Source organism: Brassica napus, chromosome A9 (genome assembly GCF_020379485.1).
Source record: "Brassica napus cultivar Da-Ae chromosome A9, Da-Ae, whole genome shotgun sequence".
Classification (NCBI taxonomy): domain Eukaryota; kingdom Viridiplantae; phylum Streptophyta; class Magnoliopsida; order Brassicales; family Brassicaceae; genus Brassica; species Brassica napus.
Genome location: NC_063442.1, coordinates 19,178,173 through 19,308,185, shown reverse-complemented (window position 1 = coordinate 19,308,185; position 130,013 = coordinate 19,178,173). Strand labels below are relative to the sequence as shown.

The window sequence follows — 130,013 nt, the reverse complement described above, 5'->3', positions numbered from 1 at the left end:
AAAAAAGTTATGTATTGTATGAATCTGGGTTTTAAACTGAAGCATCTATTTGAGACAAAAAATTTTCCTACTCTACAAGGACCTGTTAGCCTATCTTCATTATAAAAATGATTTGTATTCCGCGATCTTCATCCTTTATACTTCAATGTGATAGCAGATTCTATGAGTAATATGAAAATTTTAATTTAGTCTTTGTTAATGTGTTCCACACCGAAATTATTACTTTATACATTTTTTGTTGCTGGTAAATTGTAAAGGAAACAATATATTAAGTGATTGTAAATAAGAAAGAAAATATACGTATTCCGGAATTACCTTTTCTGGAAGTTCTTTTCGCCTATACGAAAAGAGATTGAAACTTTCTTCGGGAATTACATATTCCGGGGAGTTCTTTTCGCCTTTACAGAAAGCCTACATGAATCGAAAGAGACATAATTTTGGCAAGGAAAATGTTGTTGATAATCCTTTACCAAAACGACAGAAGCAAGGTACGTCAGTCTTTCAAAACTATCTCTATAGATGTTTCGGTCATATAGCCTAACGCCTTTGTATCTTTCAGAAAGAAATAAGAGTGAAGGGCCATCGCTTCAAGAACAGGATACGTTAGGTGAAGCTGATATGTTTTCAAAACCACGAGATGTGATATCCAACACACATGTTTTGAGGGACATAGCTAATTTCCTAGGGAGCGTGCAAAAAGATGGACAGGCACAAACGATTGACCATTTGGTGGACGAAAGAAATTTGGTGGAAACAGCTGCTACTAAAGAAGTCTCAAAGACTGTGGAAAAAGGTATGAAACACGGGAACCATTTTTTCGTTGAACTTTATTATTACTATTTTACCAAACTTTATTTGTCGCAGGCAATCAGGTTGCACAAAGAAATGCAAGGACAGAACGGTTTAACATCTTGCGAGAGAAAAAGCAACCTTTGTCTATTACTAACCAGTCCTCGAGTATGACAAAAGATGATCTGTGCAACGTCAAAATGCAAAAAGATGCTAGATCTCACCGGCTTAACATGTTGTGCCAAAAGAGAAAATGTCAACGCGGAGATAGTCCTACTGACCACGCAAAACAATCTGAGAATCAGCCAGTATCTTCAACAGATGCTGCAACAGGTACACTGGTCGAAACGTCATATAGATAAATACATTGATTTGAAAGGTTATACTTTCGAAGTCATATATTATAATGAATATTATGTACCTGTATTAATCTAAAAGTTTTGTATTACTAGATATTGCCATTTCTTCAGTTGAACTTTATGGAAGGGAGCCAAATAAGAGGACATATGAACAAGAGTTTACCAGCCAAAAAGGCCATATATCAGGCCAACCATTGGAGCAAAAGAATGTTAAATTTAATTCCAATGGCATTCCACCAGCTCATCCTGCCGTTTCTTTACCCGGCACAGAGAGTTTCACAAACCTACTGCAGTCAATGGTTACACAGAATAGGGTTTTCACCCCTGATTCTTATACACGACCATTTGTGCATAACAGCGTGGGTACTTCAAACTATGTCAGTCCTCAAGTGCATCCGACCAGCTATTTACCCAACCAAACAACATTTACCCAATTGCTTCAATCAGTGATGACACAGAGTAGTGTAGTGGGGGGTCTACATACGCAGAAGGAAACAACTGATGTCAGTCCTATGAACATTAGGCAAATGAATGGTACCGGGAATTCGGCTATCTCATCAATTGACTCAGACTCTGAAGGTTAGTGTTATAGAAAAGTGTCTATTTTTTTTTTTGTAACATATGAGGATATATTGAGTCAACGTAAAAAAAGTGAGACAACGGTAATGACTAATTATAATCGTTAGTCAAAACTAATGTCATTTGGATGCTTCTATTCAGAAAGCTGTGACGACATCTGGGGTGTAGATACAACCACTGGCGAAAATGATTATCATTTTAATTCAGAAACAGAGAGTGAAGATGATATTCAAATAGTTGAGGAACAGCAAGAGGAGTTCATTAATGATGCACCTGCATCTTTGGGAATGATTGTTTCTGATACCAGAAACAAACGTAAAAGAACTAAGTCTGCTTCCTCGACAGGTCGCATAGAAGGTACAATTTAATATACATATTTTTTTTTATTAAACATATGTTGTATATACTAAATTCTAACGTAAATAATCTATCAGTAATTTCAGGATTCCATTCTATCCAGTTTGAGTTTAAAGCGACATCGTTCAACCCTTTCACGTTTCAAGGATGGGAGTTATATGTCAAATTTAATTTTGGTTTGGTTTTTTTTTTAATTTGATCTAACATTCTGTTTTCTAGACGTTTCAATAAGATTCAATTGGTTTTAAGTTGGGATTTGTTTTTTCTTAATTTGGATAGATATATCGCAATATTACATTAATATTTGAATCCTTTATGGTCTTGCTTACCAAAATTTTTGACCATACGCCCAAACTTAACAATATAGCGATATAATGGCTTCTCATGGTTTTCATGACTCGGTTTATACATTTTTGCCGGTTAAATTTTGCGAAGGAACATAATTTCGTTATGATTCGACAATGACATGTATCTTTAATTTGGTTTAATGTTTCAATTGAGTATAGTGTACCATACTACCATACTCTTAATAATTAATTTGGCCCAACTCAAAGTGTAACACATAATAATGGTTTCAACCGTTTCTCTAACTGGCACCAAGTCCTGAAAGTGTAGACCATGTATTAAGACCTGTAAAAGTACAATCAAGTAAAAGTGTAAACCATAGTAATGTATGAGAGTTATTAAAAAGTTATACATAACTTACATATAGAGCGTTAATTGTTCACCAAGTAAATCAATTCTGTTGGACTCAACTATTCTACAAAATTAACCGAGATCGTATTCTTTGAGAAAAAAATTTTCCTTTTAATTATGAGAAAGGTCTAGACGTGTCCCCCAAGTAATTGTTTTACACTTTGAGTTAATATGGATTTAGACGTGTCCCCCAAATTTTCTGTCTACAATCGCACGTAAAGATCAGACGTGTCCCACAATTATTTCCTGAATAGCAAACCCACGCCTATTTTATGAAGTAAGATAATATTCATAACATATTTTCTAAATATATGAATACAAAACATGGCATATATAATTAATTTGGTATCAATAACAGAAGGAATGTAATATATAGATTACCGGTTCCGATCCTACCAATATATTTACTAAATCTCATACTAAATCTCTTTTAGGGTTCGGACGAAAGATATATATATGAAATGTGCGTGAAGCAACCTAAGCAAACTAAAAAAACATTAGCATACTAATTTGGTCTTATAGTGATTTGCGTCATGGTCAACTTCATCTCTTTGAGTGATTTGCATAGTAAGATTCCATTCCCTGCAATCCGTGTTAAGATAATCAAAAAATGGAATACGAAAATTGGAAGAGATCATCACTCAATGATGCTCTTAGGAGATTCGAATGTAAGTATTCTTAGATTTCGTTCAACCTCTTATAAATGACATTTATAAACAATTTGTGAATTAAGTTATTGTTCTTTTTAAACAGGGAGTAACAATACAAGGAAGCTTAAACTATGCTTTATCTCTACCTAGAGAGATTGAGTTGAAAGAAGATGACTGGGTTGAGATTCTCAATTTCGACATAAGAACAGTTTTAGAGTTGCATAGAACGACAAAGCACAAATACACAATCAAGTTCAATGAATCGAGTTTGTTTAGGAAGATACAACCAGTGAACGCTTCTAACTTTCTATGCTGTGCAAACTTTCGTGGTATAAAGAGGGGTCTTTATCATCCTATGTACTGCGTCGGTATGTTAACTATCCTGTACTCTTTCTTAGATTGATTAACTAATGCTACTAAACTCTGAAAAAATAATACTGTTATGTAGATCTTTGTGGAGCATTAGTGCGTGTAGGAGATCTTATAGCTACTAAGCTAGCACAACCTGCCAACATTTATAACTCAATTATGTATTCGTTGGAGTTCTCCTTAATAAATATCGGGTTTCTACTTTTCATTTAATACATCTGTTAATTTTAAATACGACCATGGCTGTAGAAGTAATATTGACTGATAACTTTCCCGATATTATCAGGTACACTCATATACAGTGTGTTGCTTATGGATCTCTAGCCCATCGTTTAAATGCATTCTGGCGTGCTAATACTGCAGATGTTGTTGTAACTGTTTTAAGGTTATGGCGAATTGAGTGGGGAGAAGGTATAGTATATTTATTTGGTACCTATAATTTTATATTCAGAATTTTTTGGTTTGTGTTCTTATTGTCAATATTACTTTATAGGTGGTTTCAATTATGTTACAAACATGAAAGGTGGTTCTGATATTTTGTTTGATTCTGACATCCCAGAGATTCAGTTCTTCAAATCTCAGTAAGCATAGCATTCAAAGTTTTTTATTTTGTATGAGTAATATATATAAAATATATCCATTGGTTATTCCTAATATTTTTGAATTTTTTTAATTGTAGGATTCCAAGCATCGATTTCTGAAGTCTAGAAGTTATTCAATCATATTTTTCATTTCAATTTATTTTTACAATACCTATTTATATTTAGACCATTCTTTGTATTTGAAAGAATGAGATTTGCATACTTATTATAATGGAATTGAGGTTTTCGATTTAAAATAGTTTCCTGATTCTTACTGACTTCTTTGTAGTTTTTATATAATTACTACATAAAATGGCCAATCTATATCCTCCTCATTAACACCCGAAACTATCAATTCATAACAAACTAATATCCAAATTAGAAAGATTTAATGTTTTTAAATCTCACAAAAACCAAATGTAATCATCTCATCCCGCGCAAGGCGCGGGTTACTACCTAGTAAACTAGTAAAAAGAGAATATAGCAGCGCCATTCGACCAACAAATTGGTAAAGATAGTTATCTTTCTATTAGATTCTTTGCTTGTTTACTTTCTCTTAGATTGTGTTTAAGAAAATTGTTTATTACTATATTCTTACTTTTAAGACCTTCTCACCGTTATTCTTTTCTTTTTCCTTCCTTTTTATGCTTACTTTCCTTCTTCATTTGTCGAATGAATCTAATGTTTTTTCCTCTATAAATTTAAAAATATTTACCTTTGCTTTCTCACTTGGGAATTGAGATACACAAATGTAATTGGTGATAAGTTTCTCTTTAAGTTCTTGTTTACTTTTTTTTCTTTTCTTTTGTTCATTTCAAGAACCATTCACATGTCCTTTGGAATTTTTCAGATCGGAAACAATGTCTTGGGAATCAAATGGAGTAAATGTGGAAGTTGATTGGAAACCTGAAAGAACTCTAGTCCTGCTTGGTCGGACTGGGAATGGTAAAAGTGCGACTGGAAATAGCATCCTAGGAGAAACAAAGTTCCTGTCAAAAACAAGAGGAAGATTCATTACTAAAGAGTGTAAGCTACATACTACTATGCAACCAAATGGTCAGAGAATCAATGTTATCGATACTCCTGGTGAGTTTTTGTGACACTATCCACATTTTCTTAAAACGCACATTTAGATTAACTAGTAGGGTGCTTTCAGGTCTGTTCAGTGCTTCCTCGACGCCAGATTTCACCATCAGAGAAATTGTAAGATGCTTACGTCTGGCTAAAGACGGCATAGATGCAGTCATTCTGGTTTTCTCTGTGAGGAACCGGTTAACAGAAGAGGAGCAATTAACACTTCGCACATTAAAGATCCTTTTTGGAAGCCAGATCGTTGACTACATGACTGTAGTTTTCACCAATGGAGATGCATTCGATGATGGAGATACACTTGATGACTATTTAGAGGATTGTCCTGAGTTTCAGGTCGGTTAACATAATGCACCATATCTTCTCTATTAAAAGAGAAGTACCATTTTATATACTATTTAAAAGTCTACTATGACCATTTCATTAATCACATAATATGACATAATAATTATTAGGAATATTAATAATAAATTAATTTTAACTTTATTTGAATTTTATTTTCAGTTATAACAAAATCTGTTGAGAAAAATCTAACAAAATCTGACTAAATTTTTTGAATAATTTTTATTAAATATTGCATTAATTAATTTCGTAATTAAGTAATATAATGTTTTCATTTAAATAAATTATCATCTACCACTAAAACGGAATCAAATTTGTTAATCATGTCAGATTTTTTAATACAAATGAAGTTATTAACATTTGTTAAAAATTTATTTCTACAGCTATATATTTTCAAAAATCATATGTTGAAGAATATTTTTTATTTGATTATTTCAAATTATGAAAACTCAAAAACGTAATAAAAAGGTAAAATGTATAAAACAAACCCCTATATTAATAAAGTAATAAGAAACCTAAACAATAAAACTAAAAAGTTATAAAATACATAACACTAAGATATAAATTGTATATTTATAGAGCCAAAAAAAAATTGTATATTTATATTTATTTAATAATATTAAAATTAAATATTTATAAAATGAAAATATACCTGTACGATGTGCGGGATAAACTCTAGTATATAACTACAGTAACTAGCCCAGCATATTTTGTTTTTTTCGGTCCAGTGAATTTAGTTTTTGGTTCGGCTTGGATAAAAAGATTGGGAACAAACTATTATTCTAAGAGAACTTACTGGATTCAGTTTAGTTCAGTTTGAGTTCCAGTTTTTATGGATTTCATTATTTGGGTAAATTTCATGGATGATACTGATTTTGTGAAGAAAATATCGGACATTTCGAATTGTTGGATAAAATATTGGGTAATTCAAATCATTTGAAATATTTTTGATAAAGAACAACCAGATAATTTGGTTTTTTGGACAGTACGGTTTGTAAATAGTATTTTAGAATATTTTATTATTTCAAAACTAAAAGCAATTAATATTTTAAAGTATAGAAATTGTATTTTAAAATTTTATCCATTTGATTTTCAGTTTGGTTTAATTTCTCAATTCCAAAAACATAGAAATCGTTCAAATATTTAAGAAATTTGGTATCAATTTTTGGTATGGTTCGTTTTCTTGGTTCCTGATAAATGTGTCAGGACTAACAATAACCATTAAAACAATAAAAATGAAAAAAAAAACAATAGGAAAATAATTATATAATATGAGCATAATATTTAGTAGTTATTTTTCTTTCTTGTACCTGAGAAAAAAAAAATCTTATTATGTAATTCTTGAAAAATAAAAAAAAATGAAAATAAACATGTATGAAAATAGTCCTTAAGTGGTGTAAAATTTTAAGAATTGAAAATAAATTCACTATTTCTATTTGGGTTAGCATTTGAAAACTAAATCTTTATTAACTATCAAGAATTGCTTCTTTATAGGAAATTCTCAAAGAGTGTGATGACCGCAAGGTGCTGTTTGACAATAGGCGCAATATCCCAAAAAGCAAGAAAGACAAGCAAGTCCAGGATCTTCTCAACTTCGTGGAGCAAATCTCAAAGAAGAACAATGGAAAACCATTTATGGCTGACTTATCACTTGAGCTAAGGGTGAAAAACATAGACTCTTCAACAAAACAAGATTCCACATTTAGTTGCTTTGTTTAAATCAAACTAATCTGAAGTTACATCTTCATATCCATTTCAGGAGAACGAGGCTACATTAGAGGAAAAACAAAAGCAGATTCAAGCAATGAAGGGTCAGTCGAAACAAGAGATAGCACAAGTTAAGAAGGAAATGGAAAAAACTTATAACGAAATGCTCGAAGGGATAAAAGAGAAGGTAATATAAATATAATATTCACTTCATACATCAGTTATCTAGAACGTTTACATATCATCACTATGTGCTGGGTTTTGTTTTATCTGGTTAGATCGCTAACCAACTGAAGGAATCACTGAATGATGTGAAGGAGCAACTAGCTAAGGCACAAGTAGCGAGAGAAGAAGCCGAGAAAAAGATGTCTGAAATGCAGAAGCTATCTTCTGATGAGATCAGGAGGCTGAGAGATCAACTCAACAACGCTGAGAGAGAAACCGCTAGATTGCGCAGACAGCAGCGTACACAAAAATGCTCTGTTCTTTAATCATATATAAATGCTATGCTCTACGATATCATATGAATCACTTAATCAAGATACCATAATGTATTTCATAAACAAACAATAAAACCAAAGTATGTCTTCATTATTACACAAACACAAGTTTCCAACCAGTCTTGAAGGATTAATACCTTCGTTGTTTTTTGAATTACAATAACACCAAACATAGTTTATGTAGAGAGCTTCATAAAGCCATTAATTCAGCTTGTTTTTTTCTCTGTGCAAGAGATTATCCAAGATGAATTTTCTTGTCGGGATCAGAGTAAGAACATCCATGGCCAGCTCCAGAGCCAGAACCCGTAGTCATAATGCTATGCGCAAAGTAATTGCGAGAGGCTAAGACCTCGATCGCTGTCATCTCTGTACCACTAACCATTTGATGATGGTGCTGTTGAAATCTCTCCACTTCTGCTATCTGACAAACATTTTAATTAGCTATACTGAAGAATTTTCTAATGATGGATATATGATTTAATTGATGTGTTTATGGAATAAACAAACGCATTATATATTTAATTACCTTGGTTCGGAGATAGATACTCTCATTATCAAGCTCAATCTCCTGTATTACACCATATTCGAAGTTTTTTCACAAGAAATATTGGAGTGATCTTAATTAAAAAACTTAAAGCAACCCTTTAATTTAAGATCTATTTACCCTTTTCTGTAGGTTCTCGATTTCAGCTAGAAGCAACTCATGCTATTTCTCGCAAGTACACAAAGCAGATTTAAAGAAAATAGTCAGGCTAACTGATATGATATATACACATAGACGCTTATAAGAGTCTTAGGAGATGTTGTAGCTACATACCTTCTTGGACCTGATTCTAGAGATGGCTTTCTCAAGGCGATTCTCAACCTGCTTTAGCTCCTTGACACTTAAGGCACTCAAAGAGTCTCCCATCAGATGCCTACAACAACAAAAAAAAAAAATATATATATATATATATATATGTGTGTGTTACAGTCAATATATATATATATATATATAATATATAAAGTAATTAATAACTATAAATGAGGGTAGAAAACCTGTTGGAATTTTGAATCGTTTGGATCTGTTGCCTCAGCTTTGCAGATTCTTGTTGATAGTACTGTAATTTAAACACCCATATCAGACTAAATATATACGCATATATTTGATGTTATAATGAAGTATAGCGAGATGGAGAAAAAATAAAACCGCTGCATTAATCTCTTGGACAGAGTGAGTGCTGGTGTTATCAGAAGCCTTCTTGTACCTCTCAATGGTTGATCTTATGCTGTCACGGAAAAAAAACATCCAATTCACTCGGAACACTGAGTATATATACGTACTAGTGCATTTAATCACTGCGGTATTCTAATTCAGATGTCTAAAGATGCATTCGTATATAAAGGTTAATATATTGAAACATGAAAAATGCAAACGTAGGCGTAAATGCAAAAGAAACAATAACATTGAAGTAACCATATGCTAAGTTAAATTTATATATAGTATTTGTATAGGCCATAGCATTGGGAAACAAACAATATAAGGAGACAACAGTGTTGTCCAAAGAAAATGGAGACAACAGAAATCGTCAATTATTATGTACTCTGAATAAAGTATAGAACAATATAATGAATTTTATTTGTATTCAAACCTATTGGGTTTTAACTGAAGGACGGAAGGCGGAGTTGAGATTGTCATATATATTAAAAAAATGTTTTGGATATATAATAGGTGAAGTGACTTGTAGATTTTTAAATAGGAAATGGAAGATATAAGATGAGAAAGCCAAAAAAGGAAGGAAAAGACATGATCCGATTTGCTTAAGATGAAAGGGGAAAGAAGAGTACGAACTACAACACATCTCCTCGCTACACAACTTTTTTAAGTTCCAAGAAAAAACTTTGACAAATCAAAGAAAATAAAAAGACTTGTTGACCAACACTGCAGCTGCAGGATAGCTAGCCTGAGTTTGATACTTAAACACATTGTACTATCTCTCTTCTCCTTTAAGATTTTCTCAAGATTTATATGTATATATGAAAATAGTATATATATATATATATATATATATATATATATATAGTACTTGTGTACATATAAATACTTTTATAAGATATATGGGTGACTAAAAGTAGATATCATGAGACTCTTGAAGTTTAAATATCATTTGTACTTCTGCTATTTCGTTTAGGTTCATCTGTATAAGTCTAGATTTTATTAAATCTAATTGAAACCTTATTGTATAGCCTAAAAACCAAGTATCATGTCAACATTTCTATGTATTATTTCAATTGGGTTGCGTCAATGATTCAAGACAGCACATAGAACTAATATACATACATTTTATTGGTCAAAAAAATATACATACATAAAAAATGCAAATATCGTGAAATTACATCATTTACGTTTAGCAAAAAGCTTAACAAAAAATAGTCATATTCGTTTTTGTGGCTTGTAATTAACTATCTCACATTTATATACACAAAGCGATGACTTACTTGTTATTGGCGTACTCATAGAGACGGCCACGAGTTGAGAAGACGATGAGGGCAACCTCGGCATCACAGAGAACTGAAAGCTCGTAAGCCTTCTTCAGGAGTCCATTTCTTCTTTTGCAGAACGTCACTTGTCGATTTGTTGAATTCTCTATCCTCTTGATCTCTATCTTTCCTCTTCCCATCCTTCATTTTAATTTAAACCCAACAAGATTTATAAATAACTACCTATATATAAAATTATAAATACACTAAAAGTTTCTCAATTTGGACATTATTGAATAGATAAAATACTGTTCAACAAACAAACAAATGATTGATATACTTCAAAAGAGTGTGAAATAATATTTATAATTTTAAAAATTGTAGGTAAACAAAAACCCTAAGCTAGGGTTTGAATTAATATAATTTAATACCTAACCAAACTCAGTTTTATGCGTTAAGTGAACAAAAGAATTTTCTTTTCGTCTCCCAACTTTCTTGGGAAAAGAAAATTAAGGATGTGGTGTGATTGATTTCAAGGACAGACAAACAAAATCAATTGGATTTGATGCGGATCTGATGTAGCTGAAACAACAGTTTATGAATTTGTTCAAATCTTTCACTATATATACATATAAACATTACCATGCTATGAAAACCCTTTAACAAGAAAAAAAAAAACATTACCATGCTTGAGAATCATGTGTATACCATATGTTTCTATAAACTCATGATTATAATAGACATATATAGATCTATATATAATACTAACGCTTCATCAAAATATATTTTTTTAATGGGAAGAAATGAGGAGGTAAATCTGACGAATTTAATTACATGACTTTTTGGAATCCAGATAAAATTTATTTTGACCCATCCCTTGTGCTATCTATATCTATAGATTGGGTCTCTCTCTCTCTCTTCAATAAACATCTGAAATGCTTCACGGACTCAAACGGCAAACAAACACATGTAATTTAACTTTAGATCTGCAAGATTTCCACACTTCAGAGAAAAGGGTTTACAAAATCATTGATCTCTAATCTGGGTGTATGACGAATTCTTAATATATATTTTTGTTTCAAGGAAAATTGGTAAGAACTTACAAAATAAAAATAGTAGAAATATGGAGAGAGAAAAGAAAACAAACAGCTACAAAAAAAAATTGAGAAGGCACTGATGCACATGAAACTGAAGTTAGTACAGAAGGAAACATTATTACACATAAAGGAGAAAGAGAGAGAGACGGAGACAAAAATATGCTTAGTTTCAAGAAGGTGAAGAAAAAAAATCCAGCAGATTTGGAAGATATTCAGACCAAAACCCTTAACTTTAGCTGACAGGAAAGGAAACAGAATCTTACAGAGATCTACATGCGAGAAACTTAAAATAAACATAACCTAAATTTAATTTTAATCTGATATGACAAAAACATTTTTTATGATCGATCTCTTATTTTATTTTTTTCCTTGGAAACGCATCTAACGAAGAAGAATTGATTTTTCTTTTAATTTTCCTAAATTTGAAATTTAGTTTGTGAACAGAGGCAAGGGCAAGAAACGACCCATCATGAAAGAATTATTATATAAGTTTGGAATCTGTAATATATAGAGAGATATGTATATATAAATGTAGAGTTTTTGAATGAAGAGATGTGTACAAAGATGGGAACTTGATGAGATCAAGAAGTGTTTTCCATTATGAGAAGTAGAAGTAAAGACATGACAGACAGACCTGAGAATTGCTTCACCCAACTCAATTCAGCTTTCGGAATACAAGACAACAGGGAAAAAAAAAGGAAAGAAGAAAGTTTTGAGTTTTTTAGAATCCCAAAAACAAACCCAAATTCGTTTCTCTTCAAAAACCCTAAGCTTCCCACTCAATATGTCTATTTGTAGACGTTTCTTTTCTTTGCTCACCTTCCAACGTCCAGAGAGAGAGAGAGAGAGAGAGAGAGAGAGAGAGAGAGAGAGAGAGAGAGAGAGAGAGAGAGAGAGAGAGAGAGAGAGAGAGAGAGAGAGAGAGAGAGAGAGAGAGAGAGAGAGAGAGAGAGAGAGAGAGAGAGAGAGAGAGAGAGAGAGAGAGAGAGAGAGAGAGAGAGAGAGAGAGAGAGAGAGAGAGAGAGAGAGAGAGAGAGAGAGAGAGAGAGAGAGAGAGAGAGAGTGAGAGAGAGAGAGAGAGAGAGAGAGAGAGAGAGAGAGAGAGAGAGAGAGAGATTACAGATTCCAATGTATATGTGACTAGGAATGTCAAATTTTGGCCAGCTAATTGTCAAACTTGTAAATGGTTAGAAAATCAGAAAATCTTTAATAAAAAATTTAGATTGGCATAAGAACTGTAATTTACCCGAACTTGTTAGGAAAGTCGCATGTTTAAATTTTTTATCTTACAATTTGATAATTACTCTAGTACTAACTTCTTTTTTTTTTACTAAAGGCTTTACTCTAGCATTAACTTTCATTTGTATAGTTTTTACTTCTTCTGTTTCATTGTTTCATTGTAAGTGTTACTTAGACACTTTTTACACATATTAAGAAAATGATTAAAATGTATTTATGTTTTCATTAATTATATCTAATTAATCAATAACATTTTAGATAAATAAATTTATTTATTAGATCAATGCATTTTACAATTAATATTCAGCTGAAACTAAATAAAAATTGCATTAAAAATCTAAAATGACACCTTTTATGTACAACAAGAAAAAAACTCTAAAGTAACACTCTTTAAGAAACAACTAGACTTTGATCTGCGCGCCTGCGCGGATGTATATTTTGAAAAATATGTTGATATTTGTTTTTCATGTACTTATTAGAGTTTGACAAAATGAATCCGAGGAATATAGTACCAAACCCGAACATAAATTGATTAAATATTCGAATTATTCAAAATTTTGTTATTTAGAGAACTGAATCTGATCCGAACCGAAGTATTCGGGCACCCGAATTTATCTAAAAATAGATTTATATACTTATATATATTAATTATTTTTAGATTTAATGTATATAAAAAATCAAGAATGATACTTTTAAATTGGTTTAAATACTTAAAAATATATATATAGATAGTCAAAAGTAAATATCTGAAATAGTTAAAGTATATTCAAATCACCAAAAAAAAAAAAATTATTGATTTCGTATCCAAAATTTTAAATCAAGCCAATTCATATGTTAAGCTTAGGTATTCTGACATATGTTATTCAAATTTATAGGTAATATATTATTTTATTTATAGATTTTGAGAAATTTAAAATAGATAATGATTTAAAAATTTAAAAATAATTTAAATTGGTTATCCAAACGCGAACCAAACCCGCAAAGATCCGAATCGAACTTAAACCCAAATTTAGAAACATCCTAATAGGACTGAAATCTTTGACCCTGAAAATCTGAAACTCAAACCGATCAGAACCAATCCCGTATGGGTACCCGAAAGCCCATCCTTAGTCATTATTATATATCGTATATTGTCATCACATAATTAATCGTATTTTATACCTACCATTATATAAGTAATCATATAATTAATAGTATTTTATATGTACCATCATATAAATAATTACATATATTATATTTTTAAAACTTAATATGAGATATAAAAACCATAATTTGAGTTGGTATTTCAAATTGGGCTTTGTATTATATTTTTCTTATATATATTGACAACATTTTTTATAATGGTTATTGAAAAATAGTTTAGTAAAAATTCATTTTTGAATATATGTATTATTTTTAATCAATTTTTGATATAAATCAACTTTAAATTATTATTTTGATTTGAAATATGTGTATAAAGTTTAAATTTTGTTTTATGGTTAGTTTAAAAAAAAGTTTTAGGTAATTAGATTGACCCATTTTTCGTATATTTTAAAACTGACCGAGATAGATAGTTTATTATAATATGATGGACTTTTGAGTTTTTTTAATAACATAAGCCCATTACTTTTTTTTCATAATACTACTATCTTTGTTTCTAAACAATTTTTTTTTTTTAAAAGACTACAATCCATGTTTCCAAACACTTCAATTTTTTTTAATAGTCCTATTCAAGTCTCCAAACACTCCAATTTTGTACTTGAGTTTTAATAATATAGATGGAGTAATTTTTAGACATGTCCTTTTCACATAAAACATCACTTGTTTAAAATTATTGTAACTTACAATTTGATAATTACTCTAAAGTATTTACTTTCATTTGTATAGTTTTAATTTTGAGAGTCGTGGCATTTTCACTTAAAAAGATGTGAAACAAACAGAAATATTTATATTATTAAAACTGAAATACATTTTGCTACTGTTTGAAAATTTAGATAATATATTAAATGAAAGTTGTTTGGAAACAAGGATAACATATTAAATATTTTTTTATTTACATATTTAGTCACTGTATTTCTTTCTCATTTACAGATTATGTCGTTTGGAAACTTGGATAGCAGATTAAATGAAAATTGTTTGGAAACACGGATAGCAAATTAAATATTTTTTTATTTACACATTTAGCCATTACATTTCTTTCTTATTTACAAATTTGCCACTTCACTTAAAATCATAAAATTAAATTTATTACAATGAATTGTTATTTCTTTTTGCTGAAAATAAAAACACAAACTGTAATATATATTATATATTAATCTGTTACAATACAACTTTCAAGAAAACCAAATATCATAAAATTAATAATAATTCATAAAAATCTACTGTAAAAATTAAATCATTTTAAATAAATAAACAAAAAAATCAATAGGTTAATATATGAATATTACAATTACATCAAATTACATCAAGTTATAAAATTATAAATGTAATATTACGTACGCATAAAAAATTATTATCAAACATCTATATTATAATATAATATATTCTACTCTAAATATATTTTACAAAACATAAAAATATAAATAGACATTTTATAAATCAATGGTTTTGAATGCAAGTTAAATCCAACACCCGCGCGGGGGCGCGTATCAAGATCTAATTTATATTATTATAAACAGATTGGTGATTTTTAGGGCCTTAAGATAGTCCATAGCAAAAGTATTATAACTATAAGTTTATTAATAGTATTTTATTTTAATATTTGCAACAATAAAACTAAAAATAGCTTTCTTACCTTTAAATTATATGTGGTAAGCAAACGGTCTAAAATATACAGAGAATATTTCTATATCTGTAAAGCTGTCTACTTTCACAGCGGTTAATTAATATCTTTTGGATATTTTTTACTAGTGTAATTTTTCTGTTTAGATGATTACTAATCTCCACAGTGGTAAAACTCAATTATATGAAGGTAAGAAAACAATGAATTGTATTTTTTTCATAATGGACGAATCCTTATACTGAAACTTAATCTAATATTACATATTTAAGAACATCTACCATGGCCAAGGAAGAATTAACAGTGATAATCTTTTGATAATTTGATATGATGATTCAAACCCTATCATAATCCATAAAATATGTACCGTTCATAGTTTATCACTGTACAACCACCCATTGATTAATTTTTTTTAGACACATATATGTAATTTGATTTATAATACTAACCTTAGAGACGTTCAACAAAAAATAATAATTTAACTTTAGCCTTCAATTTATTGTTTACAAACCTTCTTCATACACTTCATCAAAAAAAACTTTCTCTATATACTTTTATTAAAAAAGAAAATCTTATTTTACAATCAGACATATATATACAAAACATCCACGTAAATGTACGCATGCATCACTCGTTAATGAAAGTGAGAACATACACATAATATTAATTTATTATATGGCACGCAAAGTATACCATCAAGATTTAAAAGATTCCTTTGGAGGAAAATTAAAGAGAAAGGCAACTTACAAAAAAAAATATTAAAGAGAAAGGTGAATTTGCAGAGCTTAATTTAGGGTTTGAAAGTGACAGGCGCAAATTGTATTATTGCAGAAGAGCGAGAGAGAGAGAGAGAGAAAGTAGAGAGAGAGAGAGGGAGACGTTAACGTTGTGAATCTTGTGATGCATCTCGTCATTCATTTGCCCTAGTTTCCGTTTTCTCTCTCTCACCTTATTAAGTAATTTTGTCTTTACTTTCCTTCTTAATCACACCAAACTCCAAACCCATTAGTCAAAAAAAAAAAAAAAAAAACTCCAAACCCTTAATATATTACCAAGTTAACTATTTAAGCCATTCGGTAGGTTTGTGTTGGCCTGAGAGTTTGTTTTCGGTTTAGTTTCTGTTCGGATATTTTGATTCTTTTTTTGGTTTTTTGATTCTACACGTTTAGAAACCGTTCCAGTATACTGTATACACACTTTGATTTGGTTGCTGTTCTCTAAATTTTATTTTTCGGACAGCAAAGTTAAGAACCGATCGATACCCAAAATTTGGTTCTGGTTTTTTTAAATAATTTCAGATATTATGAGTAAAAATATCGGATAACTCATGTTTTCATGTTAAATATCCAGTCATTCAGGTTGTTCGAATAAAAATATCATACAAATCTAATAACTTTAAAAATAAACTTATTCCGATGATTCTGGGTTTATAAATTGTACTCTTAAAATATTTGGTTATATAGAGAATAATTATAATTAATATATAATCTGTATTTTAAAAACCGAGTTCCCATTCGGTTCTCGTGTTGATTCCGGGTTGGTTTCAATTTTATTGATTCCAAAGATATAGGATCCGTTCATATATTTATGAAATTTATTTTGGTTTTAATTTTTTATTGGTTCTATACGGTTCACTTCCTCGGTTCCAGATAAATATGCCCAGCCCTATGCTTAGACATTCGCTTGTTCATGTCGGATTTGGGTCGGTTTTCTTTGCGTCTGGATCCTTCGGAACTTAGATATTTAGACTATATAGGTATTTGTAATTTTGTTGGTTCAAGTTTGGTCGCTTCCAACCAGATCCGGATCAGTCTGGGTCACAAAACTAAATACATGTAAGAATTGGTAAATTTTGGTTATGTATCGGGTACATGAGTGTATTCGAAAACCCAAATATATCCAAAACTCAAAAAATCAAAAATATTTGAATATCTGGAAATACACAAAGTATCTGAAAAATAAAACATATTTCTAAAATCCAAAATTTTCTTGAAACCCAAAAATATATCTTAAAAAATGAACTAGAAACTTATAAAAATATGAAATACTTAAATATACCCAATAATACCTACAGTACTACATAAAATTTAGTGTAACTCCAATATCCTATTGACTTTTTGAACAAGACCTGAACCCGAACAGCCCGCGAGTCCAACAAAAAACACAACAGTTTTTTAGCATAGACTTGGACCCGAACCGAACTTATATTTTTGGGTCGATTCAATCATATTTTTGGGTCCGATTAAAATGCCTAAGCCTATCATTCATTATTGTTAAATTATGTTTTAGAATATGGTGTTTAGGATGTCAGAAAGGCTCTTTCAAGGCAGATTATAAATCAATTAAAGAGTTGCAAAAAGTTTTAGCGATTATATATATGGACTAATAGGATTTATAAGTTTTTAAGGCACGGAAGAAATTACGTACGGTCACTGCAATGCTCCTTGTCATTATCAGACGATTAATATACTATAATCAATTTCATAAGAACACGCGACTACGGTACACAAGAGTAATAATGTCGATGATTTCCTCTACTATTATTTAGAACTTTTTTTGGTGCAAATATTATTTAGAACTTCAATAAATCGATTATTATCAACTCTAGTCTTACCCATTAAAGATTTTTTTTTCCCAATAAAAAATTATTTTAGCTACGTTGAATTTACATTGTTTTTTTTCTCGTTTTAAATTTTAATGGATCCCTATAAAGTTATTGCTTTTCTTGTAATTATGCTCAGACCACTTGGGTGTATTAATGAAGAGTTAAGAACATGTCAAAGCTGTGCTCGAACCTTCTGTGGAAACACGTTTTCATAAAGTTAACACCACTGGTCGGGCCTAAATATAGCAACCCAATAATACATAAATACTTTTTCACAAAAGAATATATTTACAATACTTTTGTGTAGCAACCTCATCAAATTGAAGTTTTAGCACACGAAAAGAGAAAATTACAAATTATAAAACCTAAAATCTAAACAATATGATCTAGAAACTAAACCTTGCATCCTGTTAATCTCCACAACCTAAACTCAACACAAAAATATTAGATCATCTGAGGCAAATTAGATCTGTTTGGAAATTCATTTGCCAAAAATAAAATACTTAACAAGAGAAAAAAAAAGCAAAAAGCTAATAACAAATTGTGTTGTTACAACCTATTGACGAGGATATTTTTTTTTGTTCGGAAACCAAACACATCAAAGTCGCTCACTGTCCGTCCACTTTGCAGTTTCTTTTTGTCTATTGCTAACATATATTTCTGTTCCAACATTGATCGATGTTCACACTTGCGTTTCTGGTTTGGTTCCTATAATCAAAATACTGAATATGCAATGCATTGACCGGCGTGGTATAATAATTCTACAACTACTGCCAAGATCCATTTTGCATGTGGCTTATGCAGAAGCAGATGTTGTCATATGTGAGAAGGGCTCGACTTACAGGTGAACTTCATTGGAAAAATTGGAACCATTTGGTAAAGCTTGATGGATAAAGAAAATGAATACATAAAATGTTTCTTTAAGAATTACAAACAGAGAACCAACCCCATATGCAACAGAGTTTCTCAATGCAAAGTGGGAAAAACAAAAAACAAAAATCCATACAATAGAAACAATTTTGGACCACCCCTTCACTTTGAGAAAGAAAAAAAAAAGGCTCAACTGAATCCGTACATGTCAAAAGTCTTGTCCTCGGGTGGTCTCGGGTTGTTGTTGGCACCTTCAGGCACTCTAAAGCTCTCCATCGGTGGAGGAGCTGTAGCGGGAGATGGGGCCCAGTGTGGAGGAGGAACAGAGAAGTTAGAACCAGAAGCCTCTTGATGTAAGACAACAACATTAGGATTTGCTTGTGGTGAGTTCCCTGTGGTTCTTCGGTTTGAGTTATTTGCAGAGGAGGCCAGAGACGGTGTGTATGATTGTTGTTGCTGATTCTTCATTGGTGATTTGGGCCGCAGAGATTCGATATCAGGAGTTGTCACAACTAGATGCGGTGCGTCTGGAGGCGGATTCCTTCCTCCTCCCCCTTGCCACACTTTACCATCCTTGTCCGCAAAGTTCCTCACAAAAGCCTAAATAGAAACACGCATTATCACCAAAACCGGTCAAACAGATCTTCACACTTCTTGTCAGAAATAGATAGATGTCTGCAGAGTGAACTTAAAGAGTTTTTTTTTACTTGTGATTCGAAGTTTGAGGAAGAAAGGCCTTTTCCAACAGTAAGCCAGCCAGCTCGAATATTGTGATCTTCGCCAAAAAGCTCAAGCCTTCGGCGACCAAGTGCAAAATGCTCTATTATCCTATACATATCTTCAGGCTTTTGAGTCGAACCTGCAACTTTGAAGCGCAGAAAGGAGCAATTAAGCAAAATGGCTTGCAACAAAGCAGCGATACATATTCATTAACTTTTACCAAAACAATCTTATTTTATACTTTCATTCAACTGAAGTTGTGACATGTTGGACAAACTTATCAACAGGCCCACTTAATAAGAAACTTGAAGCTGGAAGCAAGCACATTTTTTACTAACCGTAGGGAGGCTCTTCAGCAATAATCACATCAGTGTCAATGTTAGCATGGATAATATGTCCATCAGTGCTACGTCGAACAGTACCCTTTATCCCCATCAAGCAGTGCTCCTTTACAAAGAGGGAGAAAATAATAATAAGCAAAAGATGAATCAAACAAAAATGCAATGGTAGTCCATAACAGACCTTGGAGCGCTGAAACACAGTACGCGAATCGTGGCGCAATGTTGGTGCTGCACTACTTTTGTTGGTCTTCACCCAGCAAATGTCTTCGCACCTTCTGAAACCCCACTGTAACACCCAAACAAACAAACAAAAAAAAAGTATATATATATATTAGATGCAGCGAATACTACTTATCAAGACTAACAAATGAAAGGAGCAAACCTTCTTCAGGCATTGGCGCCCTTGCTCTAGCCCAACACCATCACCAACCCAAAGGAAGACAAAGGAGGGAGTGTCAGCTATTGCCTACAGAAACATGGAATATTTTTGCTTTTGTTATACACCGTCATAACATATATGGAGCCACAAGTTCTACTCACAAGCCAAAAAATATATACATGTTAAAAGTACCACATCTACGTCTAACAGATGATACTGCTACCCAATATTAAGTCAAACGGTAAGAAAATAATAACACCAGCCAAAAAAAAAACTTAACGCTGTAGAAAATATGTATCCTAAACCACCTATGAGCATTTAAAAGAGTAAATAGTTACCTCAATCTTAAGATTGATGATGTCCTCAAATGACCAATACTCCATAGTATCAGAAACACCAGGAGCTCTATGGACATATTCCTCCCACGGTGGATCGACAAGAATAACATCAAACTTTGTTCCAAACAGCTCGGGAGATAACTCAAGTTCATGCAAGTCGCCTTTCAAATACATTGGTGCAGAGGCGGAATTAGATACAATCTCGTCTTTCTTCTGAATGAGCTCCCTAAGCTTGGGATAGTCTTCTACATTGGTAAGCTCCAGCTCTCGGATGAAATTCTGGGGACGCATTCCAGTATCCACAAAGTTCTGGGAATAGTCATTTTGCTCTCCTCTTGAAGGAGCTTTCCCAGGAGGTCCACCACCTCGAGGAGGAGGAACCCATCCCCCTGCATTCTTATCAGAAGAAGGCATCCCACGTCCCATTGGTCCAGGAACATTGAATGTAGACCCGGAGAAGTTGGGAGGGCCTCCTCCTCCTCTTTCAGAACCTGGTGGGTTAAAGAACATGTTGGGGTTTGGCGGAGTGCCAATCGAAGGAAATCTCGGGCCTGATGGTCCAGGGGGAAGCGGTGAGAGGACAGGGTTCACAGGTAACATATTGCCATCGACTCCTCGTGCACCAGGCCAGACAAGAGCTGGGGGAAATGGAGGCATGAAAACAGGAGCCCCGGGAATCGGAGACATGCCAGGGGTAAGAGAGTGAATGGGACTAGGTGGTGGCATTCCAAGGTTCGCAAATGGCGGCCCCATGATAGGCAATTGAATAGCACCTTGTTGGTTATCTCTGCCACCACCACCTCTTCCTCTTCCACCCCTTGCGGGTCTGTTCCCTTTCATGCCGCCTTGTGGAGTCTGCGGACCTCGGTTAGGCGTTGTTTGCATGAAATTGGTCCGACTAGGTGTTGCACCTCTCTGGTTTCTTGCTTTAGCTCCTGAGTAATCAGAGCTAGCTTCACCAGCTTCGTCTCTCGAATCCTCACCATAAGTTTTGTTTTCTTGGTTGTAACCCCAATCTTCATCAGGCTTCTTGGGAGGTTGCTGAGCAAAGTTCATTACCCCATCAAGCGGTTTGGTTTGAATCTCAATCACATCATAATTCTCGTTTGAAACGCCGCCACTTGACAAAGCCTTAACAGCCTCACCCCTGTTTCCATCTTTCCTACCACCCAAACGACCATGTGACCTCTCGCCTTCACTCCTTTCACGTCCTTGCCTTGGATACTCCCGTTCCCTGCCACGATCATCTTTCTGATCTTTATCACTGCTACTAGAATGTCTTCTCTTCCAACCTTCTTGATCCCTGTCTCTGTCTCTATCAGACCATCCCTCATCTCTTCCTCTGGATCGGCTATATTTGTCCTTGTCATAGTCTGCCTCTGAATGTTCTGATTCTTGATGACGCCTTCCACTTCTGTCTGGTGTCTTAGACCTGCTAGACCGACCAACTTCCCCTTTCTTAAGAGGACTATCTCTATCATCTTCCTTAATGCCACGTGTCTTACCCTTCTCCTCTCTGCTACTCGATTTCATACTTCTCTCAGACTTTCTACCATCACCACATTCATTACCGACAGAATCAGAAACCTTACTGCTTTTGTTGTGATCCCCTCTTTCGCTGTCGGGAGCAGCAGCAGCAGCAGCTTCGTCCCATCTCCTCCTCTTGCTCGAATCAGAAGAAGAACCGTGAGTCCGATCCCGACCACCGCTTTCTCTTTTGTCGGAACTCTTGGAATCGCGATCGTGATAATCATCAAGAGCCTTGTTGTCTTCCTTGATTTTACTTCGGGAACTCTCAAGTTCCGATGCTTTTGCACTCAACCTTCTCTTCTCGCTTCTCTCTCCACCTTCCTGCTCTCCGTCTTCATACCAAGTACTCAGCTTTTCTAACGAACTCTCTTCTGATTTCTTCTTCATTTGCCCTCTCTCTCCCTCTTTCTACAGTTAGGGTTTGTATATTAACGCCGATCAAATCGACGAGACGGTCATACCATCCAAACACCAAACCAATGGGCCTCTTTGGGCTTATGGGCTACATCTATTATATTTACGTTTTATTCTTTTACTAATTCACCTAATATGCGTACGTAGAATAAAAAGTTATCAACGTTTTTTTTTCTTTAATTTTAACTTTTTATTGCCAACCTGAAATCCATAATTACAGCTTCAGTTACAAGTTTGATTCAATCATTTTTTTTAATTCCAATAGGGCTAGACTAGCTTTGCATGCCCACAATACCAACACGTTCCACTATCTGAATAGCAACAACCGTTTTCAATCGTTGATGATCACCACCACTAGAAGATGGGGTTTTACTTCATTTCCTTCCGATCTTCTCATAACATCACTGGAGTAGCTTGTGAATGATAATATCTTCAAACCCGTAACTTAAACTATCGATGAAGCTCTCGACACAAACAGTAAAAAAGAGATAGCAAACCTTAGGGGGACCACCGGGACCTCACAAACCGCAGAACAATCGGGAAAATGGACCGCCAAGAGCCCAAGAGACTACACAGATCAACATAGACAACACACATTCATCAGACACGTCATGCTTCAATGGAAGACAGAACCAGCCACAAAAACTTCATTCCCTGCAAAAAATAAAGAAAGAGATCAGTTTGCCAAGGTGACAAATTAGCCGACTTAGCATTGGGATAACCCATCTCCATCCAAACCTCCTCGCCATCCGCAAACCAACTGAACCACCCACAAAAACTTTATTCCATGCACAACGATGTCTTGGTCCAAATTAATGACCTAATTCTATATTTCTTGCACTTAATTCACAGACACTCCATGCTGGAGACACGGAGAGGAGCCGAGATATAGGAACTGAAGAAGTCATAACCATTCGTGAAATGGCCCGAACACATTGCACCAGTACGAGAGACATAATTAACAAGGAGATAGCAACTTCAAGCGATGTTGAGACCCCCGCCATAGGCGACAGATCCTCAACGCGTCACCTAAATTGCAGACGCACGCCAAAGAAAGAAAACCACTACATGGTATCTTGAACCTGTGCACGGACCGACAGTATCCACCGCCACCTCTCCTGAGCAAAAGCAGACCTACCACCATCGCAAGATACAAAGCGTCGCTGAGAATGCAAGCTTTACGCACCACTCCACACAGAGGCAGAAGATCCATGGAATACATCAACACATCGAACACCAAGGAGAGAGACGTACAAGAACAACATGCACCTCCATTGATGAAAGGATCCAAAAATATCTACAAAATGAAACGCAAACCCATTGGAGCCCTCACCCAATAATTAACTTTGCTTGCCTCAGATGCTCACCGCCTCGCTGAATCTGAGAAAGACAGCCATCCACCACAAAGCTAGTCCTCCCCGGAGAAAAACCAGAATACCCTACAGCAGAGACACTTTCACAGAACCACACATCTCAAAGACAAAGGGAAAAAAGGCAAAACGAAGCTAAATGAAAGAGGGTGGGGAAAGGAGAGTACCTCTAGCGACCATGGGCGCAACCACTGGTCGCCGGAAAAAAACGTAGCAAAGATTAAAGTGGAGTCTTGAAAACAGCGGTTGGAGGTTTTCCACATTTAATTTTGTAATTACCTTAGGTTATCAGAGTTTGGGTTTTATAGTATATATATTTATTAATATAGTTTTCAATGATATGTTTTCGGTTTGAGATTCTCATGTCTCCCTTTTTCGTCCTTGCTCTAAATTATTGATTTCCATTATTTATATTTAAATAATAAAAATGAATAAGAGTAAATAATAAAAATGAATAATGGTATAGTTATTAATTTGTACTCTATTTTGAAAGGTTATTTTGGAAATAAAATTTCAGTATAGTTCTTGAAGAATTAAGAATACAATAAATATTAATAACTGATCTCAATAGTTATCGAGTCCAAGAAACTAGAGTATCTGCATCGTGTGTTCAGAATTATGGTAGATGTGAGTTGGACAGTTGGTATAGGCCTAGTAAATTTCAATGTATGGTAGTAAGAAATGCTTATTTTAAAATTAAGATTTCGAATTCGACTCGGAAAAACTTGTTTTGTCTTTTTTTAAAAATTATTAAAAAAATATATTATCTTCCTCCATTTTTTATTTGATTTTTGTACTCCTTAAGCTATTTTTATGGTTACCATAAACTGTTTTCCCTTAAATCATCAAAATTGTGAGTGTTGTTTATGTCTCACTTAGATATACAGTGAAACCTCTATAAATTAGTAATGTTGGAACTACACCAAAACTATAATTTTTTTATTAATTTATCGATATACTAGTTGAACCAAAAAATCAATTTGGGACTATAAAATTATATTATTTTATAGAAATTTTTAGTGTATATTAATTTATAGAGTATTAATTTAAAGAGGTTATACTGTATATGTCACAAACACCAATTTTAAACATTCATAATTCAAAAACGCGATGGCTTCAAACAGCTGTGTGCTCATAGTGCGCCCGATTCCAAGCGATTACAAGCAATTCCTCAGCAAATGAACATAATCCTCGGATGGATGTCGTCAATGCAGGGAACACAGGATGAGAATCTGCAGCCCTTCGTAGTTCACCAAAACTTTCAGCCGAAGTTGCGACAACATCTTTACCACTGGATCCAGGAACGGGCTTCGATCTAGGAGATGAAACTCTAGCACTCCTAGGGATTTGGTCACCAGCGCAAGGAAGGAGCACAAGAGAAAAATTGTCGTCATTTAACGAACCATTGGGGGTCATTACAGACGAATGGCTTAGGGGTAAAAATATTTTCTAAAATCTCTTCAGTCAAAGATGCCATCAAAATAAAAACAAAGGAATGAAGCAAATAAAAGATCAGACCATCGAATCAAAATCAAAAAAGAGTAAAGGCATAGATGAAGAATGAGAAATGAACTACGTGATAAGGAAAAATTAGAGAAAATAACAAAAATTGTGAAAAGAAGTGGGAAATCTTATATATTAATAACAGAAGTCACAACCTTGATTCATGTGTGATTTTTTTTTTTAAATGGACCCTTACTAGAAATCAGTTATCATTCATCTTTTACTAATAACTAGGTAGACCGCCCGCACGCATGTGCGGGCATTAACATTAATATTAAATTGATAATTACGTATTTACAACTATATAATACTTATGTTACATGTATGTGGTTAATATGAAAGATTCGATGTTACATATTGATATTTATAATATGTTCATATGAACAAAGAATACATTAGAACGTTTAGATTAAAAATTTCAGTGTTTTGTATAAACAATATGAGTTATAGAAAATACAAAGTACCTTAAGTCCATAAAGTAGAGAAACCAGACCTTAAGACCAATGCTTCGAGTTCTGTCTAAATTAAAGTAAAACCCACACATCATATAAGATCATATTTCCCATGTCTTGAGAGCCAGATCATCATGAAGAGTGCTCTCGATTTTCTTAGCACCAACATCTTTCCAGTCTATTGAAAGCATTGTCCCAATAGATTCCACCTACTGATTGTGCAAAACTGCAAAAGAGTCAATCAAAATGCCAAAAACATTGTAATCTCCATGAGAGAAGAAAGACTAAATAGAAATATAGATAGATAGATACTCACAAATGATTTGCTCTAGCACTCCTCATATCCTCATCAGAATTCAAATATATCTCACGGAAGAACTTGTTCAAAGCAGCGTCTCCTTCAAGCTTATCATCCTTCTATTCTTTTTCATTGCAGCTTCAAGCTTGTCATAGTCTTTTACTTTCTTGGAAGAATGATAAGCCGGTCTCATCGAAACCTCTGCACCATTACACAAACAAATAATATAAATTTAAAAATGTCTAGAGTCTGTGATTCAAACTTCTCATTAGGTGAAACTAAATAATAAGAAAATAGAAAGTAGAAAACATGTTTTAGAAATTTGGGTCTGGCAAAACGGCTGGTTGTTTGCCATGTTCAAGAGAGGTCCATGTGATTATCTCTGCTTTTAAAAGACTTTTCTTAATTTTGGTTGATATTACTTCATAACTGCACTTCACTACTGCTATCTGAATACACACCGCAAGGAAAAAAAAGTCAATACAATGTGTATAACTCAGAACATGGCATTGTTTACCAATCTAATAAAACATATCATTTATATCTGATAAAGCGTATCCTTTAGATACATAACTCTTTGAACTGCTTATAGGTTAAGCATGATTATTCTGTTAGTTCAAAAAGTTAGAGTTCAAAAGGTTTAAAAGGACTGCTTGGTACTATCTAATAAAATGTATCCTTTAGATGTCAATTATCCAATTACATCTATAAACCAATTACCTTTTCCAACAATCTCGGTTTGAGATGATACGCTTTCTCTCTTGGAACATCAGTCACAATACTCAGATGCAAAATCACTTACATAATTGACACAATTTACATAGAAGTGTTTATCATGGAGGTGTGTTCTGAGAATGCATTATGCTTCAAACGATCACATTTAACACTAATCTTAAAACATCAGAAAAATATAATTGAGAAAAAACAACTATTTCACGCATAACCCCAATAAAAAATCAGCCATGAAATATAAAAGAGAGATTTGAATTACCTGAGATTTATTATCATTGGTTTCATTGTAACAACAGAGATGATTTACGGTTTCCTTCTCTAAGCCTTGAGTCAGAAAAGAGGTAATTCTAACAAAAATATTTAAAGATATAAACAATCGCCAAAAGATAACAAATTATTTAATTGATAGGACAACGTCAATAAGTTTCAAAGTTTTTAAAAAGCTTTGAGATTACCTTTGGCTTTCAGACGTAGCTGAAGAGGATCATGCACAATAAATAAATTGCACTTGATTAGCATACACATCTTATATTATATTTTTGCTAAGTGATTTAACTTTATAAAAAAAAAGAATTACTTTTTCGAAAGGGATGATCAGTTATTGGATAAACAGAGTCGTTTCTTTTTGTTAGTTGAATCACTACTGATGCAAAAATGTAGATAGAGATACAGCATGGAGAGGAAGAGAACAAAAATAAACGGAGAAAAAGAATCCCTCATAAAATTACCAGTAATGGTGTTCCCGTCTATGAGTTACTTATTGATTATCATACACCTGCGCAAGATCACAAAAGTAGAATTTAAATTAGAACGATCAAAAACATATGAAAACTTAAAAGATAGATACGTGAAACTAATGAGGGTGGCGTGATATTTATATAGCAAATTAGTTTAAGTTTCTAAATGACCTAGCTTTCAAGAAAAGGTATGAGATATAATATCCTCTAATAAATTTTAATTCAGCTATGAGATAGAATATCTTCTAATAAATTTTTAAATATATTCTGGTTATAATATATACATAATTTTGGTAACTCAAATCTTGCTATATATATATTTAAATATTAAATGCATGATATTAGGAAAGAATATATCCCGTCAGTTGATTGCAACTGGTTTTTTATAAAACAAATCTCACTATAAGGATTTCAATAATAGATAATAAGGAAAGAATAAGGAATTTTAACGTTAAAACCCCTCAACTAAGTTTGTTTTGGGTAAAAACCCTCAAACTAAGTATTTAACGGAAAAACCTCCTAAACTAACTTTATTTAATGAATTAAACTCTAACAGGTCATAATTACCATTACTACCAGTAAATCTTTAGTTTAGGGGTTTCTACACTAAGTAAACATAGTTGAGGAATTTTGTCATTAAAATGAAAAAATTCAAAATATTGTAATAGGAGGATAAATTTTCAAAATAAATTTTATAAATTAATGTATAAGCTTTTATAAATGACTTAAAACCTCTTATAATAATTTAAAACATTTGATAAGCTAATATAAATAATTTTATAAATGTATTTATAATTTTATAAATGATTTATAAAGTATGCATTGAATTATTAGACATTAATAGTTATTATGATACTTTATATACGAATATAATTATTTCTATACGAATATAAAATCATTATATCAATTCAAATAAACATTTTTGTTTATTATTTTATGTAATTTATAAATATATAAAAATTGATCGCATTATTACTCTTTCATAGTTTCAACAATTAGTTACCATAAATAATTATTTCTAATATTATGTAGATTATTTGGAAAGTGGTAATTGAATTATCCTTTCCTTTCAGATATAATTATAATAAATAAAATTAAAAATCATCGGCCAATCAAATTATAACAATTTGAAGAGTTCATTTATGATCAACATGTAATAAAAAATCACTTATGTGAGTTCTCAATCAATATATAGTAGGATTTATATTTTTATAAATAATTTATAACATTATACAAATAATTTTAAAATTCTGATAAATATATTCTGTAAACAAAGATAAATAATTTAAAAATCATATTAATTGACATGTTTGGATTTTGTAATATTTAAAATAGTTATTATATAATTATATTCGAATACAATTCATCAAGTAGAGTATAAAATTATTATAATTATTTTATATAAAAGTTCGTTCATTATATTTTATAGTTTATAAATATTAAAAGTAATAAATAAAACATTATTAATCTTTATATAATTTTGAGAATTAGCTGCCATAAATTATTATTTTTAATATTCTTTAGATTATATGGCAAGTGATGTTAAATGTTTTTAGACTTACCTTAAAATTTTTATATCTAATTTAAATAAATAAAAATTAAAAACAATCCACCAATCAAATTATAACAATTTTTTGAAACTTCACCTATGAGCGACACGTCGCCAGAAATCTCTAAAGTGACTTCTCATTTAATATATATGGGGATATGGCTTAATAATATATCACTCATAATAACATCGACTCCTACAAAACCAGATTGGTTAACAGACCGATATTTGATTCCTTATTAAATGTAAAATAAATTTAGTCACTTATCATTATCAAACCAGTCCGTAGACCAATACATTATCCTATTGTTCTAATTCTTAACATGCAATAGAAACCATTAACCAACCGGTCCTTATACTAACACATTATAGGATCAAAATTTATATCATAAAACCAGAGTTTCATTATGTTTTAGTCACTTACACATTATGATCAAGTGATGATCCACCTCTATTATTAGAAGCATTTCACCTGAAAAGAAGCATCAAACCGGTCGGTTTTAGTTCATGATCACGTATATATATGATCACATATAATTATGTAACACATAAACACATATCTTCAAAACTAATGATCACGTATGACGTATCTACCTCGAGAATTCAAACACATATCTTCAAATTTAATTTAACAAAAAATTTCAAACTTATCATTCGGTTGCAACAATAATAACAATATTCCATAATATTCACATAATTTAAAAATAATTTCTATAAATTGATGGTCGGTTTCAATTAATCCACACAATTTGGTATTACTTGAGGGTTTAAAAGAAGGATATTCTTTATGTATACTAGAGTCGGTGTCCGCGCTTCGCGCGTATAACATGTTTAATTCAGTACCAAATTGTCCAGATTTAATGAGTGTTATTCTTTTTTTTTAACCGCGTTTGTATTTGGGAGGCATAAAATTGTCGGATACTGAGAAATTTTCTTGTCCTCGAGCTTCCTTCTTCTAAATGCAAAAAGATTTCGGTATTGAAACCATAATCACCATAAGAGAACAAAAGTGGGTACTGGAGGTTCATGTATAGCGGATGATTATCTCGTATCTCCTTCAAATTAGTTGACTGAAACTGGACGACTATATCTCTCTCACAGATAGTGTCTGACATGTCGCCAACAATAAGTCCAGCTACCTCATTTGATTGAGGTAAGTCATATTGTTTGATATTTGATTGAGCGTTCTCGAACCCGCCTAAAAACCTTTGCAAGGCAATTGTTGGCATCCATCATTTCTATAAGGACTTTTAATGTGGCTTCGTCTGCTTTTCCTTCAGAGGTTGTTTGACCTAAAGCTTCTAGCCGATTCTTAACTTCGTTTTCCGTATCAAAAATATAGATTTGTAGGTACTTGGGTGGTAAACCTGCCTTAGGAATGAGGGATCCGATACGGTGGTAAGTCTGCCCTTGAATACGGAATGTAAATGACCCTCTGCCGAAAACAACACTGTAATCTAATTTTGCTCCAATAGATGTAAAAGCTAGGAGGGCATTGTAGACTCGGATTGTCTCGCAAAATTGTATATATTGCAGTAGCTTTTCTAACAATGGGGGAGGTTGTCTCAGAGGCCGAAGTTTTATCAGTCCTTGGTTGCAACAAATGCTGAAATGTAATTCTTTTGTTTTAGGGTCTCTTCCGGTGCTCTCAGATTCCCAAACCAAAGCACCACATGATGGACATTCTAAAATTGGGTTTGTTCTCGCTTCAGAGGAGGATGATACATTTGAAGGGGCTGAAAACATTAAATAGTCGAGAGACGACTATTAGATGATGATTTAATAGGTATTTGGAACCAATGGTAACTCCACTATCAGGTAAATGGTTAGTTGACCCGATCTAAAAACTAATTTTTTTTCGTGTACAACAGTTTTCTATAAATAGATAATTAATTGAATTTAAGAAATATGTTAATAGACTGATTATATTAACGATTTTAAGTTCCTCTAATTTTAATTTAAATATATTGAACACTAAGAACTTATGATGATGCAAGTTGTATTAATGGTTTAATGTGAATATATATATATATATATATATATATATATATATATATATATATAATGCATATAAAGTAAGAAAGTATGTACCTTTTCCTTGAGCTCTATCGATTTGTCTATTTCTTGCGGACGTAGATGTGTTAGGTCCTGTAATCAAACTCGTTGTTGGTTAGTCTACATAATTAATTTGTTTTAATGTGAAGCTGTAGTTGTACTATTTGGTGCTTGCCTTCCATCCTTCGTGATGTACTTTTAGATAGCAATATTGCCCTTCGCATGCCACGTGCATTTTTTCTTGACACTGCATGGATTTAAATTTTAAATGTGTGTTAATATTCATATAGTCAATAAATACACGCACATACTTCACAGCCACCTAGGAGGGAACATTTTTTTCCCATAAAAGCATTATTAGTAAAATATATGTACAAAATTATCAATTAATTATATATATATATATATAAATATATTTATATAGTATTAGTTTCTTGTGAATAATAGATGGATAACTCACAGTCAAAAAAATTGAGGGGCGAAATGTTGTTGCACAATTCCCGCAGATGGAGCTGTCCGCAAAAAAAGTTGATTAAATAAATGAATAATTGTAATTGTTTGATCAATTAGTGCGAGACATGTCTCTATTAAATTTTGTGTATACCTTTCACTTTATTCCGTATCTCTAGCGGCCCATCCACGTTTTCGTGTCACCTTGTTCGCATTTGATGACTCTGATATTGGAAAGAAAAATATTTTGTTATTTTAACTGTGGGTACTGATGGAAAACTATACCATGTATCAACTACTATTGGTTAGGCTTTCTTATTCAACTACACGGAATACACGTTTATATAAAATACCAAAAATTGATTTTTAGTATTTTGGGCTGAGAATGGGGCTTTAGGGCCTTTGATCAGAGACGATCGATAACGTTATTAAATCCATGCTTCAAATAGATAAAAACTGATAGGAATCAGAGAACTCCAGATGTTTTAGTGGGCTGGTGAGAATGGTTTAAATGGGCTGCGAGATGGGTCAAATGGGCTGTGAAAGTGACTAAATTTTTTTAATTTCAAACTCAATCCGAAATGACATGGCAGATTGGTTGGTTCTGAATATTTTTGCCTATGTGGCAGTGTTTAGGAAGCTCCAATTTAGTCCCTTTTATATAGTAGGATATGATATCGTGAGTTGCCGTGATCTACTCATCCGTTTTCCTAAATTGTTGGTTTAAAATCAGCAAATCTATATATATAAAGGGAAGTTTTCTCTCACCTTAGCATTCCACCTCATCACATTGCATAGGGCATTTTGTGACACTTGTCACTTCCTGATTAAGAACTTAACGTCATCTATTTATTTTGTGGACTAACAAATCTGTTTTATTTATCTAGGCTTTCTGATTTTATTTGACCCATTAGCTCAATAAACGAGTTTCTTTATGTCACAATATAATGATTTAGGCCGTCGTAACATGTTTATTTTCTGTACTTTTTTACTGGGCTTATCACACTAACGTAGCGTCGTAGCCAGTTAATATGAATTTTCAGTTTTTTTCTAACTGCAGTTGACAAAGAAAACAAGAACTAATCACTGCGTCTTACTCTTTCAACAGGTTCTTTGAAGCGGGAAACAAACATAGGAGGTTAGCAGCCACATTACTACCCAGTCTACTTTCATTGTAACTAAAATGTTTACGCACAAAACAAAATAAACTGATTTGTTCCTGTTCAACCTGCAACATCCATTGTTGCACCAAGTCAACAAATAAGAGGCCACCCCTTAAACCATTTAAATTTCATTACAAATCCATTCATAATATTTATTTTTCAAGTTTCATCAAACCAAGATCAACTAAAAAACAAAAGAGTGAATTTAACATTTTTTCTCTTTTAATTGCTAAACTCATGTTAACTAAAATTAACAAGATATTGATGAAAAACCATAACCCAAAAATAGAAAAAAACAATAGGATGAGAATAAAATATAAAAATAAAACTGATTCTTAAAAAGGTTATCTCATTAATTCCAAAAGGCCTTGAACATAAATCTAATATTGATATTAAAATAAAAATTGTTTAATGGCATTGTCCAAACGGAAGACACAATACAAAATAATATGAAAAATGCATAAGAACAATAATAACAATATATGACTTAAAATAAAATCAGTAGATGTAAAAATCTACACCGCCAAAGGAAAAACATATCATACTCCAGTAAAACAACCTTAACAATCATATAAAAATAGTAATAACGGAAATAATGATTCACACCTAATATATTATGAAATGATGCAAAATAAAAACAAATGTTAAACAAAATACTTAATGAACCCCTCCTCAGCGCTACTATATCCGACTTACCAACTACAATTTGCAAAATACCAAAAACGCACACCTTAGACGATTTAGCTATTCTCATAAAATAGTTAATTCAGGTCCGATCAATATTGGACCATGATTAAAAAAATCAGTTATTGGATTCAAAATAAAGACAAAATAATTATTAATCAATACATCTACAGTGAAACCCTTAATAGATTGCCACATCCATGACATTGACAAAACATGTGACGATTGTTATTAAGAAGATAAAATAATTATTATTTTCATTCAAACAAGATAATCACAAAACAAACACATTTATTCTATTTTTATTGAATCGATCAGAAAACCACTTACAATATTTCTCTTAAACTTTAACTTCAAAACAAAGTAATATATTACTATCATTAACCACTAACAAATAGATACAAAAACAATATTGAACTCATTAGAACATAAAACATACAAACCCGGCGCTACTATAAGATAGCAATATCTACATTATAGCTAACCATAAAAACACATGCGTAATATCTACATCTAATATATATTAATTAAAATTTTACTAACAGTATATTCTGTCTAAATACCCTAACAGTTCTACTCATATATATCAATTTCAGTGCTCTTAGAATCAACCATCACCTTAACTAAAACACTTTCAGCCATGTCTATGTTTTTTTTTTAAACAACAGCTATGTCTATGATTAAGGCTTTTTCGTTACTAAAAGACATTAAGCCCTACAAAGAGGGATGGCGCATCCAAGTGAAGTTGATTCATTGGTGAGGCAGAAAACCAATTATGGAGGTGATACTTTTGAGATGATTTTCACAGATGAAACTGTAAAGAGTATTTGTATTTTTATTTTTTTTCTCAAAATCAATAATGTGTACTAAGTTTTGAAATCTGTTTTTGTTTCAGGGTAATAAAAATACACTGCTTGACCAGAAAAACTATCATACAACGTACCCATAGTAAATTACGCCTTGGTGATTGGCGACTCATAGACACGTTTATAGTGTCTCACGCAAGAGGTCAGTATCGTCCGACAGACCATCACCTATAATAGTCATATGCGGTGACAATTTACCAAGTTTAGGATGAAGATTTTGGTATCTCAAGTGACTGAACGTGGAAGTTGCAAAAGTAAGTTGCTGATACTGCCTTGATTGTACACAAACTCATTAAAAGTTACATACAAAATCAACATGTGTTTTTCAGAAACCGATCAAACTAAAAATTAATGAGTTTATAATCTTCATCTTTGATCCCAATCAACATAATCAGTTTACGTATCACCATATATCTATTCTATTAATATATATTCAATCAATACTATTAACAATCATGGTTCATAGTCTGGGTGATCAATCCTAGACCCAGCAGTAAGAACAATTAGATGAAGAACTATTAAAATATCCTAACAACAATTCATATTATCAATACATAGATCACCATTTGAAGAACCCTAATCTAACAATAAGAATACTCAAACATATTCATAAGAAACATGGTCATGATAGTATGAATAATACTTAAAATGAAAAGAGTATGAAAAATAACAAGACAAAGTAAAGAAACAAGGGAGTTTAAAATCTTTTATGTTATGAAGTTCAGATCTCTCTCTCCTCTCCTAAACTTTCCAACCTATCAAGTTTGCCTCCTCTTCAAGTGTGTGATAATGGTGCAAGAAGTCTCAATAAGGTCTGCCTCTAAAATGATACAAAACCCTAATAAATAGCCTAATATGCTGCCAAAAACTTATGGTGCAATAACTTGGAGTTTTGGATAAAACTTGTAATTTTCTTAAATGCTGATTCTCGCTCGTTCGACATCAATAGCTCTATGTCGATCGATAGTGGAAGTGATCTGTCGATCGATGTTTATTTTCAATAATTGATCCACCTTAGTGATTTCAGCATAACTCTTAAAAAGGTTCCAAAATGCTCCAAAGTCACTATTTTCCTCAAATGAGTACCAAAAGTTGTAAAAGCTCTGAAAAGACTTCATATATAAAAGACTCTACAAATATATATAAATTATGTAGGAGTGTTCAATCCGAATATCGGTTCGGTTTAGATTCTGTTTTTTCGGTTTTTCGTTATTTCGGTTAGTAAAATATAACTACCATTCTAAATCCATATTTACTTCGGTTCGGTTCGGTTTATATACCGTCGGTTTTTGGTTTATGCGGTTTTATACCAAAACATAATTATTTAGTTTGGGATCATATTATATAAAATTTAGAGTCATATTGTCATCGCATTCATTTATTAAAAAGATATTATATTTTCAAATAAAAGAAAAAAAATAAAAACGCTTATACCTTCAGATGAAATAATCAAATCTAGAATTAAAATCAAAACTTGAAATTTTGAAAATAAAAATAAAAAACAAAAGAGAAGTATGAAAGAAAAGTTTTTCCACTCTTTCATATTTAGTGTTCATCAAAGCCATGCTTCTTCGAGTGAAACTTTGTTCGTTTATAAATAAGAAAAAAGTTGTGAAGATTTTTTTTAGTTATTATCTATCAAATTTATTACTTTCACTTCAATTTAATCAATGCTAAAAAAAAGCAAAATGATTGAAAGAAGAAGACTAAAAAAATAAAAAGCCTCAGTTGCGATGAATTGTCATTTAATTATATTTTAAGTGTTTTTCAAATTATGATTCTTTATTAATATAAAAAATATGGTAATAATTATTAACAAAAGAATAACTTATATAACAAATATATAAGTTTGGGTTTTGTCAAAGATACCGTCTAACCCAACCTACTTCCCCACTAGTTCTCTATTTAAGAATATGGATCATCTTTTCTAGAGGGTACTCCCGAAGATGGAAGATCATCAGTTTGCATGGATATTATGGTATACTTGAAAAGGAAGGAATAATAAGGTATTTAGTAATTTGGATATTGACCCAAGAGATATACTTACGCTTGCAGAAACTGAATCAACACTTTGGACTGAAGCTCATGTGATGAAGACTAAGCAGGTACCACAACAGACTGAGGTTTTAAATCGTCAGCCGCGGGTCGGTCGTTGGTGCTTTATAGATGGTTCCTGGAAGCATACTCGAGGGCTTTCAGGGATTGATGGGTGCAAGGAATTCTAGGGCATGTATTTCACCTCTTCATGCAGAGATGGAAGCATTGATATGGGCAATGGAATGTATGACGAATTTACATCAGTTTCAGGTTACTTTTGCTACGGATTGTTCTCAATTGGTGAATATGGTTTCGGAACCAGAGGAATGGCCGGCGTTTGAGAGTTATCTGCATGACATAAAGCTACTGAAGACACGTTTTACTCGCTCAGAGATCATTCATGTACCCCGGACGGAAAATCAAAAGGCGGATAGTCTAGCACGATGTGCCAGAAAACAATTGTCTTTCGTCGTTCACATGGATGCGGAGTTACCGGATTGGTTTGCAGAGTCTATATGAGTCTGTTTGTTGATGACAAAAAAAAACTTATATAACAAATAGATTTTCATGTGATGTTATAAAATATGTACATATTTACATGTTTTTACTTTTGATCGGTTTTGTTCGGTTTATTCGGTTAAATCGGTTATAAACCAAACCATATCCAAATCCTATGGTTTTTATAAAATCATATCCATTCGGTTTATATGGTATATACCAAAACCACACCATATTATCTATTTCGGTTCGGTTCGGTTCGGTACGGTTCGGTTTTACCATATTGGACAGGCCTAAAATTATGGTTAAAATGGTTAAAATCCATGACATATCATCGTACACACGCAAGATAGATGTGTGTTAGTTTACATTGGATCTCTATTGGTGTATCTATTTTCTATATTTGTTTTGATAGTTATCATTGTTTAAATTTTTTTGCCTAAAAAGCTTAATAATACAATCGACGAAAAAAAATTGAATATACTCAATTACACGTTGGGATATTTCGCGGGACAATAGTATTTCTAAATTGGCTTTAGGTACAATATATAAGAGTTATTATGAAAGGAACACCTTACTTCATGTTTCTTAGTTTTAAGCCTAGTGTTATCAATTTAATTCCTACATTTGGGACTCGTTGATCCAGAAATTTCATTCCACCGGTTCGAGTACAGATCAGGTTCTTGTCTTCTAGCTGTTTGTAGGAGGGACCCACTACTTTTCGTTTACGTCTGACGGTTTTAACGCATCTCGTTTCGAGAAAAATACCAAAACAGAGCAAACGCCACCGAATCAAGCACCAAAAGTAGGCAGCAGTAAAGATCATATCATTATCTATGGGGAGGGGGGATTCAGACACCCATCCATGGCGAAACAAAACCTAAACTCTTTATCAGGTACACATAATGAACACATCAGATCTCATGGGTTATATGTATAGGTTTCTTTGAGTTTCTGTAAGAAAAAAAGAAAAAAAACAAAGACTTTGATCAAATCCTGTTTTAAAAAATTTCACAATCAAATCACGAGTCTATTGGAATGTTTATCAGAATTATCGATAAAATAGAAATAAACTAATCCTGTTTGTAATGTCATTTGTGTAGATTCAGAGAAACTACACAATTCTTATTTTCTTTGTTGGGTGTTTTTTCTAAGAGGAGAAGACTGTAAGAGCGCCTAATGTGTTAGAACGGGTCAAAGAAGAGATAGAGGCAATAGGTCATCATCCTGAAAAGTCGAGGAGCCACCATCACAAAGAGACTCATGGAACAAGTGACGACATTGACCAGAATACACCAGTTGATGATGTGAAAGGACCTGGTTTCTTTGAAGGCGTCAAAGAAGAGGTAGAAGCCATCGTTAATGCTGTTGTTACTCCTAAACATTCTCCAAAGAAGTGAACGTTTCATAGTTACTTCCAAAGCAGCCCCGGGACCGGGACGGGAACCGGAAACTGGGACAGGAGCGGAGACGGGAAAAGTCAAACTTAAAATTTGTAGATAAGGGTACGTCATAGAAACGGCGACCATATTATAAGAAAATATAAAAATATCCATAAGTCAAAATGTTAAAATCTGAAACATAAGTTTTAACAGAAGCAAACACACTTGATCAAAATACTAGACATCAGCAGAAACAATAGCAAACATACTTGATAAAAATACTAGATAGCAACAGAAACAGCAACAGAAACAGCAGCAAACACACTTGATCAAAATACTAAACAGCAACAGAATAAACTAATCATCTAGTAGCCCATTTTCGAATTCCGGTTCATCTAGTGAAAGGTCAGCAAACTCCAAGAATCCTACATCTTCCATAGAATCAAATCCATCTCCACCAACGTCCCATATCTTGGTCTTTTCACCTTCATATTGATCAGAATTCCTTGATAGAAGTCTTAGGTTGTTGTGGATGAAAACTAAGTCTTGAACATGACTAGGATTTAACCTGTTCCTTCTTAGTGAATGAATGAATGAGTAAGTACTCCAATTACGCTCAGCACATGAAGATGAACTAGGCTTTCCAAGTAACCTAAAAGCCAAAGCTTGGAGTAGAAGAGTTTTAGCACCAAAGTTTGCCCACCAACTTTTGGGATCCATTGTAGACATCATTGAAATGGATGTTAAATCTTCAAAATGACCACTCTTCATCGAGAACAATGCATACTCCTGCATAACTTTCACGTGATCCTCATTGCTTGGAAACAATCTTCAAAAGCACTTTATCCTTTAATGTGAAATTTCTGCATCCCTATGTGGACCTTTTCTTGCCAAATCTTCATTCAGCCAATAATCACTATAGAATCTACAAAATACAGAACAATATATAAACATATATATGTGACAAATGAAAAATAAAATGATAAATCATATATTAAAATCATACCTTAGATTTAAAGAATGAGCTAGACAATGTAGGGAAGTGTTATTCCTTGTCCAGCGAGCCACCAAAATTTCATAAACAACATCATAGAAGGGACTGAATTCAGACATTGAACGCTTTTCTCTCTTGTAAATCTCAGCTTTCACCTTCTCGATCATAGAATCCCACATCTCATATACCAAGTGAAGACATGGTTTGTCGGTGTCACAAAATCTAATCATCTCATATATAGATCTTGTGAAATCTATAATATAAGATACCTTTTCCCACCAGTCATCATCTACAATCTTCTCTTTAACAAAGCTTGCTTTCCCAATTGTCATCATCTCTGTAAGTAGACCATTCTTAACTTATAACCATGGCTTGAAGACCCCTTCTTATCAGCTTCAATCTCTTAAGCATCACAATGATTGAGGCAAACCGTGTATCAGCAACCTTAAGTAATCTCAGCGGACAGAACTTACCAAAAATGGCTAGTCTCATGTTGTGGTTCATGATGAAGTTTTTTATTGCAATGGCATCTCCATGAATGTCAGTAATCCAATTACACTCCTCATATGTTTCTTGATTTTCTTCCACATACCTTGCTGCACAAATATTTTTCAGAGCGAGATTGAGAGTATGAACAACACATGGTGTCCAATAGATGTGAGGAAACCTCCCCTCAATAAGGTCTCCAGCCGCCTTACAATTTGAAGCATTATCTGTGATGACTTGTACAACATTTTGCTCGTATGTATGTAAGAACAAAATTAATTTCATATTATCATATATATCTCTGAGTGTTGGACCTATGAGGGTTTAATAGTTTCTAAGTATGAAGTCTTTTCACACGTATCAGAATTGTGTTGATTCGCAGTGGATATCAGCAACAACATTGTCTGTCAATTGATGAATATCCTATGTTCGTTAGTCATTTCTCTTGCAAATGTGACTCAATGGAACTTGGTTAAGTCCTGGTTCAACAGTTGTTTCTTTAAAAGGTAAAGTCTGTTTGAAACAGAAGGTTTATAAGTAAACGGGATTTATGTAACCATCCATATTCTATAAGATGGACAAATCGAATATGTAAAGTGACAAATTACAAATAATAGGAATAGACATAAACAAAACTAGGATAAGACTTGTGCCTTGCGCATGTTAAATTTATATGAAAATTATTTAAAAAATATTGAATGAAAAAAATAAATGTATATTTTTGATCGAATTAATATTTTGGCCTTTAAACAATTTTTTAAAATTTTGTTAATTACATAATTTTGTTTATTGATGAGGTGATCTCATTTTTAAAAATATTTTAGGTCAAAAAATCACTTATCACATAAGAACCTCACGTTTAGGCCGAAGAATCTCAAATCTAATATTTGGTTACAATAAAACTATGCCAGCTCGGTTTTATATCATGATTTAACAATTTAATATTTAATTATGAATATGAAAAGTAACGTGCCAATCTTATCTATCATCAATATTTTTCTATTTTTTGTGTCTCCTTTTCATTTTGGTTATTGCTCAATATAAATATTGATTTTAGATTTTATTCTTATTTCGTTTGTTTGTTTTGGCCTGAGATTTAAAAAATGATTAAGATTTAAAATTATTAAAGAGCTACATACTTAGGTTAAGATCCGCGTTTTGTGCAAAATAAATATTTTATATTTATTGCTTATTTTATGTTTTTATGCATATTATGAAACAATAAAATAATATTATATATATTGAATAACTAAGAAATCAATTACTATTATGTAAAAAATTGGTGTGCACATATAAGTCAAACTATCACTTTTGTTTATTCACAATCATTTTAGGGTAAATAAATCAAAACAATCAATCAATCTTATCTATCATATATGATATATAATTAAATTTAAATGATGTTAACATAGATATATAGTATACTTTTAATATGTATATTTATTAAATGAGGTTTCTACTCTTATGGTTTTATGATTATTTGCATATTTGTGTAAAAAAGTTTTACACCAACGAAATTTTTTTAATGTGGGATGTTTAATAGTTCCAATAATTTATAATCATTAAAAAAAAACAATGAAGATTTCCAAAATTAGAATATTAAATTTTCAATATATGTTTATTTAAAGACATTATTAAAATTTATATCATAACACATGCTTGTTAGTTTTGTGAATATGCACATAGTTGTGTAATAGGGGATGTTGTGACATAATAACAAAAGTATACATATGCATAAGTTATTTCAATGTATGTATACGAACGTAAATTTAAATATTAACTAATATACAAATAAATAATATATAGTTATGTGCATAAATATGTTATGTATATAGTCGTAGCTACGGATATAATGATATATATCCTTAAATACACAGTTTTATCAATATGCACATATTAAATATTTTGTTTTAAACATATATGGTAACCGGCAATATATATTAGACGAACTATTACAAAATTGGCGTACAACATTACATAAGAAACTAGGATCGGCCCGCCCTACGGGCGGGATATATACATTACTTGTGATCTAAGTTATTTTGTTTGCAAATATATAGATATTTCGATTGATACAAACACTTATGTTTGAATTTGCAAGAGATATGTATGATACACTACAAAAAAGATTATGTTACATCACATAAATAGTATTAGAAAAGCAAATGATATTAATTTGAGACACTTATTAATAAATGATACAATGTTTTTTTAAAGATCAATTATTGTAATTGATGTTGTTATTAACTTATCTTTGTCTATATTAATCTTTATTAAGCAAGTGAATATCAATTAAAAGATATATTGAATTTTCATATACATGTAAAAATATGTAGTTTACTCTAAACTAAAAATAATTTTAATTTTACTATTGTTTCTGATGTTCTTATTAGAAATCAAAGATTTGATAAATTAATAAAAAGCTTTTATTTTTTCATTAATGATTATTTTACATTTTTGGTGTTTGTTATATTTTTATCAAGTAAAATAAAAATACTTGACACTACAACTGAAATTCAATACAAAAATTATGAACTATTTTTCATCTTTATATATTTGTCTTTGATGCGTTGGTACTTTTCATACATTTTTAAACCTATTGATTTAGATAATGTGAAAAATGTATCAATTTACAATTTGTTTTATAAAGTTAGTTAAATAACATAACAATCTAAAATGTTTATTTAAGTATACACACATTTTATTAAATTTTATCAAATAAATCATATCATCCCAATCTTTATCAAATAAACCATATGAAATGAAGGTCATACTAAATGTCGGATTAAGTAAAACTCATTCATTTAAGCAGGATTTAAAAAAAAAACTACTATGAAATTAATAATCCCTTACAGTCTATTACTATAACATAAGTTATAAAAATATATTCAAACCAATATTACTTTAAAATCATAATATGTCGATTTTGATGCTACAAAAGATAATGTATCTTTATGTTAATGGAATTTAATCTAATATATTTTTTTTGTTAAGTTCATAAAGAACTTTATGAAGCATATAAACTTTTCTTATTAAAACTTAGTTAAATAGTTCGGATGACCAATTAGTTTAGATATATATATAGAGAATTGTAGAATTTATGGAACCAACTTTACATCCATGTTGTTTGTATTTCTCTTCTCATTGACATTGTCCTCTGGTGTTACATCTCGGGGAGAGCCATGTAAAAGCAATTGTTCCGTAATCTTTCTTTTTTTTCTTGATTGTAATTATCGAAAGAGTCAGCAATTATGGAGATAGAGCCAAGTAACAGTTTACAAAGCTTTCATGACTCAGAAGATAGACACGTATAAACATGTTGTTGTACCACAGCTCTCAGAATATACTAATTGTTGGAATAAGCCAAAAGATAGATGTTGAAGATTAAATCATAAATTTACATATAGTTATACCAACTCTACTATTTTCCCATTTGTTAAAATTCACAAAAATATCTTACCATAAAAACGTAAAAATGTAATCATTATTTTTTTTTATTGTTTGTCTTTCTCCCTCAACTTTATTGTTGACGAACACTACCCCATCATCTAATTTGTGTTTACCTTTTGCTCTCCTCCCTAGCATGTCAAAAAGTGTTTCAAGAGACTGGCTTGACCCACATTGCCATGAATCTCAGCTTGACAAACGACAACATCTCTAATACTCTTCCTTTCTTTTTGTCTCTCTTCTTTGTAAATGTTTTGTTCAGTCTAACAGAGTTTTCAAAGAAACAAAACAATCATCATCATCACATGTTCTTTGAGCAGATTAAATGAAAAAAACAGAGCTCCATTACAGGTTAATAGGAAGAAATTCAGTTTTATGACACAAAGTGTGTATCAATTGAAATATCTATACGTTTGTAGATCATACACTCAAGCATAAAAAAAACAGTCAAAGAGCGAGAATGTGCCATTACAAAACACAAACATAAACATACAAAAGTTCCAAAAAAACTGTACACTTCCTTTGCTTTTTGTTGTTGTGGGGTGCTGTGCATATATAACATAACAAAGATCCCGATTCATCTGACCTAGAACGATGCATAAGTCGTCAGAGTTCCAGACTCATCGTAATCTAGCTGCTCAAACTCTTCCACGATCCCAGAGATATCTTTCTCATCAATCTTCCCCATCTCTTTCAGTTATACAATATAAACTCCGCAGCTCTGCAAACACACACACACACAAAAAACAACAACCATAAGCATAAGAAGGAAAAAGGAAACAAATAAGACAGAGAATGAAAACGTCATGATCTCTCTCACCCAACAACTCCATCTTCATCAAGATCAGCAGCCTCAAGATCACTATTCGTAATCCTCCTAGTCAAAACCCATTTCACCAGCTCCCTCTGCTTGGGGACATCACCTCCAATGCCCAATCTCCTCCTCAATCAATCTCCTATGCACCATAAAATATACTATACCCATCAAGCATTAATGAATATGTGAAAAGACCAAAAGGACATATTTTAATTGGAACCAAGAATGTCCCAAACCAAAATCGGCATCCAACATAACTCGGGTTTGGTCGGATCTGAATTGGATTGGTCTGTAAAAAAAAATTAAAAGTGGTTCTTATGTTTGTTGGTTTGGTCTAAAAAAAAAGAAAAAAGTGAATCCCGATTCCCCCCGAGCTCCCCTCCCCCCCAGACCAAACCTACAGCTCCTCCTGCAGCTCCTCCTCCACTCTCCCCCTCCTCCACTCCTCCTCCACTCCTCCTCCACTCCTCTCTCTCTCAGCTTCTCGAACGCTGCCGTCTGTTGCCGTCGGGGCCGATAAAGTTGCAGCCGGTAAGCTATGCTCTGTTCGAGCATTATTTCGGAAGTAGGTTTTGGGGGTTTTAATAGATTTGTAATTGTGACAAGTTTTGTTTAGTTTTGGGGTAAATTTCGGTATAATGAATTTCGGTAGGTGAATTGGAGTTGAGGGATAGGGATAAACCCTAGATTATTCAATTGTTCTTGATAAATTGTAGTAAAACTGAATAACTGGGTACAACTGGTAGAATTAGGAAAACATGAAAAATTCGAATAACTGGTAAAACTGTAGCAGGATAATAGTAGGGGAAATTGTAGTGAGTTTCTTTTGTTTGGTTCCTTTTGGCAGGACACAATGAGCAATCACGTCAGAGATATACCTGGTAGTCCGAAAGAGAGCTACAAGATGTTGTATAGCTATTTGTACATGTTAGAGCAAGTGAATCCGGGGACAAAAACCTGTTTGAAATTGGATGATAGAAGTAAATTTGAGTACCTTTTCATAGCTTTGGGAGCTTGCATTGAAGGGTTTGCAGTTATGAGGAAGGTGATAGCTGTGGAGGGGATACGTCTGAAGAACGGTGGTGTTTTAGTTTTCGCGAAAGCTCAGGATCCTAATGGTCAGAGTTATCCACTTGCGTTTGCAGTAGTAGATGGTGAGAATCTTGCTAGTTGGACTTGGTTTTTCGAGATGCTTAAAAGTGTTATACCAGACTCTTCTGAACTGGTTTTCATTAGTACTCTTCATCAGAGCTTGATCTTCGCCATAGGAAACGTATTTCCACAGGCTCACCATGGTCATTGTTTATGGCATTTGAAGGAAAAGGTGAAATTGCATGCTTGTAACGTCAACAAGAATATAGTCGGGCAAAAACTTATGGAGTTGGGCAGATATTACACGGTTGATGACTTCAATTCTGCTTACGACTCATTTAAGATAAGATGTCCAGCTGCGTACAAGTATGTGGAGGAATGTGGTATTGAAAAGGACAAATGGGCAAGGGTTTTTTTCCCACGTGATAGGTACAACTTGGATACAAGCAACACTCTGGGATCAATGAAGAACGTGTTTAAAGAGGCAACAAGGTGGTCCTTAATACCAATGCTGGATTGTATCATTAGGAAATTCTCTGATTGGTTCACTCAACGGAAGGATGTTGTTTCTAGATCAATGAATACAAGACTGGTGCCTCGGGTTGAGAACTACTTGCACGATCTATGGGCTGTTGCACATAAGTTACCTGTGCGGGAACTTGATAGTTACGAGCTTAAGTACGAGATCACTGACACTGCAGGAAAGGTGTTTTGGGCGACCTTGGTTGGAAAAACTTGTACTTGCAAGGTGTGGGACTATGAAAAGTTCCCTTGTCTGCATGGACTGGCAGCTTATATCTATTTCGCTAGGAATGTTGATGGCAGGCGCCTTGATATCCATGAGTTGTGCTCAAAATACTACTGGACGGAAATGTGGCATTTGGCGTATTCCAGAACACTTAATGTTGTGCCCGACATGGCTTCTTGGAATGTACCAGATCAGATCAAGGAGGTGAAGATCATACCTCCATATCGCATCAAGCGGCAAGGAAGGAAAAGAGTTTAAATTTGGATGAATTTGGAGTAATGCATATTTCGAGTAATGCATTTGGGTACTTGATTTTGTTTTGTAAGCTCTTGAACTTTGTTTCATTTCGGGTTGTATCGTGTTATATGACTTGGAAAACTGCGTAAAACTTGAAATCTACTTTGTTTTGTAATGACATTAGTATTATCTATATCAAAACTCGAATCTCATAGTTTTTTCTCTATCAAAACCTGAATATCATAGTTTTATATTTGTTTTCGCAACTCTAACATATATTTATAATAAAACTCGGTTATCAATTTCTGAAATTTAGGAAAAAAACTCTCATGTATCCCTTACGAGACCTTACAATTCCAATAACACTTTGTTGGCCAAAGACATCTTACAAACGAAATTTTCGAGTTATATCTATTCGCTAAATATAATTGCACGGAACTATATATATAACAATTTAAACTAGTAATATTGAAGGTAAAACTAGATAACCAATTTTAATAGATTAGTAACACTAAATAAATTAGAAACCGACAAAAATATAACTATGACCAAAGTTGGGAATACTAGTATCTTGGGTATAACTATGAACAAATTTTTTTTGGGCAATTATCTCAACCACACAAATTTACTCCCCTCCCAAAGCCTTTCAAGTACTTTCAGTTTGACTTTTTATCCCTTTTTCATCTCTCCCTCTCTCTCTCTCTCTATTTCTCCCCCCATTTCCTCTCCCTCTCTCTCGTGTCTCTCGTCTCTCTTCTCTATTTTGAGAATCGAATTCTCTTCCCCCCTCGCCGAGCAAGTGAGATGGAAAAAGTGAAGATGGAAGTGGGTTCGGGTTCGGGTTCGTCTTTATCGCAAAGGAGCCGCCGCCGATTTTCTTGTCTGAGGTTGTGTCACTGTGGCTTGCCGGCGAAAATAAGGCAAGCTTGGACTGAGAAAAATCCTGGTCGACACTTTTATGGCTGTCCGCGTTTTAAGGTATGAATATATGATGGAATCTGGATATAATGGAATCTGAATTTGAATTGGGTTTGAATTTTGACCTTATTGCAGCTTGGAAATGAATGAAATTACTTCTCTTGGTTCGATGAAGAGGTTGGTACAGAATGGCAAAGGAGAGCATTGCTTCAAGCCCGTGATGAAATCCAGGAGAAGGATAAAGTGATTGAGCAATTACAGAAGACCATTTCTGAAATGAAAAGTCACTTGGAGAAGAAGAAGACAGGGAAGGGCGGGGGCGGGAATGACGAAAATGAAGAAGATGACATTGTTAGGAAGTTTGAAGAATTGTATGCTTAGTTTAAGTGTGGTGTTGAAGAATTAGTTTTCCTAGTATTTCTAGTTTTCCTAGTATTTCTAGTTTTCCTAGTTTTCCTAGTTTTCAGTTTTCATTAAGTTCTCCTAGTTTTCATTAAGTTCTCCAAGTTCTCCTAGTTGTCCTAGTTTTCGTTAAGTTATCCTACTTTTCCCTAGTTTTCCTTAAGAGGCACATTCAAAATATAATCATAAGAACTTCCATGATAACAAGATTGCAACATCCATGATAACAAGAACAAGTTTCATCCAACATACCTAATAAGTCAATAGGTTTCCAACATCCACACAACAACAAAATAATGGGTCCAACTTCCCACAAAATACATAACCGAGTTTACAAAATACATAACCGAGTTCTTCACTCCCTGCTTCCTTGCCCTTCATCCATAGCTTTCTTCATAAACGCCTCAAACGGAACCACCATCCTTTCCTCAAACTTGTCCATTGTCTTCTTAACTCTCTTTAGCTGAGTGCCAAACATTTTCACTTGTTTGATCAACTCCTCCATCATCTTCTTCTGGCTTGCGCCTCCTTCCTCTCCACCTTCTTCGTCATCCTGATCTTCGTCGACAGCCTCTTGTGCATTTGGATCACGCGCAGCAACGTCTACATCATACATCTCTTCAAAAAAGACTGAATGTCCTTCTGCAAGACGCTTTACCCAACTGTCAACAGAAATATCATCGACATCACTGTCGTCCTCCTCTTCAGTCATCTCTTCCAAAAGAGCTACTTCTTCTTCTGTCTTGGTAGGAAGGATGCTGTGGATATCCCGTGACTGATACCAAAAAATTAAAACCAAAAAATAATCTTATGTTAGTATAATGCTACAACATTTTCAAAGTTTGTAGGGGAAGAAACATACCGTTATTTTGTCCAGTTTGTCTAGTTCCCGATTCAATTTTGAAAGTGAAAACCCTTTCATCCCTGCTGATTTAAAGACTGATCTGCACATCCTAGGACAGTCTACATCGACGTCTTCAACCTCTTTTCTGAACTTCAATCCCAACTTGGGAATTGCCTCAAAAGCAAGCAACTACATACCAATCATGTACAAACACTTAACACAATAAAATTAACAAATGATAAGGTGATTATCTTCAATTGCTTACCTCCAGTGGCAGACAGAAACCTGGAAGTGGCCATAAAGTCTTCTCTCTAACCCGACCTCCAAAATGATCTATGTGTGCGATATCTCCTTAACCATGTAATCAAACGAGTACCTCCCCCATGGAAAGTTTTCGCAGAACTCGAGATCGTCCACAGCTCTTTGGAAGAATTCCAAAACATCTCTGGCGCCTTTTCCTACTTTCGTTTGCGCACAGATAACACTTCCTAAAAAGAACAAAACCATCATCTTCAGCCGGTCTCTGTGTTCTCCCATAGTCAACAGCTTCGCTTTGACATCCTGAAGCCTTATTGATTCTCCCTTCTTGAAATGGCGCTTCACGAACTTTCTATCACCAAACTCCTTATACCCAAGTGGATAGTTGCGGCAGCTAAGACCTGAGATCAAAGCGTGTTCTCTCAGGCCATAGCGGATGGGAACACCATTCACAATGAACCACACTTCCTTCCTCTTCGAGCTATCCACTGTCCGCAATAGCAACATCCACATTCCTTGGACCATGTGGTTTGAGTCCTTCTCCAGGTGGAACACGTGACAGAATTGTGGATGCTTCTCAAACCACTTCCTCTCAGTATCACTCATCGGCGGTTCCAGATTGTCAAATGTAACCATAACGTCTTTGACGAAACATTTGGTCGCTAGCTTTATTTGTTTCTTGTACTCCGACTCATAGAAGTACATCCTCAACGGTTTGATTGCCTCGGTTGCCTCTAATTCCTGCAAGTAACATTGTGTTCTACATCAGTTATGCAAGTACTAAAACATAGTTCTCCTAAGTTATCCGAGCCTTTCCTAGTATATCTAGTTAAACCCTATTCAAGTTCCACACTTATTACCTCTTCTCCTTGCCCGAGAACCCCTTCACCATCACCATCAACATTTCCTAATTCCGCTTCCAATGGGGGTTCTCTTGTTCTTGATTTTCATTTTCATTTTGACCTCTGTTCTCTTCGGGAGTCCCGTTCTCTTCTTCTCCGGTGTCTTCCTCCTCTTGGATTTTTTCTTCATCTTTGTTCTCTACTTCTTCATCGCTATTTCCTTCTTCCTCTTCATCTTTGTCTCCATTTTCGTCTTTCTCTTCTTGAGATTCATCGCTATTTCCTTCTTCCTCTTCATCTTTGTCTCCATTTTCGTCTTTCTCTTCTTGAGATTCATCGCTATTTTCTTCTTCCTCTTCATCTTCGTCTCCATTTTCTTCTTCCCTTTCTTTCTCCTTCTCCGATTCTTCTTTCTCTTTCTCCCGATCTTCTACATCCTTAGCCGGTTCTTCTACTTCATTCTCCTCCGCAACTCCCACGGTTCCAACAAAATCAACCGCCGGTGATTCCTCATCCGTCGTTTTTCTCTTCTTGGAACTCTTCTTCGGTTTGTTCTTCTTCGAGTTCTTCGAGGTCCTGCTCTTTTGCGGAGGAGGATCCGTTGGAGGAGGCCTATCCTTTCTCTTACCCAGCCTAGTTTCAACCATGATTCACACGTTTTCGGTGAATAATCGAAGGGAAATCGAAGGAATCGAAGGGGAGTGGGATGTTCTAGGGTTACGTTTTCGAATTTGGGGGAAACCGTTGAGAGAGAGGGGATCCCGAGAGAGAGGGGAAATGGAAATAAAGGGGAGACTCGACTTGGTTTAAATCGAAATTGAATGGTTATTTGGATTCGGGTTCGAGATGGTTAAAATCGAGATTGGATCGGAGGGTTTAAGTTGGATTGGGAACGGTTAAGTCTAATTTATGATCTTTGGTTCGTATTTCAATTCGATTCGGTTTTCCCTCCGGTTAAACTTGGTAAAACCCGTAAATAGTTTACCTTCCTTAGGGTTAACTGTAAATTCCAGCAATTTGCCATTTTATATTTTTTCCTTTTTGTTTCATGTCCTTCAAAGATTGACCGATAAGGAGGGTGGGCATTGGAGGTGATGTCTCCTCTGCTTGCTCTTGTAGCCTTCTCTCCAGGTGATAAGGACATACTCGGGCTGCCCTTTCCTACTACCGGCCAAAAAAAAAAATTCCACAACACACCATGTCCACTCTTTCTCTCTCCCCGTCTATCACCAGCACCCATGCACAATTTAGCTACCCCTCTCCTCCATGTTTATCCTGCGCCGCCTCCCCCTCGCACGCAATCTCCGCTTCTCCTCCCGTAACAACCGTGTCGTCACCGCCGCGGCGGTTCTCCATGATGCCTCTCTCTGGACCCCAGCTCCTCTCTCTAATCGAATCCGCCGCCGAATCGCTGTTCCATCCACGTCTGGATCGAAGATTCTAACTCCCCTGATCTCGTGGCTTCCTACACTCGGCTCGGCCAGTACCTCCAGCTCTGTGTTCCCGATGTCGAGAAGCCCTCGTTCTTGGCGATCGCTACTCTTCCTTTGTTCGCGGCTTCTCGCGGTGCTTGAGTTTTTTTTGGTGAAGAGTATTGTTGGATCTATGGCGGAGATTCTTTGCGGGTTGAAAAAAAGGAGTATTCCACAGTTTTGATTTTCGTCACTGGATCTGGAATCAGGTGAAGGATAAAGTCGAATCAACACAGATTTACGAACGCCAATTCATATTCTCCAAGATTAGGGTTAGAGACAAACTCCATCTTCTCGGGCCAGATGAAAAATCAAAGGCCACACAAGAAAAAATGAAACGATGAGTTTCATTGGACCAGGACACGTGTCGCCATAAGAGACAACGACTTATCTACCTGGCGCTGACGTGTTTCAATAGGAGAGATACAAACATTTTTTTATATATATAAATATATACTAATAAGTGCTAGCATTCCAATAAACTGTCAATTCCATTAAATGCTTAATTATCTCACGCTATACGCTATGTATCAAATCATATGCTTAGCAACATGTGCATCGAATTTTTAAGGGATCCTAGCGAAATCATTAGAGAGCTTTTGGACCAACTCTTTTTTTCAATTGAATATGGAGCTGACACGTCATCAAAATTGTTATGCTAATTAACTGACAGGTAGGATACACATTTTTTTAATTTTTACAAACTTGAGGTTACATCTTTTCAAATGTTCCTCTATAAATATAAAAGGGATACTATTTAGTCTAAGCAGAGCCGAGATAAAATCAATCTCCTTAATTCTTTAAACATATATACTGTGTCAGTTTAATACATTCAAAAATTCCATGATACAACTGCTAATCTCTTCGGTCAGTCAATTAAATTGAGAACTGAAACTAGTCGAACATAGAAATGTGTTATATTCTCAAACAAAATACAAAAAACTAGATTTGGGTGTTTAATTTATATATATATATATATATATATATATATATATGTTGTTAAATTTTATTTTGTATTAAATGTATTTTTTTCTTATAAGTATAATATAATTAATCGTATTTTATAGTACCATCATATAAATAATCATATAATTAATAAGGCTCATGTAACTTGGCTTTCGTCTCTTCTTAGCTTTGATAGATTGTGTGAGGCTCATGTAATTTGGCTTTCTGTGATAACCTCCTTCCTCAAGGAAACTTCCTGAGAAGGGAACTGGGGAATGAGATGTGGATGAAGTCTCAAAACTCGTAGCTGATGATGACATTAGATGAGGTCTAACAAAAACTCTAGTTATGAGATTGTTCTTCCTGTCCAGAGCTTTGTCATATTAAGAAACAGTGCTATCTATTTTCCCTCTCATGGCATGTATGCAACCCATTTGTCAAGCTAATTCAAACATAGACTGCTCTCGCATGATCTATTCCTCTTTCTAACACTTTCTTGTTTGATAATCAACTCTTGATTTTTTTTTCTTTTTTGCAATGTGTACAAAATTACATGTTAGTTGATTATATCACATTTAAATATTGGTTGTGATTTCATCTCTATCTTTTTAACTCTCTTAAGCTTTTGATTTTACACATAATATTGGTTACTTCTAACAATAATGTGATCATATATTTTATTAATAGTCCACTCTTGTTTTACACATTTGTATTTATTTAACATTCATATTATTATTTATTATAAATAGATCCACAAATAAGAGACAAACATTTAGACTTATTGTTAAAAGAAATAATATAAAACTTTGGTTGGACATTACTAGATTCATAACACTTAGTGAGAATCCTTACTTACAAGCGCAGTTACAAAATCCTTTTTCTTCCGAACAACTACCAAGAGTTCCATGTTGCTTCTTACACTTATCCAAACATATAGTTGGAGCACAATAGCTTCCTTTTATTTGAATTTTATGAGGACAATTCTTTTTCTGCGCATCTGCCATCATTCCTGTAAGATATAAAAATCTCAAATTTTCATAGTGAGAAAATATATATAGATTTTATGAAATAGAAAACTTATTTATCCGCAAAACAATTTTAGTAACATTTTGTTTTAAACGTTATAAGTAAAAAAAAAATATATATATTTTGCCAGTAAATAAAAAAAATGAGCATACCGTTTGGTTACAGATTATTTTTTATTTTGTGAAAAATATGGTTTTAACAATTGTGTGCATATTAATAAACATTACGTATAAAATTTTGATATTTTAAGAACAACTATTGTATGTATTGGAAAAGCATAACATATTACCTATAAAATATGTAAATTTAATTAAAAATATCAAATAAATTTACGTAAGAACTATAGTTCATCCATATTATGAAAAGTGTTGGTTAAATCATTTCTATGTGCAGGACAAAATGTTCATAAATTGATGATAAAAATGAAACTATTTAATATTATTTTATCATAATAGTTCTTCATCATATATAAACCCATACATTAAAAAAAATATAAATGAAATAAAGTATAAAAACAGTTAAATACTTCAGGGTTGATCCTTTCAATTTTAACGGAAACATTTCTGACCATACTTTCTATATTTTCTAGCCTTCTTCAAATTTATGAATTTTACACAAAGAGATAATTTAATGCTGTGTTTTATTTAGTAAACAAAATTTATTATATGGGGGCTTACAATATTTTAAAAGTCAAATTTTATTATAATCAATTTATTATGGAATTACTATATGCAATATATTAAGATGTAAATACAAACCTTGTGAGAGAATGATGGAGATAATTAAGAACGTAAACGAGAGTTGCAGGGATTTCTTCATCTTGGATTATAGAAATGGATTGATATTGACTTACAAATTTAGGAAAGAGATGAAGTATTCTATTTTTCTATAAACATAAGAAGTATTCTTACATATATATACATATTAAAAATCTAATTTAAGAAACTCACATTAATATGTTCCGATTTAAACGAATCTAATTTAGAAAAATCCATGTTTTGCTCATATAACATGTGGAAGCTTTAGACTCGTTCATTTTCCTTTAAGTAAATAAAAAGGTATGTGTCCTATGCGTGTACATAAATCTGATGTTCTCAAAAAGTTATTGCTATTTTTAGAATTATGAATTTATTTAAAACAATTTCATTAAATTACTTTTCAAACATTACTATTTAAATTAATAGTTTATTAGGTGGATGTCCCACATGTAACGTAATTTATAAGATTATATTAAAAAAAAATTAGTAAGTATTTAATTAAATTTTTTTATTCATTCAATAAAATAACAAAAAATGAAAACTATATAATAATCAGATAGATGAATTGAATTCAATTTTAGATTTAGATAGTGAGAATAAATTTTATTAGGAAGCTTTCGTCTAAACTAGGTTATTTGGTCATTTAATAGGCCTTTCATGTCTAAAGATGAAACTTTGCTCTTGGTTTCATATTGACAAAGAGTTGGGAAGAACATATTATCTTAGAAGCATCATAAGTTAACTATTAAATAATAAAAGTGGTCAAACAACAACATTGCAGCAGTCTTCATACTAACTCGTATGTAAAAGAACATACATAGAAGTTGCTCATATATCTATAAATCAGTATGTTGTGTGTGTTTTAGAACCATCAAGGTGTTGAAATGTTTTAATGATTTAATGAAACGATCTTTACTTTAGCTTCTTTGACACCATATTTCTCCTTGTTACTTGAGCATGTGCATATAGATCACTCCACTGGTTGCAAGATGGATCTGAACATGCACAACACTTTACATTCACATCTTCGTTGTAAGAGATGAACTCTTTCTTTTCAAACAATGATTTTTGAACAAGAAGATGAAGAATACTGGTTGATCATCTCTTCTTAGCTTTGATAGATTGTGTTAGGTTCATGTAACTTGGATTTCTGTAATAACATCTTCCCTAAAGGAAACTTCATGAGAAGGGAAATGGAGACAGATATGTGGATGAAATCTCAGAACTCGTAGCTGATGATGACATTGGAGGAGGACTACCAAAAACTCTGGTTGTGAAATTTTTCTTCATGACCAGAGCTTTGGCATGTTCAGAAACAGTGCTATCAATTTTCTTTGCGTTGTCTGATGAGTTTTTAAGACTTTCCCATGGCATGTCTGCAACCCATCTGTCATGCCAATTCAAGCCTAGACTGCCCTTGCATGATTTGTTGCTCTTTCTAACACTTTCTTGTTTGATAATCAACTCTTGCTTTTTTTTTCTTTTTTACAATGTGTACAAAATTACATGTTAGTTGATTATCTCACATTTAAATATTGGTTGTGATTTCATCTCTATCTTTTTAACTCATCTTAAGCTTTTGATTTTACACATAATATTGGTTACTTCTAACAATAATGTGATCATATATTTTATTAATAGTCCACTCTTGTTTTACACATTTGTATTTATTTAACATTCATATTATTATTTATTATAAATAGATCCACAAATCAGAGACAAACATTTAGACTTATTGTTAAAAGAAATAATATAAAACTTTGGTTGGACATTACTAGATTCATAACACTTAGTGAGAACCCTTACTTACAAGCGCAATTACAAAATCCTTTTTCTTCCGAACAACTACCAAGAGTTCCATGTTGCTTCTTACACTTATCCAAACATATAGTTGGAGCACAATAGCTTCCTTTTATTTGAATTTTATGAGGACAATTCTTTTTCTGCGCATCTGCCATCATTCCTGTAAGATATAAAAATCTCAAATCTTCATAGTTAGAAAATATATATAGATTTTATGAAATAGAAAACTTATTTATCCGCAAAAAAATTTTAGTAATAAGTAAAAAAATATATATATTTTGCCAGTAAATAAAAAAAATGTGCATATCGTTTGGTTACACATTATTTTTTATTTTGTGAAAAATATGGTTTTAAGAATTGTGTGCATATTAATAAACATTACGTATAAATTTTTGATATTTTAAGAACAACTATTGTATGTATTGGAAAAGCATACCATATTACCTATAAAATATATAAATTTAATTAAAAATATCAAATAAATTTACGTAAGAACTATAGTTCATCCATATTATGAAAAGAGTTGGTTAAATCATTTCTATGTGCAGGACAAAATGTTCATAAATTGATGAAAAAAATGAAACTATTTAATATTATTTTATCATAATAGTTCTTCATCATATATAAACCCATACATTAAAAAAATATACATGAAATAAAGTATAAAAACACTTAAATACTTCAAGGTTGATCCTTTCAATTTTAACGGAAACATTTCTGACCATACTTTTTATATTTTCTAGCCTTCTTCAAATTTATGAATTTTACACAAAGAGATAATTTAATGCTATGTTTTATTTAGTAAACAAAATTTATTATATGGGGGTTTACAATATTTTACTAGTCAAATTTTATTATAATCAATTTATTATGGAATTACTATATGCAATATATTAAGATGTAAATACAAACCTTGTGAGAGAATGATGGAGATAATTAAGAACGTAAACGAGAGTTGAAGGGATTTCTTCATCTTGGATTATAGAAATGGATTGATATTGACTTACAAATTTAGGAAAAAGATGAAGTATTCTATTTTTCTATAAACATAAGAAATATTCTTACATATATATACATATTAAAAATCTAATTTAAGAAACTCACATTAATATGTTCCGATTTAAACGAATCTAATTTAGAAAAATCCATGTTTTGCTCATATAACATGTGGAAGCTTTAGACTCGTTCATTTTCCTTTAAGTAAATAAAAAGGTATGTGTCCTATGCGTGTACATAAATCTGATGTTCTCAAAAAGTTATTGCTATTTTTAGAATTATGAATTTATTTAAAACAATTTCATTAAATTACTTTTCAAACATTACTATTTAAATTAATAGTTTATTAGGTGGATGTCCCACATGTAACATAATTTATAAGATTATATTAAAAAAAATTAGTAAGTATTTAATTAAATTTTTTTATTCATTCAATAAAATAACAAAAAATGAAAACTATATAATAATCAGATAGATGAATTGAATTCAATTTTAGATTTAGATAGTGAGAATAAATTTTATTAGGAAGCTTTCGTCTAAACTAGGTTATTTGGTCATTTAATAGGCCTTTCATGTCTAAAGATGAAACTTTGCTCTTGGTTTCATATTGACAAAGAGTTGGGAAGAACATATTATCTTAGAAGCATCAGAAGTTAACTATTAAATAATAAAAGTGGTCAAACAACAACATTGCAGCAGTTTTCATACTAATATCTATAAATCAGTATTTTGTGTGTGTTTTAGAACCATCAAGGTGTTGAAATGTTTTAATGATTTAATGAAACGATCTTTACTTTAGTTTCTTTGCCCACATATTTCTCCTTGTTACTTTAGCATGTGGATATAGATCACTCCATTGGTTGCAAGATGGATCTGAACATGCACAACACTTTACATTCACATCTTCGTTGTAAGACATGAACTGTTTCTTTTCAAACAATGATTTTTGAACAAGAAGATGAAGAATACTGGTTGATCGTCTCTTCTTAACTTTGATAGATTGTGTTAGGTTCATGTGACTTGGCTTTTTGTAATAACCTCTTCCCTAAAGGAAACTTCATGAGAAGGGAAATGGAAACTGAGATGTAGATGAAGTCTCAGAACTCGTAGCTGATGATGACATTGGAGGAGGACTACCAAAAACTCTGGTTGTGAAATTTTTCTTCATGACCAGAGTTTTGTCATGTTCAGAAACAGTGCTATCAATTTTCTTTGCGTTGTCTGATGAGTTTGTAGAAATTTCTCATGGCATGTCTGCAACCCATCTGTCATGCCAATTCAAGCCTAGACTGCCCTTGCATGATTTGTTGCTTTTTCTAACACTTTCTAGTTTGATAATCAACTCTTGCTTTTTTTTTTTACAATGTGTACAAAATTACATGTTTGTTGATTATCTCACATTTAAATATTGGTTGTGATTTCATCTCTATCTTTTTAATTTGTCTTAAGCTTTTGATTTTATACATAATATTGGTTACATCTAACAATAATGTTATCATATATTTTATTAATAGTTGATAGACCATGGAATTGGCCCACTTTTATCCATGATTTGACCCACGTTTATCCGATTTAAACGAATCTAATTTAGAAAAATCCATGTTTTGCTCATATAACATGTGGAAGCTTTAGACTCGTTCATTTTCTTTTAAGTAAATAAAAAGGTATGTGTCCTATGCGTGTACATAAATCTGATGTTCTCAAAAAGTTATTGCTATTTTTAGAACTATGAATTTATTTAAAACAATGTCAATAAAATACTTTTCAAACATTACTATTTAAATTAATTGTTTATTAGGTGGATGTCCCACATGTAACATAATTTATAAGATTATATTAAAAATTAGAAAGTATTTAATTAATTTTTCTAGTTCATTCAATAAAATAATGAAAAATGAAAACTGTGTAATACTGAGGTAGTTGAACTGAATTCTGTTTTAGATCTAGATGGTAAGAGTAAATTTATTAGGAAAATTTGGTCTAAACTATGTTATTTGGTCATTTAATTGGCTTTTCATGTCTAAAGATGAAGCTTTGCTCTTGGTTTCATATTGACAAGAGATGGGAGGAACATATGATCTTAGAAGCATCAGAAGTTAACTATTAAATAATAAAAGTGGCCAAACAACAACATTGGAGCAGTTTTCAAACTAACTCATATGTAAAAGAACATACACAAAATTTGCTTATGTATCTATAAATCAGTGTTATGTGTTTCATAGAACCAACAAGGTGTTGAAATGCTTTAAAGATTTAATGAAACAATGTTTACTTTAGCCTCTTTGCCCACATATTTTTGATTTCTCCCTGTTACTTGAGCCGGTTGATATAGTTCACTCCAACATGGTTTTGGAGCAAGAAGACGAAGAATACCGTGATCGTCTCTACTTAGCTTTGATAGATTGTGTCAGGCTCATGTAACTTTGATTTCTGTAATAACCTCCTTCCTCAAGGAAACATCCTGAGGAGAGAGAGAGAGAGAGAGAGAGAGAGAGAGAGAGAGAGAGAGAGAGAGAGAGAGAGAGAGAGAGAGAGAGAGAGAGAGAGAGAGAGAGAGAGAGAGAGAGAGAGAGAGAGAGAGAGAGAGAGAGAGAGAGAGAGAGAGAGAGACAAATGGTTTATATCTCCACAAAAAAGGAAATGATCGCCCAGGCCAAATCAATTTAATATACAAAGAAAGAAAATCAAATCATTAATAACTTTTAAGGATCAGAGTCTTGAATCGAGTTTTGAAAATCATAAGCCACTGGTACAAATACATGATCAGGTTGGAATCAACACCGCAACTGGATGAAGATATTAAACACTCTGAACTCGGAGGGGACTATTGCTGGAGATGGGGTTTACCCTATTCTAAACCTGATTCAACGATCGTCCCAATAAATAGTTTAAGATCCCATTAAGGAGACAACAAAACATAAGAGAACAAAGGTCCATCAAGCCCTAAGGAAGTCAACATTGCTTTGACAGCTAACTCAAAACATAGAAGAAACTGGGAAATTAATGACAACTTGATCGCGCTAGATTCTCGATGAAGATCAAGCTTTCATTACGATTCACTTAGAACCAGCTAGAAAAGAAGAAAGAAGATGAAGGAGAAAGGGATCTTGGCCTTTTGGACATCCTCTCTAATCTTAAATTATCTAGTTTTATACTTCGAGTTGGTTACAATCATAGAATCACTTTCACCTTTGTCTATATCGTCATCTTATACAATCAGTAGTATCATATTTTCACTATCAATTCATAATTAAAAGCTATTTTATTCAAGATTCAAGAGCAGATTTCAAGACTGCAAAATAACCTATATCATAGGGACATTTGGTTTGTTGGTTATTCTATTCTAGTACCTCAAGTTTGAGTAATAGAATGACTTTTTGTCTTAAATAAAAAGAAGTTATTTTATTCATTTCCTGTTAATATGTTAGACCAAACTCTAACCATAATATTTGAATGGATTCTAAGATCCATCAACTTATGTAGTTCTTGTATATGTAAATGCACTTCTGTGTAAAGACTGGAAAAAAAAAACTTATATCTGCAGAGTGACTTGCACAACTAAACACAGTTCCTAAATAGTACACACACTTATTTGCTTCTCCAAGCCACATGAAAATATGTGAGAGAGAGAACAAAGAGTTTCCATGTACAATGACCACATAATTACAGAGCTTAGTAGCACAAGCATAGCTGTGGCGGCAACGGCCTGCTAAAAGACGTTGAAGAACTGTCGCTATTGCAGCATAAAACCAAAAAGCAGAGCCCGATAGCCATGGTCAGTCTTCCTTCTTCCAGTTCAGGTGATGTTTTTAGTGTTACCAAAGCTTCACTCATGTCTTCTATTTATGAACCTGTTTTGTGATTTTTCTTTGTTGCAGATTTCTCAAGCCGCGATTTCCTTACAGCCTCTTGGATTTGCCTCTCATGCTCTTTCAGAATGTCCTCAATGTTTCCACCTGGAGGCATCAATGGACCTGAACAGTGCATTCTGTTCTTCTTGCGTCTGTATGTCTGTAACAGCATGAGCAACAACAACAAAAAACATATTATGAACCATTACTAAAAGTGGGAAATTAGAGCTTATATGTTGACTTTACTACCGTCGTGGGTTCAATGGCTGCGTCATCTTTATATGAAGGAGACAAGTATCTTGCTGTGACTGGCACATTGCTAGATCGGGTAGCTTTCAGCTCTACTACATTGTGCCTAGAGCTTTCGTTTTTACTCCATGTTGCTGTTATACTTGGGTGAATCATTGAATTGGTATGAGAAAATCCTTTATCTCTATCGCCTCTTCCCGTCTCTCCTCTCGACCCTGTTCTACTGGCTTCCTCAGGATTAAAATCTCTGGAAGCCCTTCTCACCGATTCAGCTTCACGTCCCTTCACAGTTTCGGCACGTTTCCTGAATTTATATAAGAAGATATGCTTAGAACTTTGCATGAAATGAATCAATGTGGGAAGAAAAAGAAACATTATTCACATACCTTCTTGCTTCTTCATCACGGACCTTTGCATCAAGTTCCTTGCTTGGAGGATACTTGGGCAAACTTGATACCTCGCAAGGGAGTGGTTCGGTTGTGAAGAACTAGAGAAAAGAGACATTTAAGGTATGCTTTCAAAAAATGATTTAGGAAAGTGAAATTAATATTTTTAATCACAAATTTAAGGTATGCTCTCAAAAAAAAAAAAAACTAGAGAAAATAGAAGATTACAGTTTTAGTTGAGGAGGCAAATCAAGAACTGCTAGCATAATAAATAAGCACAAGGATATATTTACCTTGCTGTTTAGCGTTGATGAAGTTGAGCCTCGCTTCTCTGGTTCTAAGGATAGAAGCTTGTCAACAAGAGCTAGAGCAGAAGATGGCAAACTCTTGAACGTCTCTAGAAGGACACGTTTGTAAGGTTGTTGTGGTTTGAAACTTGTCGCAAGTGGTAGCTTTGTCTTCCGCCAGTAATCATCGGATGGTGAACCACACAACTTGAAGATCTTATGCATTTGCTCCACCTAAAAGACATTGCTTGGAATCAATAAATTAAAAGATGAATTGTTATGGGGATTCAAAGAACTGATGATGTTCACCTCTGTTCTTCCGGGCATGATTGGTTTCCCTAAGAAAAGTTCTGTTAGAATGCAGCCAACACTCCACAGATCTATGCCGGCTCCATACTCTGTAGCTCCAAGTAGAAGCTCAGGGGCCCTGTACCACAAGGTGACTACACGGCTCGTCAGGGGTTCATCTTGATCTGGATGATAGAAACTCGCCAGACCAAAATCTCCAATCTTGAGGACTCCGTCATTGTTCACCAAGAGATTTGAACCCTTAATGTCGCGGTGGAGGATTCCTCGGCTGTGGCAATGTTCAAGACCGCTAAGCAGCTGTTTCATGTAACATTTGATCTGCAAGAAGCAACAATGGTTATTAGTCCACTTGTTAACATTTTTTTCAGACATAAAATGTACCTGAGGTTCTGTGAATTTGACACCGGGTCTAAGAGCGAGACCAGAAAGATCATGCTCCATGTACTCGAACACAAGGTACAAGCTACCAGAGAGTTTTGAGGTGACAAGACAATCGAGCTTCATAACGTTTGGATGGTCAAGTTTCCGCAAGATGTTGATTTCCCTAGCCATGAATCTCACACTCTCAGGATCCATATTGACGAATCTAACCTTCTTCATGGCCACCATTTTACCGGTCTCAAGATCACGAGCTCTGTACACGGTACTATAAGTCCCTTGTCCAATCTGCATAAGTTTAAATATTTTAATACATGCCGTGAAGACCAAAGATTAGGGGCAAAAGAAACTAACTTTGTCCAACTTCTCAAAGGATTCGGCCGGACGAGGAACCCAACCCTTGATGGCTTCACCAGCAACAGAGGTTAGCCAAGAAGGCCATCCAGCTGCAGTGAGCTCAGACTCGGGGCTACTTGAGATAACATTACTCGGGGGCTGCTGAAACAATTGAAATCCTCCTCCTGTTCCAACATCTGCTGTTGAACATCTCCGGTGGGACCTTGTGGGTCTCTCCACAATTACCGTTTTACCATCACTATCGTCTATAGGAACAATCAATCCGCTGCCTCGACCAGATGCTTTATGCGATGAGCTTCCGTCCACGGATTTATGTGAAAAGTCATCTTTCTGGGAGGTTGTAGGCGCAATCAATTGAACTGAGGATGTTTCTTGAGGTTTCTCATGTTGAACATTAACTTCTTCTTCTTCTTCTTCTGTATTTCTTTTTGAGAAGATGCAACCCATAATACTCCAGACAACTTCACAATCTCCGTGTGCATCAAGAACAAATACTATCTCCTCATTGATCCCCAAGTATAAAACCCAAGAATCTCAGGTTCATCAGATGGATGATCAAGATGTAATTGACTCTCTCGAAGGTTATGTGTCAGGAGGAAGGAGAGAGAGCCAAATGTAGAATCAATGACTTTTCAGAAATTGAAACGCCCTAGCTAGTACAATGAGAAATTCTAAAATCACAGGAGAGAAGACTTGTAACTCAAGAAACAAGAGATGAGGACGAAAAGACCGTTACAAACAACAAAAAAATACTCGAAGCTTTTGTTTTTTCCGTTAAGTCACTGCATGGTGGTCAAAAAGTTGCAGCAAACCCTGTTCGTCGATAACGAAAATCCGGAGAGAGAAAACTGAAGAACAGAATGTCATTAATCTTTAGGACCATGAGACACTGATTCGTTTTTGTTTCGCGAGAAACTAGGAGGAGCCCTAGATTCTGTGGAGTACACAACTCAAAAGATCTAGCTCTCTCTTTGTTTTTCTATTTTGGGGTCTTTAAGAAACAGTTTAACGACTTTGCATGAGGTAAAGATTTGTTCCAACGGTCAAATATGAGAGATGTTTGTTGTTTTCTGTTGTCGTTATGACAATGACCCACGTAGGATCTTGTCTGTCAGAGATCATGGGAACCACTTTCTCTATGTTTATGTATCCTTTCGAACATGATCCCAAAACTCTTTTAAGTTCAAGTCTGCCACAACGTATCTCTCTAGCTGATAACAATCTCCAAGGACATCGACAAGATTATTACAAAATAAACTCCATGTTGCATTAGAGAATGATTAGTGATACCGTTATGGGTTGATTTTTTTTTTGTCCTTAAAAAAAAAAAATTGAACCGAGCCGTCACGTGTCCGTGGACCCTGCAAACTGTACAAAAACTAGCCCAAGATCGATCCTTAACTCACGACTTTGGAGACCGTTTTTTTTTGAAAAAGTGGGGCCCACAGGTTAAAATCCTGCAGAAACCGGTTTTGGAAACCGCGATAATCGTAGTCTTAGATAAACCGCATTTAAAGAGTTATTGGACAATTCTCTCAAATAGTTATTTTTAAGTTTTTGTCACAAAAATAGCCATAAAAAATAACCAAAATAGCATTTTCATTTGAAAATTTTAATTTTAATTTTTTGTTTTTTAAATTTGAAATTCTATCTCCAAAAGTCCACCTCAGTTTTAAACTCTAAATCTAGATTAGTTAACTCTAGAGTAAAATATATTTTTTACCCTTTAATAAAACTTCTTTTGGTCATTTTTTCTCATTGAGAACTATTTTTGTGACAAAAACTTAAAAAATGATATCTTAGGGAATTTCTCTACTAATATCAACTATATATTTCAAAATTTTAAACCAAAATTTTGATTAAAAAAAACTAAAATATACTACTGATAAATCCTCCCAAATATCATCTCATTAATTATTCATTGATAAAAAAATCAACTAAAAATCTACAACAAAATTAACAATTGATAGTATTTCAAAAACAAAAACAGTTTTATCACAAAATAATAGATCAAAATAAGAAACATCAATCGAGTTAAATTGACCCAGTCTTGCCTCAAACTCGCAAAGCCCAAAAATACTAGATTTTTGCTCTTACAATTACAGGAAAATAAATAAATTATATTTTACTTATATAATATAATTTATAAAATACAATCACATTTTTATTGTATATTTTAAGAGATATTGAAAAAACTAAAAATAAATTTTAGCAATAAATAACAAATGAACATATTAGCAACTAATCGAAGTTATATCTAAAATCATAGATGTAACTACAATAAGAATGTATAATTTATTAGCAACTGATCCAACTTATATATAAAATCATAGATGTAACTACAATAAGAATGTATAATTTATTTATTTTGTTTATATAATAATAATTTATTAATTTAAATTAGATGATGACTTAAAACATATTAACAAATAAAAAATAAAATATTAACTACCTGTTACAATTGAGATATTTTGTAAAATTTATATATATGCATGAGACTTTAGAATATTATCATTATATTAATTTATGTAATTTGTAATCAGACATTTTAGTTTATTTTTTATTTCATTCTAATCACAATATATCTTATATTATACATAATCTTACCAAAATATACCTATGCATTTGAGACAACAACCAACCTAAAATGCAAATAAGAAAATTAATCAAAAAATAAATATTATAGTTGAATTCAAATAAATAGACATAATCCAATATGTCCAAATAACTACTAAATTGACTGTAAAAACAACAAAACTGATTAGATATAAATATTTAATTAAAGTAATATGATATAATTAATATAAATTATACATGCAAATTATAAATTAATTTAAAATTAAAAATAAATATCAATTAATTATTATATTATATTTATTTTATAAATATTTATGTCCGTACGTGCGCACGGGAAAATCACCTAGTAGTTTTATATCTATACATATATATCTAGTTAATTAAGTTTGGAAAATATATTAAAATATAAAATCTGGTTGAACCGGAACTGGCCATTGTCTGGGCTACAATGCCTAGTCAATATCCGGTTTTCAAAACATTGCAAAAAGAAAAAACCTAAAATATCCGCTTGTCACCTCCGGTTCGTTTCTCTTCTCCATATAGTATCTCATGCCGTTCGAACAGAAATCCTCTTCATTGATTCTCCTATTCATCAACATTTTTGCCTAAAAACGAAGGAAGAAGGATTCGGATCAGATTGAAATCAAACTTTCGTGTGTAGGAGAAACTGTTTTGTCAGTTTGGTTGAGCCCATGGATCGATCTGTGAACCTCCTGGATCTAGCCTTAGGGTTAGATGAGCCATCGCCACTGAGAGGGAAGGTAGTGCTGATCGAGGACTGTGTGGAGACGAGTGGTTCCTTTGTACTTCACCAGATGATGAAGCGTGTTCTCTCCCCTCATTCCTCTGATTCCCTTATCTTTCTCGCCTTTGCTCGCCCTTTCTCTCACTACGATCGAGTTCTGCGTAAACTCGTAATCATCCACAATCCTTCTTTTTTTTTGTCTTTTTATGTTCATGGTTCTCATTGTCTTACCATGTTGGTCTGACAGGGATGCAATCTGTCTACTCAAAAGACAAACAATCGATTGGTTTTCGTTGACATGCTCATGATGAAATGCTCAGGTAAACTGGTGTTCTCCTAGTCATTCGAATATTAGACGTACTTTTAGTTGGACTGTCGATGTCTGAGAGTGCCTTGGCCTTAGGGATAATTAGGACATCTCCAGATCTGACTCCTAACTTTTGGTTCTCTCGATTGTTTTATCGCCAGTTCTTCTTCGAAAGCGACCACTTAAGCAAATATAGTAGCATATTGATTGTTGCTCAAAAGAAAAAAGAGAGTTGCATATTGATTCTGCTCCCATTAGAACAATGGATTTTTTTTTTTTTAACACAGATAATGAGAGTGGAGTTGCAAAGCTATTTCGGGAGATACAAGGAACAGTTGGAAAGCTACGCAGTGTGACTAATAGCAACATAACTGTTATGGTGGATGACATGTCTCTTCTGGAAATTGCTGCTACCAATAGCAATTCAGATCACGTCTTGGACTTCCTTCATTACTGCCACACCTTAACTTCTGAAAGCGTAAGCATTATTCTTCTTTACTCTATTAACCCCCTTGTGAAACTTCTATCGAGTCTTAATAACTTTTTTTCTCTACCAACAGAATTGTTCGTTGGTCACTCTCAATCACGAAGATATATACTCGAGCATGGAGAGACCTGCGTATTTGCTACAGATGGTATGCCTTGCGGATATTGTGATAAAAGCAGAGCCTTTAGCCTCAGGTTTAGCAAATGACGTACATGGCCAAGTAAATCTCTCAATGGCCTCCTCCTCCTTTTCTTTGGAATCATTAGAAACTAATCTCTTGTGTTTGGCGTTGTAAATACAGCTGACAGTTGTGAACAAGGGGATGATAAGCAGCAAGTCGGGAAAAGGAAGCTCGAGGAACAAGTTGCAGAATTTTCAATTCCGGATCAAGGAAAATGGTATTGAGTATTTCTACCCTGGTTGCAGCAGAAACTGAGAGGATTTGGAGATAGTTTTTGACGGTTATAAATGTTGTATGTTAGTGAGATATGCAGCTAAGACACGTGTGTGTGTGTGCGCTTTGGCATATGGATGAGGATTCTTTGACGGTTATAAACTGAGGATTCTTTGACTTGGTCGAAACACTGATTTTCTTCTTTAAAATTGGTTTAAACAAGATTCATTTTATTCTACAAAGTATTGTTTCGTAGTATTTTATCCGGGTCGGGTTTAGTGTAACCGGATCCTAAATTCGTAACGAAAGAGAGAAGTCTCATTCGTTTTCAACACCGACCATTGGAGGGGGTCTAATGTATTGCTCAGACCTGTTTGGTGACGTGGAGAAATATAATTGGTTAAGAAGAGAACAAGAGTTAATAGGGTTGGCTCTTCTGATTTGGCGGCTAGTCTCTGAAATTCCATCGATTCCAACGGATCATTCTCTCTCTCTCTCTAATTATTCTTCCTCCCTTTTATTTTTGTTTTTTCATCTCTCTCTCTGCCTGACTCCGAGAAACCATCATCTCCATTTTGTTTTTTTTTAAGTAGGCAAGTTTCTCGGAGATCGGGGCTTTTCTTCTCCTTGATCCGTCTCAGATTTCTTGCTTAATATGGAGAATGTAATCGAATAAAATAAATAGCCTTTTTTAATCTCTAGGAGTTTCATGGGGATTTGCTTTAGCGCTCAAGGGCAGTTCCAATTCTCTCAAAACCAAAACTCCTCTCAGAAGAAGACACCAGCACCAGGTATCTCAATCTTATCACATCGGATTCGGATCTCCTTTTATAAAAACAAATTGAATTTTGCAGTGTATCTAATGAATACGGATTGTAAAGAGTCGTCGTCGTCGGTTGGTGGTACTAAACCGAGTCCAAGCGGTTTGCCTTTGGCTCCAAAAAACATCAAAGATCTCCAGTCCAATCCTGGTTACGAGAACGTCGACATCTTCACCTACGAGGAGATGAAGTTAGCCACCAAGCAGTTCAGGCCTGATTTCATCCTCGGCGAGGGTGGTTTCGGCGTCGTCTACAAAGGTGTCGTTGATGAGACCGTGCGGCCTGGTTACAACTCCACCAAAGTTGCTATCAAGGAACTTAATCCTGAGGGCTTTCAGGGAGATCGCGAGTGGCTGGTATATATGTGTAATTGTGCTATGTATCTTGAAAGAGTGTTTGATTTTTGTTGTTGTAGGCTGAAGTTAACTATTTAGGACAGCTTAGTCATCCCAACTTGGTCAAGCTTATTGGCTACTGCTGTGAAGATGACCACAGGTTGTTAGTCTATGAATACATGTCATTGGGAAGCCTCGAGAAACATCTCTTTCGAAGTATGTTTCTGTTTTCCTCCTTTGTTTGTTTGTGATTTAAGTCTTAATATAATATGAAATGTTTTTTTCTCTTGGCAGGAGTTGGTTGCACTTTGACATGGTCCAAAAGAGTGAAGATCGCTCTTCACGCAGCCAAGGGTCTCGCCTTTCTTCATGGTGCTGAACGCTCCGTCATCTATCGAGATCTCAAGACTGCCAACATATTGCTCGACGAGGTCTGCTCTGTTTTCAGATTTTAGAATTGTTTCGATTTGTCTGTCTATTCCCCCCCCCCCCCCCCCCCCCCCCCCCCCCCCCCCCCCTGAAAGGTGTAATGCTTGTGCAGTGTTACAATGCTAAACTCGCTGACTTTGGACTAGCCAAAGATGGCCCCAGCGGAGATCAAACGCATGTGTCAACTCGTGTTATGGGCACTTACGGATACGCTGCTCCTGAGTATGTTATGACAGGTCTGTCTGTCTTTGCTAATTTTCCATTCCCACTTTTCATAGCTGTTTTTAAAATGACTCTATTTGTTGTTGTCATAGGGCATTTGACATCGAGAAGTGATGTTTATGGATTTGGGGTTCTTCTCCTTGAGATGCTCCTTGGGAAAAGGGCAATGGACAAAAGCAGACCTTGCCGGGAGCATAACTTGGTCGAGTGGGCAAGACCGCTACTCAATCACAACAAAAAGCTTTTGAGGATCATTGACCCTCGAATGGATGGGCAGTACACCACCAAGGCGTTGATGAAAGTAGCTGATTTGGCATACCAATGCTTAAGCCAAAACCCTAAAGGAAGGCCCCTCATGAGTCATGTAGTAGAAGTCCTCGAGACTCTCAAGGAGGACGGTAATGCCCAAGAGGAAGTCATGGCTAATCTCCATAGCAGAGGCAAGTCTGTAACTTTATATGAAGCAGCTCCTTGTGATTCTTCCCAAGGCACAAGAAACGTTGATGGACAGAGGAGGAGTGGTAGAAGCAAGAGCGAAGCTTCCGTGGATGTTTCTGCTCTTGTTTCAGACTCGGATCCGGAATCTACCAAAGTTTAAGACTCAAGACAAGAAAGATTCACAAGTGAATTGAAGATTTATGATCAAGAAAGGTAGCAGAGTTGGGTTAAGTGTATAAATAAGCTGAGTCTTCGTTTTGGGGATCCTTTTTTCTTTTTTTAATCTTTTTGGAGATTACGAATATTAGTGCAATATGCAATTTGATCAACCTTTGAAATTCAAATGGATTTTTGTTTTGATCAAAGAAAATGGTATATTTGACAAACTGATTGCATAACTTGGTAATGCATAGCAATATTATATAGCATATGATAGGAGCACATTTGTCTCTATTCTTTTTTTGGTACATAACATGATAAGACGCTGTACAGGCATGCATCTATGTTCTTTTGGTAGATGAAAAGATTGTATGATCCAGCTTCTCATCTAAGGCTCAAAACCGGCCATGCACCAGGAGCTGGCAGAGCAGGGCGGATCACAGGGACCCTTCTTACCTCTGTGAATCCTTCATTGAGTCGAGCTGCCTGACTCATCACCTGAGACACCTTCTGCACAGACCATATAAACAACCCAAGATAGGACGGTGAAGTAAACCAAAATTTGAAATTCTACAGCTAAAGGTAGACCAAGTTTACTTTGCATCAACGTAAGATAGAGCAAAGCTGACTCCTAAAACGAATCAATCCAAGCAAAATGATAACGCAATTCCAGTTCAATGTTACCACCTTATAGTCGAAAGCAAGTTTAAGATGAATCCTTTGAGGTTTGTTTTTAATGTTGTAGAGTCTGCGTCCAAAGAGAAGAAAACCCATCACAGCTGCAGCCATGGAGACAGACCAGACAGGACCAATCCTAAAAGCACAGTACTTGACAAGCACCAAAGGCATCTTCCACCAAACAGTCTCTCTGCCTTTACTACTATCATCACCACATCTCACAACCACAGCATCCCCTCCACTTTCCCCAACTGCTTCACTATCAGATCCAATCTCCTCTTCACCGTGAACAATACCAGAATCTCCAGAAACCAGTTGGTTTCCCTCTGAATTGCTCGGATCCTCTTCAACACCAAGTTGGCTCTCAACGTGCCTTCTTCCATCAGCAACTTGGAGATGGTCTGTCTCGGACAAACACTCTCTCGCAACATGGGATTCATCATAAGCCACAGCCTCGCTCTCGGCTTGCGCATCTTCAAAACCACTCAACCCCAATTCGTTTCTGATACAAGCGTCACTCGATACACAAACATCCAACTGATCGAAATGATGCGAGAGAATCATACCATCATCGATTCCATTTGAGCTCCCCGATTTCTTCTCCGATGCGATTGAATCAGTTGAGTCGGTGTCGGAGCCATGCACAAGCTCCCAGTCGAGCAACTCTGCCTCCATAACAATCGAAGTTCGAAGATTTCAGATTTGAATTTCTGAGAAAGAAAATGAGCCAACTTGGGGGTTTAGAGCGGTTGACTGACGATGATCAAAACACCCTAACTGTCTCTTTTATCCACTCAATGGATGAAGGAAGACGTGGAAGTTTCTAATTGGCTACGTGTCAATGCATTGCGTCTTTAAATCTTCAGCTAGATTCTCCACACGGCATTTAAGTAAAGGTAAGGTCACAAGTATGGTATAATTCGCTTTGTCTCCTCATAGAGATATCAAGCGGACCAAACCGCGGCCAAGTAGTCTACCCTAGCGGATAATTTTTACGAACCGGGCGGGCTGATCCACAGCGAATTGTGGTTTTTATATATGTCCAATTCTGTTTCGCATGGTTATAAACGGCTTTGTGGACTAACTCACAAGTTGCTATTTATAGGAGGGTTAGTGGGAGATTGATTTTTAAAGAGTCGAAGAATTTAAAGATTCTAGTGTTATTGGTAACATGATTCTTAAAATTCTAAAAAGTTTGGTGTTATTGGTGTGTTGATTTTACAATTCTATATAAATCTTTTATTATTAAAAAAATTAAGTATTTTTTGATTTTGTAATTCTATTAAACTATGGTGTTATTGGAACAATGATTCATTACATTTTAACTCACTACTCACAACTTTCAAAATACTAGAGTTAACCCATGTATTCTCAAAGTTGAGATGACAAAATCAATATTTTTTTTATCAAACATGCAAATATGATATGTGAGAAGCATTATCAATTCCATATAATCTCTTTTATCAAACATGCATATATAACTATGAAATAGATTCCATACACAGTCACACTACAACACATCAAAATGATAAACCCATAATTTTTTATCCATAGAAAAATTATGAAAGAGATTCCACAGTTAGACAACATCACATCAAAATGATAAATCCAGAAATTAACACCATCACAAATGAAAATGAGTTATAAATAGTTGTGAGTAGGCTATACTGATTTTTTTGAATTCCATTAAAACCTTGGTTTCCTCTGAATTCCATAGGCTATGCTGTTTTTTTTTCTTTATCACCCATTGCAATCTTATGTGAAGTTAATCAATATTAGTAAGAACATACACACAAAAATATTTATCACAAACAAACAGGTAAACATCAAGATTCTTGCTACTAGTTTAAACAAATAAAATAATGAAACCAAACGTAAACTTAAAAGCAACATATATAACAATCAAACCATTTTAATACATGATATAATAAAAAACAGAGAAATAGATCATAAAAAAAAGATAATAAAAGTGAGAACAAGAGACTTGTATTATCTTGCGAGCTTTGATGATGAATAAAAAGCAAAGAACAATTCTAAGACACTCATTTTCTTTATACACAATTGAACATATCTTATTTTGAATATATTATATGAAAAATAGATAAACAATAGTAGACAAAAGTTAACATAAATCACAATAAGTCATCGCCAATCAAACCAAAAGAATATATGGATTTTATAAATATGGGAAGACATATTGTCAGAATCAATGAAAATATTTACAGAATTAAAATATTAACTCTAAGTGTTTAAAATATATTACTCTAAGTGTCACTTTGACACTTTTCACACAAACTAAGAATGTAGCGTAAATATATGTAAACTATTATTAATTACATCTTTCTGACTAATAGTATTTAAGATAAATAAAATTATTTATAAAACCAATGCAGTTTGTAATTAATTTTCAGCTCAAATTAAGTATAATTTGCATTGGAATTGTAAAATGACATTTTTTGTGTAACAAGAAAAAAAAAAGCTAGAGTGACACTTATTATGAAACAGAGGACATCGTTTTCATAATCTGAATGTAAATTTAGAATGTGCTTATAAAAAAATTAATTATAGAGATATTTTTGTGTAAATGCCATGCATTAGATTTAAAATTATTTATTTAATAAATGATAAAAAAAGTTATAGAAAAATGAGAAAAACATAAAAAGAATATAGCATTTACAACTCTTATTATTTGAATTATATATTTATTATATGCATGTTTTTATTTATTACCTAATACTTGTATCCAAAAATTAACAAAGATAATAATAATCAATATATAAGGAATTGAGAAACACAAACCTAAGATCATTCTTATAGAATAAGTGAAAAGTTAATACACTAATTGTTAAGAGGATTGCTTTATTTTCTTGCTTTTAGAATTAAATTTGAAAGTTTCTAAAAGAAACAAAACCTTATTTGTTGGATCCTAAAACTGGTATTTTAGTTTATGGACTAATCAAACAATAATGAAAGAAAAAATGAACACTACAAGAAAACACAATTTTAATGACAAAAATAAACAAGGAAAAATGGTTCGACCCCGTCAACAACAGAGGTGTTCAATTGAACAAATTCGGTGTAGTTGATGCCAATAGTGGACGAAGGTACAACAAATTCGAGCCTTTCATATTAGCTTCACAAGCAGACAAAGTCAGCTTCCTTCCATACCCTCGGATGAGAGAATCATGAATCAATTGGTTTACCATTATCAAAGTTACACCTCGTGGATGAATAATCGATGGAGAAAAACAACCATAGCAAGAAGAACACATCAATGAAGTCAAGGAACCTGAACAACAAACTGATGACATCTGCTGGACCCAATTTTGGTCAATGTGCAAATAAGCCACGATCAACTGAATGGGCCGCGAAGAGTTAAAGCCCACAACGAGCAGTCGAGCCCCAAACAGAGATTTCGAAGATCCAGAGATCGCGGAACGATTGCTGAGATCGCGGAGCAGTTGCGAACGTCACGAGAGCAGCATATTATAAAGAGAGGAGAGCATACATGGAGAATGACACATTGAAAACCCTAGAGAGAGACCTGCACCCATACTTCGACCTTGGTTTCATCGATCTTTAGACCTTTTCTTTTGACAATCTCGTTGTAACATTCGATCTTGTTTAACACATTGTATTCGATCTCATTCATCAATAAAAGTCCATTTTCGCTTACTGGAAACTGATTATATCGTTGTAATCTAAAGATATCGTGGCCTACATCATTTATCTTCTCCTAATTAAACTCCCGATCACTATCAAATTCTTAGTGTACATTTTAGGATCTACATTTTGGCGCCCACTGTGGGGAAGATAAACGAAAAACATCTTTGCTAAAAAAACCGATCTAAGTTTCCTAAGCGCAACTATGAATCCCAATCAAACTATCAGAACCACGCCATCAAGAATCGACAACGTCGATCCTCCTGGATCCAACTCGAGAACCAAAACCTTACCCGTGGGACCAACGGCCACCGATGGGACGACCCATACGCAATAAATCCCACTGATCGGAACCTCGAACCAAGAGGATCATCAGTCCACGATCGATTCATGCCACCAGACTGAACCAGAGCTAGAGTCTGGAATCGCCCCGGAGAAAGACAGGTCGCTGACGACCTAATCCAACCTCAATCGTCTAAACCGATATCTTTGACCCCGCTAGCACAGAGTCGGGAAGAAGTGACCGAGCATCGGGGAATGGTCTCGTCATTAATCGACGAAGCTCGCAATCAAAAGGCTGTCTACCACACCATCGCCAACCAACTGGACCAAACTGAATGGGAACCGAGCTAACGCCCTAGAGACACAGCAATCGCTTCCCGATCCATTGAGAGAAACGCTAAATCCTCAAAACGTCAGAGCCTTCGATACTCCATAAATCCCGACCACATGATCCGGACGCTACACGAGAGAGAACTCGCAACGACCTCCGCATCAGAGCATGCCACAGCGAAGTCTGGGTAACAGCGGGTTGGACGAAATAGACACCGGACTACAAGCCCAAAGAGGTACTATGATCAAATCACAAAACATATATATGCAAAGAACCGGAGAGCATAGAAACCGAATACCGCCGCTGGAAAACCTAACCTCCGAGAACCAAACTCCATCAGCTCCGAGTACCGCCCAGCAAATGGGATTCGGCGACCCAATAGGGCAAGCCCTCGGTTACGACCCCCGAAGACCTATCGACGCAGACCCTCAAAGAGAAGACCTTGGAACCCCGGGTGAAACCGGAGCGTTCCACATTATATCGAAAGAAACGACGCCGAGCTCAAAAAAATACACGCCATCGTGCATATGGCGACGAGCTCCGCTGCAGACATAGATATGGTCATTGAGGAAACAAGGAGAACCCCATTCACGAACCGAATCGCCAGCGTAAGGCTGCACCATGTCAGAAAACTCAAATTTCTCGAGTACGCTGGGAAAACAGATCCGAAAGCCCACGTACGAGCTTTTCGAATAGCGATATCAAGAGCACACCTCAACGACGACGAAAAAGAGGACGACTACTGCCACTTGTTTGCTGAAAACGTCACCGGGGCCGCCCTTGAATTGTTCGCAGGCCTCGAAGAAAATTCAATCGACAACTTCACCCAGTTAGTATCTACATTCCTCAAAAAATACTCCGTTTTCATAGAAACAAAGGTTACTGAGGCAGACCTCGGGAATATCAAGAAATCACCTTTCGAGCCATAAAGAGCGTACATAAAACGGCGTCTGGTTCTCATCCAAATTCAGGGAAGAGATGGCAGTACGGGCACCAATCTCGTTGGATGATGCCCTACACCGAGCTTCATATTTTGCTACCCACGAAGAGGAGGTCGCAGCCCTGAAGGAGCAGTACATCGCGAACAAAAATAACGTTGCCAAAAAGAACATTGCCCCTAAAGAACCGGTAACTAAAGGGCAACACTCCTATGCTATAAATAACTCGCCGTAAAACAAATCATCAACATACAAACCCAGCAAAAATTGTGCCTTCCACGACCGGAAAGGCCATTCAACCGAATAAAAGTCGAGCGGTGCTTCACAGTCAAAGCGAAAATAAAAAGACCAGCGGAGACACCAAAGAAGAGGAGGAAGAACCAGCAACCCCAAAGTCTAATCGAAAAACTAAAGGCCCTTCGAATAAAAAAGCAAGGAAACCGAGCCAGAGTCGCCTAGCTCTCCACCCCCAGCGCCGAAGAAAAGAGTCGACATGATCTCGTGGGGGTCAAAAAAACCACACACCTGACAAAATCGAAAAACAGACCGAAGGGAAAGTATGCATCGACATTACAATAGCAGTCAGAACACTAAAGAATCTCAACGAAGCCACTCCTCCTCCCAACATTACTCGATACAACCCAAATGGAGGGTCTCCCTTTAGGAAAAACCCCAACCTCAAATGAGAGCCGAAGATGGCCAGAATCCGCGACCTGCTAGAAAGACCAATTGCCCCACAAACTCAGAAGAAAAACAGCATGCAAAACTTTAATCGCAACCTGTCTCGGGGACAGAGACAATACCTGCCAACACTCACCAAAAGATGGATTTTTCCAATAAACCACAAAGGCAAACAACAAATCGACTTTCTCTACAGAGGCTTTAAATTTTGCAACTCGGATAACTCCATCAAGGTATACCAACGAAGAGCTGAAAACAGCATCGGAGTTAGAGAACCCCTATCGGGTCCTGACCACGAAATCACCTTCGACGAAAAGGATTCCACGGATCTTGACAAACCACACGATGACACTCTCGTAATACAACTCAACGTCGGCGGCTGCAAACTATCTCAAGTGATGAACAACACCGGTAGCTCGACTGATGTCCTCTTCTACGACGCGTTCAAGAAAATGGGATTCACCAAATCTCTCCTCAAACAAGAACGAACTCCTCTGATCGGGTTCGCAGGGAAACCACCTACTCCCTCGGGTCAATTGAGCTCGCTGTAACTTTCGGAGAAATTAGGAAAATCGTAGAATTCATTGTGATAGACCATCCGGCCCCATTCAATGCAATCCTTGGAAGGCCCTGACTATACAGCATGAAGGCAGTTCCCTCAACCTACCACCAGTGCCTGAAGTTCCCGACTCCGAAAGGAATCGAAACCATTAGAGGGAGTCGAAAGAACTCCAGACCGTGCTACCTCGCGAGCTTCAAAGATATCGAGAAGCACTCTTAAAAAGGCAACCAAGACCAACAGCAGACGTACACATGTACACGAACTGACCGAACAAAAGACTCTATCCATAGGGAAATAATCGAACTACGTTATGACTTGTTCGCTCGCCGAGGGTACGTAGGCAACTCACGACACGAGTTCAGTCACCACCCAATTACACAGCTCGAAGGATATGCGTCGCAACACTCGAAGCACGCTAAACGCAACAGCATCAACCTCTAACCGATAGACAGTCTTCCTTCCTTATCTCGATCTTGTAACAAACCAAAAACCAACCTTTTAATAAAATTCGGTTCTTACACTTTGCAGTTCGACCTCATTAGATCTCTTATATCCGAAAAATTGCAATATTCTTAAACGGTTGACTGTAAACCAGGACCCTGATCAAGTTTTCGGTTAGAGCCAGCCCCGCCAACAAGCGCGGCAAAACAAGTTAACAAAATATTTTGTTACATCAAACGTACGTCGATAAAAGTACCTACGACAAATCGACACACTGCCTCAAAAACGGCCTCGCGTAAACGTAAAAATTACGACAATTAACTTAAAAACTGACAAATCATCTTTTTATTAAAAAGATAAAGCAACATAAACAAGTGGGAAAGCGAAATTAAAAGTCAAATCCCTAAAACTACTCATCGACGTCGAATTCACAATCCTCGAACTGGCCACCCGCGCGCTTCGTCCTATCACCCGTGTCGTCCATCCCAGAAGAAACTTTAGCAAAGAAATCTTCTGGCAGATCCTCCGTAATCTGAGGCAGATCAAGCTTCTCAACGGAGAAATCCGAAACCACCATCACATCGAGCTGCGACCCGAGCTCGACCTCTCTTGTTCGAAGACGCAACAACTCATCTGAAGCCAAGAGATTGTTGTTCATGATCTCCTCCTTCAAGAGATCTATATTTGCCATTACCTCCCTAAGATGAGCTTCACAATCAGTTGCAACCTTCTTCTTCTCCCACTTCTCCTTCAGAGATATCAACACATCCAAGTAGATATCCGCCAGAGTCTTTTTAGCGTCATAAGTTGCGCGACGAAGATCATCAGAGAACTTATTAGCAGAAGATTCGACCTTCGCTTCCAAAAAGGAAACTTTCTCGAGAGCCGACTTACTCTCGTTACTCACAAATCGCAGACGAGCCTCAAGCGAAGCAGCCTGATTCCCCAGCTTATCAGCAGCGGCCAGTTGAGCAGCATTAGCACGCTCTCGATTCTGAGCCATCTTCAGACCAAGTTTTGGCTCCCGACCGACCTTCTTTATTTCATAAAGCTCGTCAGAACGCGGAACATCCTGCATGCACTTTTCTAAAGTCGTTGTGAACTCGTTATTAACCTCCATAACCTGGAACATAACAAGTCAGCACCAAGAAAACAAAGATTCAAAAGCAGCAAATATCAAACAGGACAACCTTAGCATGAGCGACAGCCATCTTCACATAAGCCTCACGCTCCGTCATATTTTGCAAAGAATGAAGCGGACACCCAGCAGGTTTGAAATGCCTCACCAAGTAAGCAGCGCTATCCGGATCCTCTGTGATATGACAATCCTTGGAGTGAGAAAACTACCAATGAAACGGTTTAGCAACAACCGTCTCACCCGGAACACCGAGACGATGGTCCGAACCATTCGTTTTAGCCTTCTTCGGAGGACGATCATGCCCCTCCGAACCAGTTGGGCTACTCGACTTAACACGAGCATCAGACTTGTCACCCTCGAGGTCCTTCCCCTCTTGAGTTGAAGCCTGTGGGAGTCTGGTCTCCTAACGAAGAACTTCTGTGAGTGCTTCGCTCACGTCTCCGGATCGGATGCGTTCCGCATTAACACTACCAGCTCGAGTTCGTATCCTTTCGGAGTCACGAGGGGTCGTCCTTCTCGATGCCATATCCTCATGACAAGTAAGAACAAATAATCTAGCGGAGTACCGTGGTAAACCCTAAAACAAAGTGAGGCTTTATAAAGACCAAGGCATCACCGTATCTCAACGACCTAAGTAAAATAATCTCGAAGACAAAGATTTTTCAAAAATCGTGTTTATCCATTTAAGATACTCAAAACCTCGCAATTGAAGATCACAAAAAACAAAAATACGAAATACAAAAGATATCAAACAAAAGGGATTAGCTGGAATCAGATTCATTGGGGACAGACGACCCCCCGACTTGATCCGCTGAATCTTAGGAAACTTGAGGAAGATCGAGCTCGGAGATCGACCAATCCAACACCGCGGCTGAAGCAACAAGACCTTCACAGTCCTTCTCCATCTCCTTCAAACGAGCAAGCTCGGCATCCACGGTTAGGCCTCCATCCTTAAGCTCGTTGAGAAGATCGATGTTGGCGATCACCTCTTGCAAATGGATCTCAGCGGACACGTCCTTCTTCTTGCTCATCCAATTCTCCTTTAAAGATTTGAGAATCTCTTGGTATCACTCTGCAATATCACGACGAGCAATACGAGAAGCACGACAAAAAATCCCGACCCCTCTCGACCTCAAGCGCCACGATTCTGGCCTTTTGAGCAACGACCTGGGTCGTAAGAGCCTTGTTCTATTGACAAGTCGTCTTCCAATCATCAGTCAAATCCCCGATCTTCTCAGCATCCCTTTTTCCCTCGCGTTTGGTGATTTCGAGCTCCTCCGAAAGCCTCTTAATCTCGGAACCGATGCTCTCGATCTCCCTATAATTCAGGGAAGCCTCGATGCGATCTTCCATCACCACATTGTACTCGTTGAAGGATTCCATTACCTAATAGGCAAACGAAGCAGACAAGTGAGTACCTAAAAGCGTCTTTCAAAAGAAAATAAAAGAAAGCAAGGAACAAACCTTATAGCTCGCGACCGCAACCTTGGCGTAAGCTTCCTTCTCATCCGAAGAAGCAAGGGACGGGAGACGGCAGCCCACAGATCTCATGCGACCAGCGAGAGAAATCAATTCGCCTTGGGCCGCGAGCATCGCCTTCGGAAACAAGCCTACAACGGGATGGACCAGGCATGGCGGCCTTGGACGATCGACATCGCTTACGGGTCGCAGCAACAGTCTCGTCTTCCGAACCAGGGCTCAACGAGATAGGAGACCGCCTCTGTAACACCCCCGAACCGTTCTAGGCATAGGTCAAACCACCGGCCAACAATCAAACAAGAACATGACCGACGGCCCGACCGTCTACCAAGGCTCAGGAGCGCTACAAGACGGGTTAACGGGCAATCCAGCCAAAGTTACAAAAATTGCAATTTGTAACTAGGCCAGGCCGCCCACTAACACGTCCCGTCAGACCAAAGCCTAAGGCTTCTCAACCCGTACTCCAATCTGACGTTGTGTTAGCTCGGACAAGCTAATATCAGAACAACAAGGCAGTTTCACAAAACATTCGCTTTATTTATCTTATATAATATCTGGTTTACAATACACAAACTATTATACAAGTGGTGGCATGCCAAGAAAGCGAAAGTACATACTTATAGTCTGAAAGCGTCTTAAGCAAAAAGATGCAAATCTACACCAGCCAGCCTAGCCTCCCGCGCTTTCTACGAGCTCACTACTGGTCACCTGAAAACAACAACGAGTGAGGAGTGAGTAATCTAGCATTACTCAGCGAGTTACAATCCCCCACTAACAAATACAACCCCTCGCTATCCCACCCCATACAATCTAAAGCGAGAGGTTCACCTAACAACACAATTTAATAACCATAAGCAATATTCAAAATACGCAGCGGTAAACCATAGCAAGATAACTAGCATTACGCTAATTACTAGCTTATCACCAAACTCAAACTCGATTTAAACCAGGGTTTAACAACCCAAAACACGATATAATATATATAACAAACTCGGGCCCTGGTGACGTTAGGTTCCTCCTTCACTATCGGCAATATCCTATCTCCCTACCACAAAGGCCGGAAGAAGGAACTTTCAACCGACCGCGGCCCACAGTCCTTCGGGTCACCGCGCGACAGCCCACAGTCCTTCGGGTCACTGTCCCATTACACCGTCGTGTAATACTCAGCCATAGTACATGACACCGTTCGTCTGAGTCTTCCCGATCCAGCGAATAAGGGGTTTCCTTGAACCCGCCGGGTACGAGGTCTGAAGGAACACTAACTCACCCCAATATGCCTAGCATTGTGGGTTACACAAATGCTATCGGCCAATATACGATTAATACTAAACCCGGTAAAAATAACACAAGGTTTCAAGTAATAATCACAACACAATCAACCACATTCCAGAATCTAGCATAAAGACTAATTCCAGAATACCTAACTATCCACAACTTAGCGATATCATCTAAGCATTCTGCATTCGCTAACTAACCAATCAACCTAACCATTAGCATGCTACTACGGTTCTCAAGCAATAACTAAGCATGCTATCAATTTAAACAACATAACCTCAATTATTAACTACTCAAACCGTTACTCAGTTAGAACTGGCCTCCTGCCATGATCCAACTTCCAAGTAACGGGACCCTGCATAAAAACAACTTAGCAATCAATTGATTATAACTCACAGTTTTTGGTTGACCGTGGCCTTGACCCCGAATCCGTCTTCTGCGTTCCGAACCCTTTCTTGACCTTCACAAGTAGACCCACTTCTGAACTGATCTTGAGTCGAGCAGAACCTCTCTTAGATGTAGACTCGAATCGAGTAGAATAACTGTTCTCGATAACTGCCGAAAAGACTCGAAAACGATCGAAACTCGAACTTTCTTTCTCTAGCTTTCTCTCTCACGTTTTTCTCTGAGTTTCAGGTGTGCTGGATGGTTTAAAATGAGCTGGGGTCGTGGGGTTTATATAGGATGCAGCAACCAATCAGAACAAGCCGTGTGGCAGCCCGTGTGTCGCCTCGCATGGCTCCGGACGCATGCGTCGCGGCACCTCGTGCTCCACATGTCTGATGGCATGCCCAGGAAATCATGCAGAGTGACACCATGCCCTCCAGATGTCTGATCCACGGCCTGACCTCATCCAGATTGACACTCAGCGCACACATGTCGCTCAACATGCTCCGATCGCAGGTTTCGCGGCACCTCGTGCTTCTGGGTGTCAATCAGCATGCTGTGCTCTCCTGGGCTTCAACACCTCCTGCTTCCCTTGCCACATACCATGACAGGCAGGTTACATCACGTCCTTATCTCATAGATAAGGCCAGCTCGAGCTTCTCGGTCCATTCGACTGATTTCGACCCTTCCGATGAATTTTCGTCCCGCGATCAATCCCGAATATTTTTCTACGTCCGTTCTGATGAGATGAATATTTTTAATAAACTCCAAGTGAATCCTGACCTTGATGGAAAATATTTCTCGAGCCTCCGGCTTCCTCGAAAAATCGATAATACCAAAATTAGGGTTTTCGCCAAACTTCGGGTTTTCCCGTCGTGCTTCGATCCCGTCGTGCTTACTTCCTGTCCTGCTTAACTCCCGTCCTGCTTCCAACTTATAATATCTTCCAAATGATATTTGGTTGATAGCCATTAAGTTTTGCGGAAAACTTAGTGGCTAAGAAATGACGGGTTTCTGAAACGTCGAGCTTCTAAACCGTCGTGCTTCCAAAAATGTTATGCTTCCAAAAATGTTATGCTTCCAAAACATCCTTCTGATCAATCTAACACTTTTCTAACCATGGTCCAGCAGCTTATGGTTCACCCATGATCAATTCTTTGACCATCCATTGCCCGCGGCACGACCACTAAATAATAATACTTTTTTTTTTTTTAACGGGTTTCTACATTCTCCCCCCGTTAACAGAATTCGTCCTCGAATTCTAAGGCTCTGAGGGGCCTCCTTCTTCCATTACAACGTCCTCTCGGAAAAACTTCGGGTGATCGGTTTTAAATCTCGCTTCATCCTCCCAAGTAACATGAATCCTGTTTTGTCTTCCCCAGAACACTTGTACTTGAGCAATCTCACGATTTTTGAGCTTCCGAATACGCCGTTCTCCTAATCTGATTGGTCCTTCCGGATACGTAAGGTTTGTCTCCAACTCCTCGATTCTCTCGGGCTCAACAGTACTTGGATCCCGTATATGTTTCCGAAGCATGGAAACATGGAATACTGGATGTAGATGCATATCTGCTGGCAGATCCAATCGGTAAGCTACCTCACCAACTTTCCCGATGATCTTATACGGACCAATGAACCTGACCGCAAGTTTCCCGACCTTGCCAAATCTGTCCTTCCCTTTCTGTGCAGTAACCTTCAAATAGACCCAATCTCCTATCTCAAAAGTTACTTCTCTTCTTGACTGGTCTGCGTACTTCTTCTGACGGTCTTGAGCCTTCTTCATGTTGGCCTGAATCGTCTCCAGTTTAATCATGGTCTCCTGAACAATAGGTGACCCAAACATTCTTCTTTCGCCCACTTCCGTCCAACACATAGGCGTCTTGCATGGCCTTCCGTATAATGCTTCATAAGGTGACATCCCTATGCTCGAATGATGACTGTTGTTATACGAGAACTCAACCAACGGTAAATGCTTCTCCCAAGTTCCTGCCCAATCGAGAATACACATCCGCAGCATGTCCTCGATGGTCCGAATGGTCCTTTCCGTTTGGCCATCTGTTTCTGGATGGAACGCCGTGCTTCTGTACAGTTTAGTTCCCAAGGCTTCTTGTAGTGCTTCCCAGAATGATGCCGTGAACCTTGGATCGCGATCTGAGACGATGTCTGAGGGTACACCATGTAACTTCACGATTTGGTCGATGTACAGCTCGGCCAAAACTTCAACTTTATCAGTGTCCCGCATAGGCAACAAGTGTGTGACCTTGGTTAACCTATCCACAATCACCCATATCGAGTTGTTCGATCTACCTGGAGCAGTAGGTAATCCGGTGATGAAATCCATGGAAATAGAGTCCCATTTCCATTGAGGTATCGGAAGACTCTGCAACAATCCTCCTGGAACTTGATGTTCCACCTTGACTTGTTGACAAGTTGCACACTGAGCAACCCATTGTGCTACTGACCTCTTCATGCCCGGCCAATGATAGTATCTTCTCACGTCTCGGTACATCTTCGAACTTCCAGGATGGATACTAAGTAAAGAATGATGTGCGATCCTTAGTATCTCATCTCTCAGCCCTTGTCCTTTAGGAACCGTGATCCTCCCATTAATTAGCAAGGTTCCATCCTCCGCCAAGTAGTATCCCGCATTATTTGGCCCGGCTTGTCCTTTGAGTTCTTCAACAATCTTCAGTAACTTCTCATCCTTAAGTTGTTCTTCTCGAATTCTCTGAATCAAGCTGGCCTGATTCACCGCTTGAAGTCCCAATGGCTCGCTTGTCTGCCCTTCCAAAACGACCAACTTCACTTGTTTCAACTCCTGGTTCAATAGCTCCACTTCTTTCTCTAAATCTGCGTCCAACTTTCTTCGACTTAAGGCGTCCGCAACAACATTCGCTTTACCAGGATGGTAGCGAATCCGTATGTCGTAGTCTGCCACAAACTCCATCCACCTACGCTGGCGCAGGTTGAGATCTGGCTGAGTGAAGAGGTATTTAAGACTTTGATGGTCCGTGTATACCTCCACTTCTTCTCCATACAAGTAAGATCTCCAAATTCGCAAAGCGAACACCACGGCCGCTAACTCCAAGTCATGTGTACTGTAGTTATCCTCATGCTTCCGTAGTTGTCGTGAAGCATATGCAATGACTCGCCCATCTTGCATAAGAACACAACCTAACCCAACGCGTGAAGCATCCGTGTAAACCGTGTAAGGTTTACCTTGCTCGGGCAAAGCTAACACAGGTGCGGTCGTGAGAGCTTCCTTCAACTTCTTGAATGCCTTCTCGGTTTCTTCCACCCATAAGAAAGGAACTCCTTTACCGGTAAGTTTAGTTAAAGGCTTTGCAATGGAGGAAAAGTCCTTAACAAACTTCCGATAATAGCCCGCAAGTCCGAGAAAACTCCTCACTTCTGTCACAGTGGTAGGTCGAGGCCATTCTCGTATGGCTTGGACCTTTTCTGGATCAGCAGCCACGCCCTCTCCTGATACTATGTGACCCAGAAATCCTATCTCTCTCTTCCAAAACGAGCACTTGCTGGACTTGGCAAATAGCTTCTGATTCCGTAACCTCTCCATAACCAGTCTCAGATGCTCTTTGTGCTCTTCCTTACTTTTCGAGTACACCAGGATGTCATCAATGAAAATGATCACGAACTTGTCGAGATAGTCGTGAAACACTTCATTCATCAAACGCATGAAAGCCGCAGGCGCGTTTGTGAGACCAAAGGGCATAACTACAAACTCGTACTGCCCATACCTCGTCCGAAACGCCGTCTTCATAATGTCTGACTTGGCAATAGGAATTTGGTGATACCCTGATGCCAAATCAATCTTCGAAAACCAACTAGCTCCCTTTAGTTGGTCTAACAACTCGTCTATCCTCGGAAGAGGATACTTATCTTTTATCGTGATGTTGTTGATACCACGATAATCGATACACAACCTCATGCTTCCATCCTTCTTCTTCACAAATAACACAGGAGCTCCCCAAGGTGAAGAGCTCGACCGGATGAATCCCTTTTCCAATAGATCTTCCAATTGTTTCTTTAGCTCGGCTAATTCCGCAGGTGCCATCCGATATGGTGCCTTAGCTATAGGTTTTGCTTCAGGCTCCAAAGTAATGGTAAAGGGATTACTCCGAGGTGGAGGTAATTCCTTTAGTGGTGCAAAGATATCCTCAAACTCTTGGACCACTTCTATGTCTTCGACCTTAACTTCATCATTAGTGGCTCCTCCACTAACCGATAAGGTCACCAAATATACATCCCCGTCTTGAAACAAATCTTGTACTCTCATCGCTGCTACTAAAGACACGGTCATACTAGGACTGATTCCATAGTATACCATCTCTGGTCGTTTACCTCTGCCGAACAACAACCTTCCCTTTCCACAGTCGATCTGAACTCCGTAGCTCGATAACCAATCCATTCCAAGGATTACCTCGTACCCTTTTAAAGGCACGACTAACAGATCTGCCACAAACTCTTTGCCTTGAATGACCAATGGAACATTCTTGATACACTGATTTGCTTGAAGGGTTCGGTCTGCGGGGGTCAAGACGGCCACGTTTATCCTGTCAACCACAAAACAATCCCAAAACCGGGCAGCTACTTCAGGGGTCACAAAACTATGTGTTGCCCCCGAGTCGAACAATACATGTGTGGGTTTACCAGCAACATGTATGGTTCCTGCCACAGTAATCCAATCAACAATATCTTAATCACAAAAATACTAATCAAAATTCTCACAACCATCAATCATCATCCTAAATTTCTAAACGCGCAACCTAGCGATCAAGCAATCTATACCTAACCAGCATACTAACTAGATTCCAGCAACTAAATTTCCATTCAATAAAAAGAGGAGGTTAAGCACCCACAATACCTGTGATGGGACCGCTTGACGGTCCTGCATTGTCTGGGTTTTCTACACCTAAGGCATAAACTCTACCTCCTAGGTTTTGCTTCTTTGGTGCTGGCTCAATAGCTGGACGGCTAGGAGGAGCTCGGATTGCGAGAGGGGTCGCAGGGATTGGCTTGTTTGGACATGACGATGCATAATGGCCCTTCATACCGCAAGAGAAACAAGTAACATCTTCCATCCTTATAGATGAATAACCCTGCTGGTTACTCCGTTGTCTGTTGGGACAAAACTTAGAAATATGTCCCGGTTGATCACATATGTAACACACCACAGTGTTACCACGATTGTTGGCTTGGCCTCCAAATCCTCGCCCTTTTCCTTTGTAAGATCTTGGACCCTTGTTGAAATTTGGCCTTTCTCCTTGGCTAAACTTGGTGTGTCCACCAGAATGTGGTAAGGTCTTCCTTTCAGCCTCCAATACAGTTTCAACATTAACAGCTTTTTCCACTAGCTCAGATAAGCTGCTAAAGTTGCTTCCAGCTAAACGACTTCCAAGCTCCGGCTTCAATCCGTACATAAAGTTACGGATCATAGTTGCTTCATCTTCACGCCCATCAAAGACATGTCGCCTCAACCTTGTGAACTCAGATTCGTAACTCCTCACTGGCCTATCTCCTTGAACAAGGTTCATGAACTGGCGCTCCAATCGATGCTTTGCTTCTGGAGGAAAGTATTTCCTCTCAAACTCTCCCTTGAACGACTCCCATGATGTGATGTTGTGTCCACGCTGTCTGTCTATGCTGTCCCACCATCCTGTGGCGTCGCCTTCCAAGTAGTACACAGCGATCTTCTTCTTATACTCCTCCGGGCACTCCATGGCTTCAAAATTCTTCTCCATCATAGTAATCCACTTGTCGGCCTCAATAGGATCGGATCCTCCTTTGAACTTGTAGGATCCAATGTTCTTCATGGTAGATAATAGCTTGGAAACTTCAGGGGGTTGAGTACGCCTGCCTTGGTTACCAAGTGCCTCGGTCATCACGTCATGTAAAAGCTTCAAGGTGTTTTCGGTTCCATGATCTTGTGGTCTTTCGGTGGCACGGTTCTGATCTGGCCTTGGGTTTGATTGAGCGGATTGATCATGTTGATGTCTCTGGTCCCAATTACGACTTGGGCCAATACTCGCCATACTGTCTTCTCTCACTCTAGTCATGTTACCGTAAACAGGAAAAGATCTTGTTCTCTGCAGAGGGCTCCTATCGTGTCCAAACATCTCACTAATGCCATTTCCATTATCCTGATCTGATCTGTGACCCAATCCTCCGCCTGTCCAATCCATACCCTCTCCCCATATCCGACCTCGTCCATCATCACCTGTCCCGCGATTAGCCATCTGCACACAATAAAAAGGGTAAGTCATATTCCTACCACGGGAAGCGGCTGGTTTCCTAATCATCTTTTTGCGACTCCTTTGACTCGATAAAACCGTTAAAAAAAGCACTTGTGTCACGCATGGACGAAACCATGCTCTGATACCACCTCTGTAACACCCCCGAACCGTTCTAGGCATAGGTCAAACCACCGGCCAACAATCAAACAAGAACATGACCGACGGCCCGACCGTCTACCAAGGCTCAGGAGCGCTACAAGACGGGTTAACGGGCAATCCAGCCAAAGTTACAAAAAGTGCAATTTGTAACTAGGCCAGGCCGCCCACTAACACGTCCCGTCAGACCAAAGCCTAAGGCTTCTCAACCCGTACTCCAATCTGACGTTGTGTTAGCTCGGACAAGCTAATATCAGAACAACAAGGCAGTTTCACAAAACATTCGCTTTATTTATCTTATATAATATCTGGTTTACAATACACAAAATATTATACAAGTGGTGGCATGCCAAGAAAGCGAAAGTACATACTTATAGTCTGAAAGCGTCTTAAGCAAAAAGATGCAAATCTACACCAGCCAGCCTAGCCTCCCGCGCTTTCTACGAGCTCACTACTGGTCACCTGAAAACAACAACGAGTGAGGAGTGAGTAATCTAGCATTACTCAGCGAGTTACAATCCCCCACTAACAAATACAACCCCTCGCTATCCCACCCCAAACAATCTAAAGCGAGAGGTTCACCTAACAACACAATTTAATAACAATAAGCAATATTCAAAATACGCAGCGGTAAACCATAGCAAGATAACTAGCATTACGCTAATTACTAGCTTATCACCAAACTCAAACTCGATTTAAACCAGGGTTTAACAACCCAAAACACGATATAATATATATAACAAACTCGGGCCCTGGTGACGTTAGGTTCCTCCTTCACTATCGGCAATATCCTATCTCCCTACCACAAAGGCCGGAAGAAGGAACTTTCAACCGACCGCGGCCCACAGTCCTTCGGGTCACCGCGCGACAGCCCACAGTCCTTCGGGTCACTGTCCCATTACACCGTCGTGTAATACTCAGCCATAGTACATGACACCGTTCGTCTGAGTCTTCCCGATCCAGCGAATAAGGGGTTTCCTTGAACCCGCCGGGTACGAGGTCTGAAGGAACACTAACTCACCCCAATATGCCTAGCATTGTGGGTTACACAAATGCTATCGGCCAATATACGATTAATACTAAACCCGGTAAAAATAACACAAGGTTTCAAGTAATAATCACAACACAATCAACCACATTCCAGAATCTAGCATAAAGACTAATTCCAGAATACCTAACTATCCACAACTTAGCGATATCATCTAAGCATTCTGCATTCGCTAACTAACCAATCAACCTAACCATTAGCATGCTACTACGGTTCTCAAGCAATAACTAAGCATGCTATCAACTTAAACAACATAACCTCAATTATTAACTACTCAAACCGTTACTCAGTTAGACCTGGCCTCCTGCCATGATCCAACTTCCAAGTAACGGGACCCTGCATAAAAACAACTCAGCAATCAATTGATTATAACTCACAGTTTTTGGTTGACCGTGGCCTTGACCCCGAATCCGTCTTCTGCGTTCCGAACCCTTTCTTGACCTTCACAAGTAGACCCACTTCTGAACTGATCTTGAGTCGAGCAGAACCTCTCTTAGATGTAGACTCGAATCGAGTAGAATAACTGTTCTCGATAACTGCCGAAAAGACTCGAAAACGATCGAAACTCGAACTTTCTTTCTCTAGCTTTCTCTCTCACGTTTTTCTCTGAGTTTCAGGTGTGCTGGATGGTTTAAAATGAGCTGGGGTCGTGGGGTTTATATAGGATGCAGCAACCAATCAGAACAAGCCGTGTGGCAGCCCGTGTGTCGCCTCGCATGGCTCCGGACGCATGCGTCGCGGCACCTCGTGCTCCACATGTCTGATGGCATGACCAGGACATCATTAAGAGTGACACCATGCCCTCCAGATGTCTGATCCACGGCCTGACCTCATCCAGATTGACACTCAGCGCACACATGTCGCTCAGCATGCTCCGATCGCAGGTTTCGCGGTACCTCGTGCTTCTGGGTGTCAATCAGCATGCTGTGCTCTCCTGGGCTTCAACACCTCCTGCTTCCCTTGCCACATACCATGCCAGGCAGGTTACATCACGTCCTTATCTCATAGATAAGGCCAGCTCGAGCTTCTCGGTCCATTCGACTGATTTCGACCCTTCCGATGAATTTTCGTCCCGCGATCAATCCCGAATATTTTTCTACGCCCGTTCTGATGAGATGAATATTTTTAATAAACTCCAAGTGAATCCTGACCTTGATGGAAAATATTTCTCGAGCCTCCGGCTTCCTCGAAAAATCGATAATACCAAAATTAGGGTTTTCGCCAAACTTCGGGTTTTCCCGTCGTGCTTCGATCCCGTCGTGCTTACTTCCTGTCCTGCTTAACTCCCGTCCTGCTTCCAACTTATAATATCTTCCAAATGATATTCGGGTGATAGCCATTAAGTTTTGCGGAAAACTTAGTGGCTAAGAAATGACGGGTTTCTGAAACGTCGAGCTTCTAAACCGTCGTGCTTCCAAAAATGTTATGCTTCCAAAACATCCTTCTGATCAATCTAACACTTTTCTAACCATGGTCCAGCAGCTTATGGTTCACCCATGATCAATTCTTTGACCATCCATTGCCCGCGGCACGACCACTAAATAATAATACTTTTTTTTTTTTTTTTTTTTTAACGGGTTTCTACAGCCTCTCCTCGGAAGCACCTTCATGTCGGAGTCTCGAATCGAGGTCAAAGGAGGTCTATCAGAAGCTCGGCTCCTCGTTGCCGCCCCAGAAGCACAAAACGACGACCTCCTCACGTGCTGCCTAACCAATCGATCAATAGACTGAGCTTGAACAGAAGGAGTCGCAACGAATTCCTGAGAATGTTCCGTCTCGTCCTCAGCACCCACTACAACTGATGCTGCCCTATTAGTCTCTTCTAGCATGGCAAAAGCAGCTCGGATCCGGGTCCGATCAAGCGATGACCAGTTCGAACGGCCTCTCCGAAGGACTCCGATCAAACCACGAATCTCGTCTGACATCAAAGAACTTCGAGAAGGAGCTGAAACAATTAAAGAGAAACGAAATAAATTGAGTCACCAATTCCCCAAAGAAAAAAATTGACATTCAGATCAAGAAATGACTAACCTATATTCTCAGCCTAATTCGGGGGAACTCGAGAAAAATCGAAGTTACCCACATACGCTCAATCCACCTTAAAAACAAAAAAACTGAATGCGCCACTTCTCATCGCGATAGGGGACGTCCTCAATGACATGGCGACCCGGGCGCGGAGACACGAGGACGGTACCAGGATTCTGCTTGGTTTGCTTCACCAGAACAAGGTGTCGGAACTCACTAAGACCAAAGGAAAGACCTTCCTCCCTAGCTCTAACCAAGAACGCTACGAGATGCCTAAGAAAATTTGGGAGGATTTGAGTAAACGATGAACCAAGCTCCGCCAAAATCTCAAGGGCAGGCTCCAAAATCGGGAAAGTAAGTCCACAAGACTGGAAAATGGGAGATAGGCTCCGCAATATCCCCCTCGGACGGTTTCGGGAGTCTCAGACGCATAAGCCAAGTCAAGCACGATGGTGCGGTCAAATCCGTACACCGTGTAGAGATCCTCGAGATCGTCGATGGTAGTCGTCGGGCGAGAAAAACTGAACAATGAAGACATCTTAAGCTCAATGATCAAGAAATCTCAAGGCAGTAGTGAAAGTGATGAAGAAGAAGAATCAGAATTGAAACAAAAAGAGAAATTAAATTATAGTCGCCTTAACGGCTCTATCGCCATAAATTAACAATATTTGCATTTTATAAAATTTTAAAGATATAATTTTTATATTTACCATAATATTATGATGTTTGATATTTTAATAATTATATAAAATGCAAATATTGTTAATTTATTATTTAGCCGTTATTTTATTTGGTGGTTAATCAGTCATAAATATCCCGTAAATGCATCAATTTCTAACCGCAGTACCAGTCGTACAATCTCTTAAAACCGTTTAAAACCGCAATCTCCCTCATCCGCAAACTCCCGCAGCCGCAATCGCTGCGGTTACACCAGTAAGACCCTAAGTATCAGAGTTAATTATTAATAAATACTTATTTTACGTACATTCTTAAGTATTTTAAATACTTATTCGGGATTGGTTCAAATTTTCTTTTTAAATTTTTGAAAATTTTCTTTTTGATTTTGAAATTTTGTTTTTTTGGCTATTCATTTGGGTAGAACCCTAAAATCAAATACCTTAAGACTCATTTGTATATTTATGGCAGAATTTATTTAAATCAAATATATTTTTTGGGTCGATTTTGTTTAGATTTTCAGAATTTTTTCCCACCCACTGCTACATATCTTCGGTTCTCCATTTAGTTTTGATTTTTTAGATATAATGAAAAAAGCTATTCAGAAATTTATAGAATCAAGTTTAGATAAATTGAAAGACAAAGCTCCTTTTCTCTCCCTTCTCTCTTAAGTTTATTTTCTCCTCCGGTTGAATCGTGGTGATTCCGGCGGTGGCGCGTCCTCAGCGTCGCCGTCGGAGCAGTCTGTCTCTTTCTACTCGTTAGTTGTTGTCGTTCCTTTTTACTCAAACTTGCATCTCCTTTTGTGTGTTCTCTTGTTGGTTCATGATGGCATGTATATGCTATTGTTAACCTCTATTAAGGCTTTTTGATGACAGATCTGTGGTCTGTATGCAGATTTGTTATTAATTCCTTTGTAGATCTGGGTTTCTTGATTTTGCAGATTTGTTCTAGTTTTCAGATCTGCTTTTTTAGGGTTCCAGATCCGGCCGTGTGTTGTCCACAGTAGTTGTGAGAGCTCTTCAGTTCCGTTCTGTTGTCCCTCCATCTGCTGTGTGTACCTCCGGCCAAGGGATTAAAATCCTGTTAATCTCTCATGATTTTTGAGCTTGTCTTAGTTGGTTTTTGATTCGGCAACGGTGTTGCAGTAACGTGGTGATGCGTCGTGAGCAGTTGTAAGTTATGGTTCTTGAAAAATAGGTTGTTTCTGAACATCTATTAGTCTCTGAGGTTTGAAGGAGACTGTCTCCCGCCTTTTGAACTATTGTTTTTTTTCTGGGTCTTCCTTTGGTCTTTGTCTTCCTCGTGGCTTTGTTTGGTCGAAGCAATATAAAGAGGTTGAGGTATGGAGGCTTCCAGCTTATGGTGCGGTTGAGTTAAGTGCTCGGTGGGTGTTGTTTCATCCTGGTTGTTGTCTTGAGTTCGTCGAAGAGGTTCGGTTGTTGTCATCGTGAACAGGTGGTTCAGATGAGGTTTCTGCTCTGATTGAAGTTGTCATATGTTTTGCGTTGCAAGAATTTCAGCTAATCATAGACTATTAAGTCTCTGTTCTTTATCTATGGTAGTTTGCTTATGGGTTTCTCAAAAGGAGTGTAAATTTTTAATTTAAGTTCATGATGTTAGTATGCAGCCCGTTGTTTGGGTACTTGTTTCTCTGTATGGGCTTAGCTTCCGAGGATGTTCCTATTGTTCTGTTGGCTCTGTAATTCACCTTTGTATCCTTCAAAGTTTTTAATGAAACCAGATGGGAAAAAAATCTATAAAAGCCGATTCGGTTTTGGTTTGATTTATTTTTATTTACTGTTCAGTATGATATTAGTTGAAAAATTCGGATCGAGTTCAGGTTAAACCATCATCTCTCACTGGAACGAGGGGCAGTTCAGTAATTTAAACATCTTGAGATGACGTGGTTCATGGGGGGTGGGTCGTTGATGTTTGGACATAAACCAAAGAAACTTGTCGACGCTGACCAAACAACATCACCTCACCTCGTGGTTTGTTTCTCACCGCCGGATTGCGATTCCGCTGAAATCGACACGCTGCCTCCGTCGATCGAATCTCACGGTTTCGCTTGATCAACCCCCGGTAACTCTTTATATCCAGAGAACTTATTACATTCAGAAATTAAAAGCGATGATATCTGAAATCAACGAAAGAAAGGTTTCTTGTTAAGGCAACTCCGATGCGTGGAAATCGAACTGGAGCGTGGATCAAAGTTGGAGACTTTCTACTTCTCTTCTCCTTCTGTTTAGGACTCAACCACTGTTAATCCTTGTGTGTGTTTTCTTTTTGTCAGGTGCTTTGGTCGGGATCTTCCCTTTTGGCCATGGACGTTACAGGACAAGCAGCTAAGAAAGAGGTTTCAAAGATTGTAAACGATGAAGTTTCATCAATCGAGATCAAAGTATTGTTATTCGCCAGAGCGCGTGAGCTCACGGGTGTGCCTGATCTAAAACTGAAGATGCCATCGGGTAGTACAACAAAGAAATGTATGGACGAGTTGGTCATCAAGTATCCAAAGTTGGAAGAGGTACGCAGCTGCGTGGTTCTTGCTTTGAACGAGGAATATACAACTGATTCGGCCATTGTTAAACACCGAGATGAGTTAGCCATCATACCTCCAATAAGTGGTGGCTAATGCCTTTTTTACTTGTAACTAAATCCTCTTAACTTTGGGTTTTTGTATTTTCATTGGCAATAAAATCATAAATGTAACAGTTAAAAGACTTGAAAAACTCGTTACTTGAAAAAAAATCTTTCTTTTGATGAGAAAAAGGTTACAGTAGTTCCAGTTTGCTCTGTTTCTCCTACAATCATGACTTCTTCTGTGTATTGATTTTGTAGTCTCTGTGTTGATTTTGGCAAAAAAGCAGCCACATTATCATAACTCAGCAGCCAAATACATTTCTTTTCGATTTTGTTCTTTGTTCCACCAATCAGGTAAAAGAAACGAACCTTTTGTATACAAGAAAATGAAAATGTATGAGACAAGAGAAGCTATTTTAGTTGGACGCTTGTATATATTAGAAAGGAAGCTATTTTCCCCTTAAAAGTTTCTGCAGTTTGCGCTATTACATATTCTATGCAAAGAACATCGATTTCTTGCACCTGTTATTGGTGTTTAACACTCCTCGGTGAGAGATATAAAGCTTCAGTGCATCTTTAAGAGATTGTGATCTATTGCCTGGTTCTCAACGACCAAACATATGGAACTGGTTATTTTCCCTGATCATGTAAGCTTTGGTACCGTTCCGGGATAGAGAAATAAACGGCAGGAGGTATGAAAGCGAGAACACTTGCATCATACGTTGTACAGAGGAGTCTAATTGTACATTGTACAGAGGAGTCTAATTGTATTAAACACTTGCAGGGTAGGATCACTTTATATCACACATTAGGATTTGAGATATATATTACAAGACACCAAAGGAATTAATCAATGATGTTAAGTAGATGAACCAGACAAGACACCAAAGGAATTAATCCACACATCTTGACATTTTCTTTTGATTTTTTGTAATTGTGCTTTACTGCGTCTAACTATGATGTAAAATAACGGATTCAAACAATCAAAAGTAAGAACAATTCCAAGAAGTAAAAACGCTCTTGGTGTCAAAATCTTCTTGAGTAGACATCGATATGAACATTGTCCAAGTATTTTACATTTCTTTATTTGTTGCTTGAATTAACAAATGAGACTTCTTTTCCTGTTTGGAATGAAAAATTAAAGAATATCAGTTCTTGTGGTACTAATTCTGGCAGCCTTATTTTACACCATCATCTTTTATACAAAAAGGGTAAGGTCGCCCATAACTATGTCATATGCATAGTTACCAGGTGTACTAAGCAAGTGTGTTGGGTTTAGTTGCATGTAATTAACTCAAAATAGAACTGGTCAAATAGAACAGCACTAGAGTACTTTCCGCTAAAATTACTTCAAACATGTAATTTACAATATTAAGAAAATAAAAGATATTTTATTTGTTTTCTCGAAGTCATATTAGACTTCTTCTGATTTCTATAGAACAAAGGAATCAGCATTTAAAATTCTGAAACTAAACAGTTAGCCGTTTCTTTGGTCAAAACGCTTGCTTACGTGCACCCACCCTCAAGAGCATCAAAGCAAGCTTGACAGAGCATGGACACCTGAGTTTATGGTCAAGCAAGATGTCTTTGCACCATCTATTCGCTTGTTGTAGTTACCAACTGCACTTCGTTGAGATATGTTCATTTCCCTGTTTTTTGTTGCTCCATTCTTTGCAAAATAAACTATAATTTAGTTGACTAAGACACACAGCTTGACATATTCTTTAGATTTTGTGTGTCTGCGCTTTTTTGTTCTACAATTGATGTAAAATAAGAGATTCAAACAATCAAAAGTTAGAACAGTTCCAAGAAGTAGAGCAGAATCATTCTTGGTCAAACTCTTCTTGAGAGCAGCCATCTCTATAAATGTTTGGGAGTTCTCGATATTAGTCTCCAATTACATTTCATCTCTTTCTCTTTCTTTGTGGCTTGAGGTTTGAAATGGAACTCCTTTTTATGCTTGGAATGAAGAATTACAGAATTTTTGTGGTGCTAACTCTGCTAATAATTCTCAATGGGCAGAGCAGTCTCGGGGCAAGAGCTGGTGCGGACAGAAAGGTACTAGACAATGATTATTATTATTTTTTGACCAGTAACATAAGCAGACACCAGTAGACTAACAAAGTTGGTTCTGTTGTTGTAAACTATAATAGGTTCATATAGTGTATTTGGGTGAGAAGCAGCATGATGATCCTGAGTTTGTCACAGATTCTCATCATCAGATGTTGTGGTCTCTTCTTGGAAGGTATGTGAGACTAGTTTCTCTTCCCAAGTTTATATTAATGCCTCAAACTGTTACTCAGATTTCTAGAGTTTTGTGTTTGTTCCCATGATTACAGTAAAGAGGATGCTCATGATTCTATGGTGTACAGTTACCGACATGGCTTCTCAGGTTTTGCAGCCAAGCTTACCAAGTCCCAAGCCAAGCAAATAGCAGGTATCATATCATGTCTCAAGTCTCATATATTTTCTTGGCTTTCTTGTAAACAAACACCTACATCATACATTTACATTTCATCTTCATTTTTCTCATCACACACATCTGAAATGTTCCTCACTGCTAATGTTATGTGACAACAGATTTACCTGAGGTGGTTCACGTCACACCTGATAGTTTCTACGAACTGACAACAACTCGTACGTGGGACTACTTAGGACTTTCAGCCGCCACTCCGAAAAATCTTCTAAATGACAGTAATATGGGTGAAGAAGTTATCATTGGCGTTGTGGACACAGGTTGGAGTGTTAATTTATTTGTACATACATGTCCTGTTGCTTCTGAATAATCAATTAAAAAAAAAACATATTCTGATTGTGCAGGAGTATGGCCAGAATCTGAAGTCTTTAACGACAATGGTATTGGACCGGTGCCAAAACACTGGAAAGGAGGCTGTGAATCAGGAGAGGATTTCAACTCCTCTCACTGCAACAAAAAGCTCATAGGAGCCAAATATTTCATCAATGCGTTTCTTGCGGACAACGAAAGCTTCAACGAGACAGAATCACTAGACTTTATTTCCCCTAGAGACTATGATGGTCATGGCACACATGTCGCCACCATAGCAGGTGGTTCGGTCTTGCCCGGCATAAGCTACAAGGGCTTAGCCGGAGGGACGGTGAGAGGCGGGGCCCCTCGTGCTCGAATAGCAATGTACAAGGCTTGTTGGGACGATTCTGGTTGTTATTCAGCTGACATCTTGAAAGCTATGGATGAAGCTATACATGATGGTGTCGATGTTTTGTCCCTCTCTCTTGGCTATCGAGTTCCTTACTTCCCAGAAACTGATGTTCGAGATGCGATAGCTACAGGGGCATTCCATGCCGTTTTAAAGGGTATCACAGTTGTTTGTTCAGGTGGTAACTCTGGCCCAGCTGCTCAGACTGTGGGAAACGCGGCCCCTTGGATCTTGACAGTGGCTGCAACTACTTTAGACCGGTCCTTCCCCACACCTCTTACACTTGGGAACAATAAAGTCATATTGGTAACAACATTATATACCCTATTAGACGTTTTTACAACGTAACGTCTATTTATTCGGAGTTCTTTCTCAGGGTCAAGCAATGTACACAGGTCCAGAACTTGGTTTCACTGGCTTGGTTTACCCAGAGAATCCAGGGAACAGCAACGAAAGTTTTTCTGGGTAAATAAATACTAATAAATCTTTAGTTTCTTGTTCACAAAAAAAATATTCTCTAAGTTTACTTGTGCTTGTTCTTGTAACTTAGTACCTGTGAGTTTCTCGACATCAATTCTAATAGTACAATGCGGGGAAAGGTCGTGTTGTGCTTCACAACAGCAAAACGTTCCGGGGCTGTATTAAGCGCTGCAAGTTATGTGAAGAATGCTGGTGGTGTTGGAGTTATTATCGCAAGAAACCCAGGAGATACTCTCTCCCCATGTCTTGATGATTTCCCTTGCGTTGCTGTTGACTACGAGCTGGGGACAAATATACTTCTCTACATACGTTCCACTGGGTATGTATGTAAACATGAACTTTGAGAGAAGAATGTGATCAAACTCTGGTTCTTGTATTACTGATAATGTGCATGTTGTGGTTTGCAGATCGCCTGTTGTGAAGATACATCCTTCTAAAACACTCATTGGACAACCAGTTGGTACGAAGGTGGCAGAGTTCTCATCAAGAGGACCTAATTCAATTGCCCCTGCGATCCTTAAAGTACGTCAGAATCCGTGCACATAACTTGTCTGTCTCAAGATGCTTTTAATCACATATGATGATGCATGTGTGGCAATGCAGCCAGATATAGCAGCACCAGGAGTGAGCATACTAGCAGCTACAAACACTAACACCACTTTCAACGACCGAGGATTCATTATGCTGTCCGGAACATCAATGGCGGCTCCTGCCATTTCAGGTGTTGTTGCACTTCTCAAAGCTACACACCGTGATTGGTCTCCTGCTGCCATTAGATCAGCCATTGTCACTACAGGTTCTTGCCTTCTTTGGAAAAGATAAGACAACTAATAGAGTCAACTCTTTTAAGAACATATTTATTCTTCTGACAAATGTGTTGTAATAACTCTGCAGCTTGGAGAACAGATCCATCTGGAGAGCGGATTTTTGCAGAAGGGTCACCCCGGAAGCTAGCTGATCCGTTCGACTATGGTGGAGGTCTTGTGAATCCAGAGAAAGCAGCAAAACCAGGTCTTGTATATGACTTGGGCATCGAAGACTATGTTCTCTACATGTGCACTGTTGGTTATAACGAGTCATCAATCTCTCAGCTTGTCGGTAAAGGAACAGTGTGCTCGAATCCCATACCTTCCGTACTTGATTTCAACTTGCCTTCCATCACAATCCCAAACCTCAAAGAAGAAGTTACTCTCACCAGAACCCTCACTAATGTTGGACCAGTCGATTCGGTCTATAAAGTAGCGGTTGAGCCACCGTTGGGAGTTCAAGTGACTGTGACACCAGAAACGCTAGTGTTCAACTCAACCAACAAAAAGGTCTCTTTCAAAGTGAGAGTCTCGACCACACACAAAACCAACACAGGCTATTACTTTGGAAGCTTGACTTGGAGTGACTATGTGCATAACGCTACAATTCCTTTGTCTGTGAGAACCCAGATTATGCAGAATTACTATGATGAGAATTGAACTTCTCTCTAGTAACTATTATTCCCCAAAGTTGAATAATTGATAATGATGGAAGTTTCTGCTGTGTTCTCTAATCCCCAGTTTTTAATAAAAAATATATACAGTATTATTGCCTATTGGATCTCCTAGGTTTTTACCGGGTCTCAAAGATAATGCCTCCAATAATAAATGGTGGCTAATGCAACAGCAAATATAATTAATTCCCTTAACTTGGTTTAAAATCTGAAACACGTTCCCTTTCTTTCTAAACAGCACAGAAAGATGTGTCTTTATAATGACGAATCAAGACACACTGATCATCACAACAACAAGAAAAAGCAAAGAAAAGTGGTCTCAGTAGCGACCGGGTCTTGAATGGTTGATATCTAGTGCCGAACTCAGAACCCTTTTACTGTACTCCAAACCGGCTCCATTTGAAACTCCTGGCGGAGGTGGCTCTGCAAAAACGCAAAGACCCAAGAGGGTTAATGCAAACTAAATACTCTGTTCCATAACGTAATAACCAATCACGGCTCCGGTTACAAGATCTAAGGCAAGACCGAACAGGCTCGTAACACATAATAAGATGTAATGAATCCTTTATCTAAGTTTAAGGTAGTAAACAAGCAGCTTGATTCTCACACAGATGATATAGAGTTAGTTAGTGTCGTATCTAAGAAAAGTTTCCTTCTTTTTGGTTTAAGAGACAGACCTTGAGTGTAATCAAGAGGCATAGGGGAAGGTGAAGACATCAATTGTGATGAGAATCTCTCCGAATGATCGAAACTCAGAGACTGAGGTCTTGTCCTGTGACCTGAACCTGAACCTGACTGTGCTTTGTCTTGTCCAGATATCTAAAATCCACAAGCGAAACTCAGCAAGCACCACACAAAGTCAAAGAAAGGAGGGAGGGAGGGGAGGGGAGGACTCACGGCGAATTTGAGAGTGCGATTGTAGAGAGAGACAAGACCGGAGAAGAGCTTGACGGCGTAATCGGCGATCTCTTCAGTCTCATACTCGGCGAACGCAAAGCCTTTTGGTTTTTCAGTTTCTTTATCGCGAGGGATGTGTAGATCGATTACTCTCCCTGCTTGGATCAAGATATCATACAAAACCCTATCGCTTACTCGCTCGTCCACGTTCCCTATGTACACGGTACAACTGGTGTTCCCGGACATGGACGCTGATGATTACCCTACAATGAGGACACGATGAAAGAGATGCTGTCCCAAGATTCGTTTCCGTTAACTGATTGTGAAATTGAGAAGAGGAGACAGGAAAAGCTTCAAGAGGGGTGGAATTGTAATTTCCTTCATTTTGAGCAAAGATTACCTATCGGTCTAGTGGTTTCGGTTTACATCAAACCTAGCAAACATATTAATTTAAGTTCCACAAGCAAAAATGAGAATTTCACACGCACACAATTCTGAAATTTACTTACACTCGCACACACTTATTCCACGTCGTCGCCCACTTACTCGACCAAGGAGTCGTCGCCCTCCTAGTGTTGAGTATATAAACAAAGGCCGAAACAGAAGAAAAATTAATTTTTTTTTTGCATCGGGATTTATCATTAGGCCTAGGGAGCTTAGTTCTATGTGGTTTTTAGTCTAGTGAACCTAGTTAAACTTTTTTCACCATGCTTTGTTTCTCTATTGCTTGCATCCAGTTACTATATGAGTAATCATGAAGACTATGGCAAACAAGTTTTTCCGTCCCGTACTGCAACGCAGAAGGTTTGTTTTCAAGCGGGTCACAACGGGTCATGTCCACGCAAGCTGCAGTCTCCGAAGTGACTAACCAAATCCCATACTGCAATACTAGTATGCTTTCGCGGGTCGACCCGCGAGACGTCTGATATGATGTTGCATGCACCATCCAAATTACATGATTAGTACGCTATGTTGATGCAAATTCGAGTTATGATCAGTCAACAACACTGTAATCAATATAAGACAAACATAAGAACAATACAATGACACAGAACACATAGCAAACAATATAAGACAAGCACAATCACATATTACAGAATGGATTATCAACACGCAAACATAACATGCAATAAGAGAATGAACAAACCAAAAATATCTCAAGAACAAGGCAATAAGGCCGACTCTTCCAGTAACATGCAATAAATAGTATATAGAAAAATTCAATCCTTCTTCTTGAGGTAATGAACATGCAATTAAAAGTAGATCTACTGGAAAGAAAAGAAAGAACATGAGATTTGTACATGATTTTATTGCATGCATGTAGATCAAAGACGAATGAGAAGAGAGGAAGAACCTTCAGAGGTCAAATCGTCATCACCAAAGATACAAGCTTTTGTCGGTGGAAGTCGCCATCACCGTTGCCATCGGTTCTTTCTGTGAACCTCCTCTACTACATAACTTCTAACGATGTGAAGACCGGAACACTGTCTAAGCTCGAACCATCGTCGTCAAAATTCATCTCTCTCTCGCCTGAGGCCACAAGCTATCGTCTTCTTCTCACACTCTCTTGTTTTTTTCAGGTGAAACAAGAAATGAAGAAAAAGAGACGCGGGTCCTTATAATCATGCATGACCTGTTTCGGCCCATCCAGAAAAAGCCAAGTCCTGAAACATCCCATCCCGCGAGGCCCGTAAACTTGCGGGGCTAGAAAACGCTGGCCAAATACCGTTCCGCTACATGCCTTTGCGGACCAGGCCCGCGGTCCAGGTTCGACTTTGCCATCTCTAGTGAAGACAGTTTGATCTCTTTTGTACAATACATTTGGTTTGATCCTCGAAAAATATACACATGCAGCCTTTCATAAGGTCCAATCCGAATAAAAATTATTTAATCTTTTTCATTTTTTTCATTTTGTGTGTGTTTGTAGCAGTGATTGTAAACCCGGACAAGACCGGCAGTCAAATCAGGTTTAACCGTGAATCAGACTCCAATTCGGGTTGGGTTAATGCCAAAATCCAACTGAAGTTGAATCAGATAAAAGTCCATATTGAAATGATAAAAATCCGGGACCGGCGACCCAATGAACCGGCAAAACTCTCATTTGTATATAAACAATTTTTTTACTAATAAAACAATTAACTTTTCTTCTTTTAAAGTAAAATTAGGGTTTGCCAGTTAAACAAAGTATCTCCATCTCGTCTTTTATTTTGACATCTATATAATTCACAAGGTATTGTATACTTCTCAAAGTATTGTTTTTATCTATTTCTCACTTTATTTAAATATTATTTCATGATAACTTGTGTTGAGGGCATTATTTTTCTATTATGTATGCCTATGAATACAGTTAATTCTAGGTTTTATCAGTCTATTATCAGAAAAATTGCAAGTGTGGGTCATGGTTATGAAGGACCTTCTTATCATGCTTTAAGGGTTGGTTTACTATGTGATGCTAAGCTTCAAGTTTCTTTGATTATCGACTCTTTTAGGAGTACATGGGCTGATATTAGTTGTACTTTGATGTGTGATGGGTGGAAAGATACTAGGCAAAGGGCATTAATTAATTTTTGGTCTAGTATCCTAAGGGGGATACCTGTCATCAAGCCAGTCTATGCTTCCAGAATATATACAAATACAGAAAAATTTTGTAACCTATTTGCTGAGGTTGTGAAGATGATTGGCCCCAAAATGTGGTCCATATGGTGACAGATTGTGCACCTAACTACAAAGCTGGTGGTGTTAGGCTTGTAGAAAGATATTCTACCATATACTGGTCACTGTGTGCAGCTCACTATATTAACTTGTTAGTAGAAAATGTGGGAAAGCTACCTCATGTGGAGAAACTAACCAGCAATGCATCAAAGATTACTGTGTTTGTGTATAGCTATAAGCATATTTTGAACTGGTTGAGAAATAGACTGAGTTGGAGTGAGATAATTCGCCTTGGGGAAACTCGATTTGCTACAAGTTTCATAGCTTTACAAAGTCTACATGCCCAAAAAGATTACTTGCAGAGTATGGTTCTGATAATGAGTTCAGAAAGATCTCAAGATCTGAGAAAGCAAACATGTGAAACCGTTTATCTTTGATAAAGACTTTTGGAATGAGTGCTTTATGATTGTGTAGATTATAACTTTGTTAATCGGTGTATTGCGTATTTGTAATGCTGATGAGAAACCATCTTTGCCTTATGTATATGAAGGGATGTATAGGGCACGGCTAGACATCAAAAATATATTCAAGAAAAATAAAAATCTTTATAGGTCTTATACGAAGATCATTGCCAATAGGTGGGATAGGATGTTTCGTCGTGATATCTATACTGCAGCTTATTTTTTTAATCCAGCCTTTTTGTATGACAAACGAACTTTTGTGATAAAGCCGCATTACAAGAGGAATGCTAAATTTGGTTGAAAAGCAGAGGGGCAGTCTAAGTGAAACAATGTTGGTATCTACTCTTAGTTGCTATAGAGATCAAGAACTTAGTTTCTCTCAAGAAATAGCACTTACTTGTAGCAAAACTACTCCAACCGGTAAGTAATGTTGTTATATTTATGCTAATATAACATGTTTTCCATTTTAATCTACTAATATATATTATTGTACCTGCAGATGAATGGTGGAAACTATTTGGTTGTGATATTCCTGATTTGCAAAAACTTGCAATCCGAATCCTTAGTCAAACAGCTTCTTCATCTGAATGGGAGCAAAATTTGAGTGTCTTTGAACGCATTCACACCAAAAAAAGAGAAACAGGCTAGAGCATCAAAGACACGATCTTGTATTTGTTCACTGCAACTTGCGTTCACAAAACAGGTTATTTTTTTGTGAAGTTTATAACAAATAATTGTGTGTTATTATTAATTTGGTAATATGTTATTGTTTTTATGTATTATACGACAAAAAGATCATATGATCCTGTTGATTATGTGTCAAATTACAAAATTGAGTTTTGGATCATGGAAAAAGAAGGAGAAGGGGAACTTGCCTTTTCTGAGTTAGAAGATAAACTTCTTGAAGAATATCCTAAAGATAGCAAAGAACTCAATCATGGTATGATTTTGAATTTTATTTTAAAATATAACTTTTTACCTAATGCATACATAATTTTTTTGAAAGGTGATGAAGATAAGTGATATAGACTCGGAGAATAAAGTTTATATATGCTTTTTCGTATTGATTTCAGAATTGAACTATTAAACTGTTTTATTACCTTTATTACATTTTGATTTTGTTATTCTAAATTTTTTAAAACATTATGGTAACTGAAACATTTTATTTGATATGATTTATCTTTGTAAGAATATGCATATTATTTACAAAATATCATTAAATTCAGTTTAATCTAATCGAACCCGATCAAACCCGATCGAACCACAATGACCCATGACCGAAACTATTTCCGTTTCGCTAGCCGGTTCGCTTTAGGAAACATTGGTTTGTAGTGATTATCGCATAAATTTTGGTTCCCCAAAATAAATTACGTTTTTCTTTATAAATTTTGATTGTGCGAGTTTCGGCTACCATATAATTCTGCCATATCCACAAATTCAATGATCAAGACGTCTAACGTCACAAGAAGAGAAAGCCTCCAAATTAAAGCATCTGCCACCATTTTCTTATGAAAAGATTTATGTTTGATGACAAAAATGAAGTGCTGCAGGAAAACTATCCATGAAGCATGTCAGAAAATGTAAACTTATAGAATGGTGTAATAATTGTGAAATTGTTTACAAAACTTCAAATAAACTAGAAGAGAACTTTTTGGCCATTTACCAATTTGGACATTTGATTGTTCTTTCATAAATTAATACTCAATGAGTAGTGTCAATTTCTGAATTGGCAAAGTTGTACATAATAGAACCAATCTGGTATCTAATGAGAAGTTGTATCCACTAGTATCATACTAGTATGTGGAATGTCTTCATCAAGTTGTATCCAGTAGTATCAGTCAAAGTTGTACCTAGTACTACCAATTTGAAGTATGTAATAATAATACTTTAAACAGTATGTGGAAGAGAATGGCTGAACTCCACAAACTCAAATCCAATCTGACGCCTAAGTAATTTTTTTAATTTTCTTATTATCTCACTTCATTTACTTTAATGGGTTGTAAACAGTGACTAATAACGGAACTACACAGCATTATATGTATGATATTATATAGTCCAACAAGAGAAGGTGGATATAACTGTGCAAGGACAGATTCAACAGAACTACCATGTTCCTAGTTCCTTTAGGCTTTAGATGTTCAGACTTCACAAATTGTTAGAGAGTATGATTGCTACCTGAAGGATCTTGGTACTCTAATACTATATCTAGTGTGCTATCTCCACTCCCTAGGCTTCTCTTATACCAACATTGTGTTCCTTGGTCATACATATATTGCTCGTGACAAAAAAGGGTCATACGCATATTGCAGTTAACTTTTTCCCTGCAACAAGTGGAACTTGCTGTGATTACAGAACTGAATGCCTAAAACCTAATTCTAAACTTGACTTCCGGAAAAGTTTCTACCCAAAGACAAGAAGATGTTATAACTGCTAAGACTTTTGAATCATCTTTGCATGTCAAATTGCCAATAATAAAACTGAATCTACAAACTATGATAGATAATTCTCCCTGATCTAAGTCTTTCTCCAAAGTCAAAATTCAAGTCATCTGTATCAGTACTTCCAAAACAGGTCATCCACCTTTTAGGTCCTCTACATCTCACCTTAATCAAAATCACCATAAATATCAGATAAACGATGACATTACCACATAAAAATAAGTTAGATAGATATCAGAGAATTATGATATAGAAGAAGAGATACCACTCTCTTGAGAAAGAATAGTCTTGATGTACTACATCAATCACACCAGCTTCGTCTCGATCATGTTCTTATACTCAAACAGAAGCACAAATGGAACTTTAAAGAAGATTATTAAACAGATCTTCGCTACAATTCAGCTTCAAGCAAATAACAAAAAAGAGACAAGACTGGAAATCCAAATGCCGCTTATGTTACCCATTATAGTTTTAAGTATACCAAAAAGCTCTCCAACTAATATAAAAATGAGTACACACAAGTCACAAAAGAAACAAGCATGTAGAAGAATGTCCAAATCTGAACCAACCAAAATCACATTGGTAACAAGACATACTTCTCCTAAAAGAATCTATCCACACATTCAAAGATCATCCAGTGAGTTCCTCAATCCTGAATCATCTTGGAAAGGAATCTTCATGTCAGAACCAACCCAAACTCTGGTTTTCAGAGAACAAGACCCACAAGGAAGAACCACAGACGCCACCGAGGCACCCAATCTCTTAACTTGAACACAATCACCCTCTTTCAACAACTCAAAACCCATCGATTCAAGCTCAGAGGAATCAACAGAGAAGTAATCACCACACCTACACTGATAGAAAATCTCCATGTCTTGTCCGTTGATCTCCACCGACATATCCTCTATACTAATCTCATCAGCAGTGGTTCCTCCGTCCTGTCTCGAAGACCGAAGGTCGTTGTCGTAAACCACGCGCAGCTCTGCATCGCTTAGGACTTGCCACGCCTTTTGGATCTTGAGAAACTTGTCGTCTGAGCTACAACAAGGAGAGGTGTTTAGCTTATCTGGGTGTGAGTGGAGGATGGCGGATCGATAGCTGTTGCGGATTTGGTCATAGCTCGCGTCTTCTTTGACGGAGAGGATCTCGTAGTATGTCTCGTGGATAGACGTTTCACCCAGAAGCATGATTGTTGTTGAATCCTTACTTTGTGCAATTACACCAACGGGGGTTGGTTGGTTATTAGGGTAAAGGCAATTCGTTTTTTTCACAATTGACTTGGGTTCAATTTGATACGTTTTTCTTTTCCTTGTCAACATTTCATTTATAAGCCCAAAGGCTAATGTCGTTACCAATGGAATCAAATCTAAAACGCCCATTACAAATTTGAACCCAATTAAGGCCCTATTATATAAGATGAGAAGAATGAACAGCTTTCAAAACTCAACTCTTTGATTCTTTAGAATACTTTGCCAAAGTCGTAGTAAGAAAAGGTTGATATTTTCAGAATACGAAATTGAGGGATCAAATGCTGAGATGGACCACTTGGTCTCCAAAAAAATCTCAATTAGATCCATCACTTTATTTATTTATTTTGCATTTAAATTTAAATAGAAATCTATGTTAAATAACTGAAAAACCTAAGAAGTTAAATGTATTTACTAACCTATGCCATTACTATCCAACCCAATATCCGACCCAGATCCAGACCCGAAATCCGACCCAATCTCCTTCTTCTTCCCCATTTCTTCCCTATTTCTTCCCCATTCATAGTTCTTCCTATTATGGAAAGAGTATAAACTCATGATCGTATAGTATTAACTCATTACTTGTGTATCACTCCATATATCTTTTTCCCATGTTCTGCTCTTGTACTCTGTATATAAACAGACTATTGTCTATGATAATAAATCATTCAGACCTAATACTCTACATGGTATCAGAGCCATCGATACCCTAATAATTTTTCTCAGCCGCTTTTATTTCTTTTCTTTACGTTGACAATGTCTTCTCACGACAACTCTCCCGTGACCACTAACAACACCGGCGCCTTTGAAACCATTAACGTCACCTCCCAAAAATCCCTTCTTCATGTCAATATGACGAATGTGGTCAAGCTTACCTCCACCAACTACTTGATGTGGAGCAAACAAGTTCATGCCCTCTTTGATGGTTTTGAACTCTCTGGCTTTCTCGATGGATCCACAGTGGTACCAGACGAGAAAATTGCCAACGATGATGGTGATTTAACCCTCAACCCGCTGTACACACACTGGCATCGCCAAGACAAACTGGTGTACAGTGCTTTGCTTGGAGTGATCTCGGCTCCTCTCCAACCACTTGTCTCACGCTCTGTCACCTCTGTTGATGTATGGAGCACCCTTGCTGAGACCTATGCGAAGCCTAGCCGTGGTCATCTGAAGCAGATCAAGCATCAGATCAAAAACTGGACCAAAGGCAGCAAGTCCATCGATGAGTATTTTCAAGGGCTTGTCATACGTTTTGACCAACTTGCCATTCTTGGCAAGACTATTGATCGAGAAGATCAAGTGGAGTATGCTCTGGAAGGTCTTCCAGAGGACTACAAATCGCTGGTGGATGCGATCGAAGGCAGAGACATACCCCCTACGATGACTGAGCTTCATGAAAGGCTTCTTAATCACGAAGCCAAGCTGCTTTCCACTCCACAACCATCCTTGCTACCCCCGATCTCTGCCAATGTAGCTGTCAATCGCAACACTCCTCGACCAAACAATAACAACAACCGCCGCTACAACAACAATTGGCAACAACCTCAGAACAAGCAGTTCTCACCGAGACCAAACAAACCATACTTGGGGCGCTGTCAGATCTGCAGCGTTCATGGTCACAGCGCACGGAGGTGCCCACAACTGCATCAAGCGCCTCAGAACCAGGGGTATGCGACACAAGGAGGACCACAGTGGCAGCCCTTCTCGCCTTGGCAGCCAAGAGCTAACATGGCTTTGGCCTCACCGTATGGTTCTGACAACTGGTTACTCGATAGTGGAGCTACGCATCACTTGACGTCGGACTTACACAATCTCTCTCTGCATCAGCAGTACACGGGTGGTGATGAAGTCGTTGTTGGAAATGGCTCTACTCTTCCGATTTCACACACTGGTTCCATCACTTTCCCTTCTTCTACTCGTCCTATTACGTTAACTGATGTGTTATATGTACCGAGAATTCAGAAAAATCTGATCTCTGTTCATCGGCTGTGTAATGCTAACCGTGTCTCCGTTGAATTCTTTCCTACTTCGTTTCAGGTGAAGGATCTGTCAACGGGAGCGCCGATACTCCAAGGACGAACCAGGGATGAACTATATGAGTGGCCAAAACCTCCTCCTATCCAGTCCTACTTTGCTACCCCAGATACTAAAACCACTTGGTCTCGATGGCATTCAAGATTAGGCCATCCATCTATCTCTGTTCTTAAGTCTATTGTTTCCAAAAACTTTTTACCTTGTCTTGATTCAGCTTTGAATTCTACTCCTTGCAATGATTGCTTACTTAATAAAACTCAAAAACTTCCCTTTCATCAAAGTTCTATCATCTCTTCTCATCCTCTTCAATTCATATTCACTGATGTTTGGCAATCACCCATATTATCTACTCAAAACTACAAGTATTATTTGGTTCTTGTTGATCACTACACCAGATATACTTGGCTCTATCCTCTCAAAACTAAATCGCAAGTTAAAGACACTTTCATCTTGTTTCGATCTCTTGTAGAAAACACTTTCAACACCAAAATCAAAAACCTTTTCTCAGATAATGGGGGTGAGTTTCTTGCGCTCAGAACCTATCTTGCCACTAACGGTATCTCTCACTACACTAGCCCACCTCACACCCCAGAGCATAATGGTATCTCTGAAAGAAAGCATAGGCATATAGTAGAGACTGGCTTGTCCCTTCTTACTCACGCTAAAATGCCCCTATCCTATTGGCCTTTTGCTTTCTCTACTGCAGTATACCTTATCAATAGAATGCCCACACCAACCTTGTCCTTTCACAACCCTTACCAGAAACTTTTTCACAAAGAACCCAACTATCTCAAGCTAAGAACCTTCGGTTGACTTTGCTTTCCTTGGTTAAGACCATACTCTCCCAACAAACTTGAGCACAGATCCCTTCCTTGTATTTTCCTTGGCTACTCATTAACTCAGAGTGCCTACCTCTGTTTCGAGCCTGTCTCAGGGAGAATGTACACTTCCAGACATGTTAGATTCAATGAGACCGAGTTTCCCTATCTTACTCTCACCACCAAACCTCAAACATCAGACACCACAGTCCCCACTACTTCTTTTACACCTCTAGTTCTTCCAGTGCCACTCTCTGGTTCCTCTGGTTTGTCTACGGAGCCGGTACCCGTGATGCATTCTTCACCTGACACGCAAGCGCCATCTCCGGCACCATCGCCAGCAGTTTCTGTTCCACCTGCAATATCAGTGGACGTGCAGCCCTCATCCTCAGGTGTGTCATCAGCTCCGGTCTCTCAGTCACCATCTCAACATCAACCACATGAACCAGCTCCCTCTCAGATGCAGTCACTTCCCCAGGCTACAGTCGAGAACGCTCATCCCATGCGCACGCGATCAAAGAATGCAATCTCCAAGCCGGTTAAGAAGTACTCTCTAGCCATCACTGGACTGCATCAAAACAGAGAACCCTCGACTTGGCATTAGGCAATGAAGGACAAGTTGTGGCGTGACTCAATGAGTTTGGAATTTAACTCTCAGGTACGCAATCATACTTGGGACTTGGTACCTTCTAAGCCTCATATGAACATTGTAGGTTGTCGCTGGATCTATACCTACAAGTACAATCCCGACGGTACCTTGAAATGTCGCAAATCTCGGTTGGTTGCTAAAGGATATCATCAACAGCCTGGAGTTGATTTCACAGACACCTTCAGCCCGGTCATCAAACCAACAACCATAAGAACTGTCCTTGGCATTGCAGTGAACTTTGATTGGCACATTCGCCAACTTGATGTTAACAATGCTTTTCTTCAAGGGCATCTAAGTGAAGAGGTTTATATGTCCCAGCCACCGGGCTTTGTTGATCAAGACAAACCTTCCCATGTCTGCAGACTCAGAAAAGCCATTTATGGGCTTAAACAAGCGCCTCGCGCTTGGTATGTTGAGTTGCGTAACTTTCTGCTGTCTGCTGGTTTCAAGAACTCTCTCAGTGACGAGTCTCTGTTCATACTAAAACACAATGGCGACTGGGTTTATCTACTGATTTATGTTGATGACATGCTTGTCACTGGCACCAACAAGGACCTGGTTCAACAGATCATCACAGCACTAGCCTCTCGGTTTTCTATTAAAGACCTTGGTGAACTGAGTTATTTCCTTGGCATTGAGGTTACAAAAACACGTGAAGGTCTGCATCTCATGCAACGGAAATACATCTGTGATCTACTCCATAAGACTAACATGCTCGACGCTAAAGCTGTGGCTACGCCTCTCCCGACATCTCCAAAATTGACGCTCAACTCTAGTCCAGCTTTGCCTGATGCTCGAGAATACAGGATGGTAGTGGGCAGTCTTCAGTATCTATCCCTGACACGTCCGGACATTTATTTTGCGGTTAATAAACTCTCTCAATACATGCACAGACCCAGCAACGATCATTGGCAAGCAGCAAAGAGAGTACTACGTTACTTGGCTGGCACGACTACTCATGGCATTCATATCCAGAGACAGAACAAGCCGCTTTTACATGCCTTTTCGGATGCAGATTGGGCAGGGGACACTGATGATTATCTCTCCACTAATGCTTACATTGTCTACCTTGGTGGTCAGCCAATATCATGGTCTTCAAAGAAACAACAAGGTGTCTCACGTTCTTCAACCGAGGCAGAATATAGAGCTGTTGCAAATGCTGCAGCTGAGTTACGGTGGATCTGTTCTCTTTTAACAGAACTTGGCATTCGGTTACCGGACAGACCAACTATCTATTGTGATAATATTGGTGCCACCTATCTCTCTGCGAATCCTGTCTTCCATTCCAGAATGAAACACATTGCCCTTGATTTCCACTTCGTGCGTGGTCAGGTTCAGAATGGTGTTCTCCGCGTCACTCATGTCTCTACAAAGGACCAACTTGCTGATGGCCTCACTAAACCACTATCAAGACCACGGTTTCAGGAGCTCAGACACAAGATCGGAGTTCGCTCACTCCCTCCGTCTTGAGGGGGAGTATTATGGAAAGAGTATAAACTCATGATCGTATAGTATTAACTCATTACTTGTGTATCACTCCGTATATCTTCTTCCCATGTTCTGCTCTTGTACTCTGTATATAAACAGACTATTGTCTATGATAATAAATCATTCAGACCTAATATTCTACACTTCCACCATAATACAAAATCAAAAAAATTCTTCAACCATCCACTAATTTTCTCTTTCTTATCTCAAATCGATCAACCCACAGTCATGTTTAATCAGTTATATCTTATCCAAAGTCGAATTTCATCTTTTCCATCCGATATCCAAAACAATGAAGAACGCAAAGTATTACTAGTACAACTAGTACAACTCAAACTAGGACAACTAGTACAACTCAAACTAGTACAACTTGTACAACTCGAATTAGTACAACTAGTACATATTGAGTATCACCTATATATTATTTGAAAAATGATTTTCTTATGTATCATCACCATGTTCATTCTCACAAAAAAAGATGACATGGCTTTGAGAAATTATGAAATGACATCACTTAATTATGAGATGTATAATAATTTCATCTATTTATTGTTTTCGGCATATGAAGATGCTAGAAAGAGAATGATGTAGAACGAATAAGACATATTGGTCTACTCTACCCCGCATGCATGTGTCAAATATATGAATAGTATATTTTTAATAATATTTGATTTGAAATTGATACGTTTACAAGTTGTACTAGTTATACTAGTTGTACGATTTTTGAAAAAAAATCATCTTCATCTTTTTGGTCTTGAGGCCAAAAAGCTAGATGCAGAGCCAGAAAATTCTTCAAACATTGTTCTAAAAACGCGAGTCACCGGAAAGAAGAAAAAGATTGGGTTTGATGTATGATTTTTGTGTTTTTTTTTGCAAATAATTGTTTTAATCGTGATGAAATAACATAGTTGTAATAGTATTTGAGTTGTACCGTCTATACATAGTTATACTAGTTTAATCTTTCCCGCTTGCATCTGTCAAAATACATGTTAAATCATCCCTTTTTTTTCAGCGTATGAATGATATTAAAAAGATGATGTTGAACAAATAATACATATTAGTCTAATCTTTCCCGCTTGCATCTGTCAAAATACATGTATAATTAGAACAACTAGAAGTCTAAAACATGTATAATTACTACAATTTTACAATTAATATGATTATATTTAATTTTTGTTTTCAACGTATGAATGATATTTTAGAAAGGGATGATGTATCACCAACGAAAATATTGGTTTAATCTTCATGGATGTGTCAAAATATGTTAATAGTTTGTTTATATAATATTTGTTTTGATAATTATTTGTTTTACCATTTGTACTAGTTGTATTATATATGGAAGAAAATTATCTTCACGTTTTTGCTCCCGAAGCCGAATAAGACAACTGCCGAGCGAGAAAAGATTGCAGTTTAAGATCTGGAAGAATATAGTCCAAAATATAATGCATAAGCCATCACAAGTTTGAAAAAAAATGCATAAACATTAATATTTGGTATTTGGACTACAACAATAATAGTGTAACCGGTTTAACTACAGTAGTACTATTACTAGTTTAATTGTGGCAACACTTGATTTGTGTTTTTCTAGTACTGGTTAGTAGGTTTCTCGCCTCAAAGTTCATTTTCTTGATATGGACATGAAAATATTATAAGAAATAGAGCAACTGTAATCACATACACAAGAAGAACATGGTGAAACTTGCATATTTTGATATAAAAGATGATATACATATGTTTGTTGTATCTACAAATTTGATATCAAATAGTTTTTGATTCTTATGTTTGCAAATTCGTACATTTCACTCAGTTTATTATTTAATTCTATTTTATAATTTAAATTTTTTCCTACAAAAAAATAAATCTTCAAAAATTTATGAAGTTTTTAAAAAATTATGAAATTTATAATCCCAATACCATCAGTTTTTTTTAATATCTAAATTTTTTTATAAATATTATTTAGTTTTACGTGTTGTATTTATGTACCTAACAAAATTTTCTCTTAATTTTATCGACTTTGATTTAATGTATTTCAACCAAAAGAAATAGATAACAGGTTAAACTACACAAAAATATTTAGGAATAGTACAACGACTTGATTTAATATTCAACCATAATGTTTAAAACATGATATACGTTTAAAATGTAATGCACAATATAAAATGAAATAACATAGTTGTACCAGTATTCGCGTTGTACCGGTTTGTACATAGTTATACTAGTTTTTGAGTTATACCAGTTTGTATATAGTTATATTTTGACACTGAAATAGAAAAAACTAGTTGTACGACATAAAATTTAAACTTACCTCAGTTGTACCACTTCATTATGTGTACATGTCTTTGCCCCAATAAAATGAAATCATAAATTTTGTTAAAATACATTTCATGTATATTTTCTAAAAATTATGTGGACAAAGAAGTTAACAAACCTTAATAGTATAAGGTAGATCATGCAAACTTATGTGATTGTGTTAGATTTGCAAAAAAAAAAACCCATGAAATATCACAAGGAACCTTTATAAATACTTTACAATTTAGTCACTTTATTGATATTTTTCATATGACATACTCGAAGGAATATTTAAATTTCATAACATGAATAGTTGTACTAGTTATATCAGTATCACTAGTCTGGTAAATAAGAAATAGTTGTACTATTTATACTAGTCAAACATATATTGTGTGATATATAGTTTTTCCATGATGAATGATGAAACATTGGATATATTGACATGTAATATGTCAAAGTCTGTTGATCTATTCAATAATACTTAGAACAATAATGTTCAGCAGTTTCTCCACGCTTAATGATGGCAACAATTGCATGCACACAAGTTTTGAGAATCTGCATAGTTGTACTAGTTTTTGAGTTGTATCAATTTATTTAACTACAATTAACTAAAACCATTTTCTTTTCTTTTGGTCAAACCGTGCGACATTTATATATATAAAGTATGCATCTCTCTCACTACGCTAACCTAGCCGCACCACTTTTGTCAAGGGTGACTAGATTGGTTTTGTTGTTGTACTTCTCTTCCTTCCTCTTTTTCTTCTTGATCACATTTTTCTTTTGTTTTGTTTCTCATTCCTTCTTCTTCTTACATAATTATAATATGTTAGTACATGGAGGAAGAGACGACTTGGAGCTGCCGCATCTTATCACCACGGTCACTGTTTTTCAGTATCGGAGAGCCATGCCATCATACCGGACTGGAGTTGTCATACATCACCGTAGGAGGAGGAGTGCCATCGGAAGCCATCATTGATTCTCTCGCTGGTGATATACAATGAAGATAAGTTTTGACGGCAACCGTTAGAGCCTCGGAGGAGTTGTGCCATCTGAAGCCATCATTAATGCTCTCCTTTGTGATATGATATACAATGAAGTCGAGCAGTTTTAACGTGGAGAGAAGTACATGAACCGGAGCTTTCACTGCCGACCACCGTAATGCACCACCGGACGTGCATCTCATGCCACCGGAGAAATAGTTACATTACTGGAGCCAATGGTCGAATATTCGATAACCGTTAAGAAATAAACAAAACGCATCAATGGAGAGAGTCAAAGTGAATGATTAGAAGATGAGAGGAAGAAACCATGGTTGATAGTTTACAAAAAAAAAAGAAACGATGGTTGATGAGGAAGAAGAATGAGTGGGCCCAAGTGTTTGTTGATTGGTTGGTTGGGGAAGTAAAAGACAAAAAATTATTAAGAGTATAAGTATAAATTCACTTGAAATGGTCCATATAGATTAAAATAGGAGGTAATAGATTATTTTTTAGGCATTTGGTCCATATCAGATTAATGTCCGAAATTGAGAATGACCGGATGAAGGAGGAGAAAATTTTAAAAACAGACGGAATTAGAACCACTTAAAAACGAGATATGAAGTTTGACACAAATGTTATTAAAATTCAATCCTAAATTAGAAAAACAAAGAGTGCGTGAAGAACATATCTGATTTAGGATTGAAAAACAAAGAAAATCGTCAAAACAAAAGTGAAATCCGACGAGCGAAAGTGAAAATTGACCGAACTATATTACAATAAAAGATTGAATCATCTCATCCTCTGAAAGATTGAAATTTTAGAAGAGGATAGACGTATTCAGATGTATTATAGCCTTCCAAATTTAAACTAATTGATGATTAATTGATTAATCCTAACCCTTTATATATGATTTATTCTTGGGTTCACCCCTAGGGTGACCAATAGGATTATGTTATTTCAAATTTGATATCTTTTATAAAAGGAAACAAAATATTGTCAAGTTATATTATGTTTTTAAAATAAAAAGATAAAAAATAAAAATAGCAGTAATTACAAAAAAAATTTAAGTCGTCAGGAAAAAACTAAACCCTAAATCCTAATCCCTAAACCATAAATCCGAAACCCTAAACCTTTGGGTAAACCCTAAACCCTTGGATAAATCATAAACTTATTGGTTTATATATTTTGATTGATTTAGAAATCCATATAGTATTTATAAATCCAAGTAAAATATACAAATCCGGAGGTTTTCCCTCGGATTTGAGTCTTTGTATTTTTAACAGAAAAATCCAAGCAAATCCATTCAAATCCATTATAAAATCAAATATATTAGTAAATCCGTGCGATTGAATAACACTTGATTTGATATAGAATTTATGAATCATTAAACCAATAACACATGATTTTAATACAGATTTGAAAATCATAGAACCAATAACACTAGATTTAATTTGGATTTTCAAATCCATAAAAATACAACAACCAATAACCCCTACTAAACACTAAAACACTCAAGGGTTTAGGATTTTAGTGTTTAGTGTTTTTGATTTAGAATTTATGATTTATCCAAGGGTTTAGGGTTTACCCAAGGGTTTAGGGTTTCAGATTTAGGGTTTAGGGATTAGGATTTAGTGTTTTGTTGACGACGTTAACAATATTTTTTTTTTAAAATCTTTTTTTTGTTGCTACTTTTTTCTTTACCTTTTTATTTTAAAAACATAAAATAACTTGACAATATTTTGTTTCCTTTTTTAAAAGATATCAAATTTGAAATAACATAATCATATTGGTTTGTGAACCTAGAGGTTCACCCTAGGAGGTGAACCCAAGAATAACTCTTTATATATTAGTTAATGTCCCATTGAATTTCCGATGTGGGATATTTCATCTTTAATATTTTTCTTCGAGATAATGGCTCTTAACAGTCAGAAATCTCGGAACTTATAGTTATACTCGGTCGAGCGAGTTAATTACAATTTTTTTAATATTCGGTCGGGTAGGGTTATAGTTATTAGGGGTTTAGCGTATTACGATATATGCTATGATACCATATTAAATTCAGATTTATTATGAGCTTCCAACTTAAAATTAATTAGTGATAAGAGAAGTGGCGCATCTATTTATATATTGCTTACAATCCCATTGAATTTCCGATATGGAATATTTTATCTCTAATAAGACGAGAGACTCTCGGAGAAGAGAGAGTTGATAGTAACTGTTTATACCATCTAGAGAGTTGGAAGTAACCGTTTATACCTTGAAGTTGTCTATATTTTAAGCAATAGATTGGTGATCATGCATCATGAACCCATACAACTTGAGCTGGGCATGAACACGATTAGGTAGTAACTTAGGCATATACAAAGCCTCGAGAAGAGACCATGTATCTGCAGCGGTTGTGCATCTCTCAGTCTTCCTCAGTACATGGTCACCAACATTCAAGAAGATAGTATTCATTGCCTTCTCGCACCTCTCTAATTTTGCTTCTTCTTCAGCTTCTTAGGAACATCTTGATCTGATTTCTCTTCTTTTTTCTCCGATGTTATCTTCTTGGTCACGAGTAAATCTTTAAGTTCCGATACGCTAAGGTAAGCGTACATCCTGCGCATCCACAAAGAGAAGTCACCATCTCCGTTGAATTTCTTGATGTCGACTTTGGATCTAGCAATCTTTGAATCTTCCTTCGAGAGAACCTATATCTTGAATCACATAATCTGATTTTTCTCCACCCAGAGCTCTGATACCAATTTGTGAGGATTCACAATATGATTACGACCTATATCTACTACGATGTATTCTCTGTCAACCAAACAACAAAAGAAAACATTTTTTACCCAGTGTTCACCGCACTCCTCCAATGTGGAAGAGCGTTTACACTCACCGGAGCTGGTACTCCAGCAATCCACTATCACGCTCAAACTCGAGCTCTCAGATCAGTAACGCCTTTGTATCTCTCGTTCTCTCTTGGTGTTTTCTCTCTCTGTTTTCTTGAACGTATAAGATCCAAGAGAGTGAGTGTCAAGTGGTTGAGCTGAATGGCTTATACTACGCCGTTTTACAATAAACTATACACATGATAATACATGTGAGTTCCGGTTAAGCTTTAAACTAACCCAGCTCAACCTGAACCGAGACATACATAAACATTACAACAATGAATACTAGGACATTCCTTCAGTTTTTGATCAAAATTTATTTTTGTTATATGTGAAATGTTTGTAATTTTATATGTGTTTTGATTACATTAGGCGTGTTAATATTTTGTGTTGAACAATTTTGTTAATGAAGGTGTCATGAGGGAATTTTTTTAATGTGCTTCAAATCTTACGAAGGACTAACAATTGATTGTTATGTGTTTTTGGATGCATTTTTTGAGATGTTAGTCGCCCGTCATTAGAGTTTTGTTGGTCGTAAATGTTGATTTGGTGTGTAGCCCCTTTTAGGTTGTATTATGTTTCACATCTTACTTTTGTGCCCATGTTATATGTTCACTAGTGGATTTGTTTCGTTTTTGTCAGTCTTAAAAACCTATCCATATCACAAACACTGTCGTAATTGTATGCCACTATATTTTCACACATCTATTTTGTATGTATTTTAAATCATACCAATATGTATGAATTAAAACTAGAGGTTCGTTAGTTCTTTTAACATGAGGTGATGACATTTTGTGAGCTTAGCATGTACGCATACTTAACACATTTTTAATTGTTTTGCATTTTGGGATAATGTTTTGATTCATTAATATTTGTATCGATTTGTGTTTCACATGGTCTAATCGTTTGCACTATATATTAAAATACTCAACCAAATAAGCAATTAGCTTCTTCTTATTCATTGAAACTTTTAGAGCTACGTACAAAGGGACGATCATTACATTCATCTTGACCAATCCCTCCTTAACATATCTCTTACCCAAGTAAATCTTATTATTTCTAATCATGAGCTTGTCAGCCTCATGAGTCATGGCGATTTTATTCCTCCTGAGCATGGTTTCAGAAACCAGGTTCTTCCTCATGTCAGGCAGGTGCTTCATATTCTGCAGAGTGACTTCAAGTCCCGATCTCATCTTCGAAATCACCTTACTGTGACCTTCCACCTTGGAGACTGCAGGTTTTCCCATGAACAACTTTTCTTAAGTTTTTCTCTTCTGATAGGTGTTGAACATTTCCCTTTCAGTGCAAACGTGGGTGGTAGATCATGTGTCACCATCATTCTTCGGGGTTGTTGTTCTTTACCATGTTGAGCTCACTGCCAAAAGTTTCCTCAGTGAGATTGACTTGATCCTTCTCATCTTTGATCTTGTTGTGGCTCTCATCTTTGATCTTGTTGTGGACTTGTTTCCAATTTTTTTGCAGTAGTGACACTTCCCTTTGATTTTTTCCACATTTTCTTCAACGACATTTTCGTGAAATTTATTCTAGAGCCTTCAAGGATGCAACCGTTTTAGAGGGCTTACAGAAGAGTTGTACCTTAGCCTTTCTTTGCCTTTCAACTCGGCCATGTTGGCATGGTGCTCTTTAGTGATGTGCTTGTCAGCATTTTGGTTCCTGGATTCCATTTGAATGCCTCATGATAACATCTTCAAGACTCATTTTCTACTTTTTGTGCTTTAGGTAGTTCTTGATAGTTAACCATCCTGGATGGAGGTTCTCGATGAAGCTGTGAGTTGTGAATGTCTCGCAGATGGACATTCCTTCAACGAAAATTTCATAGCACAAAAACTGCAAAACTTCAAATTAATTCATGATTGGTTTTGAATCAACCATATTAAAATCAAGGAACTTTGCAGCTACAAGCTTTAGATAGCCATCGTCCTCACCACTGTACTTCTTGTCCAATGATTTTCATAGTTTTTTTCGCCGTCGAGATCTCACTAGATTCGTTCCAATGGGTCAATGAAGAGACCCAAAATTCATCCTTTAAATAGGAAGTTAGATTGCATGTATATCTCAACATTTCAGAGAGTGTGGACATCATCAATATCATGAGGCAAAATGAGATTGTCTTCCTTGATGAATTTTCCCAATTTAAGTGTTGTTAGGAAGAACATCACTGTCTTCTGCCATGTTTTGAAGTATTTGCCATCAAATTTGTCTGGCAGCGATCATTGATTGGTTGCAGGTGGTATTGCCGGAGGACTTGGATTTGCAACCGGAGCACTTGTGGTGACTTCAGTTGTACCCACATGATAAGAACCAGCACCGCACAGTTTATGGTGTGTGTTTCATTGGCATTGTTACCTCCTCAAACATTGGTTGTTTCTGTTTCAACAGTTGTCACGGTTGCATCCGTTTGGACTTGAGCAACGTTAGTGGAGTATGATCAGTGATGATGATGTTATCGATAGTCATTCTGTTGACAGCGAATTAGAAGCCTATCAGTACACAATCATAAAATAACATATTATTTTAAGAAAAATAATTATCTAATATCGATATAAAATTTTGGTGTTCCTCTCAGAAGATCACTAAAAAGTGTTTTCAATCACCAAATGACATCACTAAAAAGTGATTCCAATCACCAAATAACATCAGTAGAAGCTTGCAAACGTTTGCAAACTTGCTCAGAAGTGCGCATAGAAAGTTTGTATAGATGTTTAGATCGTTTTAGAAACTCGCTTATGAAAGCTTTTGTGGAAACTTAAGATTTATAATTTTTAGGAAGAGATTTATAAACTTTTTTCGGAGTTACTAAAAGCAAATCATAGAACCGTTTTAAGAGAAATAATAAATATTTCGCGTAAGCAAATTGAAAAATCCGTTTCAGAATAAAACAAGAGTGATTCATAAATGCTTGTGAATTGTCTTATAAAAATGTTTTGAAATCAATCTGATTAAAGCTTTAGTAATGAAGTGATAGTGTTAAGACTGTAAAAGCCTAACATGCGAATTGAAAATAAAAGCGAATATTATAAATTGATTTTAAGGAACGAATAATTAAGAAAATAATTTGAAAATATTTCGTAAACGTAAAAAAAAAACTATGGAGTTGAGATGCAATATCTTTCTTTAACTATTAAATTTTCTCTGCTAGTACGACAAGATATAGCGGAAGAGAGTCTCAGGATAAAACTATGATAGACCCATTCACCACCACTCATAAACGATCTACGCGAACTTATAAACTACAAAACACTCTTGAACTAACTTACGTCTAGGGATTTTTTTTCTGGTGAAAAATGTTTTGCAAAAACGTATCAAATGAGAAGAGAGATGACTTGTATATGTAGGAAAGGGGAATAGTTTTCCTTATGCTCTGAAATATTATGTGCAAATTATTTAGGAAATCCAGGCTAATCGTTTAACTCACGAAATGTGGAACATGGGTGTAACAGCTCCTATATTCTCGCAAGACTTGGTTGACAGATGTTTTTCCGAAGCAAAAAATTAGTGTAAAACATCACAAAATACTAAAAAAAATCATCTTGTACTGGCCTCAGGGCCACACATTCTCCCATGCCTCAGCCCCGCGACAGCGCAGCTCGGCTCGGCTGAACATGTGGGCCACTCCTCTCTCCTTTGGGCCTTTGAACAAAAAGATGTGAATGAAATATATATACACCACTCAAAAGGATTTTACTTACCCGATGTGGGATAAGTCATTTTTCGTCTGCATTTTGTGTTTTGGCAAGTTATCAACTTTTTTGCATCATTTATCCTTCAATTCAAATCTGTTTTTGATGTTTGAAAATCTAGATTGTACTGCTCGTTGCAAGCTTTCCAGTGAGATATTAATCCTGTTACAACAATCACCAGTTCGGCCGGAAAAGCCATCGAAAGTTTGAAAAAGTCGTCATTCATATGTTTTAGTCAAAAAATAGATTCCAACACTAGGCGATCCAAATCTTGTTTGATAGCTGGTTCAAGTTGTTCCAAGGCAAAGTTCGCCATCTTCTCTTGGTTTAATATCTTATGAATCAGACCAATTTTCCCTTTGAATGGCCTACTAAACCACATTTTGATCAGAGACCTAGATGGTTCATACATCATCTTTAGATCTTTGCATTTAAGTTTTTTCCAGGACGTATCAAACATATCTGATATTGATAAACAAATTCATGGATAACATTCTACAATATAATTTTTCATGTAACACTCGGATCGATGGATGGTTCTACATATATGACGTTCTTAATGGACATATTCTCTACGCAACACACAATGAACCGCTCCGCCTATAACATTTATAAACTTCTAATACGTTTTATATTATATAATCTGTTATACTTGTATCAGCTAGTAATTGAACTCTATACTTGATATAAAAACATCTAAATACATGGTACTTTCACAACGAAAAAAGAGTATCAAGGTATCAAATCTTAGATACGGCCCAATATGCATTTAACGAGCCATCAATATTGGTCAAGTAGTGGGCACACTTTTCTGATGTCTTATAATCGAAAGGTCGCTCACCGACTTTTTTATTTACCTCTGTTTTTCAAAATGACATTCTGCTCCGGCAGATGCACCGCTGCTCTCCTCCTGGTACTCTCACCCGTTCCTATAGCTTATCTCATTTACTTAGAGCGAGCTGTTCCTTCTACACACGTCATCTCTTATCATAGCTCCGGCTTCTTACGTGAGTGCGCCAAATGGGATGATGTAGGTCGGAGGTTCCTTGTGTCCTTCATGGACGGAGGAGGAATCGGCGAGGTTGTTATTAGAGATTCGGACAGTGATGATAGCGAGGTGTTGGAGGAAGTCATTTTGGTCAAAGACGTTGACATCGCCGGAAACGCTTCTGCTGGAATCGTTATCGACCGCGACAGAAACCGTCTCCTCGTTGCCATCGGCGATCTGGTTGGAAATAAGTACAGCGCTTTAGCGGCCTATGATTTGTCCACGTGGCATCGTATCTTCCTTACAGAGCTTAGTGGCTATAGTAAGCTCTTCTAAATATCAATGCCTACCTCTGTTTATTGTCTGTGGATTAACTCCGTCGATGATTTTTAGCAAGAACCTCGCTCAATGTTTTGTAGAGGCGACACTTGGTTATTTTATAGGTTTGGTTTTGTGAATAAAAGTAGGAGAAAGAAATTAATATCTAATTCCATGAATATATATATATATGTATATATATATATATATATATATAACAAAACAATTTAATTTGGAGATTAAGTAGAATTTGAAGAATATCTGACTCATAGACTTATGTGTATAATGGATATCACATAAATTTACACATGTAAATCTAAAACATTCTTACTCATAGACTTATGTGTATAATGGATATCACATAAATAATTCATAATTAACTGGCTTGTTATTTTTTGAAACAAGTGGAAGTAGTCAACTTTAAAGTTAACATCAATCTAATAATAATTTCATTTTATGTTCATATCTCACGTTTCCTTGTTGATTCGTTCAAGCAAACCAACAGCACATGACAAAAGATTCCTTGACTTGTTTTTATGTTTGATGAATGAAGGTAAAGAGATATCATTCGCAGACGATGTAGCTTTTGATGCACAAGGCAACACTTATGTTACCGATGCAAAAGGAAGTAAAATCTGGAAAGTTGATGTCAATGGGAAGCTCGTGTCCACTATTAAAAGCCCTCTCTTCACTCCACCTGGATGGTTCATTAACCTGGTCGCTCTTAACGGCATTGTTTATCACCCAAACGGGTTCCTCATCGTTATCCACACTTTTTCCGGTTTGCTATACAAAATCGACCTAACGGAAGGAGATGATAGTAATAAAGTCAATGTCATTGAGGTTACTGGTGGTACATTGAGGTTTGGAGATGGGATCGAATTGTTGTCTCCAACAAAGATTGTTATTGCAGGTAGTCTTAATATCTTTTGATTTTTTTGTTGTCTAACAAATGATTTTAGAAAAGTTTTGCATATGGGTTATTATTGAGTTACTATTTTCAGGTAATCCTTCTACGAGATTGGTGGAAAGCTCAGACGAGTGGCGGACAGCTTCTGTGACGGGTTTATTCAGGAGTGGTATGTTTCATCGGTTAGTCTCAGCGGCTACTGTGAAGGAAGGAAGAATTTATCTAACCCACATTGTTGGGTTTGGGTCTAAGAAAAGACACATACTTGTAGAAGCTGTGTTTTAGCCGTTGTTATGTAATAATCCTTTGATTACCTCTTTGCACAAAATTATGATCAAATTTAAATCATTTTTAAGTTTATTTGATAAATTAATAAATATTTTATTTAAAATTTGGTGTAGTATGTTACCATGTAACTCTATAATATTGTAAATAAAAATATACCATTATATATTAACACTAAGGGCATTGTCCCCACGCAAGCGCGGGGTTGTGGACATAGTTTTTGTTTCATCTCAATATTTGTAAAGGTTATTGTAGCAGTGAATTTTACGTTTTGGATTGATCATTGTTTTCAAGTTTTTTTATTGTTATAGGATTATAGTTGTGATGATGAATTGTGTATGCACTGTTCTCCACATAAAGGACTAAACTGTGTTAGTAATGTGAGTGATATAGTTCGGGGTGTTGCTTGTTGTGGCACTGAAACTTATTGTTTGTTTGTCTTTTTAATTTGTTACTTGTACTGTTGAGATTACATAAATTATTTTATGGTTGTTGAGAGTACCTTTTATTTCTGGATATTTTTTCTCAAGTTTAATTTTGTAATTTGTGTGTATTAAGTAATTTTTTTTATTCTTATTATGTTGGTTATATCTTTTTTATTTTATTTTTAAACTTGTTGCTTTTACCGGACCTTTAAAACAAATACTTAAATACTTGTAGAAATAACTATAAAATGAGTGACAATTAGTATTTGAGCCTTAAACGAATATATGAATTTCTCATAAGAAGATAATAGCATTGATCTGTTGACATTGAGCATGTAAGTTATTTCATAAGACATGAGGAGTGAGCAGGTGGAGATGTTGTTGCCGCATTTGTGTCTGGTTGGATTGTCTCTTGTATCTCCTGGGATGGTTGTGTTTATTTAACTAATATAGGTTAGTCGTCAGAGAAAAACCTATATTAGAAAGAAAATCCGCTCTCGCTCGCCGCTACTAACGGGGTCTCGGTTGATTTCCCTTAACGTTCCAAGTGCATCCAGCAGGAATCGAACCTACTTTCCTCTTTATTAGGTTGGGCGCTTTGTACTGAGATTGTTCGGGAGACATGGTCTTTTTATTTGATGGGTAATATGTAAAAAACAAATCATTGTTAGTTGTATTTATCAAAGTTTTGTAACTTACTCTGCTTTTTGTTTAGGTAATTTCATTGATCTTGGTTGTCGTCTTCGTCTTCTTCATAAGCATCTGCGAAAGTAAGTTTGTAAATTGTTAAATAGTTGGCGGTGTAGTTTATATTTGTTTAGCTGACTTAATATATGTGTCGTTGAGTTTTAGTTGAGTTGATTGGTGTGGTATATTTGCTTTGAAGTTTATTTGTAAGATTAAACAAAAAGAGAGGTGATCATTAATGATTCGTCTTTTTTTGGGATTCTAGTTTTTGTTGTTTTGATTGTTTGGGTTATTGTGGTTTTTTTTAAGCTGTAAAATAAAGATTTGTGTAAAATTAGATTGATACGTAAGGGAGATAAATAGACGACCACAAATCTTGGGTAGAAAATATTTTTGATTATTGATGCTAGCACAATATATACAATGATATGAAGGGAATTATGTGTTGATTGTTTCTTACGGATCAATGAGGAGACGGAAACGACTCGAGTTGTTTCTTTGGTGAAGTCAGAGCCCTGGACAGAATGGATTTTCTCAACCACATCTGCAAGTTTAAATATCAGTTATGATATTGAAACATAATATAAACCCAGATGCAATATGATAATGTACCTGGGAATTCTAGGTTTGTGTTCGAAATCAATTGGAGATTTCGAACAGTCTAATCTTGACTAGAGATTGATCTCAAGAGCACCCGTGATGACTTCATCAATAATGGTTAGTGAGATGAAACAAATGAGGAATGGATGATCAATTATCTTCTACATGCTTGAGCACATAGCAACCTCAAAACGATCGACTTTCAGAATGGAATCTGCTTTCAAAGATGGCATGTAATGATTAGTCCGTCCGACGGGAGTAAACCCATGAATCACGGAATTTGCAAATAATATTGTTCAACGAAGAGTCAGGAAATCAATTAAAAAGATTATGTTAAATAAGTGTGATAGATCAAAGATTAACTTACCTTTTCATCAAGGAAGAGAGCCATAATTTCCACAAACTCCCCGTTTTTCTTGAAGTTCAAGGAATCCCAGAAGCGGAGGAAGCCAGAGGCTATGCTCTGGCTACTACGACCATGGAGAGACTCGAAGGTTGAGTGACGGACGCCGGGACGCCGGTTTGAGGAACTGGAGAGACAGAGAGAAACATTTTCTAGAAGATGGTTAAAGCTAACGGGAATCAATGAGTTTTGTGGAGATGCATATTGGGTTCATCGAAGATGAGAGTCATATATATATGGTTTACAGAGGGGCTACAAATCAAGAAGATTTATGATCAAGCGATTTAAGATGGGGACATGAAGAGTTCACCAGTGAAAAAATAGATTACGTACAGACATACGGCGTAACTATGTAACTCAGACTTGTTTGAGACAATGATGAAAAGAACCCAAACTCATGTTAAACGAAAACAATTTACAATATGGAAAAACTATAATTGTTGCAAACTTGAGCTTTTTTCATATAATGTGATGAATCCCATTTAAAAATGAAACCCATAATACACTTGTAGGCCCGACCCTCAGAGGAAGCCGAGGAAGCAAGGGCTTCCGACCTTCATAAATATTATTTAGGTTCGGCCATCAATATACAAAGTATCATTTAGCTTAGTGGTATAAATGTTCATGCTTATATCTCAATAACTTGAGTTCAGGCTATGGGTTTGACACTTTTTCACACTTATTAAAAGTGAGGCCCACAAAATGCTGACGTGGCGCGCTGAGGAGTGATCAAAAACTCAACTATTATAATATAGATTTTCAGTTTTATTTATTTCTCTAACTTGTAAATCTTATTTTTATGTATTCAAATAAGTTTATAAAAATGTAATATACGTGGTTACACATAATTTTATATAGAAATACTAGGATCGGGCCGCCCTACGGGCGGGAATTTAATAATAAAAACTGTTTTATATTAATTTATATTAATTTTATGAAGCATTTAAAAATCATGGTGGATTGAAAACTATATTATAAAAAACAATAATGAATAGAATTCTGAGATCACATTGTTAGGGCATCATTAGTGGTAAAATAGCAAGTAGAATACCTCACTAATATTTTTATTACTATTTTTGTACATAATTTAGTTATTAATAATTTTAAAAATTAAAAGAAAAAAACCTATAAAATGATGCCACATGTATTCACCGATTCCTTAGAAATGTATGAAAGCTCTTCCCACAGATACCACTCTTGCTCTCTCTCTTTTTTTCAGCTTTTAATATTTTTAAATTTATTAGAGACTGGTGAATTTCAACCGGTGCTGTGCTTTTATTTTTAATAAACATTTTTGGTTTGGAATTAAAATGACAATATCATTCATTAATCTATTTTTTCAGAGGATACACAATTAGCAAAAAAACAATTCAGAATAATATGATGATATATATATACAATTTGGATTTAAGTTTGATAACATGGCATACGTATATTTGTTCCATTAGTTAATAGTTCCTTTTCTTAATTTATATATGTTAATACACATGCATTTGAAAGCCCATTAAAAACACAAAGGATAGCGAGACTTACGTGAGAATAGGACAGATGTCGGCTTCTGCTGCTTCTAATTGATGACGTGGCTCTCTCAGGAGAGAGGCAACATTTATATATATATATAAATGTTCAAATAGCACTACAACATATTATTGTCACAAAAACACTCATGAGAATAATCTCGGATAGATCATTCCTTAGAAAGGTAAAATGACATGTACCCATATTTATTAATTATAATTTTATTATAATAAAGTAAACTACTTTTTAAAATTTATAAATTATAAATTATAAAATAAATATATTTTACATTTGAACTTAGGTTTTAGTGAGTAGAATTTAGGTTTTACTATTTAGGAAATTGTGGTTAGAGTTTATGAAAATTTACCACGGATGTGGTAGTTCAGCTGGTTTAAGCGCAAGCGTTGGTGCTATTGTGCTCATGGATTCGATCTATCATGGAAGTAGTGCTTTACGTCAGAAATGGTATTAGCAAAGGGTGGCTCCTGGCCTTGGGAAGATTAAGGCCCACCCAAAATTTCTGGGTAATTACAAAAAAGAAGAGTTTATGAAAATTTTGTCCTTTTATTTTTTAAATAAATACTATTTTGAAGATTTTTTTATGTACACTTCTTTTGTAATAAAAAAAGTTCAGCCCTATTTATGGAATTTACCTATTTTTGTATCTTTTTGTGAAATATATGCAATTTTTCAATTTAACATTTTCATCATGGACCTGATTTTTTTTTTGTTTGAAAAAAGTGCCAAAACGGAATAGAAAAATAACTACATTGTCTCTTTGCCATAAATCTCTTTTTGGTCTGGTTTGAACTTAAAGATATCCTGACAAACTTTAAAAATTGATATCAATTATTTTATGAGTCAGAAAAATATGGGAAACATACAAAATGTACATTAACAAGAGACAATAATATGAAAAATATTTTGGTTGACTAAATATTAGTAGAACACAATTTCATATTTTGATCTACGAATGGCAGAAAACATGATCTGCAGTCTACGAGCTCGTAGATTGTAGATTCGGTTAACTACATGGATATCTACAGCTTGTAAAACGTAAAATCGTCCAATGGTTATAATTCTATCTTGGTAGGTTAAATTGCTTGCAATTTCTCTTATTTATGAACTACAGTAGATTTCATTAACTATTATTTCTCAATAAATCTACGAAGCCAAAATCACAAAATCTGCCTATGTACTAATACTCTATAAAAGTATGATTACTTTATCTACAAAATACTCTATCGTACCGCATCCGGGTTACATAATCAACCATGTTTTCTATATTCTACAATTCGAAATGTATATTTTCTCTAAATCTTTCCAAAATCTGTTAAGAGAATATATTCTAAATCTATAATTTTCTAAATTTTCATGTTTCCTATATTAATATTCTTTTTTAAAAAAAAACTGTGTTCTCCTTGTTCATCACACGTTCTTGACTTTGTTTTGTTGTAACCACCAAAAAAAATTGAATCTCTTGTTGAAGAAGATGCATATTTATGCCTTTTATGGGGGTGTGGAAATTTGATCCCCTTAAAGGATGGGGATTGTGGTTGATAAGAAAAAACGAGGTAGAGTACTGGTTGTGGAATTGACAAGTTCCTTTAAAGATTAAGAATTGTCTTTTGAGGATTTTGGAAGTGACCAAAACGATGTCGAGCTTGAGTTAAGCTACTTACCTATGGAGTTAATCAGTACAATAGATTATCCCCCAGTTATCATTGGGAATGATCGGCAAGTCAAAACATTTCTTACATATGTACGTGGAAAACGTTCGACAAGAAATGTAAGAAATGTTCTGTACAATAGATTGTCCTGTATGAACATTTCTTACATTACTAGTGACTAGCGAGTTCGATTCCTCCTTATCAAGCTCAATGTTTTTGCTATTTCCATTGATAAGGAGGAATCGAACTCGCGTTTCAGTGAGCAAGGTGAACCTTCCTCGCGTTCAGTGAGCAAGGTGAATCTAACTCGCGTTTCAGTGACCAGTGATCGCATGAAATTCTTGCATTGAAAATCTGAAAGGGTTCCTAGCATAATGGAACCACAACTCATGATGCTTTGCGATTAAATCTGCTTAAAAACGAAGTTGTGATCTTAGATTAATTAAGGATTAATACGAGATTAATTAAGGACTAATCTGGGATTAATTATGATTAATTAAGGAATAATTATGGATTAATTCGGGAATAATCATAGAAGTGAAAATCATTTGAAGTCTTGTTATATTCACTATCCCTAAAG

At 36.2% G+C, this 130,013-nt stretch overlaps 13 protein-coding genes and 1 long non-coding RNA gene across 21 annotated transcripts; 7 read left to right on the top strand and 7 right to left on the bottom strand.

The window, feature by feature from the left end:
• The first annotated feature begins 5,056 nt into the window (after nucleotides 1-5,056).
• LOC106439142 (immune-associated nucleotide-binding protein 13-like) lies at nucleotides 5,057-8,121 on the top strand. Its single transcript, XM_048740863.1, has 6 exons — nucleotides 5,057-5,131; nucleotides 5,231-5,466; nucleotides 5,537-5,805; nucleotides 7,306-7,473; nucleotides 7,571-7,705; nucleotides 7,797-8,121. The coding sequence occupies exons 2-6, from the start codon at nucleotides 5,241-5,243 to the stop codon at nucleotides 8,007-8,009; spliced, it is 1,011 nt and encodes a 336-aa protein (XP_048596820.1). The 5' UTR covers nucleotides 5,057-5,131; nucleotides 5,231-5,240; the 3' UTR covers nucleotides 8,010-8,121.
• Nucleotides 8,089-12,449, bottom strand: LOC106360950 (agamous-like MADS-box protein AGL11). 4 transcript variants are annotated; one of them, XM_013800634.3, is made up of 8 exons: nucleotides 12,210-12,449; nucleotides 10,497-10,679; nucleotides 9,208-9,286; nucleotides 9,057-9,118; nucleotides 8,836-8,935; nucleotides 8,683-8,724; nucleotides 8,545-8,586; nucleotides 8,089-8,439 (listed from the first exon to the last, which is right to left on the bottom strand). In XM_013800634.3, the coding sequence occupies exons 2-8, from the start codon at nucleotides 10,676-10,678 to the stop codon at nucleotides 8,254-8,256; spliced, it is 693 nt and encodes a 230-aa protein (XP_013656088.2). In that variant the 5' UTR covers nucleotide 10,679; nucleotides 12,210-12,449; the 3' UTR covers nucleotides 8,089-8,253. The 4 variants fall into 4 exon arrangements, with proteins under 4 accessions (XP_013656088.2, XP_048596821.1, XP_013656087.2 ...); XM_048740864.1 differs by having other exon boundaries at nucleotides 12,395-12,430; XM_013800633.3 differs by lacking the exon at nucleotides 12,210-12,449 and adding an exon at nucleotides 11,313-12,068.
• A 6,600-nt stretch (nucleotides 12,450-19,049) lies between these two features.
• LOC106360948 (N6-adenosine-methyltransferase non-catalytic subunit MTB-like) lies at nucleotides 19,050-22,789 on the bottom strand. 2 transcript variants are annotated; one of them, XM_013800628.3, is made up of 6 exons: nucleotides 20,826-22,789; nucleotides 20,491-20,574; nucleotides 20,290-20,394; nucleotides 20,106-20,214; nucleotides 19,755-19,912; nucleotides 19,050-19,647 (listed from the first exon to the last, which is right to left on the bottom strand). In XM_013800628.3, exons 1-6 carry the CDS (start codon nucleotides 22,740-22,742, stop codon nucleotides 19,237-19,239), a joined length of 2,784 nt encoding a protein of 927 aa, XP_013656082.2. In that variant the 5' UTR covers nucleotides 22,743-22,789; the 3' UTR covers nucleotides 19,050-19,236. The 2 variants fall into 2 exon arrangements, with proteins under 2 accessions (XP_013656082.2, XP_013656083.2); XM_013800629.3 differs by having other exon boundaries at nucleotides 19,755-19,906.
• Nucleotides 22,790-44,680: 21,891 nt separating this feature from the next.
• LOC106358886 lies at nucleotides 44,681-46,550 on the top strand. The gene is made up of 2 exons (XM_048740862.1): nucleotides 44,681-44,820; nucleotides 45,137-46,550. Exon 2 carries the CDS (start codon nucleotides 45,143-45,145, stop codon nucleotides 46,385-46,387), a length of 1,245 nt encoding a protein of 414 aa, XP_048596819.1. The 5' UTR covers nucleotides 44,681-44,820; nucleotides 45,137-45,142; the 3' UTR covers nucleotides 46,388-46,550.
• Nucleotides 46,551-52,704: 6,154 nt separating this feature from the next.
• On the bottom strand, nucleotides 52,705-56,693 carry LOC106359696. The gene is made up of 3 exons (XR_001272596.3): nucleotides 56,547-56,693; nucleotides 53,832-55,794; nucleotides 52,705-53,056 (listed from the first exon to the last, which is right to left on the bottom strand). It is a non-coding gene; the product is annotated as an uncharacterized LOC106359696 (long non-coding RNA).
• A 2,534-nt stretch (nucleotides 56,694-59,227) lies between these two features.
• Nucleotides 59,228-64,673, bottom strand: LOC106358882 (probable serine/threonine-protein kinase At1g09600). Of its 2 annotated transcripts, XM_048740861.1 has the most exons (6): nucleotides 62,094-64,671; nucleotides 61,713-62,030; nucleotides 61,410-61,637; nucleotides 61,117-61,217; nucleotides 60,731-61,034; nucleotides 59,228-60,641 (listed from the first exon to the last, which is right to left on the bottom strand). In XM_048740861.1, exons 1-6 carry the CDS (start codon nucleotides 62,382-62,384, stop codon nucleotides 60,474-60,476), a joined length of 1,410 nt encoding a protein of 469 aa, XP_048596818.1. In that variant the 5' UTR covers nucleotides 62,385-64,671; the 3' UTR covers nucleotides 59,228-60,473. The 2 variants fall into 2 exon arrangements, with proteins under 2 accessions (XP_048596818.1, XP_048596817.1); XM_048740860.1 differs by having other exon boundaries at nucleotides 61,713-64,673.
• Nucleotides 64,674-65,483: 810 nt separating this feature from the next.
• Nucleotides 65,484-67,192, top strand: LOC106360945 (elongator complex protein 6). The gene is made up of 5 exons (XM_013800625.2): nucleotides 65,484-65,938; nucleotides 66,017-66,089; nucleotides 66,364-66,554; nucleotides 66,637-66,783; nucleotides 66,865-67,192. The coding sequence occupies exons 1-5, from the start codon at nucleotides 65,717-65,719 to the stop codon at nucleotides 66,997-66,999; spliced, it is 768 nt and encodes a 255-aa protein (XP_013656079.2). The 5' UTR covers nucleotides 65,484-65,716; the 3' UTR covers nucleotides 67,000-67,192.
• A 203-nt stretch (nucleotides 67,193-67,395) lies between these two features.
• LOC106360942 (probable serine/threonine-protein kinase PBL17) lies at nucleotides 67,396-69,630 on the top strand. Of its 2 annotated transcripts, XM_013800622.3 has the most exons (6): nucleotides 67,396-67,748; nucleotides 67,812-68,134; nucleotides 68,194-68,329; nucleotides 68,408-68,544; nucleotides 68,655-68,778; nucleotides 68,857-69,630. In XM_013800622.3, exons 1-6 carry the CDS (start codon nucleotides 67,667-67,669, stop codon nucleotides 69,360-69,362), a joined length of 1,308 nt encoding a protein of 435 aa, XP_013656076.2. In that variant the 5' UTR covers nucleotides 67,396-67,666; the 3' UTR covers nucleotides 69,363-69,630. The 2 variants fall into 2 exon arrangements, with proteins under 2 accessions (XP_013656076.2, XP_022548339.2); XM_022692618.2 differs by having other exon boundaries at nucleotides 67,415-68,134.
• LOC106360944 lies at nucleotides 69,580-70,920 on the bottom strand. The gene is made up of 2 exons (XM_013800623.3): nucleotides 70,049-70,920; nucleotides 69,580-69,871 (listed from the first exon to the last, which is right to left on the bottom strand). Exons 1-2 carry the CDS (start codon nucleotides 70,712-70,714, stop codon nucleotides 69,746-69,748), a joined length of 792 nt encoding a protein of 263 aa, XP_013656077.2. The 5' UTR covers nucleotides 70,715-70,920; the 3' UTR covers nucleotides 69,580-69,745.
• A 22,384-nt stretch (nucleotides 70,921-93,304) lies between these two features.
• LOC106360940 (molybdopterin synthase sulfur carrier subunit) lies at nucleotides 93,305-94,100 on the top strand. 2 transcript variants are annotated; one of them, XM_048740859.1, is made up of 3 exons: nucleotides 93,319-93,459; nucleotides 93,548-93,589; nucleotides 93,671-94,100. In XM_048740859.1, exons 2-3 carry the CDS (start codon nucleotides 93,557-93,559, stop codon nucleotides 94,010-94,012), a joined length of 375 nt encoding a protein of 124 aa, XP_048596816.1. In that variant the 5' UTR covers nucleotides 93,319-93,459; nucleotides 93,548-93,556; the 3' UTR covers nucleotides 94,013-94,100. The 2 variants fall into 2 exon arrangements, with proteins under 2 accessions (XP_013656074.2, XP_048596816.1); XM_013800620.3 differs by lacking the exon at nucleotides 93,548-93,589 and having other exon boundaries at nucleotides 93,305-93,459.
• Nucleotides 94,101-94,516: 416 nt separating this feature from the next.
• Nucleotides 94,517-99,139, top strand: LOC106359694 (subtilisin-like protease SBT3.8). The gene is made up of 10 exons (XM_013799348.3): nucleotides 94,517-96,018; nucleotides 96,114-96,205; nucleotides 96,300-96,397; nucleotides 96,541-96,696; nucleotides 96,781-97,442; nucleotides 97,513-97,601; nucleotides 97,687-97,935; nucleotides 98,024-98,138; nucleotides 98,220-98,412; nucleotides 98,511-99,139. Exons 1-10 carry the CDS (start codon nucleotides 95,902-95,904, stop codon nucleotides 99,080-99,082), a joined length of 2,343 nt encoding a protein of 780 aa, XP_013654802.3. The 5' UTR covers nucleotides 94,517-95,901; the 3' UTR covers nucleotides 99,083-99,139.
• Nucleotides 99,140-99,258: 119 nt separating this feature from the next.
• LOC106359693 (spliceosome-associated protein 49) lies at nucleotides 99,259-100,343 on the bottom strand. Its single transcript, XM_013799347.3, has 3 exons — nucleotides 99,994-100,343; nucleotides 99,774-99,915; nucleotides 99,259-99,519 (listed from the first exon to the last, which is right to left on the bottom strand). The coding sequence occupies exons 1-3, from the start codon at nucleotides 100,237-100,239 to the stop codon at nucleotides 99,416-99,418; spliced, it is 492 nt and encodes a 163-aa protein (XP_013654801.2). The 5' UTR covers nucleotides 100,240-100,343; the 3' UTR covers nucleotides 99,259-99,415.
• Nucleotides 100,344-105,902: 5,559 nt separating this feature from the next.
• On the bottom strand, nucleotides 105,903-106,800 carry LOC106443961 (DPH4 homolog). The gene has a single exon (XM_013885501.3). The coding sequence runs from the start codon at nucleotides 106,729-106,731 to the stop codon at nucleotides 106,168-106,170; it is 564 nt and encodes a 187-aa protein (XP_013740955.2). The 5' UTR covers nucleotides 106,732-106,800; the 3' UTR covers nucleotides 105,903-106,167.
• A 15,056-nt stretch (nucleotides 106,801-121,856) lies between these two features.
• LOC125578351 lies at nucleotides 121,857-124,660 on the top strand. Its single transcript, XM_048740858.1, has 3 exons — nucleotides 121,857-122,939; nucleotides 123,489-123,848; nucleotides 123,940-124,660. Exons 1-3 carry the CDS (start codon nucleotides 122,393-122,395, stop codon nucleotides 124,128-124,130), a joined length of 1,098 nt encoding a protein of 365 aa, XP_048596815.1. The 5' UTR covers nucleotides 121,857-122,392; the 3' UTR covers nucleotides 124,131-124,660.
• Nucleotides 124,661-130,013: the final 5,353 nt, after the last annotated feature.

Coding starts and splice junctions, on each gene's coding strand:
- LOC106439142 (XM_048740863.1), top strand. CDS start 5,241: ATGTCTTGGGAATCAAATGGAGTAAATGTGGAAGTTGATTGGAAACCT. Junction 7,474..7,570: donor ACTTATCACTTGAGCTAAGG/GTGAAAAACATA, acceptor TATCCATTTCAG/GAGAACGAGGCTACATTAGA. Junction 7,706..7,796: donor TCGAAGGGATAAAAGAGAAG/GTAATATAAATA, acceptor TTATCTGGTTAG/ATCGCTAACCAACTGAAGGA.
- LOC106358886 (XM_048740862.1), top strand. CDS start 45,143: ATGAGCAATCACGTCAGAGATATACCTGGTAGTCCGAAAGAGAGCTAC.
- LOC106359693 (XM_013799347.3), bottom strand. CDS start 100,239: ATGTCCGGGAACACCAGTTGTACCGTGTACATAGGGAACGTGGACGAG. Junction 99,916..99,993: donor ATCGCACTCTCAAATTCGCC/GTGAGTCCTCCC, acceptor TGTGGATTTTAG/ATATCTGGACAAGACAAAGC. Junction 99,520..99,773: donor GCCTCTTGATTACACTCAAG/GTCTGTCTCTTA, acceptor GCGTTTTTGCAG/AGCCACCTCCGCCAGGAGTT.
- LOC106360944 (XM_013800623.3), bottom strand. CDS start 70,714: ATGGAGGCAGAGTTGCTCGACTGGGAGCTTGTGCATGGCTCCGACACC. Junction 69,872..70,048: donor AACTTGCTTTCGACTATAAG/GTGGTAACATTG, acceptor TGGTCTGTGCAG/AAGGTGTCTCAGGTGATGAG.
- LOC125578351 (XM_048740858.1), top strand. CDS start 122,393: ATGCATTTAACGAGCCATCAATATTGGTCAAGTAGTGGGCACACTTTT. Junction 122,940..123,488: donor TACAGAGCTTAGTGGCTATA/GTAAGCTCTTCT, acceptor TGATGAATGAAG/GTAAAGAGATATCATTCGCA. Junction 123,849..123,939: donor AACAAAGATTGTTATTGCAG/GTAGTCTTAATA, acceptor TACTATTTTCAG/GTAATCCTTCTACGAGATTG.
- LOC106359694 (XM_013799348.3), top strand. CDS start 95,902: ATGGAACTCCTTTTTATGCTTGGAATGAAGAATTACAGAATTTTTGTG. Junction 96,206..96,299: donor TTGTGGTCTCTTCTTGGAAG/GTATGTGAGACT, acceptor CCATGATTACAG/TAAAGAGGATGCTCATGATT. Junction 97,602..97,686: donor AGCAACGAAAGTTTTTCTGG/GTAAATAAATAC, acceptor CTTGTAACTTAG/TACCTGTGAGTTTCTCGACA.
- LOC106443961 (XM_013885501.3), bottom strand. CDS start 106,731: ATGCTTCTGGGTGAAACGTCTATCCACGAGACATACTACGAGATCCTC.
- LOC106358882 (XM_048740860.1), bottom strand. CDS start 62,384: ATGCAGATTGGACAAGGGACTTATAGTACCGTGTACAGAGCTCGTGAT. Junction 61,638..61,712: donor TCATGCCCGGAAGAACAGAG/GTGAACATCATC, acceptor AATGTCTTTTAG/GTGGAGCAAATGCATAAGAT. Junction 60,642..60,730: donor CAGCCATTGAACCCACGACG/GTAGTAAAGTCA, acceptor ATGCTGTTACAG/ACATACAGACGCAAGAAGAA.
- LOC106360950 (XM_013800633.3), bottom strand. Junction 8,936..9,056: donor ACGATTCAAAATTCCAACAG/GTTTTCTACCCT, acceptor TTGTTGTTGTAG/GCATCTGATGGGAGACTCTT. Junction 8,440..8,544: donor GTATCTATCTCCGAACCAAG/GTAATTAAATAT, acceptor AATGTTTGTCAG/ATAGCAGAAGTGGAGAGATT.
- LOC106360945 (XM_013800625.2), top strand. CDS start 65,717: ATGGATCGATCTGTGAACCTCCTGGATCTAGCCTTAGGGTTAGATGAG. Junction 65,939..66,016: donor ATCGAGTTCTGCGTAAACTC/GTAATCATCCAC, acceptor TTGGTCTGACAG/GGATGCAATCTGTCTACTCA. Junction 66,555..66,636: donor ACACCTTAACTTCTGAAAGC/GTAAGCATTATT, acceptor CTCTACCAACAG/AATTGTTCGTTGGTCACTCT.
- LOC106360948 (XM_013800628.3), bottom strand. CDS start 22,742: ATGAAGAAGAAATCAGAAGAGAGTTCGTTAGAAAAGCTGAGTACTTGG. Junction 20,575..20,825: donor TCATCAATCTTAAGATTGAG/GTAACTATTTAC, acceptor ATGTTTCTGTAG/GCAATAGCTGACACTCCCTC. Junction 19,913..20,105: donor TGCTGAAGAGCCTCCCTACG/GTTAGTAAAAAA, acceptor TGCGCTTCAAAG/TTGCAGGTTCGACTCAAAAG.
- LOC106360942 (XM_022692618.2), top strand. CDS start 67,667: ATGGGGATTTGCTTTAGCGCTCAAGGGCAGTTCCAATTCTCTCAAAAC. Junction 68,330..68,407: donor CGAGAAACATCTCTTTCGAA/GTATGTTTCTGT, acceptor TTCTCTTGGCAG/GAGTTGGTTGCACTTTGACA. Junction 68,545..68,654: donor CCAACATATTGCTCGACGAG/GTCTGCTCTGTT, acceptor ATGCTTGTGCAG/TGTTACAATGCTAAACTCGC.
- LOC106360940 (XM_048740859.1), top strand. CDS start 93,557: ATGCGTGGAAATCGAACTGGAGCGTGGATCAAA. Junction 93,590..93,670: donor GAACTGGAGCGTGGATCAAA/GTTGGAGACTTT, acceptor TCTTTTTGTCAG/GTGCTTTGGTCGGGATCTTC.